Source organism: Phaenicophaeus curvirostris, chromosome 1, assembly GCF_032191515.1.
Source record: "Phaenicophaeus curvirostris isolate KB17595 chromosome 1, BPBGC_Pcur_1.0, whole genome shotgun sequence".
Lineage (NCBI taxonomy): Eukaryota > Metazoa > Chordata > Aves > Cuculiformes > Cuculidae > Phaenicophaeus > Phaenicophaeus curvirostris.
In genome coordinates, this window is record NC_091392.1 from 160026574 (window position 1) to 160169721 (window position 143148).

The following is a 143148-nucleotide window of genomic DNA, read 5'->3' on the forward strand; positions in this document are numbered from 1 at the left end:
CTAAGTTCTCCAGCTCATCACAAAGACACGGGGATTAACACACATCACATTAAAATCCTGTATTTTTCTGCATGTTATAGGGGTTCTGCTTGTTGCCTGCTCATCACTTCCTCTTTCACAGAGGACCTCAAAATCTCTGACTCTCAAGATGTATGATATAATAGTAAAAAATTAGGCAGTGTTACAAATGTCACTACTTTTTAACTCAGAAAACTGTATTGGCTAATCAAATAACAGTTCGCTAATCAGAGAAAAATTAGTTGAGGTGTTTTTGACACCTGTGCAAACAGCATGTGCATGTGTTGCTGTCTACACTTCCTCAGGAGAAGAAAAAATGAAGGGTCTTAGTTAAAAGTCAAATTTCTAACTTATACTGAGAGTTGAACTTTTTAAACAAGTATGTCTCCAGTCTAAAACAGAAAACAAACATTTTGATGGTCTTTTATTAAGAAGTTTGAGAAAAAAAATGGTCTGTTCCTGATGCCCAAACGCCCTTCAGCCATTACTTATTTTGCACTGAAATACAACAAAACCTGTATTACTTTATACTTTTATAATTATTTTTATACATTTTTTGGAGCGCATATATTCTAATACAAGTTTAATAGGAAAGGTCATCTATGTTGTTCCTATTGTGTATAAATCTATCTCTGGTGTAAAAAGCTGTATTTATAATCCAAGGAAAAGAACAGGGATTGTCTGATGTGCTACCAAAAATTAACAGGTACCAAGTTTAGACTGGGGACAATGTCATTCTCCGATATCAATCCCCCACTGTTTCTTCAGACTCAGCTGTCTTTGGCATATTAAGCCTGTACTTAGAACAGTGTACAGGTTATAATAACATACAACATACATTCTCATTGAGACATGTCAGATCACATACCTTTCATAATTTTCATATTTGATGATAAACTTAGATGATTATGCATCATATATTGTTTTCAGAATAAGCTTCTATTTCCAGGAGTGATGTAAGGTTGAAGTCATAAAATGATGACATACATCCAAGAAACCATGTTTTCTTAGATGTTTAATTAAAAACATTAATTCAGAAGTTCAGAAAATATTTATAATCAGCATTTTCAAAGGTGGGAGCTTCAACTTAGACTCTTAATTCTTATGTAAGCATGTGAAGACAAACACTACAATTTTCAATGACTCCTGACAATGAATACTTCTGGATTTCAGAAAAGTTACTCAGCGCACTTGAAGATCAGGCAGTATCTACTTAAAACTCCTCCTAAAACCACAGAAAGCTAATTTTGAGTAGCTAGGTATGAGAGTTCCCTTATGTTGCAAAACTAAAAAATATTCCTTCACATTTAAATCAACAGATTTCATCACATATGCAGAAATTAATAAAAACATCATTTATCCACCACAAAAAATATAGCCATAAATTAGAATCTAATATATATATATTTATATATAAATTCCCAGCCTTTGACATACTAGCAACACTTAGGCCACTATAAAGGAGCCTTATCTTCCAGAAGGAAAGCTATTGCAGAAAAAGTATAACAAAAATAGACTGGGCCAACCCTATTCCCATGGACTAGGGGATTAAAGAATGGCAGTCTCTCCTTTCTCCATTTACTCACATGGTCATTTGCATTGCTCAGGACTCCACTACATATTAGCTAGCCTACCTTGAACACTATGCTTATGCAGAGCAGAGTTTTAAGTATTAAAAGGGATATTAGGATGAATAAAATGAACAGAGAAAATAGGAAGTAAACTGGTAGCAGCTTACTGTATGTAGAAAGTGTAAAAGAGTAGTTTTGCAGTGGGAAGGGGTTAGAAACCTACAGATTTAACAGGATACACATTCTAAAAGGCCCGTCCTGGAAACAGCATGTGAACAATCCAAAGCAGGAGAAATACAGCAGGTAGACTGAAGGGGGAGTGAAAATAAAAGAGAGAATGCAAAAATAACCAAGAAAGAAGAAAAAAAACATAAAAAATATAACTATAGCAGAGCACATAAGTATCCATTAGGTAAAGGAAAGAAAACAATGACAAAGAAAAAATAGAAAACTAATATGAAGTTTTCCTTAGCTCTTTTTCTTGCTTTTATTTGCTCTGAATTGAGGTTGTGGTTGAGGCTGAGGTTGTAAGTGCTTCAGAACAACAAATCTTCTCAAACCTCGTAAGTATCTTCTTTATGGAGGCTTAATTGGTGTTAAGTATTAATATACTATAGCATGATCTCCACCCAAGATAAGTTAATATGCCATTACTCTGAAGTCTTTCTCCTAGTCTGCTGGACTCCCCAGATGTGAGCTATGGCTCAAGGAGCCGCTGCCTTAACATCATCTGCAGTTCAGTTCCCAGTGAAAGGCGTAGAACTCACACAGCCTGTGCTGGTGCCTTTCACTCAGCTTTATGCTTTCACATCTCACTTTAGCTTGACATGTTTTAGACAAGGTGGAAATTTAGACAAATACTGCCCCATGTCTTTTTCTGCTTGATTACAACTGAACTTCTCCACTTCTGCCCTTAACACATTTTATGGTAACTGTGCCTGGGCTGGGAATTTGACCATGAGGCTGGCAGTGCTCAGATGCCAGAGATGGGCATGGAGACAGCGAGTACATTCAAGCTGCTCTGCCTGGTCATTTCTCAGAGGGCTGCAATATTTGGATCCCCGTGTTTGATAATATCCAGCCAGGAGAGTCTCAGCAAGAGACTCAGTGTATAAGCCAGAGCATGTTTATTTTCCAGCAGATGAACACATGGAAAAACAGTTCGACTTGGTGATGGCATCTTCAATCAGCTAAGTAAGAGGGTACCTTAATTTATGAATTTTATACACTGATAGTTGAAGAAAACACGACCTCTGACTAAATACCTTGCCTCAGGGGATATTAGAAAAAAATATTTTTATATATCTGTGAAATAACCAATACATAAACACCATAAGCATTGTTGTAGAATAGTTATGCTACCTTCCATCAATTTAAGACTGTTTTTAAGACACTGTTGAACACACTCAATTTTTTACTGCACAATAAAGCACAGCCCAGGAGACAACGGTTATGTGGGTACCTAGAATGCTAGCCATGCAGTCTGCCTCTCCTGTTTGTGAATGCCATGTAGATCCAGTGTTCTGATAGGTACCAAAAAAATTGCCTGATGTCACTCCAGACACAAAAGTCATAGTAAGGATTGTATTCATAGTCTTCGAAGCCAGTGAGGACCTGACTTTCCAAGCAATTCCTAAGTAATTGTCTTTATTTCTTCTGTTATCACTAGCAGTCCATGTTCTCCATGTATAGGTGAATAAAAATTGTTTTGTGAGGAGTGGTGTGAACTCTCCAAACAGCATAACTCACCCCTAGTTAATTCAGCAACTAAATAACCATAATTTTTTAAAATTATCTCTGGTTACTATGATTATTACAACATTTTGCTTCTTAATGATGTCAACAGCTTTTAAAAACACAGTTACTTATGAGGAGTAGCTGAGGGAACTAGGATGGTTTAGCCTGGAGAAGAGGAGGCTGCGGGAGACCTTATTGCTCTCTACAGTTACCTGAAAGGAGGTTGTAGCAAGGTGGTTGCTGGTCTCTTCTCCCAAGTAACAAGTGGTAGGATGAGAGCAAATGGCCTCAAGTTGTGCCAGGGGAGGTTCAGGCTGGATATTAGGAAAAAAGTTTTTACTAAAAGAGTGGCTAAGCACTCTCACAGGCTGCCCAGGGAAGTGGTGGAGTCTCCATCCCTAGAGGAGTTAAAAAAGTGTGTAGATGTAGCACTTCAGGACATGATTTAGTAGGCATGGTGGTGTTGGGCTGGCAGTTGGACTGGATGACCTTAGAGGTCTTTTCCAACCTTAATGATTCTGGTGGTACTTGTGCCCTATGCCCACAGAGTGGGCACTTAGCCATGTTGGTGGGGAGAAGCAGGCAACTCAGGCACTGCTGATAACCCTCAGCTACCAGGTCCTTGCCAGAGGAGTCCCAAGTGCCCAGCTTCTCTCAAAGATCAGTTTAGAGGTGCCTCCCTGCCAAGCACCTCTGCCACCTCCCTATGTGCCTCATCCCCATCCCTGATATCAAAAATGCCAGCAAATAAAACCCTCTAAGACTCATTTTGGACTTTTCTAAAGCAAGCATCCTTTATCAGGCCTGGGCAATGTGAGGGAGCAATCTCCATCCATCGCGTGCAGCGAGACAAAAGCTGGGGACAGAATGTATTTCCCACTTACACGCATAGGTATAAATTCTCCCAGAAATCTTATGCATATTCTATTACTTTCCAAGGAACAATTTTGATGTTATGAAACTTTGCAGAAGTGAAAACTCTTGCTAATTTGGAGCTGGCTCCAGCTCTCTGCTTGACCTTGGCCTGAAGACAGATGAAAACTCCAGAGGTGATTCCAGAAGAGACATCTGTTCAGCATAGATCATACTAAACACAATACGTTATCATTTTCAGAGAAAGAACAGCATCTGAAAAACACCATTCCAGAGAAAACATGCTATTAGAGGGGCATTCTGTCTAACATTTGAAAACTGCAACTGCTTAGACAGAACTTAACTGTATTTCAGCTTAAATCAAAATATTCCACTTTGAAATATTCCACATACTGTGTCATTGGGGAGCAACTGTTTGCAGAGGCTTGTAGTGATAGGACTAGGGGCTATGAGTATGTGAGAATTAACGGATAAGTTTTGCTGCAGCTGGTTTTTATGTTTAATTATCTTGTCATATAAATCTCCCTTGTATCAAGAGATAATATGAAATCTCCAGACATGGATAAATAACCTGAAAGAATAAACACTCCCTTACAGCTGCAAAAATCCATTGATATGCTTAGTTGTCTTGTGTGATATAATTGGGTTAGGTCTGGAGATCACCTGAAGCAATGGCTGGATAACCTAAAAAAATTAAACATTCTTCAAGGATTTACACGGTCCTTTGTGTAAAACGAGTATATACACCCACTGCTTTTGTAAACCTTTTTTAGAAGGGCATCCAATTCAGCGCCAAATTGCAAAATAATAATATTATTGCCTTTGCTTCAAAGACTTTATCCTTTTCAATACTCCACCAGTGAATGTGTGTTTCTCACAGGTACAAACAGCAGAGGGGCAGATTTAGGCTTGGTGTAAGCAGGAGTTTCTTCAGGATGAGAGTGGTGAGGCATTGACACAGGTCGCCCAGGGAAGCTGTGGATGCCCCATCCCTAGAGGGGTTGAGGGACAGGTTGGACGGGGCCCTGGGCAGCCTGACCCTGTGGGCGATACTCTGTGTCTCTGCGCCCCCCCCCCGCCATTATCCGCAACAGCCGGGTCCTTGGCTCCGCCCTTTTGTGGGCGTGGCCTCGCGCCCGGGGGCCAACCGCGCGCCCGCAGGACGGCCGGTCACGTGACGCGCGGGGCGCGGGATGAGCGGGCCGGCGGAGGTGATGGGGGTGGGGGAGGGGGGCGAAAGGGGCTCGTCGGGGGCCCGAGCGAGGGGAGCCGGCAGCGGGGCTGGGGATGGGTGGTTAACCGCGTGAGGTTCAGCGAGGGCAAGGTCCTGCGTCTGGGTGTGGGCAATCCGTCATGTCAGTACAGGATGGGGGATGATGTGACTGAGAGCCGCCCTGCGGAGAAGGACTTGAGGGTGCTGGTGGATGAGAAGCTCGACATGAGCTGGCAGTGTGCGCTCACAGCCCACAAGGCCAACAGCAGCCTGGGCTGCATCAGAAGAAGCGTGGCCAGCAGGGCGAGGGAGGTGATTCCGCTCCTCTGTTCCTCTCTTGTGAGACCCTACCTGGAGTATTGTGTCCAGTTCCAGAATCCTCAACATAAGAAGGATATTGAAATGTTAGAATGGGTCCAGAGGAGAGCTACAAAAATGATCAGAGGGCTGGAGCACCTCCCATATGAGGACAGGCTGAGAGAGTTGGGCTTGTTCAGCCTGGAGGAGAGAAGGCTCCAAGACCTTATAGCGACCTTCCAGTACCTGAAGGGGCTACAGGAAAGCTGGGGAGGGACTGTTTATGAAGGCTTGTAGTGGTAGGACTGGGGGGAGTGGATATAAACTGGAGAGGGCCAGATTTAGGCTAGACGTCAGGAAGGATTTCTTCACCATAAGAGCGATGAGACACTGGCACAGGTTGCCCAGGGAAGCTGTGGCTGCCCCGTCCCTGAAGGTGTCCAAGGTGAGGTTGGATGGGGCCTTGGGCAGCCTGATCTAGTGGGATGTCCCTGCCCATGGCAGGGGGGTTGGAACTAGATGATCTTTAAGGTCTCTTTCAGCCGTAACTGTTCTATGATTCTGTGATTGGATGCGTCAGGTCCTGCAGCCTGGGGACATCAAAAACACTGGCAAATAAACTCCATACAACTCATTTTGAAGTTTTAGAGAGTGAGCATCATTTATCAGGCCTGGGCAATGCAAGGGAGTGATCTCCATCAGTCACGTGCAGCAAGACAAGAGCTGGGGACAGAACATATTTCCCACTCACACGCATTGGATAAATTCTCCCAAAAATTTACACATACTCTATTACTTTCCCAGGTTTAATTTTAATGTTATTACGAACTTCCCAACAGTTAAAACTCTTGCTCATTTGGACCTTTGGAGCCAGCTCTGCCTGACCTTGCATTTGAGATAGTGATACAAGAAGTCATTGCTATTGCAGAAAGTGGAATATTTTTGATTTAAGCTAAAGTAAATGTTCTTCTAACAAATTGTAAACAGTTGCTCCCCAATGACGCAGTATGTGGAATATTTCGAAGTGGAATATTTTGATTTAAGCTGAAATACAGTTAAGTTTTGTCTAAGCAGTTGTGGTTTTCAAATGTTAGAATGTCCCACTGATAGCATGGGTTTTTTTTGTTTCTTTCTTAGTTTGGTTTTCATCATAATGTGTAGACTGGAAACATGCTTCCTTTTCTTTTAATTGTACTGGGATTTGTTTCATCTCTAGGTTAAAGTGAAGATACCTTTTGGAAACAAATATCTTGATGCTATCTTTTCTGTCCCTGAGAAGAAATCAACATGTGGAGTGATTCTTACCCATGGAGCTGGAGGAGATATGAATTATCCCCACTTAGTATCTTTGGCAGCCTATCTTGCATCCCATGGAGTTCTGTGCCTGCGGTTTACTTGCAAAGGCCTTAATATTGCTTATAGGACTAAGGCCTTCAAAGCAGTTGTGGTAAGAAGTGACCTAATTATGCCAAAGCTTAGATGTGTGGGTGCACAGAACTGAAAAACAAACAAACAAACAGAAAAAACCCAAATCCTGTGTGCTTCTGGCTTTCTTAAATTATCATGTGCTATTATTAGTCAAACAGCAATGGGAAAATGAGAAATTATGGTTAGTTGAATGGAACTGCCCATAAGGAGAACAGCAGGAGCAGTTTTTATACATGCAGTAGCTAGAACGGCTGCAGCAAATATGTATTTTTGGATTTGAGCTCAGAGAGAGAAAGAAACTCTGGAGAAAAGGGTGCGAAGAAAGCAAGGACTTTTTGTGGAAAAACAGCTAGAAAAAAGTATTTAGGATTGAAACAAGAGGTAGGTGTTCTGGGAAGGCTTGGTGAAGGGGAAGAGGATTAAGACATGCAGCTTTGGGAGCTGTTTTGAGAAGCAGCTGGCCTGGGAGTTTTGCTGTGCCTCTGAGAGTTGGCAGCTGAGAGGACAAGACTTTGGGGAAAGAGTAGAGGACTCTGGGTCACAGGAGGAGTTGAAGCAGAACAGATTGCGAGTAGCATATGGGAGCCCTAGAACCCAAGTAGTCTTTGATGTCCAAATAAATTTTAACTGTCTAATATGTATTTATCTCTTTCTCCTGCTGCTACATTATATAAGATGTTCCTACATACCTAGATTTTGTTAAAACAACCAACCTTTTGTTGGAATAGTATCAGCTTAGAGTATCTTCCAGCTCTGCAGTGTATGAGAAAGAGTGGAAATTTTCTCTTGATAAGCTACTTTTACTGGGGCATGGGAAGGTAGCTTGAGCGCTTTGCATTGAGCATCAGACATTTTCATAGGGGTACTAAGTACAGTTCTTAAGGAATTCATGTATATGATGTCATTATGATAATATGTACATTAATTTGAGTTTAGACTTTGTTGGCTTTAATGGCGATCAGTTCTCCATTCTTTTTTGAAGAAGCATGACATTAGTGAGTTCATATTAATATGCTGCTGTGTGAAGATAATATAAAGGACTCTGATAAGAAAGCATATGATTAGTTGTCTAATTAGTTGACTAGTTGTCAAAAAAATTTTTTTTGAATGTTATGTTATGTTCTCTGTCAGACACAACTGATTGTGTCAAACATTTCATTGGAAATACGTGACCTCAGCCTCAGTGATGGGCGTTTTTGCTAACTTATTTTGCCATTTGATGCACGAAGTGTGTACATGGGTCTGTTTGTAGAACTAAGTGGATACACAATAATAATATGTTTTGGCAACTTAATAGGGCATATGAAATTTTAGACTTGCTGAGCGGTAATGTGAAGTTCATTATGTTGTTACTGCAAAATGCTATGAAATCCTTTGTGTGAAGAAACAAGATAACTTTTACGTATCTGTTCTTTCTGTAATCTGCAGTGCTGAGTTTCCCATTTTGTGTTTAGTAGCTACAAAAATCCTTGCCTCTCAGCTGCCTTAATTCTAATTCATGGTGTTTCTCTTCATCTTACTTCTTCAGGAATACTTAAAGCTTTCTGATGATTATAAACTTTCGGGTGTCTTCCTTGCAGGTATTGTTTTTTATTATCCATAATTTTCTCTCTTATACTTCCTCTAATGATAGCAATCTGCAAGTAAGTGTTTTTGAAGTCTGGCCCACTTCAGTGAAGTTTCAATTGAGGTTTCAGTTTGAAGTGGGCAATAAAAGCTTTCTGTCTAATGCAGGAACAAGCTGCTTTAACTCCAGCCACTAGTCTGTATTGCGTAGGGGGAGCAAGTTACCTGTCTGCTGAGAGTTGAATGCTCTATAACCTTCATTAATTGATTAGCAGTCCACTGACTGCCATGGGAACATAGGTGCAAAGCCTAGTTACAGATCTGTGTTTGTTTGTCTTAACCTGTAGCCGAATGCTAACAGCTCTGGAGCTGGTGGCTGCATGGGGTGGGCGTGCAGCTCAGCTCTCTTGCAACTGGTTTGATCAGCACTGCTTCTCGGGTCACAAATGGGAACATCCAGCCTAGGTGTAATTAGGAATAACTTGATATGGGAAACTCTGAACGTTCTCTGACTAAGTGAAACCAAATCTGCGCTGATGGAAGTTAATCCCACTGGAGGCAGCCACTTGTAACACTCAATTAAAGAGCATTGTCAGCTCCTGTGCCTTCTCTTTGAGGAGATCTTTTGGTATCCCCTTGCTGTTACTGACTGACCTCACGGTACAAGTTCACACTTTGTTATTTTGGGGTTTTGCCCCTTCTACTTTTACTTTTAGGCTGAAGTTTGAGCTGTGTGTAAACACCTACTGGGTTTGTTCTGGGAATAAGGCACATAAAACTTTTACTTTGAGCAGGTTAAGGTTGTGTGAAAAAATATTATACAAGATAATAGCATTGCTATCTCAGATCTCAAGGACTGGAGCATAGGACATGTCCCTGTCTTCCCTCTGCCCCCAGGATGGGCTCTTGTTCCTTCCAATATTGCAAAAGATCCCTTTCCATTTCTTTTCTTCTTCTCCCCTTCTTTTATAAATGGGGATGTGAAATTGTAATATAACCGGACAAATATTTCAGCAGAAAATGTTGAAATTAGGATCCATATTTTTCATGGAGTAGATGAATAAAGGCATCCTAGCATTTTGTACTGCTGGTACACTGAAATACACTGGATTGGTTTTAGGAGTTGTTTACTCAAGCAGTATGTAGATGAAGTGACAGCAGATATACTTTTTTTCCTTTATTTTAACATGGGAGAAAGGCCGTTCCATGGGTTCACGAGCTGCTGCCTCTGTGATACGTCAGCTTAGCCAGGATGATGATGATGACTACATTCAAGGTCTGGTATGTTTATCGTACCCATTGCATCGACCAAAACTTCAATCCAAGCTCCGGGATGAAGATTTATTATTTATCAGGTGTCCAGTGCTGTTTGTCTCAGGATCAGCAGATGAGATGTGTGAAAAAGTAAGTACTACTGTAAATCAAGGGGCAGTATGGAGGAATAGGAATGAGTGTGAGTGACATGTACACTGGTATACACAGCTGTGACTTTGATGAACAGCTTTCTCTAAATATATTTTATCTTCTGAAGGAAGCCTAGGGTAGGAAACTTTTGTCAGACGTGAGGAATCCTGGGGGTGCTTTATTTTGCTGTTAAAACTTCTGGATTGTGCTCGATTGTCCACTTTAGGCCACTAAAATACTGCCAATTTAAATATTTTGTCTTTTTTGATAGAATAAGATTGTACAAATTAAAAGTGGCCTATGGGACAAGCAAGTTACTTGCTATTCTATTTTAACCATTTCAGGTTACAGAACACAAACGCTGTTCTGTGCTACTGATTTCGTGTTCATCATGTTTTCATGATAAATTATTTGGCAAAGCAGTTCTACCTACAAGCAGACATCTGTGGTAAAAAGCTCCAATTTTGTAGAGATGAACAGGTGTGTAGAGATAAGAATAGTGGTTTTCTGCCTTGTTTTCTTGCAAATAGGCGTCTGTTGCCCTTGAACAGTTCAGCCTGAATTTGGGAGTGCGTGCAATTGGCATTTTTCATGCTTGGACAGTTTCTAAGGAGTCATAATGCTTTCGTGGGGAATTGTCTCCAAAATAATTCAGGCTAGCAACCAGCAGATCCTTGGACTGTCCTCTTAATGGGGAAATCTTTAAGACTTTCTGAGCTGGTTCTTAGATCTGTTTGCTGAGAGAGTTGAACCAAGTCAGTCTGACATAAGAAATCCTGTTATTTTATTGCTAGTACTTTCCTCTGGCAGTAAGGAGCCAGCCTGCACAGGGTTGTGACTTTTGCAGTGTTTTAAGGTCTAATTTTCTGCTATTCTGTGTTTGAGTGATGTCTAACCTTGGAGCGAATTTTGTTACTGAACACATTATCATCACATCATTTCTACCAACATGTTTTTAATGTGCACGCAGATTCGCTTTAAGAGCTGCCTATTATGTGTTACAAAAGCAGTGAGAGACATCTACGAGTTGCACAGTTTGTTGCAGCTGATTTCTAACTTTTTCATTTTTATTTTCTCCCTAGCAACTGCTAGAAGATGTGGCAAGAAAAATGAAAGCCCCTAAAAAAATCCATTGGATTGATAAAGCAAACCATGGGATGGCAGTCAAAGGACGAACAACAGACGATGTCATGGAAGAAATAAATGCACAAGTTTTTTCTTGGCTTAGAGAGAATATTGAACTGGAGTAGAATTTTTTTGCAGTGTTTAAGCCATTTATCTTCTCCTAAATATAGCAAATCAGAGCTTGTTATTTCTGAGAGAGATATTTTTTAACAGATATTTTTCAGAGTTCTAAGTATAAATGCAAATAGAACACTTGTGTGAATGAAAATAATTACAGAAAACAATAAAGAACTTTTTAAAGGAAGGATGGAAAACTTACCAAATATTTAATAATGTAGCAGCATTGTTTTCTCTCTTTCTATGCAAATAACTGTATACAACACTTAGTGCTCTGCATTAACAAGTAAATGCTTTTGACTGATATTTGAAGTAATATAAAATCATAGAATGGTTTGGGTTGGAAGGGACCTTTAAGATCATCCAGTTCCAACCCCCCTGCCATGGGCAGGGACACCTCCCACTAGATCAAGCTGCCCAAAGCCCCATCCAACCTGGCCTTGAACACCTCCAGGGATGGGGCAGCCACAGCATCTCTGGGCAACCTGTGCCAGTGTCTCACCACTCTCATGTTGAAGAAATTGTTATGTCTAGTCCAAATATGAAATACATATATATATATATGAAAGAATCTATTTGAAACCAAATCTTAAGATGCGTTTAATTTCTGAGTATATTGCTGATTTTATACTTGTTTGAAGTGAAAAGCTACTGATCTGTAGAATTCTGTGAGAATTCATGTTCCCCAAGGCTGGCCAGGCTGGGTTGTGCTACTCTGCTTTGGTGCCGTATCCTGTCCCTCTATTGTACTTCAAAACCAGCAGTGCAGGTAAGGGAATATCCCATCGTTATAGTGTCACTACCTTAAGGCGCCAGATGCTCAGCCTGTGCAGGGTTGAGTAAGGAGGTAATGCAGGCACTGTTGTGCATGACGGAAGAACATGGATCAGTTTTGAAGTCACCTTTCAGCAACTTCCCTTGCGTAAAGTTCTGATCATGGCAGCCCTTTGGAGGGATGGACATGGAAGAATAAAACCTGATAAAAGATAAATTAGGCTTATACTGGTGGAGAAAGTTGTTGAGGAGGACGCAGGTATGACATGTTGCAGGAGACTTCTGTCAGCAGAGACAGGTCGGGGTCTGGGCCTCGTTGCCCATTAGCAGGAGGAACTGGGGTCTTCAACTGTGCTCTGATATTGCAGAGTAGATAAAACACTTGTGTGTGCACTTGCAGCTGTAGACTTCCCCATCATGGGCCGTAAGTAACCTGTTGGTATCACTACAGGTTATAGAAATATATTAATTGTTTCCAGTCAAGTCATCAGCATCAGCTGAATGGTGATCCCCAAGGTGAAATAGCTGGTTGGTCCTGAGAAGACTATCTGGATGTTGTTTCCTGAGATGGCGGTCTCATGCTCTCTAAAACCTGCATCTTGACGGCTTGCAGCTTGCTGCTGCAGTGTGACTAGTTGAATGTGAACAGGCAGCTTTAACCTGGAGGTTGTTCCTGGGAGGAGTGTGTGAGGGTGCAAAGCTGCTTAAATGTATGCCGCGTCAGTCCTGGTGAGCCAAGAGGATTTCAGTGATGTTTTGGTCAGATGCTTAGATCTTTTATACAATACAACACCAAAGTAAGACTATCTGATCTATTTAAGGCTCTAGGTTAGTATAATTAAATTATAACATATATTGTTTACCACATGATCAAACAATCTATTCCTTAGGCTTGCTTTTACTATAATGAAAATAATAGGAAGGTGAAAGTTGAAAATCAGATGCAATTTTCTTCCTGTTGTTTTTCACAAGAAGACTTAAGAACACTTGTGATGATGTTCAGTAAGCATAGCACACATTTAACTGTTTGTAAAGAGAGTAACCATGTGGTTTTTAAGTTGACTAGCTGTGTTGCAGAGAAAAATCCTCATTTTGGACTGGAAACATAGGTGCTAACTTTAGAATTTGATTAATTTAGACTTGACTTTAAATCTACCTATGGATCATTTTCAGATGTTGATAAGCTCAGAACAGTTGAATTACTTGGTATCAAGTATTTTAAAATCGGACCAGACTGCTTAAACAATGATGGGTTTACTTTCAGTAGTCACTGCTCAGTGATACTTGATTCTTTTCATACTGCCAAAGAGTCCAAGGTTCACAGACAAAGCATCTGTGAAAACTCATATGGAACCTAAAACTTTGATCTAATAAATACTCCTGAAGTGTCCAACAGTGCCAAGTTTTTTCCTTCATCTTAAAAAGATGATGTTACAGACCCACATCATTGTCTCTGAGAATACTGATTCTCTCATAAGGAACAAAGCCATAGTCTGAAAAAGAACTTTGGATAGTTACATAGGGTGGGGGAGTAGGTTTACAATTCTTATCTACTGTTTTTTGCAGAACGTGCTATGAATAGACTCTGAATGAGTACAAGGGATCTGCATTTCCAAGGTATCTCAGGACAGTAACGCATGACTGATACAAATATGGTTTTTATTTAAAAAAAAAACTATAAAAATGCTTTCAAACAAGGTTCTGCAACCACTGCATGATAAAAAGGAAACAGGGGCACTTGGTTTTCTTCTGTACGTAGATCACGATACAGTAAACTTCATAATATCCATTGGCATTATACTTCAAATTTCTTTTCTTAAGAAGGCATTCTGAATTTTATTTCTATCTGTCAGAGTTCATCTCTGGCCTACAGTCAAGAAAGAAGAAACATTTTTCAGTTAATTGGAAACTCAAGTTTTAGCAGTCTAGTCCTGCAAATACATTGAGAAATGTTTCTAAGTTTGATAGACATTCATGTTCTGATAACCGATGGCTGTTCTGATTTGGATGAATGTGAACTGAAGACACCCAGCACTTTATGTTTAACAGTATTGGTACTGTACCTTTTTTCTGTGACAGGTACAAGGAAAAAGGTCATCATCAGGCTGCTGCACTTTCTCCATCCCATCTCTGATTTTTGGTTCACTCACTTGCAAGCTGGCATATTCCTGGATTTAAAAGAGGAAAGTTTTGTTAATTCATAAACTTGTTAGATTGTACATCTGGTTGTAAATACTGCACTGATTCAGCTGAATAATTCTGTAAAAAACTGTGGGGCTACACAATCTGTTATGCTAAACTGTGTCACAGACAGGGTAAGCTGATACTTAACTGCAGACAGGAGCCCCTTCGGGCGCCTCACTGGAGTTTCAATATCTCGGTGCTAATGCACAGGTATTTTCAGCTGTGGTTCACAGGGCCTGCATCTGACGTGGAATTCTTTGATCATTGTGGGCAACATATTCTTGCAGATTAGATCACGATTCGTGGGATCTGACTGCTTGTCTCAAAGTGCCAGCCTAGTCTTAAGGGCTTTCATAGGAAACAACTGCATGCAATCCTTTAAACCAAGGGAAGTTCTTAACTGCTGCTGCTTGCTTTTTGGCTTCAAGTACTGGACTAGCCAATTTCCAGCAGTTCCACTGCTCTGAATTAATTCTGGGATTTCTGGTTTTGTGGTAGCAGCCATTAAAAGTATACTGACCTGGAAAAGTTTGAAATAATAACAGAAAATGTGGTCTCCCATGAGATTGTTTCTTGCAAATTCTTGTCCAGATTTTGCAATATTTTTTGCCTGTCAAAGAAAATACAAGATTTTTTTTTTTACATTCTCAAAGAATAGTAGTTATTTCAGGATGCTAGTATTGATTCTGGAATTAAGTACAGTGTTGACAGTTTAGGATAACTTATTTTTACTCAAGCATTCTTAATTTTAAAAGGCATTACAATAATACTTGTTAATTTTTCCAAAGTTCAAATTATTTCAAACTAAGGGCAGTAATTATGTATTTTAAAGAAGTTTTTCTTATTTTAGAGGCGATTACAATAATTTTTAAGCCTTCTCATAGGTTTTTATTCATTTTAAAGAAATGCACTTTCTGCTCTATTTTGTTTAGAAGCATTGCTGAGTACTTCTAAATGTTTATTTACCTCTTCGTCATGCTCTTTTGCCCACTGTAGTTTTTCCAGTAGATCACTCAGGTCATTTTTAAATGGAATATAGTGTTTCCATGGCTGCAGTTCATTATAAAAATGCTCATAATAGATGGAATCTTGCTTTAGCACCACACTGTTTCCTGCTAGTAGATAAGGCAATCGGTACGCTGCCACTGTGCCATCAATATTAATTTGATATTTATACTGGAAAGAAAATGACCATAGCTAATTAACAAACAGAAGATCCAAGTAGCTAGGTTAGCTTGCATTAATCTGAGGGCAATGGTATTACTGACTTGCTGATACTGAGAAATGTAGGATTGGCAAGCATCAATGTTTAAGTAGCTTTTATTATTTAGTTTGGAATTCATCACAGGAATTCAGTGCAGGGTACACAGAGATGCCCTCTTCATCAATTAAGTTCTCCGGAAATTCTTAAGACGCTCATCTTTGGATGTGCGGGTAGATGTGCCACTTCATCCACTGATTTTCCCACTATGTTAGTTATGTTAGTAGTCCTGATCGCTGAATCAGGAAAAAGAAATAAAAAGGAATTTGGAGTTATATAGATTATACAAGGTTCCACAGAACCTTCTGATGTAAATCAAACATTGTTATCAGTGTAAGAGCTGTATGACAGTTAATCCCACTGAGGGATGCTTTCATGCTTGTTACTGGTGTTGTGCTGAAAAACTAAAAATCACTTTATTATCAATAATATATACAAAGTTATTTGACAGTGGGAAACAGTGAGAACTGGTTAGCAGCTTACCTTAAAAAAATCAAAAAATGAAATGTGCTTAACAATGGGGCCATAGAGGCTTTCATCATGTTTGAAAAAAAAGAAGTTGGTGAAGGCAGCATCTATGATCTCTGGATATTTCCTGCTAAGTTTTACAAGTTCCAGCCTCTCTTTGCGGCTGTCACGTCCTCTCCAGAACGCTGTGGTATTCTTGTCTTCCCATGACGGGCCAGTATTTGCTTGAACTGACATCATATCCAGACTGACTCTGGAGGAGAAAGAAGCAATTTAACAGTGAAGCCTACTGGAAACTTTGTGCAATTACTTGAAAGAATTTACAGTACCAACAGGCAAATACCAAGGATGAAGGTTAAGTCATGAGCACACCTGTATATGTACAGTACCAGTATTTTTGCAGTAACAGAAGTAGTAAGGAATGACAAGTTCACAGGCCTGTGGCAAGACAGCATCAGTTCAATGACAACATGGTGTGTGTCAGTACCTCTCAGCTGTCATAGAACAGAGTACCTAAAAGTGGGTATGGTTGCCAGACAGATGAAGGTGGTGCACGGTAATGCAGCTAGCTTAATGCAACATATTTCACTTCTCTAAAAACTTCACTAAATTAAAACACATAAACTGGGGGAGTAAGGGGAAGCAAATTTAGGAAGAGTCTTGATAATAAAAGATAAGGAACCTGAACTAAACACAGTGAAATTATAAACAGATTCAAAGTGGGTTACAAAGATCTCTTAAAAGCTGCCTCTGTAGTATTTCAAGACAGCAACAGAGCAGTTACAAAGACCAGTTATGATAAGTAATCAAAATGGGAGATGGTAGGTCCTAGGTCGAGAAGTCTGGCTACGCTGGGCTTTAAAAGCTACAGAAAAGAGATTCGAGGAAAACCAGGAAAAAAAAAAAGAGGCTAGGCCAGATGTCAATACATTCATTTATTGTGGGGGGAATAAAGCAAACTAACAAAACACTTATCCTTGAAACATTCTCTTTAAGTGCCGTTTTAAGTGTCTTGACTGTGTTTAGATTAATTTTGACTTTTAAAGTAAAACAGCCAAGTATTTTAATACACGTCATTTGTGTTCTGTAATACATAACTTGGTTAGTGGTAAGATAGTGATTATGCAGTTATTGCTTACCTGCAGAGTGCCAATATCTCAATGAAAAAATAAAACTAGTTAATACACTGTTAATACAGATATCTTTTTGGAAGATCATTCACTGTGAATTCTGTGAAAATTTTAAGCAATTTCTTACCGTCCCATAGTCTCCAAAACTGAGTCTGTTAAGTCATATGTTGGCATGACAATGTCTTTTGACTCACTGGACCCACACCATGAGAAGATAGGGTGCAGGTTCTGTGGGGACTTCCTTTTCTCCAGAGGCCAGTCCCCCAAATTAACAAAAAACTCTACATCTGGCATTTTCACCTAAACAGAAGCAAATGCACAAATGCATTTTAATACAGAGCAGTATTCTTCTGCTGGCATCTTGTGTTTTGACAAAACAACCTCATTTAGAGGAAAAAAAAAAGCCAGGGTTCTAATATACTTAGTGTACCTGGAATAAATTGTTAAAAGTTTAGAAACATGTTAGAAGTACTGAGACCACAGCGTAAAGTCCACAAAATAGTATAATTTTTTTAATAGATTTGTACAAGGTCACATAAATGTTCTCTGGACTTTTTTTTTTTTTTTAAGGGATAGGAACACCCCAGTTCAAATGATGGTTTCTTGCTATACATCACGTGATTGGCAACACAATCTTTGTACCAGGCTAGCACCGGGATCTACTAAGCAATCTCATAGTTCCAAAGTAGGTTGAACCGCTTCGTTAACTGTATGGAAAATTGCTATTGGGTGGCATATTTGTTTTCTGTTACATCAGTGAACTGATTTGCCCTGTGTGTACGTGATGACAGAAGAGAAGCAACATAAATAAACAGTCACTGTGGGAAGACCACATTTAGTCAGTGCTAGGGTTATTAAGCATAATAAGTGCTTAATAATAAGCATAATAAGCAATATAAGTGTTAGTTATTAAGCATAATACAGTCACTTATATAAAACAGTGAGTAGTACAGAGTCATTTCTGAAATCACTGTCACAGTCAAAAAGCAAGCAAAATGCTACTGATGGCCAGGAAATGTTGTAACAACAGGACAGAACACATAACTTTGCTGCTATATGATGCACCCTCAACTTGAGCATTGTGTGTCGTTCTGGTATTTGCAAACAAAGGAAGAGACAGAGGTGGATAAGCTGCCTTGTGAGAAACTTAAAATAGTGGGACATTTTAATTTGGTGAGCAGAACATTGAGGGTGACATAACTGAGTTTTACAGAAACCTGAAGGAATGTGTCAGTGCAGAACTGATGGTGTATCTATACTTAGCTCACCCTCTTCACGACATTGATTTTTTTTTAAATATAAATCTCCACTGCATCCCCTTCAGCTGTATCTTTCAAAGCAAAAGTATCCCAGTACAATTAGCATGTCTTTTGCACGCCTGAACAGCCTTCTGGCTGTGTAGCTTTGAGAAATTGAAATAAGAACTGCACTGTTTTCACAAGACAGGCCTGTCACAGGATTTATACTGTGACATAACCTTTTTTTATTCTGGTTTTGCCTCCTGCTTTAATAAGACTTAATTGGGTATTTGACTATTACGAACATCTGATAATTATACTGGCATTTTTAGAAAACTTTTGTAATACTCCAAGATCTCTGTCCTGACTACTAGCAGCTAATTCAGAAATCATGATTCTGTATGTGTGATCAGGACATTTTGTTCAAGTGTTACCATCAACTATCTTAATATTTACATGAGAGAATACCTTCTCTGAAGAAAGAAAAATTACAAATGCTAAAGGTTCTCAAATTAAATATACATCTAAAAATAAAGCATTTAAACCTATTGCTGACTCCTCATCATATGTATGCATCAAAGCAGTTCTCTTCTCAAATCCTTTTATTTTTCAGATCAGGATGGTTGGCCATAGGCTGTTATTTCAGAGTTCTTCTGTGGTTTCCTTAAGTTTCTAATTTAATTTAGCTTCATGGAGAGAGGAATAAATAATTTGCCAAATATCAAACACCCTCCTAAATGGTTGAAGATATTCTTTAAATTGACAACATGTGAAAACCTTTGGCAGAGACATCCATAAATTCTAATGACAGAGCCAAAGCAGTACTTTTTGTCTTCAGTATACAGACCAACATAAAAGGTTTTAATGTGTACCTTCATTTCAAAGGGCTACGTGTTCTAATCTTCAGCACTAAATTTTGTTAGCACAGTGCCATCTAATGGTTATAATGAACATCTAAGTGCTACAAAAAATATTTTGTCTACGTGCCAAATGGCAAAATCATTCAACAGGTTAAACCTTCTTCTCCAATGTCACAGATCTGTTGTCTTTCAGTGACATGGTCTTAATAGAAATTGTGGCAGTATTTAATGGAAATAAGACAAATAATTGTGTTTTCTAGGTCTGTAAGCAGTTTCTATCTTTGGAATTAGCAAATCTTTTCCAATATTTTGCCTAAATATCTTTGCACTTTAATTCCATTATTTCTTGTCCAACTGCTGACACAGAGAACAGCTTACTTCCATCTTCCACAAGCAGTCTTTTAGATAACTAAAAGCTACATTTATGGCTTCTTTTAGACTGTTAGATGAAACAAGCCCCAGTTAAACGAATCTTCATTTGCTTGTCTAGTCATTCTTATAATTCTCCTGTGCGGTTTCAGTAATTGAACAATCTTTCTTGAAGCATGACACCAAAAGGCAGACACAGTAGCATAACTGATACATTACTAATCCTGAATATAGTGGAAAGGTTACTTTACATTTCTTTCACGTGTTTGTTCCATTAATGTATGTGTTTAGCTTTTCATAACAACATGCCACTGTTGACTCATGTTAAACTTGTGATACTGTAACCATGCACTCCCTAAACAGGTGCCATAACTATATGATTTATCCACCCTTTGTGTAGTATTCTGCCCTTGTCACTTTATTTTGTCTATTTTTCCATACAATATTTCTTACTTGTTAAGAAAATTCTTAATTATGATGCTGTACCATGAGGTACCTGCAGGTTCTTTCATTTTTTTTACCTAAAAATTCAGTAAGCATATCCTCTAGTCCATCATTCAGTCATGTCCTGGTTTTGGCTGGGATAGTCAATTCTTTTCTAAGTAACCACAGCATTTTGAGTTCAGTGTGAGAATAGTGTTGATAATACCTGTCATTTGTAGTTGTTGCCTTGGTAATGTTTATGCTCACCTGGGACAGAATTAATTCTTTCCTCAGCAACTACTGTTTTCTCTAGATTATGGCATTAGCAGAATGCTGGGAAATAACTGCTGGTTTAGATTATTGCTAAGGAAACAAAGGACTTTTATCACTTTCCCTTGTTTTACAAGTAAGCAGGTGTATAAAGCTGGGAGGAGCAGAGCCAGGGTAGCTGCCATAAACTGGCGAACAGAAGTATTCCACACCATGAACATCATGCTCCATATATAAGCAGGAAATTTGCCAGGGGCAGCTCTTTTTCCCAATGGGTGCTGTCCCTGGGGGGGTCCCCTTTGTCCTCCTGCTCCCACATATCCCTCTGGTGCTGTGATTCCCACATTCGCAAGAACTGCTGTGCTGGCATTCACTGATGGCAGCACACAGCTCATGATGACTACACAGGCTGAGTATCACTTTGTATATTGTTTTATTATTACATCATTTTTTACTGTTTTATTAAAACTGTTTCTATTTCAACCCACGGGTATTCCTTTCTTTTCCAGATTCCCCTTCTCAAGTGGGAAGCAGTCCCTGGGTGACAGGGCAGCTGCCTATTGTTTAGCTCCTTGATTTGGGCTAAACCTGGACAAGTCAAATTATAACAAAGTTATTGAGTGGGGATTGAACCTAGGAGAAATCTCTGAAAAACACATTTGTGACACCTTTTGCCTCTCTGGAAACACTGGCAACTATTATTTAAGTACGGCTTTCCAAGCAGGTTAAAGCAGTTTTTTAGGCAAATTTTCCCTATCTTGTTTATGAGAAACTTGAGAGACTTACCCTCAAAAGCCCAACTAAAATTAAGATACTTGACGTCCACACAGGAAGCCTATTATCTTGTTATAGAAAGAAATTACATAGTTATGACCTATTTAATATTATAAATCCATGTTGTTTCACACCAATTACCTTATCTTTCATCTGCTTATAAATCAGAATCACAGAATGATGTTTATTTTTTACTAGATTTTCATGGAATTTTTTTTAGGTGAACAACTCCATACTTCAGTTGCTCCTCTCTTCTTTTTCTCCTTTTAAAAAGAAAAAACACTCTGTCCTTCTACAGTAAAAAAAGATATTAACTTGGATATCTTCGTATTTCTCTTGCTACTGTCTTCACATAATGACAGATTTGTGTGCTGAAACTTCATCCCTGCTATATTCTGTCACCATGTACATAACATCAGTTTCTTTCCAGTGTTTCCCTAGGAAAGAGTCTGTGTGATGCTTTTTGGTTGTACGTCAAGGGACATGCCACCTCTTGGGCTTTTGGTACTCTTCTCAACCTTTCCTGTCTTATTTTCAGCATTTGGAATTTAATGGAGAGCGATATACATTCCCTATTTTTTTTTTCAGTCATCCTGTAAAATACACTAGCAGAGACAGAATTTTCTATTAGATGCTGCATAATGATTTATTGAGTCTGTAGAAAATAACACACACTCGTCCAAATCTATCAAACTCTCTTATAAAAGCCTGCTATTCAACTAACATTTGTGATACTCCATACACCTGCTATTCAATTAACATTTGTGATACTCCATACACTAATCAAACAGCATTCTAGAACCTGCCATCTTCACAGAAAATCCATCTAACCTTTCCATTATTAATCAAAGAACAAGAAAAGGTTTTTAACAGAAATAGCAACAAATACACTGAACTACTGAAGTGTATTTGTTACATCCAGGCTTCTATAAATTATGACATGGCTGTACAAGTGTACTCACTTTTCTTGTCAAAGAAAGCAGTATGGCATCCATGAAAATTCTGAAGCCAACGTGTTCCCCATATGTTTTTATATAAACCTGAAAATAAACAGAAGTTTTACTGGTCTGATGTTTTCATTTCAGAGAACGGCTGGCGCAACTTAGAGCTCTTTTCATCACTTAGTAACTAGTCAAACAGATTGTATGGCTGTACAGATTTATGAATCAACTGGGAAGCTTTAAAAGTCCTATCTCTCTAGCTCATCACAGAAAAACGACCAAAAAAACCGACAAGCATTCTTTGCTCTTGCAGACGTTTTAGTTCTGTCTCATGGAAACAGAAACTGGTTGCCTATTTCTGTTGTGCTCCATTGTTCTCATTTCTATATGAAACCCTACTGAAGTCAGTACAGTTTTGTTAAAAAGAACTGTAGCTCTAATCCTCAGTGGAGTGAAACATGGTATTTCTTTACCTCGGAATTATGCATATGTAACTAATTATGCACATGCCAAATTAGATGATTGTGACACTCCACAGCAATATTACTCAGAGAATGGGAAACTGAATTTGCATTTAGAAGACTTGGGTCTCTGCCGAGTACTCATATTGATTGCTTGGAAGGTAATTTGCTTTCACAGTGCTTCAGTTCCTCCAGTAGTAAAGTGGACAAAAAGCACTTTACAAAGTAGGACAGATATTGTTGAGCTCATACACAAACTGCAAAGTATTCAAGAACAGAGAAGCAAGCAGAAGAAGTTTTCTTAAAGAGCAGACTACAAGAAGACTTCCAACTGGGAACAGCCAAACAGCCTTGCAACCAAATCCTCATATGGGCTTCAGATCAACCCATTCCGTACCTCATTATCTTTGATGGTGTAATGACACAAACTCTGTCTTTGTCCAAACCTCTGTGGAATTTCTTTTGCAATCTTATCTGGATCAACAATGGGAAAATTTGCTAGGTCTCTTTGAATCTGTGGAATGGTTTGAGGGCAGTTCATCTCTTCCAGCCATGCACTGCTCTCCTCTTCAGGGCAGTCACAGTTTTCATGGTATATAGGTCCTACCAGGAACACAATTATTATTTTCTTTTTAGTAAGTCACACTATTGAGATCACAAAAGAAGGTCAAGCGTGAGCATTCACTGCTTAGGGCCAAACCTTCAGCAACTTTAAATGGACATATTTGAACTTTTTTTTACTCTAATGGAGTCATGCCAAGCTTCTGCCTGAGCCCTCTATGTGTATTTGCTAGGCAAGAGCTTCACAGCATTTGTTTCTTTTCATTATTTCGAAAAGTACATGCAGGACACTTACAATGAATCCATAATTCGGGTACGATTTCATGGTCCAGAAAAGTACTGAGGTTCTGCAGAAACTTATGTTAATCCTAGAAGACATTCTGGGACAGTTGATGAGAAAAAGCCATGACAGGAAATCTGTGTGTAGAGCTGGCTTCTTACCTTTTAAGATATATGGAGATTCTGCAACATGTTTATCTCCAATTTTGACCTCTATCTTCAGGTTTTTGTAGCTTGCATACATCCTGTATCTCACAAGGAATGAACCATCTTTCCTGTCCAATACTTGCACACCAACCCGAGTGAACTGTTCATCAGGAGCAGTGATCTTCACCTGGAATGCATTTTCACCTGGTGACGAAGTGAACCTACCCAGAAAATAAGTGGGTGCTTAATAAAAATGAAAACCAAAACAGCTTTCTTAGTCTGATACATTCCTTTTTTTCCAAGGTGACAGATTTCCAGTGACTTCACTGAGCAATGCTAGGTCTTTATGAGCACATCCTAATGTTCACAAGTAAGGCATGATTTTTCCAAAGAGAATTTTTTTAGGCTATCTAAACCCTTTCGCGCTGTCAGAAGCGTTATGTATCAAGAAGGTTCCACTTAGATACTCATGAACGCACCTCCAAAATCACTTGGTGCCCTACATGTTGAACAACGTTGGAAACACGATCTTTGATTATATAGGAACACAGCACCTTTAAAAATTCAGCATAGCTCTTCATTAGTAGCAGCTCAAGCATAAAATGATGGGAAGGGCAGAGAACATACAGACAAATGGATCTTGGGAGCTATATCCTTCAGGCCTTATGAGGAACGGCTGAGAGAGCTGGGGTTGTTTAGCCTGGAGGAGGCTGAGGGGAGACCTCACTGCTCTCTAGAACTACCTGAAAGGAGGTTGTAGAGAGGAGGGTGCTGGCCTCTTCTCCCAAGTGACAGGGGACAGGACAAGAGGAAATGGCCTCAAGCTCTGCCAGGGGAGGTTCAGGCTGAACATTAGGAAAAAAATTTTCACAGAAAGGGTTATTTGACACTGGAACAGGCTGCCCAGGGAGGTGGTTGAGTCACCTTCCCTGGAGGTGTTTAAGGCACGGGTGGATGAGGCGCTGAGGGGCATGGTCTGGTGTTGGATAGGAATGGTTGGACTTGATGATCCGATGGGTCTTTTCCAACCTGATGATTCTATGATTCTATGATCTTGGTATCCTCTCCTGCTGGGGGGGGAAACAGCTTTAAGCTGAAAGAGGAGAAATTTAGATTGGATGTAAGGAAGAAATTCTTTACAAGGAGGGTGGTGAGGCACTGGAACAGGTTGCCCAGAGAAGCTGTGGACGCCCCATCACTGGAAGCATTCAAGGTCAGTCTGGATGGGCCTTTGAGCACCCAATCTAGTGAAAGATGTCCCTACCCATGGCAGACTAGATGATCTTTAAAAGTCTCTTCCAACACAAACCATTATATGATTCTATTAAAAAAAAGTACTACAAGCAGCTTCACTTTAACAGCTTAATAAGTCTGTTACTTTACATACAGAAGCAAAATGCTTCTGGTTTACTTTATTTTCCAGGTACTATTCAAGGAAGTAGAGAACAAAGTTACCATCATCATAGTAAAAAACCTCCTCCTAATACCTGATCTAAATCTCCCCTTGTTAAGCTTAAAGCAATTACCTCTCTTCCTATCACTGTAATCCCTGACAAAGAACCCCTCCCCAATTTTCATGTTTGTCCCCTTTAAGCATGGGCAGGCTGCTATGAAGTCTCCCCAGAGCCTTGTCTTCTCTAGACCAAACAAGCACAACTCTCTCAGCCTAGGAAACTTCCGAAAAGATTATTTAGCTTTTTCTAAGTGATACACAGGAAGTGCCATGTAGGGAGTCTTCAGCCTTCTCTTTCTACGAGAAAATCCAGAGTAAATTTCTACTTAAAAGGTGAAAGTGGTTCAGCCAGGACTTGGGCAGGCAAAGTCACCCTCACCAGGATGGGGGACTGCTGCTATTCAAGGAGAGGGAGAAGCAGGATGCTCTGCTCTATTACAAGAAATCCAGCAATTATGATTCAAACCCAAGACCCACAAAAATTTCACAGAATCACAGGATCATACAATGTCCTGAGTTGGAAGGGACCCACAAGGAATGGACAACGGTTTGGGTTGGAAGGGACTTTAAAGATCATCTAGTTCCAACCCCTCAGCCATGGGCAGGGACGCCTTCCACTAGATGAGGTTGTTCATCCAGCCTGGCCTTGAACACCTCCAGGCACAGGGCACCCATTACCTCTTTGGGCAACCTATTCCACTGCCTGATCACCCTCACGGTAAAATACTTCTTCCTAATATCTGATCTAAATCCACTCTCCTTCAGCTTAAAAACATTACCCCTTGTCCTACCACTGCACTTCCTGATAAAAAACGAGTCCTTTAAGTACTGGAAGGCTCCTATAAGGTCTCCCCAGAGCCCTCTCTTCTCTAGGCTGGACAATCCCAACCAACTCTTTCAGCCTGTCCTGGTATGGGAGGTGCTCCATCCTCAGATCATCTTCGAAGCCCTTCTCTGGACTTGCTGCCATGGATTCCAGCTCCTGTCCCTTCATTGGACAACCCCAAAATTCATACCATGTGTCTGGAAGGGTTGCCCAAATGCCTCCTGAAGCACATTTAAGCAGCTGCTCAGCATGGGGGAAGTTGCACACCCACGCACTCGTAGTAGGGGGCAGTGATGCCTGGGGAAGGGCGCTGGGGAAGCTCTGCCGCTACCTTCTTAACAGGCTTCATCCTCCTAAGTGGGAGGGCAGAAATGGGCAGGGAGCGTGACTTCTTAATCGAACTTTCTCTGTCCCACAACCAAAGTAAAGCCTTTGACACGGTCCCTTACAACACCCGTCTCTCTAAATTGGAGAGATATGGATTTGAAAGGTGGACCATTCAGTGGATAAGGAATCGGTTAGATGGTCATATTCAGAGAGTAGTGGTCAATGGCTCAACGTCCAGATGGAGACCCATGACAAGAGGTGTCCCTCACAGGTCCATATCATGACTAGTGCTGTTTATTATCTTCATCAATTATACAGACAGTGAGATCAAGTGCACACTCAGCAAGTTTGCAGATGACACCAAGCTGACTGGTGCAGTTATACTAGAAGGATGGCGTGTCATCCAGAGGGAACTGGACAAGCTTGAGAAGTGGGCCTGTGTGAACCTCATGAGGTTCAACAACTCCAAGTGCAAGGCAATACACGCTTGCAGTCCAGAAGGCCAACCATATCCTGGGCTGCATCAAAAGAAGAGGGACCAGCAGGTTGAGGGACGTGATTCTGCCCCCCTATTCTACTCTTGTGAGACCCCACTGGGAGTGTTGTGTCCAGTTCTGGAATCCCCAACATAAGAAGGATATGGAGCTGTTGGAACAAGTCCAGTGGAGGCTATGAGCTGGAGAACTGGGCCTGTGTGAACCTCATGAGGTTCAACAAGGCCAAAGGCAAGGTCCTACACCTGGGTCGGGGCAATCCTCCATTTCAATACAGGACAGGGGATGATGTGACTGAAAGCTGCCCTCCAGAGAAGGACTTGGGGGTGCTCATTGATGGGAAGCTTAACAAGCAAGGTGTGCTCACAACCCAGAAGGCCAACAGAATCCTGGGCTGCATCAAAAAAAACGGGGCCAGCAGAGCGAGGGAGGAGATTCTGCCCCTCTATTCCTCCCTTGTGAGACTCAACCTAGAGCAGTGTGACCAGTTCTGGAATCCTCAACATAAGAAGGATACGGAGCTGTTGGCACGGGTCCAGAGGAGGGCTACAAAGATGATCAGAGGGCTGGAGCACCTTCCGTATGAGGACAGGCTGAGAGAGTTGGGGTTGTTCAGCCTGGAGAAGGCTCCGAGGAGACCTTATAGCGACCTCCCAGTACCTGAAAGGGGCTACAGGAAAGCTGGGGAGGGACTGTTCACAAAGGCTTGTGGTGATAGGACAAGGGGGAATGGCTTTAAATTGGAGGAGGGCAGGTTTGGACTAGACAGAAGGATAAACTTCTTCACGATGAGGGCGTCGAGGCACCGGCACAGGCTGCCCGGGGAGCCGCGGCTGCCCCATCCCTAGATGTGCCGGAGGGGGCCTCGGGCAGCCCGGTCTGGTGGGAGTGGAACCGACCTTCCCCTCACCCCCGCCCCGCGGCCGCCGCGCTTACCTCCGCCCTCCGGCGCCCACGGCTCGGATGTAGAAGTACCGCGCGGGGAGGGCGGCGCCCGCCCGCAGCCCGGGCCCCCACACGGCGCTGAGCCGGGCGCTCGGCGCGCCGCCCGCCGCCACGGCCGCCAGCAGGGCGAGGAGCAGCGGCCACGGGGCGCGCATGGGCGCGGGGGGGGAGGGCTCCGCGGGCGGGCAGCTGCCGGGGCCGCGCGCTGACCCCGCGGGAGGGAGGAGGGGCGAGCGGCCGGCACTCCCAGCTGCTTCCCGGGCGGAGCGGGGACGCGCTTCCCGGGGGGGCTGGGACAACGCCGGGTTGGGGTCCTAGAGCTGCTCCAGCCCCTGAGCAGCCCGCCAGCTCCAAGGGTTTGGCTGGGAATCGCGCTACAGGCTAGGGGAAGAGTGGCTGGAAAGCTGCCCGGAGAAGGACCTGGGGGTATTGATCATGAGGCAGCAGGGTGCCCAGGTGGCCAAGAAGGTCAATGGCATCTTGGCTTGGTTCAGAAACGGCGTGACCAGCAGGTCCAGGGAGGTTATTCTCCTTCTGTGCTCAGCACTGGTGAGACCGCTCCTCGGATCCTGTGTTCAGTTCTGGGCCCCTCGCCACAAGAAGGATGTTGAGGCTCTGGAGTGTGTCTAGAGAAGAGCAGCAAAGCTGGTTGAAGGGTCTGGAGAACAAGTCTTATGAGGAGCTGGGGTTGTTTAGCCTTGAGAAGAGGAGGCTGAGGGGAGACCTTATTGCTCTCTACAACTACCTGAAAGGAGGGTGTAGAGAGCAGGGAGCTGGCCTCTTCTCCCAAGTGACAGGGGACAGGACAAGAGGGAATGGCCTCAAGCTCTGCCAGGGGAGGTTCAGGCTGGACATCAGAAAGAAATTTTTCACAGAAAGGGTCATCTGGCACTGGAACAGGCTGCCCAGGGCGGTGGTTGAGTCCCCATCCCTGGAGGTGTTTAAAGGACGGGTGGATGAGGTGCTGCGGGGTATGCTTTTTGATTGATAGGAATGGTTGGACTTGATGAGCACTTCTGCCCGTGTCTCTGTGCCGCTGTTGTTGATACAAAAACATTTTACTTGAGGGTGGTGAGGTGCTGGAATAGGTACCCGGAGAGGTTGTGGATGCACCGTGCCTGGAGGTGTCCAAGGCCAGGTTGGATGAAGCTTTGAACAACCTCATCTAGTGGAAGGCGTCCCTGCCCATGGCTGAGAGGTTGGAACTAGATCATCTTTAAGGTCCCTTCCAACCCAAACCATTCTATGATTCTGTGATCTGGACACTTAGAGCACCATCCTGGACTACTGGGCACTAGCCCAGGTGCCAGAGGGGCAGTGGCCCAGCACATGCCTTGGACAACCCGACAGCCCTTCTTCCATCAAATGATCCAGCCTCAGGGTGCAGAAAACTAGCATGAAACACTGATGCTGTTCTATACGTATGTGTACACATATACTCAAATGCTTTTCTTCATCAATTACCTATGGAATCCTCACACAAATTAAGGCTTCTTTATGTGGAAACACCAGTCCCAAAAGATACTTCAAATTTTGCTCTTTACTGCTTTTTGCTTGCTAAAGGAAACAATATGGAAAATTAAACCTTACCATCAGAGAGTCATGAATTTGAAGAGATTTCGTATTTAACACTTTTAAATACTGCAAATATGTTTATAGAAAGCACACAGAAAATCACTCACTTTGAAAGAATGGCAAGCCGAGAAAGGACCACTTGGGTCAGTGAGCATAGTCTTTTCCAACAAGCAATTTATTCCCCAAATGCCTTAAATAGTTATCAAGCTCCAACTTTAAAAGACACAGTTTTTGTCTTCTGCTATTCACATTGGCATGTTTTTTTCAGGACATTGAACAGTTAGAAGACCTGCAACTGAGGAAGGTGATTCTGCCTGTCTGTTCATCTTTTGTGAGACCTCATCTGGAGTATTGTGTCCAGTTCCAGAATCCTCAACATAAGGATACGGAACTGTTGGAATGGGTCCAGAGGAAGGCTACATAGATGATCAGGGGGCTGGAGCATCTCCCGTGTGAGGACAGTTGGGCTTGTTCAGCCTGGAGAAGAAAAGGCTCTGAGGAGACCTTATAGCAACCTTTCAGTACCTGAAAGGGGCTACAGGAAAGCTAGAGAGGGACTGTTCATAAAGGCTTGTGGTTATGGGATGAGGGGGAATGGGTATAAGCTGGAGAGGAGCAGATTTAGGCTTGATATAAGGAAGAACTACTTCACTGTGAGAGTGGTGAGGCATAGGTTGCCAAGGGAAGCTGTGGATGCCCCATCCCTGCCTTGGGCAGCCTGATCTAGTGGGATGTCCCTGCCCATGGCAGGGGGGTTGGAACTAGATGATCTTTTAAGGTCCCTTGCAACCCTAACTATTCTATGATTCTATGAATTTACAGTCTAAAAATATATGCAGGCCCTATTTTATATCCATGACCTCGTAGCTCCTCTTCCTTCTCTGTCTTCAGTTTCTTGATGTATTTTACAGGCTGAAATCACAGTCTATATTTTGTTGTACGAGGCAAGCCAGTCTCCTTTAGGGGAAGAGAACTTTAAGGATGTTTTTATTTTAACAGAAATTTCATAGCTGTAGAATTCACAGAACATCTCTCCTCTTCCCAGTAAGGTGGCATTGGCATGTTAAAAAAAGCACAGCAGCTATGAAGTAAAGGGGACACACTTCAACCCTCCTGCCTCCCCAGCTTTTCTTCCCCCACATAAGCTCAGGGATCTGTGTGCAGATCTAGCAGTATTTATCAGCACCCAAACAAGTTGTAAAATAAATCATACAACCTAATTTTAATCCTGGCTGGCAAAGGCAACATTGCTGCTATCCCAATGCCTATAATTTGGCTCAGATAAAAATGCTTTGCAGGCATAATTGTTTAATTACTTAAAAGGCTGTTGGCCGACAAAGGCTCAACAGGCTTCCAGCTGGCAAAGGCGTATGAGACAGTCTCCATTACAAGAGGCATGTTGCCTGGGGATGAAGCCACATCCAATTCTGAATCTGATCTAGGTCTCGTGTCTGGGGAATGGCAAACTTGGCTGTGTCAACAAGCAAGAGAGAACTTTTTCCCCTTTGCTCTTCCTGACCACTAAAAAAATATGAAAAAAACTCTTCAAATCTGAGGAGAAATTGAATTTTTCTTTCCATTATTTGCAGCACCTCTCAGAAATGATTGCCGAGAGTAGGGGCTCTGGGCTGAGGGCACCATGATGTGATCACTACCACTGAATCCTCTGTCAGCTGGACACTATGTAAATTTTGATCTCTCTGTTTTGTTTTTTATTGTAAATTTAGTAACTACTTTGTTACAAAATCAATCACTTAATATTGTAAATCTGAGTATTTAAAAATTAATAAACTTCAAGTAGTTGTGGAACTATTGAAAGTGATTCACTCATGTCTTCAGCGTCCCTATGTTTGTTCGTGCTGCCTGCAGTGAAGATGAGAAGGGAAGTAACTGTCGGCCAATCCAGACACTGTTATCAGAAAAAATACTTTGGCCTTTTATACAGATTTCTTGAAGCACTTTTGTTACACATTGTTATGGATGTTTTCCACCCCTTAACCAAACCAGCAGCAGCTTAGTTCAGGCTCCAGAAGAGGTAAAGGCCTGCCTGCTGGCTGGGCCAAGATTTCCTTTGAAAAACCCACAAGGAACAAAGCAACACAACAAACATCAATAAGGAGACTCATGCACAGCTCTATTGTATGCAATTTGACTATGAGTCAAACATTTTTATCCCATAAATGTGACAGCCCAAGTGGGCGTTCTTTGAGGTCTCCCTGCTGGGCAGTGTGGCTGCATGACGATGATTCTTCTCCCAAGTGACAGGGGACAGGACAAGAGGGAATGGCCTCAAGCTCCGCTGGGGAGATTTAGGCTGGACATTAGGAAAAAATTCTTCACAGAAAGGGTCATTGGGCACTGGAACAGGCTGCCCAGGGAGGTGGTTGAGTCACCTTCCCTGGAGGTGTTTAAGGCACGGGTGGATGAGGTGCTGAGGGGCATGGTTTAGTGTTTGATAGGAATGGTTGGACTTGATGATCCGGTGGGTCTCTTCCAACCTGGTTATTCTATGATTCTATGATTCTATGATCTCCTCTTGCACTGGGACTCCTCTCCAGAGTGCTCCTCAAAGCAATGAGATCTTTCACCAATGACAGTTTGCTGCTGAGCCCCATTTCGATCCTCCCTGGATGGCATCTGGACTGCACATCTGACAGTTCCCCTCTTTAGCAGAAATTAGTTGTTTAACTTAAATAAGTAACATTTTAAATAGAAAAAATAATTTCAAGTTAAAACAGTGTGTTGTTTAGTTTGCTCATCTTTCTTAGCATGAGTAGCCAGGCTTGCTCTGAAGTGCTAGGCTACGAGGTAGGCATTTCCAGTTAAAAACTCTTCTCCCAAGTGGCAGGGGACAGGGCGAGAGGGAATGGCCTCAAGCTCCACCAGGGGAGGTTTAGGCTGGACATTAGGAAAAAAAATTCATCACAGAAAGGGTCATTGGGCACTGGAACAGGCTGCCCAGGGAGGTGGTTGAGTCACCTTCCCTGGAGGTGTTTAAGGGCCGAGTGGAGGAGGTGCTAAGGGGCATGGTTTAGTGTTTGATAGAATGGTTGGACTCGATGACCCGGTGGGTCTTTTCCAACCTAGTAATTCTGTGATGGTTGGAGATCGCTCCCTCCGTTGCCCAGGCCTGATAAAGGACGCTCGCTCTCTAAAACTCCAAAACGAGACGTAGGGAGTTGATTTGCCGGCGTTTTCGGTGCCGCGGGGAGGGAGCCGCCTCCCACCTCCGCCATCCCCGAGCTCCTCCTCCCCTCCCCCGCCCGCGGGTCAGCGCCGGACGAGACCACAGAGGGCAGAGGGGGGTGCGCACACGATTTTAGCCGTGCCTCTTATGGCGGCCTCTCCAGCCGCGAGGGGAAGAGGGCGCGGGGGGGGAAGAGCACGGTCACCTCCTGAGCCGCTCCGCACCTTCCCCGCTCCCCCCCACGCGGGAGTTGGTGCGGTCCGGCGGCTGCAGGGGGGCGGCGGGGGGCGCAGGTGAGCGCGCGGCGGCCCCCCCGCCTCGCGCGCGCCGTGTCTGCTTCCGGCGCGCCGCCCTCCCCGCTCCGCCGCGGCCGCGCGAGGCGACGCAGGCGGCGCCGCGCAGGTAACGGGACGGGAGCGCGGGCCGCGGCGGGCGGGTAGCCGCCCTTCCCCCTCCTTCGCCCAGCACGCCGCTGCCGCCCCCCTCGCAGGCGGGCCCTGCCCCTCAGCCCGGGGCCCTTCACTCTGGAGCCAAGTGGCGGCGCGCCAGCCTTTCAGCCCCTCCCCGGTGCTGAGGGTGGGTGCCCCGAACCCGACGCCAAACCCTTCTCCCCCAGCCCCAAACTCAACTGCCCGCCCAAGCCCTCCCCCACAACCCAACCCCAAATCCCCTCAAACCCAACCCCAAACTCCCCTAATCCCCCCTCCCAACCCAAGCCCAAACCCTCCCCTCGCAGCCCAAACCCAACTTTGCATCCCCCCAACTCACCCACTCCTCCCAACCCCTCTAACCCAAACCCTCCCCCTGCAACCCAAACCCCACTCCAAATCCCCCCAAACCCAACCCCCCTCCCAACCCAAGCCCAAACCCCTTGCAAGCCAACCCCAAACTCCCCCAAACCCAACCTCCTTCCCAACCCCAAATCCCTCCCAACCCCTCCTCCCAACATAAGCCCAAACCCACCCCTGCCAGCCTAACCGAAATCCAACACTTCCCATCTCCTGGGGAAGCTCTGTGGGCATCCCCAGTGGTTGAATCCCCAAGGAGCTGGTGAGAGGGGCTCCCCTGTAAAGTTGGGGCTGGGCACTGCTTGACTGCATTCATCGCTGGCAGGTGCGGAGTACATGGTGCATGTTTTGATATTTCCTTGTAATCCATCAAGTGGAGCCCTGGTTGCATTTGGTTGAAACACGTTTCTGGCAGAGGAAGAATCATAGAATAGTTTGGGTTGGAAGGGACCTTAAGATCATCCAGTTCCAGCCCCCTTGCCATGGATCAGGCTGCCCAAGGCCCCATCTGACCTGGCCTTGAACAGCTCCAGGGATGGGGCATCCACAGCTTCCCTGGGCAACCTGTGCCAGTGCCTCACCACTCTCATAATGAAGAAATTCTTCCTTACGTCTAGCCTAAAGAAGAATTGTGGTGCTATTGGTTCATTCTGTTCAGTGACCAGAAATTGGTGTCGCAGGAAGCTGCTCTGGAGTGAAACTCCCGCCTCCTGCTTGCCAGGGTTTCCATCTGCAGAATGTGTTTGCACCACAGACGTGCAGGCTGCTGAGATGGCAGATGATGTGTGCTGTCAATTTGCTTCTTAAAAAAGATCATTAAAACCTAGCCAGCCTTCTAAATTTGTTTTTTGTAATTCTTTGCTACTATAAATAAAAACTGACGGTTTTCTTTCTCACATCTTGAAGATTAGGAGATGCATAAAAATAAGAGGGAATCCTTAAGAGCCGTGCAAGGGAAGCAATGGAACAGACTGAGGGTAGTGTTGTCAATTTGCAGTCAGCAGAGGTAATAGTTGCTGTAATTTTCTGTAAGCTTGAACTTCCCTCACAGCAAATTGTGCAGGATTTTTCAGAATTAAGTGTCCTTAAGTAGCGGTCTCTCTGATTTATTAATTTACATAAATTGTTTTGTGCTCCATATATGCAGGGTATTGGGGCTATAAAGAAACGGAAGTTATCAGCCACAGCTGTGTAAATGTAGGGAGGTTTTTGGTTTAGTTTGTTTTGGGTTTTTTTATTCCTGTACTGGTTTATAAGTGCAATCACTCAATGTCTTCACTGGTGTGTGCTGTTGATACCTCATAAATAATAAAAAGTGCTATTTGTAGAATACTAGAGGGCTTAGGGAAAGACGCGTTGGATGTTGTGGTGTGTCTTGAATGGTATTGCAGTTTTTACTGGATGTGAATTAAAAAAAAACAACAAGCTTTGTGTGCCTGATGTTGATTGAGACACTTGTGCTAACAACTTGTTTTCTTTCAGATACCTCGTCAGTAGCTTTGCAGAGGCAATGGAGGCAATGACGCAAACTCTGTTGTAATTACAACATAAAGAAAAAATATTCTTAGCGGTTCCATACTCCTTCACGATCATTCAATGCCTAACATTTCAGAAGATGAAAAGGAGAATGGTTCTGGAAATAATGGAAACACTGAAAACAAACCTGGGAGAAAATCCCCAGAAGCTTCTCTTCGCAATCCCATGAAACCGTACTGCATATCTGACGCCTCCACTGTGTCCTTAGTGTCTAGGGAAGATGGGCATTATCCGTGGGGATGCCCTGTGACTCATACACGAGAGAAATTTTATACCATCTGCTCAGACTATGCTTTTTTAAACAGAGTAACGTCTATTTGTAAAAGCCCAAGTGCTTCAGTTAGTGCCTGTTTGTCAGGCAGTGCTGCCTTAAATGCTGGAAATAACTCACCTAGCTTACTCAGCGTTCAGACTGGTGCTTCAGAGATAATCTACAGTGAAGATGCTAACTTGGACAGCTTGCCTGGCAGTCTGGGAAAGCTCCCACTGGCATGGGAAATTGACAAATCGGAGTTCAATGGCGTGACCACAAATCTGAAGAACAAAGCAGGTGAAGTGGTGAAGATTTGATCTTGTGAAATTAAAAGGCTTCATATTTACTACTTGCTTGTAGAGTGGTCTAGTCAGCACAGGTATCTCTTGAGGAAGTGCTATAGAGGAGCCTGTATGTCATGTCAAACAACCTGCTCATTGGGAAAGGAGAGAGAGGAGGAGTGAAAATCAAGTGTAGCTGCCTGGGGAACTGGCTTGAAAACACGATTGGCTTCGGCATAACTACATGTGGGGTTTTTTGGGGTGGTACTTGAGCTGGTTTCTGGTTTGGTATGTTTGTTTTTCCTTGGGTTTTTGGGGTGTTTTTTCCATTCTTTTAGTGGAGCCTAGTGCATTGTGCAGTGATTAATTTTACCTGTTAAATACAGGTTTGTCACTTGCATAAATGTTTCAAGATACTCAAGGGATGTATTTTGATATTAAAGAGGTGGTTTATTTATGACAAGAAGTAACTTAAATCGTTACATTTACCAAGGAAAGCAGTTGCTTTCTGTGAAAGAATTGTGTTTTGATTTGCTATATCCATACAGTGTTAGAGAGCCTGTTTCTTCAAAACTGGCTTCTTTGCTGCCTCCTGTGCTCTTTACCTACCTGGTCATAGATTGCATCTGTGAATCAAGCACTTGCATGCACACTTGGTTTTCTTTATCCTGTAATCCCTTTGCTAATCTAGAGATTAGATTTTTTCATTGATGTATTGGCTAGCCAGTTGAGTTCGTTTCATCTGTTAGTGTGTCTGTTAGCAGAACTTAGGTGCGGTTAGCAAATTGTCATTGCCTTTTTATGTGTACATGTAGTGCCTTTAAAAATATGTAAGAAATGTTAATATCTGACAGGATGGTAAGTTTTTCTAAAATATATGTAGTATGCTTAATTTGGATATGATGGCTTCAGAATGGGACAGAAATATTCCTGCTCTAGCAGGTGCCCCAACTCTATTAATTTTCCAGGTGGCTATTAATTTAAAGTGGCTTACGAAAAGGAAAACACATTCAGGATGTGTTCTTCTCACTGAATTTGTATGTAAATTTTTGTCAGAAAGCATAGCTGTTTACAGAGCTTGAGTTTGAAAAAGTGTGTAGTTTTGTTTACATGTGCATTTAGTGTTAGGAGATGGGAAGTCCATGTTGGTTTGAGAGTCTATTTATGGGATGGTTGATTTAATGCATTACGATAATCAGATTGACTGCTCATGCAAAACAGTTGGTCAGGTCATCATTAATCCTATTCAGAAAGAAAACCTTGTTGTTTACTGATCTAATGGCAGCTTTACAAACCTTTAGAAAATCTTGATTATGCGTTTGAACATTTTCCTTCAATTATTGTTTAATCCGAGTTTGCACTTACTGACACAACCACCGTCAATTTGAGGTGTGTGCTGTTACTGAAAATATTTAAGAAGAAAGGTAAACTAGACATTCATTTGTTTCTGAAATATGTTTTGCAGGCAATATGAAGAAACAAGCGACAAAGAAAAAGTCTCTAGACAAAAAAAGCAAACAATACAGGGAGTGTCCTCAGCGTTCTGCTCTTGAAGACGTAAAGGAAAGGAAAGTGTTGGACCTCCGGAGATGGTAGTATTTATGAATTGTATTTAAGATTATCGCCTTGAAGCTTGTTGGTAAACTCTGTTACTGTGCATCTGATTTCAAACTTCTTAATAACGTCTTCATACTTTTTTTTATTAGAAATGGGGATATGTTATGCATTCATAAATTAAATTATACTTTGTACAAGAATAATGAGAGTTTCCCTCACATCTCTTGAATTTCAAAAACCATTTTTCTTTCTAAACATTTTTGTTTTCTTTCAATAGGAAGATTCATTGGTTAAAAAAACCCTATGCAAATTCGTTAGCGTGTTCAGGCAAAAAGTAACCTTAAGCATAGTACTGATATGTCTTAGTCCTGATTTTACTTTCAGCTGGGAAATACCTGATCAGAACTGTCAGTTCTGTACCACCCATCTCATATGAATATCGTTCGCTAAATTCACTTAGTTTAATGCATCCATCTGGTTCTTACTGAATATCTATGACATCAGAAAATCAGGGGTAGCCTAGGGAATCTGTGACCCGGAATTACATTAATTAGTAAATTGGTGGAGGTGTAGCTTACTACAAGTTCACATTTTAGAAGAGACTGGGTCAAACTGTACATTATATTAGTACAGAACCATTTTTTCCTACAGGATTATTTGTTCAGAACTCCCATCGGGCTTTTAGAAATTTCACTGGTTTGTGTGAAATGGGGTAGTATTATGTGACAGACTTAAAGAAATTGGTTAACCTATTTTCTCCAGTCTTTTTTTTGTTTTTAAAGAATACTTTATTTTTTCTTTTCTTACAGATGACATAAAAACATATAGAGTGGCACTCATAAAAGTAGTTGTAGTTCAGGTTACTCCTGTAACTAAATAAAAAATGCAGACTAATGTGTTTGGGTTTTTGTTTGGGTCAGGTATTGTGTTAGCCGACCTCAATACAAGACTTCCTGTGGAATATCATCCTTAGTGTCTTGCTGGAATTTCTTGTATAGTACACTGGGAGCTGGAAGGTAAGTCAAACATAGAACGCTTTGCCTCTAGAGAGTCTCAAATATGTTGCTACTTTATTAAACACTACTCCTTTTTGATTTATTTATTTTTTTTCTTTTCAGTTTACCACCTATTACTCAAGAAGAAGCTTTGAATATACTGGGCTTTCAGCCCCCATTTGAGGAGATTAGATTTGGTCCCTTCACTGGAAATACAACTTTAATGAGGTATGTTTGGTTCTTTTGATGCAGCTGAACTGTTAATGTATGCAAAACCAACATAAACCTAAAAGACAGAATCTTTAAAGATACAGTAGCTAGTCCTTTTAAGTTTTAGAATAGTGAAGCATATGTAGGTACTCTGACAGTGCCCAAAGAAACTTTTTATATAGTGGAATGTTGCTACACAGATCAGGTGAACATGAAATTATATTTGATTTTTTTTGTTCAGATTGTTTAATGGTTGTATAATACTCTAATGAGTCCGGTCTCCTTGTTGGCGAGTTTTTTCTTTACTTTTCTGTTTTTGAAAATGTGTTAAATGCTTGTTAAACAGCGTGAAAAGGCAATTGATATTCTGATAGCTTTATGTAAAAATAATTTAAGAACTGAAAATGAGATAGTGAGTGTTGCACCTTTGCTGCAATGGAGCTGTTGAAGAGGAGGGGAAATAAACAAAAATAAAAAAAAAATAAAAGATGGGACTGGAGTCACAGAACACTTGAACTTTCAAATTCTGTTTCACTTCTGCTCTGTTCTTTCCTGGTCTTGATGAATTTGGTCTAAAGTATTTGTCCTTTGTTTTGTTTGTTTTATTGAACTCATAAGGAATTTTAGGATTAAACAGGGCCAGGAGCGTATCGTAATTGACTGTTGAGCATCTTCATGGAGCTTTGGTGTGCAACCCTGCCTTCTGGTGTCTTAGAGGATTCCCTTTGTGTTGCTTGCAAATTTTGGTTGAAGCTTGGCACTTCAGAATTTGAATGTTTGTCTAAAGGCTGAATAACTAAAAATTAGAAGTGACTGGACTGAACACAATAGGACGAACATTTCAAATCCAACCCTTTGGTTATTGTGGGTCTGTGTTGGGTCTGAAAAAGCAAAACGAAGGAAAAGGTTTAGAGTATTTGTTTATGTCTCTAGGATATGTTAAGTTTTTTCTTTGTATTAGGGTACCATGGTCATCTACCATCTGTATTGTAGTATGATAGGTATTTAGTAGCACACCAAGACTTTTTTTTCTAAACTGTCAGGCACAGGAAAAGTGGGAGGAGGGACATTTAGTAAGTCTTGAGTTACTTCAATCTTTAAGCTTGTTGTTTCAGATGGTTTAGGCAAATAAATGATCACTTCCATATCAAGGGATGCTCATATGTTCTGTATAAACCTCACGGGAAGAACAAGACCGCTGGAGAAACTGGTATGTAGTCAATTGTAAAGCATTAATTTTGCAGCATATAAACTGAAAAATCCTGTAGCATATGACAGGACAAATTCTATAAGTAGTACTTCTAGTTTGAGATGAGCTATCAAATAGCTCCAAGTTGCCTTGTTTTTTCTGGTTTTACTTTTTCTCTTATTTTGCTGAAATTTTCATTTGTACTTTTGTTTTGATAAAATGTATTGTGTGCTAGATATTCTGCTCTCACAAAACTGGAATATTAAAGTATGCAGGAAGACACTGCACTTCTGGTTCTGTGTTGGTGTCCTGGAAGATGTTTCCTGTAATACACTGGAGGAGAAACACATTTTTATGTCCGCATTTTAGAAATCTGTTCTATAAAAACTTAGAATGGACAACACAAAAATGTCAATGTCTTTAATAAATGCTTTATACTTAAAAAAAAATGCACTTTTAAAGTTAGTGAAATCATCCATTCTGCCTGACTTTAGGCAACATCTGTCTCTAAAAGTTAGATGATTAGTCTCAATTAGCTTATGAAGCTGCATTCTTATATCTACCTTTAAGTGTGTTACCTAAAGATAAATTATACTTTCACACACAGTTTATTAGCCTTCATTATAGTCTTGAGTAATTATTTCTAACTGGAGTGTCCTTTAAAAGGGTAAAACCAAACTAAAAAGTTGTGGGAGATACCATTAAAGTGGAAATAGTTTTTTTGTGCTTGGTATCCCATTTGAGAATTCTGTCATGTTTCAGTGCCTTGTCTAGTCTTTCTAAAACTGAGCACTGCAGTCACGTTACAAAATATTGTACACCCAAATGTGTGCTTGAGATTAAGAACCTCCAAGAAGCTCGTGATGCCAAAATGTTCAAAAGCTTTCAGGATTGTCAGTAATATCATTGGTGTGCTACATCTGACTTGGGGCACTGGGACTACGTTGTGTTGCAGTGTGTATTTCCTGGGTTAAGAGACAGTACTTTAGATTGCATTTCCCTGGTGTACACTGTGTGGCAGATGTTATCTTGTTGTACCAGACAGGAAATCAAATGCTATGAAGTTTGAAATCAAAACTGTGTTTTGTGTATGCCTGTCAGGTTATGTCCTCTAATTTAAAAAGCAGAGTAACTATTCTGTGTTATCAAATAGGTCTTTTTTTGCTGAATATGATATGCAGGTTCCAAAGCACTCTGGACTGTAACCTGATCTTTCTTTGTAGCTGCAGGGGCCCTTGCAAAGCTAACACGTGGCCTGAAAGATGAATCAATGGCTTACATCTACCATTGCCAAAACCATTATTTTTGCCCTATTGGATTTGAAGCAACCCCAGTAAAAGCTAGTAAAGCCTATAGGTAAGATACTGTGTTTATGGTTATTTTAATGGAGGAAACATACAGAAAAATTTACTGCAGGTTGATAACATTTTTATCCCTAAATAACATTTCAGTGTAGTAGAAGCATTTGTATCTGAAGTAGCAAAATAGTGCTGTGTGATTTGAAAGGATTGATTTAAAATTAAATGCTACTAAGCAGACTAGATTAAGAGTACTTAAACAGAAAACTAATAAATTGTTTAAAGACATTTTAGCCAGATACAGAGAGAGTAATTATTTACTTGAAGGACAAGTGAATATAGCTGGTCTGAAATATAAAACCATATGAGCTGAAGAAAGCCAGGTGTTTTTTAAGGAAAAACAAAAAGCCAGCAAATTATGGGGGAAGTCTGTTCCCAGACAATCTGAGGGGAAATAAAGCAAGAAAGTGCATATGTGTGTGTTGAGATTTTTCTTTATAAACTAGAAGTAAAAAGCCTACAGTGATACTAATGCATTACGAAGTGGACTACACTTAGAGAACCCGGTGTTTGTGTTTTGTGAGAACAGGAGATGTATAGGTATTGCAGGATAGTGGTTATGTACTTTTTTCCTAGTGTTGACTAAAAATGATGTTAAACTGCAACTACTGGAGTGTAAAGCTTAGAAAAGTAAAGGTATCTGGAAAATTTGTCACCAAGAATTAGTGGTGGTGGCGGGGAAGTGGGAATAGAAGCTAGTCTCTGGAATATCACGGTAGATTTGGCTTTTTTAAACAGCACTTGGAATGCTTTTCAAAGACCAGAAGAAACTTAATATGCCAGTTATTTTAGAAGTATAATCACCTGAATGATTTCAGATATGTCAGGGTGACATTACTTAGGATAAAATAATGAAATGGTTGATATAGTTTCAGTTAAACAGAGTTTTAAAAGAGGATAATAGTATTGATACTCACACTGAGTTTAGGATAAGTCTTTCGTTAAACCCACAAATTTTAAGTTTGAAAAATTTCATCATTTTTAGGCAATTTATCTTAGCTTTTGTAAGGTGAAAGTATGTCTTTGCTGCTGTAGGATATGCTGAGAGTAGTTTGTTTTACCTCATTGACAGAATCCTATTAAACTGTATTTCCTCTCGAAGTAGTTGTGAACACAGGATGTATTGAAGGTTTCTGTTAGACTTTCTCAAGGTTCAACTGCTCCTCAGTATTTATTATCATTAAGCCTAAGAAGACAATCCCTGACAAAACTGGCAGATAGCAATAGTGGGGGATGCTGAATAATGCAAAGAGCAGGTCACAGGTTTAAGGTGAGCCTCAGCCTTGAGCTTTGCTTACCAATTAGTTTACCTTTGGCTGTCTTGAAGATTTAGAGTCTCATCAAGGAACGGAGAATGCTAGCTCTACTATTAAGAGTTCAAAACGGTAATTGTTTGGAGGTAACTAGGCATAATTGTCTGAATCTCATTTGTTCCCTATGTGAATCTGGCCATAGGGTAATAAAAGATTTTAGTATATGAAGAAAGGAATACAGAATTTTTTTATTAAGTCCATATTTACTGACATGCCATGCGAGTTAGAAGACTATGAAAATATGCCCCGAATAGAAGTCCAACGCACCAGTCTGCTTAAGTGTACCAAAAGTTTAATGGCTTCCTTACTTGATCAGTTACTGAGAATCTGCATAGGAAGAGCAAAATAAAAAAAAAGAAATGAATTGTTTACTAGATCAAAAATGCAGTCTGAGAAATAGTGTGGTGCATTGTATGGAAACTTAACATGCCTTATAACTAGTTTGAATTTATTTTGTTTAGTCATGAGTGAGAACCACAATTAATACTTCACCCTTTGTTGAAGTGCATTTCTAGTCACTAGTGATATTATTTTTAAGTCGATATTGGATTTTCTTCCTAGGAACAGATCACTTCTAACAATGTAATGTGAAGTAATAAATTCAGGGAGCTTTTATAACCTTATTTTAGGCTGGAAGTCAGACCAGAAGAGCATCCTGTTCTCTTCATATCTTCTAATATCTCACTGGGGAAAAAATATGCTTAGGTTCCAGAAGTACTATCCATAGATTCTGCGGCAGCTCTTGTTTACCTAGTTTTGCATTCTAGTTACAAAGGAAAGCTTTTCTTTAAAAATCAAGCTAAGAAAGCTTTAAGTTCCAAAAGAAATGGCTAGGTAGGTTGCTAGACTGAGCTTAGGTGACACTTTTTAGGTCACCCACAGACTTCCTGTATGATCTTAGGTTGCTGGATTTGGACTCGGGAGACCTGGGTTCACTTCCCAGTTCAACCACAGACTTCCAGTGTGACTTTAGGTAAGTCAATCTATCCTGTGTCTTGGTTTCCCATCTTTACAATGATGGCATACATTGTTATTTTACAGGTAATTTGTTATAAGTAAACAAGTTGTTGCAAGCAGTTAGGCTGTATGCTGTCTAACACCCCAGTCAGAAAAATCTCAAGTTTTGTTACAGTCAAAACTGATGTAGTTTAGCACGGAGTAGTTCTACGTGGGATTTCACTGAACAATCCTCAGTATCTCATCAGTCTGCCCTTGCCTATCACAAAATTTCCCTGACAAAGTTACTGCAGGCTTTGAGTTTCTTGGCAGTTGCACACAAACTTGAATAGTATTGCTCATGGGTTTTGTTCTTCTATATGTGATATTGGATGCTTAGGAGGAAGCAGTTGAAGTTACCGGTCTTGTTCCATACAGGTTACCCTACAGCTGTTAGCAGCAACTGTCACCTGGGTTGTAGTTTAAAAAAGTGGAAGGAGCTCTTTTGTGGCTCTTAGACATCACTGATAGAGAGGAAGATGTTTGTTCCACCTTTGTGTGGCTTTCCACAACACTTATTTCCATTGTTGCATTTGTATTTATATTTTCATCTTATACTAGACTGCTTTTCATCAGAGCAACGCTTTATTTTTCATGAAGATCTATCTTCTTCCTAAATAATAAGCAGTAGCCTCAGTCTTGCTTCCAGGCCTTGTGGAACAGAAAATTTCCCTGTGTGCAGTTACACACCCTATTTATAGCACTAGTTTCTCATTTGGCTGAGGAAACAATTGTATATATTAGAAAATTCTAAAAAGAACAAAAGAATGTTAATCTCTTTCTTTTTAGTGTTCACAATAATTCTTAGTAGGGTTGTATCTTCTGTTGAACAGAGGCCGTGTCTTGCAACAGGAGGTAGAATATTGGATCTTAATTGGAGAGCCGAGCAGAAAACATCCAACAATACACTGTAAAAGGTACATTACTTGGCAAGAATATAAAATAATACAATTGCTTTCAGAACAATTTGTATTTCACTACTAAGAGTCAATAAGTGATTTTTTTGTTCTTACAAATGAATATAATTCTAACAGAAACGTGCCTTAGAGAGAGACTTCATGTTTTGACCTAAAGGCTGGCTCTACAGTTTGATATCACATGATAGGACATATTTGAGTTGCTGAAAGCCAAAGCCTGTTTCTCTTGTTTGCGTGTGTCACTGGTTGCATTAGGCAAGAACAGAAGATGCTTCAGCTGCCTGTGAGCGTGCCAATTGTGACTTACAGACAGTGTGAACCTTGGGGGAATTTATGCTGCAGTTGAGGAGGTACACGGGCCATCTCTGGGGTGTGCAAAGGATGTTGCGCTGCTGCCAAGATCTTTTAGTGCAAGTACAGCCTGTACTCTCTTGCATTATTAGCTTGTCTTTGGATTAAAATAATACATTCCTGATGAGTCCTGTTCATATAATGTTGGTGTCTAAACCGGATATACAGACTAGAAAACCCAGAGAGCTATGTAGAAATTCTATCGATTAGTTGTATTTGTCATTATAAATGACTAGAACAGCTATCTCAGTTTTACTTGACATGCTAGTTCATGATTCTTAATACTAATTTCTGAAATGAAGGAACAGTACAAAAGAACAGTATTTCTTAACAAACCACTTCCTTGGCCAAAACATAAGTTTTAGCATATAGCTTCTCTGCCACCTCACCAGTTGATTATGGAGTGATTTTCCTTAACACATTAAGAAAAAATAGTCATAATTAAAAAAAAAATAAAAAAGCAAACAACCTTGATTTTTTAAGATTTTTTTTCACCCTTTTCTTTATTCTGTAACTATTTTTAAAAATTATTTGGAAGTGCTTATCTGGTGGTTTCATGGCCAGTCAGATTTATCCCAGTGCCTAAAACCCTGACAGCTTTTTTTGTATTGTCAGTGATACGGCTATGTCAGTAACTGTAAGTAGCTGGGTCTTTGGGACTAATAAGATCAAGTGCAACAAAACAAAAATTATGGTATACATATGGTTGCTGTGCTGAGAAATTACATGCTGTACATCCTACTGACAGAATTTTTCTCTGTCATATATGAGCTAATAATGGCACAGGAGAAGGTTTGTGGGGACATTCTTCCTCCTGTGACAGTCCCCATGAGAGCTAGCAGAAAGTTCTGTGCTTAAGGCAGTAGGCCAGAAGTTTGGGGTAGAAACAGATTTTCTGAACTTGGAGGGTAGCATTAGAGAGAAGCAGGTAGTTAGACACTGAAAGACTAGAAAGAATAGAAAAGGTTAAAGGCTTAAAGAGGTCTGGAACAAGGATATTTGTTTAAGTTGGGCTAGAAAGGACTATAAAACTGAAGAGCTGAGTGAATGAAGAATGACTGAATTGATAGTCTGTTACAGATGAGAGTTAAATAGAATGGTGGAGTGACTTGTAGTGACTGCTGTTGGGTAAGAACAGATTTAGTGTGTGATAAAAACATACAGGAGTTCAAATGAAATAATATAAAAATGATAAGAGGGGATTAAATAAAGTACAAGCTAATGTTTCTTCTTGTCTAAACCGTGCTTCACTTCTTCCTTTTACCAACTGATGAATTGGTAAGGATATGCAACACAACTAATGACTCATGGTGCTCTTACTCATTTTGGAAGCTGTTTCCCAAGAGCAGGAATAATCACTGAGAATGCTTAGATTAGGAGTGATTCTTTTATATCTAGCTTGGTGTCTCTTATACTGAGTTTTTTGTCTTTACACATTCATTTATCTTTAAATCACTGGTAAGACTATTTAAAGCTGCAGATTTGTATTTGCATGCATATGTACATGAGTCTTAATGATGCTGAGGTTTCATAAATGCTATTTGAGCATTAATAACCTTATTCCATAGGTGGGCAGATATTGTCACTGACCTAAACACACAAAATCCAGAATATCTTGATATTCGACACTTAGAGAAAGGGTTGCAGCATCGAAAAACAAAGAAGGTAAGGAGGAGTTTCTAATATGGGAAGAAATTCATGGTAGATTTTTTTGTCAAACTTACTTGTACTTCAGCAGTGTAAGATAACCTCACTCAAAGAATTTGTTTTAAAGTATTTGAATGAAGTACATTCAAAGTATTACTGAAGACAGAAGTCAAATATGGGTACTTACATACTGAGTTTACTTACAGGCCAAGATACAGTAAAACATTAACCTGGAATATGCTAGGATAAACCAGGTTATCTGTGTATATAATATATTTGGTCACAATATTTAACCTTGTTGGCTTAAATGTACCTGCAGCATGTATAAAATGACAAATTACAGATGACAAATTACAGACAGATCCTTTTGGTGCGTAACCTCCTGCCTTTGTGTAAGCAGGGAAGAAAGTAGTCGTGTAGGGTCAAACATAAAAGAATCCATGTGTCCTTGTTGTGTGGATTTACTGTCAATACATACAGCTTTTTTTCCTGTAGATAGGGCTATATCTAGTGACTTGCATATTACAAGTCCATGAGAAATAATAGGCTTAAGAGATTATTTAAGATGTGGAGACCCTAGGGAAGACTGTGTCAGTAAGGTGGGAAGGGACCAGAAGAGATTATTTGTATAAAAGTGGCTGGAGAGTAAAAATACTAGCAGAACCTAAGTTATACTACTACTCCATTACAGCTAAAGAATAACTTAAAATGATGAGAAAGGTGGCAGTAATTGAATGTGGGAAACCATCAAAATTGATTGAGCTGAGTCATTTGTTTGTGGATACAGTTTTGTGGATTTTTTTTTTGTGTGGTGTTGTGGGGTTTTTATTTTCTTGTTTAAGAGTTCTTTCACCTGCCAAGATGTTAATTTCAAGTATCTGTGTATGTTAGAAATGTGCCTGTGTGCATTTAACAAAGAACCTTTCTACTTTGATTAGGTTGGAGGAAATCTTCATTGCATCATTGCCTTTCAGAGACTTAACTGGCAAAGATTTGGTCCTTGGAATTTTCCATTTGGAAACATTAGACAGGATAAACAATCCCAAACACAAGGACAAGGAATTTCCAAATCTGAGAGTGAAGACAATATCTCTAAGAAACAACATGCACGCCTGGGTCGGTCATTCAGTGCTGGCTTTCATCAGGAATCAATGTGGAAGAAATCTAATCTTCGTGAGAGGAGGAACAGTGGGTATCAGAGTTACAATGATTATGAATGAAATGATTAAAATTAACTTCAGATAGTAGAGTTGATATATTAAAGTTAGTTTTAATCAAGACATGTTAGGGATCTTTAGTCCTTGAATACATATGAATTGAAATCATGGTATAAGATACAGCTTCATAATTATTAAATAAATCTGATGATACAGTTACAATGACTGAGATCTGATGTATAAACTGACAGATAAGCACAGATTATTGTACTTTTGCAGTCAAAAGTAAATGTGACAGCAAAATCAATTTCTTTTGAAATAATTGTACAATGTCCTGATCCGTGAAAGAGCAGATTGAAATTAGTCTATGTAATAAACAGACTTCATGGAAAATACTTACTATTCAAAAGCATGAGAGTTTATTATATGACTTTATAAGAAGGGTTATTCTGCAAATGTTGTAAGGATAAAAATAAACATTGCCTTTCTTTTCTTTCCATTTTATTAAGGCTGCCTATACCCACTGAAAAAAAAAATGCGTAGGTTAGAAAACCCTGTCAGATTTACAGAATGAATGTACATTCTCCATTTAGTTCCCAGTAGACTTCTGTGGATTGGATAATCATATTTTGTCAAGTAGGTCTCGTTTACTTTTCCCTTAGCTGGATGCCTGTTTTAGACTGAGAGGAATTGCTTGTGGCAGGGAGAGTTCAAGGACGGACCTTCCTTATTGCTTTTGTGGGTACAGTGGCTGAATTCTTATCCTGGGGCCTCTTGAAAGCATGGACTTACTTAACACAAGCTTGTGAAATTCAGTATTAAAAAGCTGCGTTTGCCGTTAGCCAAATGAGCTAGCTGAACAGTCTGTTCTGTTGGCGGTTCCTTTCCTTGTTCAGTCTTAAAACCTCTGTCATTTTTCTGCTGCTCTTTTAAGTTTGTGTGGAAGTGATGCAAGTGCCGAAAACTGCTGGCAGCCCTGATGATATATATACCTCTCAGCCAGCAAACAAGTCAAGGTTTTTCGGGTGTCCATGTGCAGTCTTTTATTATTTTTGTTTTCTAATCTGAAATTTATTAAAGCTGTTTGCTGAAACACATCTCAACAGTTGTAACTTCTGTGTACAAATGTTCATACCTGCTCAAGGATTAATTTTTTGACATAAACAGATTTGCCATGGAATACAGGGGTTTTGTAGGTTGCTGCTTTTGTTAACCAAAAATGGGAGACTTTTAAACTTTTGTTCATTCAATAAAACTTGTTTTCTATTTTGTTGTTTGTTCTTTATTTGTCTCAGGAATGGTGACCCCATGTTTAGCTGAGTTTTTCAGGAAAGCAGGTAAACAAGGATTGTAATTGTGACCAATGCCTAGCGAAGTAATCCTAGAAGTAGGATTTTTTTTTTTTTATCATAAGCCTGTGACTTAACCTTTCATCTCTAACATCCCAAACTCTGCAGGCTGATAACTGACCAAAATCCATAGGTTTTGAAAAAGGTAGATAGCTTCCAGATGAGCTATTTTGCAAGAGGGTTTTGGGCTGAGGACTGTATTCTTTAGGGTACTCTAGGCTTAAAGGAGTTCTATAAATGTCTTTAAGTTTCCCTAGTAATGATAGTTGCACTGAGGAACAGGGAGTATTACAGAAGGGTGGGGGTTGGAAGGCACCCCTGGAGATCATCTAATCCATCTTCCCCCTGCTAAAGCAGGTTCTACTACAGCAGGTTGTACAGGAATGCATTCTGGTGGATTCCGAGTATCTCCAGAGAGGGAGATTCCCCAGTTTCTCTGAGCAGTCTATTCCAGCGCTCTGTCACGCTCAAAGTAAAGAAGAATACAGGGAATGTTCAGATGGGACTTACTGTGCTGCAGTTTTGTGTCCATTACCCCTTGTCTTGTCACTGGGCATCATTAAGAAGAGTCTGGCTTTGTCTTCTTAACAGTTACCTCTTAGATATTTTATAAGCACTGATGAGATCACCTCTCAGTCTCCTCTTGTAAGAAAGATGCTCTGGTCCTTAGTCATCTTTGTGAGGCACTGGGGATGTGGTGAGAGTGTAGTAGGGGCTGCGGGGAAAGTCATGTTTGGGGATCTGTGTGACCTGTGCCGTTTGAGCAACCTTCTGGCCTATTTTCTGAGAAATCAGGGAGATGTCTATGTGGCCAAGGGTTGGTGAAAAAAAATAAAAAGGAAATGGGAGGAAAAAAAAAAGATGGAAGAAAGAAAAAAGATATTAAATAAAAACACGGAAGAAAGAGAAAAAATGGAAATAAAAGAAATGGAAGAAAATCCGAGAAAAAGATGGAAGAAAAAATAGAAATAAAAAAGGTGGAAGAAAAAAGGAATGGAGTGAAAAACAAATGGAATTAAAAAACCAGAAATTGAAAAAATGGAAGAAAAAATAACAGAAATCAAAGAAAAAAGGAAATGCAAGAAATAAACAGAAATGGAAGGAAAAATAGAAATGGAAGATAAAACAACAGAAATAGTAGAAAAAAAAGAAATGGATGAAAAAAGAAATAAAGAAATGGAAGAAAAAATAAATTAAAAATAGAAGAAAAATAAATGGGAGAAAATAAACAAATGGAACAAAAAACCCTAATGGAAGAAAAAAATAATAGAAATGGAAGTAAAAAGGAAATGGAAGGAAAAAAAAGAAATGGAAAGAAAAAAAAATGTGTTTTTCTTTATTTGCGACGTTGCGTTGGACACTTCAGCCCCGGGCCGGCGAGGACCCGGGTGGAGCCGCGATCTCTCGCTATGGGGCGAACTACATTTCCCGTCGTGCAGCGGGGCGGGACGCCAAGCGCTGTTTCTCCGGGCTCCTCGAACTACATTTCCCGTCGTGCAGCGGGGCGGGACGCCAAGCGCTGTTTCTCCGGGCTCCTCGAACTACATTTCCCGTCGTGCAGCGGGGCGGCGCCGGGCGGGCGCTGTCGGGGCCCCCGCGGGCGGCGGGGCAGCTCCGTCTCTCTCGGCAGGTGAGCGCCCCCGCCTCCCCCTGCTCTGCCCGCCACCCTCTCCTTCTCCCGCTCTCCCTTAGGCCTCCTCCGCTCCCCTCCTGCCTCCCCCGCTCCCCTCCTGCCTCCCCCGGCCTCGCCTCAGGCCGTCGGCGGGGAGCGAGGCTCCCTCAGAGCTGCCCGTGTCCGCCCGGCCCGCAGTTCTCACGCTCCGCTCGACCGGATTAGTTGAAGTTTGTTTTTTTTTTTTTTCCAGTGCTAAAAGCTGAAGGAATTATCAGGAACCGGCCTGTGGGGCTGTCGGGGCAGCGGGCGATCTCCCTTCTCCTCCCCAGCCCGCCGCGTCGTTTCTGTCCGCAGCGCTAATGCATCCTCGTTCATAAAGTATAAGTGGATCACATAACTGGTGGGTTTTCCATCTTCTGTCCTTTACAGGTTCTTTTCCTTCGGAGCACAATGGGAGTTCAAGGACTTTGGAAACTGCTTGAATGCGCTGGGAGACCTATAAACCCAGAAACGCTGGAAGGAAAAATTCTGGCTGTCGGTATCCTTTAAAAGTAAAGCTGAAGAGCCAGATTGGTGTGGGAGGTTATTTTAATGATTTCACTCCTTTCTATGTGATCTATTGTGTTTAGCTTTTTTTAAAAAAAATTATTATTATACATATCAATGCTTTGATAAGTAGTTACTATGCTTTATAATAGGTAGAATACTAAGCTCTTAATTATTTTTTGTAATCTTTCAAGAAAGAGACTTTTTTAATAGGTTCCGTACGCAAGTGTTGGGCTATAGGATTTTCTGCTTTATAAATAAATGTGCTGCTTGTGGTAGGACTGTAAGATGAAGTGTAAATACTTTTGCTTCAACTTTCATATCTACTTAGTTAAATGCTGGAAAGATGTGGAAAGAGGTTACCTTTCATTTATCTGTAAAAATATCTGGGAAGGTGTTACCTGCTGCACAGTTGTTTCAACTCTGCTTTTTTTGTCCAGGGCGATAAGGGCAAGAATTTATTCTTCTCCAAGGTTCACAAGTATTTGGATAACTTTGGCTTTGAGGAGCCAAGCCTGGAACAGTGGGCAAAAGCCACTCAAGTCAAATATGTGCACTTTATAAAAACTATTAATATGATGTATGTGTAAGACAGCACATTTTTTTCCTCTTAACGGCTCTTTTAAGATATCAGTATTTGGTTGAACCAAGCTATAAAGGGAGCTAGAGACCGTGGTGGTAATTCCATACAAAATGCTCACCTCCTCACTCTGTTTCATCGACTCTGCAAATTACTGTTTTTCCGAATTCGGCCTGTCTTTGTTTTTGATGGAGAGGCACCGCTTTTGAAGAGGCAAACCTTGGTATGTACCTTTGCTGAGTCATTGCAATTCGAAATAAGGTGTATTTCTGCTGATACTGAGTAGCCCATATTCAATTTCCTTCTTATGCTTGTGAGCGGTGAGGATGGAGGTTTTCAAGTGTGCTGCTGAGCAGATGTTCTTTGCAGTCCTAGTCTTGGTTGGGTGTTGGAGCATGCAGTAGCTGCCTTTCATAGAATCATAGAATCATCAGGTTGGAAGAGACCCACCGGATCATCGAGTCCAACCATTCCTATCAAACACTAATCCATGCCCCTCAGCACCTCGTCTACCCGTCCCTTAAACACCTCCAGGGAAGGTGACTCAACCACCTCCCTGGGCAGCCTGTTCCAGTGCCCAATGACCCTTTCCGTCCCTCTTGTCCTGTCCCCTGTCACTTGGGGATATATTTCGATATATTCAGTTTTGATTTGCATACAAAATGGATTGCAAGTAGGTAGATGATGGCATAAGCCTTGGTCTTGCTCCAGAATGAACACAGTCCTGAATGCGGCTCTTACAAGCATTTGGGCACGTAAGCTGAAAGTCGTTGCTGAGTCTAACAGAGGAAACCGACAGAGAGAGATCTGAAGTGGATCTAAAGTTTATGTCCCCATTGATGTAGGATGAGTTAGGAGTTGCTTATGGGCTCATCATGCAGAATTATAACAATTCATTGAATACCTGTGTTCAGCATCCAGCAAAATCTCTTATTTTCATAGGCTAAACGAAGACAAAGAAAGGAAATTGCCTTGAGTGATTCCAGAAAAACTACAGAGAAGCTCTTGAAAACATTTTTGAAGAGACAAGTTATCAAAACTGCACTTACAGGCAAAAGGCAAGAATAAAAACTGTTTTCTCTTTGTTATATGTAGCAGAAAAGTTTTTAATGTAGCTTTTAATCACTGGTATGTTTTGTCTTTTTTTAATTTCCTTAAGCAATGAAGCTTTTCCCAGTCTGACAGAAATTCGAAGAGAAGGAATCGATGATATGTATGCATTGCCTTCTTTAGAGAAGGAAGAGCAGAACAGGTAGGTAGAATTAAGAAAAATAACTCAAATAGCTATAATAAACTCAGATAAAAGTCTAAACCACATTTTTTTGGTGCTGCTGAAAGTCCTTTGACCCATGAGGCTCCATAATATAAAAAGTATATTTCTTTATTTTATTTCAATTTCTTTTTGGAGAGTTTGGTTTGTAGCTCTGGATAAACAAGCCTTCTAGTTATTTATGGGAAAGTAATGGAAGAAGCTTTCAGCTTTAGATTCTGCACTGGATTCATGCTTAAGGATGAAAGTGCTGCCTTAGCCTCTGTGGCCTTACCTATATGACTAAATGGAACTGATTGTTCAAGCTTGGGTAGTTGGTGTGTGGCACCTTGATTCCCATTTGTGGGCCTTGGTTCATTAGTGTAGACGTGGTCAGCAGAAGTAGGTTTTGTATGCACTTGTCAAACTTATGACATCATCTTAAATGACACTAGGTGGGAATGCAGAGCTGTCCATTAGATGTCTTATATATGACTTTATATACTTTAAATGCTGACCAAATAAGAATTGGGTAATGATTTAACTGACAACAGTTGTTTCAATCTAGTTTTAACTGAGATAAGTCTCCCTTATTGCTTTCTGTTCAGATCTTTTTGACTTGTGTGTGTATTTACATGTGTATTTGTATGAATATGCATATATATGTGTGTGCTTTGATGTTGTGTGTGAATTTTTGTACTTATCGGTGAAAGGATGATTGATGTCCTTTTGCTTACAATAGGAACTTTATTGTCCTAGGTAAATATCTGCATCTTTTTTTCTCTTCATGATTTTTAGCTCAGAGGAGGAAGATGAAAAAGAATGGAGAGAGAGAATGACCAATAAAAAAATGTTGATGGTAAGCGCATCCTAATTGCCCTGCCACTGTGAACAATCCTCCTGTTCATGTGCTATGCTTGAAAGACAAACAAATAGATCTTACTGTAGCATCACTTGTCAAGCAAAGAAGTAAATTTTAAATACTCTGTGAATTCCTACTAATGAAATAGAAATGCAATTTTCTCCATTATAATACAGCAGTATAGGAGTTTCTTACGTTATCTTTTTTTCTTTTGACTGCTTTCTCTGGACATGTGTTGAAGGAATTGTTTTTCCTAATGATATAAATAAAATGTATGTATTTGTGCATGTGTGTAGGCATGTATAAGACAGCATATTTAATGAAATTCCCATGCTTCTTCAAATATGAATTCAAGTTGAATCACTTTGATCCTTGACTTTTCACAGTTAAATTCTGTATTCTCTTCTGAAGCTGGTGAAAGGGCTGGAGAATAGGCCTTATGAGGAATGGCTGAGAGAGCTGGGGTTGTTTAGCCTGGAGAAGAGGAGGCTGAGGGGAGACCTCACTGCTCTCTATAACTGCCTGAAAGGAGGTTGTAGAGAGGGGGGTGCTGGCCTCTTCTCCCAAATGACAGGGGACAGGACAAGAGGAAATGGCCTCAAGCTCCGCCAGGGGAGATTCAGGCTGGACATTAGGAAAAAAATTTTTCACAGAAAGGGTTATTGGGCACTGGAACAGGCTGCCCAGGGAGGTGGTTGAGTCACCTTCCCTGGAGGTGTTTAAGGGACGGGTGGATGAGGTGCTAAGGGGCATGGTTTAATATTTGATAGGAATGGTTGGACTTGATGATCCGATGGGTCTCTTCCAACCTGGTTATTCTATGATTCTGTGATCTCGTGGGACAAGGAGAAGAGAAATACATAACGTAAGAAGAAGGCATAATGAGTAATAAAATTATCTCTGCTTTCATCAACACTAAAATAACCCTAAAACAAACAAAAAAACCTCTTGGAAATACTATAAGTTTAACATAAGTTTACGGTAGTTGACAGCGAGAAGAACTGCTTTGGAAGGTGTGCTGGTTTCAGCTGGGGTAGAGTTAATTTTCTTCCTAGTAAAGTGGGAAGTGCACAAGAAGGTGGAAGGGAGCACAGGAGGGATAGCTGATCCAAACTGGCCAAAGCAACAATGAGTTGGTGGGGTTTTTTTTGTTTTTATTGTTCTTGTTGTTCTGTAGTATGAAATATGTTTATGTTGTTTTCCATTTTTTAGGAAGAGTTATGTGAAAATCCTTATTCTATAGATGTTGAATCAGATGATTTCAACAAGCTGCCTCCAGAAATAAAACATGAGATCTTGACTGACATGAAAGAAATCACAAATCGAAGAAGAACATTATTTGAAGCAATGCCAGAGGTAATATTTAAAACAGTTTTCAAGCCATCAGAATGGAGCTATTGCCATTAATGCAGATGAAGACTACATAAGAGTATCACATCTGGAAAGTTTTACCCCCAGGCCTGTTTAATAAGAGATGTTATGTTGAGAGGAAAAAAACCCAATGAGATAATGACTCCAAACAGAGCCTTTTCATGTGTCAGAGACTAATTCTGCAACGGAAATATGTCCATTCAGTTCCCTGTCTCTTGATTTCCACTAAAATTAGTGGAGCTAATTAAGTTTGGCAAGAATGGAAAAGATTTCTCTGTCTCATGCCTCATCAGCATTATGTCCAAGTTTTCAACTGCAAAAATGTACTACTGGTGTGGATGAACCAGACAGAATGAAGGCAGCTTGGATTCTGAACTCTTGGGTTGTTAGAAGATCTGGCAGTTAGGAAAGGGCTTTTATAGCTTAGGCAGATGTGTTACTGAAGCCATTCAGTGACAAGTAGAGAATCCTATAGCACCACTTGTACAATAGCTTCTCAGAGCATGGTTAGATTTCAGAAGTGCAATATGTGTCAGATCAAATGGTAGCTTGTGCCCCAGTGTAAGCCAAGAACCACTGTCTTGAAACCATCTACGCGTGGTTTCTTTAATAATTACTTAGTTTCTAAGACGGGGACCAGCTCTGTTAGCCAGCTAAGTTTTGTTCGTCACTTCATTGAAATCTTGTTGCCTTTAGCCAGCATTCAGAAATACTTAATGGTACCTTTTAGAATTGTTCTGTGTTACCAGGCTAGTGTTGCAGTTGCTTGGGATTGTGGCAGTCAGGGAAAGACAAATGTTACCTGTTTAAAGGAAACCCCTAAAAGTCTCTCCAGAGTGTGGTAAGCGAAGTTGCTTAAAAGGTGCAGCTAGTGGTTTATTTGAATTGACTTGGTTGATTGTGTTCTTTTATTTATTTTTTTTTTTAAGGGATCTGATGACTTTTCCCAGTACCAGCTTAGGGGTTTGCTTAAGAAAAGCAGCCTCAGTCGGTGCATAGAAAATGTACAAAAAGAATTGAATCAACAGCATTCGGGTGAAATCCAAACACAATATGAAAATGAAGGTGGTTTTGTGAAAGAAGTGGAATCTAGGAAGGTAGTCTCTGAAGATGCTTCTCACTATATCCTAATAAAGGGTATGTCAGATCTTAATTTTATAAAATCTTGTTTGCTGTGTGCAGTCTGCAGCTGTCAGTTTTAAGAAAACTTAAATATTATTTACAAGTGCATGTAGCCAATACTTTGTATGAAATGTGCATTACTGTTAGACATAATTGTGATCTGTAAAAGTGTGGAAAACTGATTTATTGATCTTTATATAATATTGTCCATTATGTAACACAGAAAGTTAGTATAAAGCTGTTTTTTACTAAAATAAAAGCAAACTCCCAAAACTTTCTTTCAGGCATTCAAGCAAAAGAAACTACAAGTAAAGACTTGGAAACTACTCCAGGACCCTCATCAAAAATACTTGAGTTGAATAAATCAGATAAAATCAATGAATCTCCTGCTAATGAAAAACTGGTTGCATCTGACAAGTTGCAGACAGATAGTAGTGTGGTGACAGCACCACCCTCTCCTCGGACTTTGCTTGCTATTGAGGCAGCTATGGCAGAAAGCAGCTCAGAAGATGAATTGGGGGATGAAGATACTGGACAATTGAACATAGACCAGTCTGTAAGAGAGAAAGGCAGTGTGTCTCCAAGAACACTGTGGGCAATTCAGCAAGTTCTGAGTGATGATGATAAAAGGGAGGAAGTTGTTACTGTTGGAACCGATGGTGTGTTACGAGAAAGATCAGAAGTAAAAGATGTTCTGCTTAGTAGCTCGGATGAGGAAGATTGGATTCCTGAAGTCAAGGAGTTAAAAAAAACCCCTACAATTCATTTGTCAAACCAAGTGATTATGCAAGACACTGAATGTGAACAAAAGAATCAGGAGTTGGAAAAAAATCATTTTACACACAAGAACACCAATGAATTTAGAACTGAAAATTATTCTTGTATTGACAACACCGAGAAAGGCAAAGAAGATGTGGACAAAGAAGAAAATGGTTCCAAAATGGACTTAAGTTCTTTGAGAGATAAGGATATAAACTTGTGCTTGCAGAAGCCAAGCTGTTCCCTTGTACAAACTAGTGGAGAGGCTTTGATTCCTGCTGAAACAACAGAACTTTCTAAAAATAAGGAAAATGTGAAGGTTTCTGAAAAAATAGAGGACGTAATTTTGCAAAAAGAAGAGAATTTTTCTGAGGTACAGAAGGATATTGGATCTTTTCCAGAAACAAAAAGTCCTGTGGAGGGAAGAGAAGGGATATCGCAATCTGAAGACAGTGATTCTGATGGTATGTGCTTTTTGATTGTCTAAAAAGATACAAAAGCAGAACTTCATTGTATTTATAGTTGGTTGAAGTTAACATTTTCTCCTACTAAGAAATGCTTTAGAATACATCTTTTCCTAGATATGTAGGAGGCAGGGAAGAAAATCTGAGCTATGTTTTTCCTCTTCGTGTTATGTTTTATTACTGAAATCTGAGTATACAAGACAGTCAGGCAAGCGTGCTGTTGTGTTCATTGAGCTTATCTGGTGTACTAATGATCAACCACTTGGTTTGTGTAATGTCGCAATCCTTATATCTATTTACCGTGTACAGCCAAAACAAAAAAAAGGAAAAAAAATCACTGCCCAAGTTAAAAATGCAAACAAATACCTCTGCTTATACAAGCATCAGGAAGTTGAAATCTATATTTTACTTTAACAGGAAGCTTCATTGAAGTGGATACTGCAATCAGTAATGGAGCTGAGTTTCTTACTAAATATGATGAAAAACTGAGTGGTGAATCAGCATTTCCAGAAATGGAGACAGACAGACAAGATATTGTCACACAGGATTTGCTAAAGGAGTCTGATGAAGTGCAGCTGGCAACCAATCAGAATGTTGAAAGAGAAGATGATGGTAAAGATGCAGCGGATGAGTGGCAAAATATTAGTTTGGTAACTCCTTGTTATATGTTTTGAGCCAGTAATGAAGTGCTGTGTCCCTAAGTAGTTTTTAAGAAAAAACTACTGGACAGCTTCTTCCTGTTTTATTGCTTTCTCATATACGTATTTAATTCTATGGGAACTGATTTTTCTTTAAAGGTGATAGTTAACCATAATCTCTCTGAAATCAGAGGAAAACTTTAAGGTTTTAGCACTCTGATGAACAGACCTATCTCTGCTCTTATAATTTACTGCATTGAAGAAGCTATGACAACTTCCCAGCGTGAATTAATGGAGCGTATACTACTAGAATAATTGTAGTTGGAGACCTATTACTTTACTCAGCTAATTAGGCCTGAATAGTTGAGATGATGAAAATCTTATTTCATTTTTCAGGAAGAACTAGAAGAATTAGAAAATGACCTTTCTGCTGAGCAGAATATGCTTCAGACTCAAAAACAGCAGCAGGAACGTGTTGCTGCTTCTGTAACTGGACAGATGTTCTTGGAAAGCCAGGTAGCATTTCTTGAATCATTTCAATTTGATATAGGATGATGTGGTCCTTTGCTTGCCCCACCTCCAACATTTTCTCAGAAGCCGTTAGTAATTTTGCTTAATTATAGGTGGGGATTTTTATCTGAGGTTAAATAACGTATTGCAAAAAAGCAAATTTTGTAATATGCATAAAAATATATGCATATCAAAACACCCTCCAAAGGGTGCCTAGTCTGCTCACTGTTTCCTGCTTGATATGAATGTTTCTTATATGCTTTCATGCTCTTTTCTGAGCTAAGATGATAACTGATTTGGTTTGGTTGGTTTGTTTTTAACCTGCAACTTTATTTCATGGAGCATATGTAATTGTAATGCATGGACTTTTCTCTGTGTTGAAGTAGCGGTTGTGGAAAGCACAATACTTATGTATGCTTGTGTAATTAAGATAGCAGATTATCAAACTGCATAGCAATAATGTGATCAAGTAGTACTTGACTTTACATGGCACTGTATGTTTTGAGGTTAGTAAGTAAGATTCCCCCCTTGGCTTAACTACTTGGCACTTTTGAGTGGAAATTAAGATTTGTTATGAAATATTAAATTCCAGTAGTGAATCTAGCAGTTCTGAGTCAAACAGAAGTATAATTGAAGTTCATTTTTTATCTGAAATATGATGTGATTTCTCTCCTTCCAGGAACTTCTCCGTCTGTTTGGAATTCCATATATTGAAGCTCCGATGGAGGCAGAGGCACAGTGTGCTTTATTGGACCTTACCGATCAGACCTCTGGGACAATCACTGATGATAGTGATGTTTGGTTATTTGGCGCACGACACGTTTATAAAAATTTCTTTAGTCAAAACAAATATGTGGAATATTATCAGTATGTTGATTTTCAAAACCAGCTGGGTAAGCCTCGGGTATTGATTTGTTAGACAATCTTTAATAAGGCAATGCTACCATGTATCTTTTTGAAGTTTTATTTCCTACAGAATTTTGTGTCTGTTACTGTAGTGCCTGCTCTTTAGAGATTCTCTAAAGACATTCAGTTAGGTTGCTGTTTTTTAGTGCCAGATGGTCCCTCTGGATTTGCAGCTATTAGTTACTCTTGCATTTAATATACTAAATTAGTGTGATGATCATCAAAGCTGGAGGTATGGACCACAGTACCAGTTTTTGGGTAAATGTCAGCGTGACTTTTCTGACATGGGGGGAAAATGGTCTTCCAATGTCATCAAATTTATGGTCTTCTGGACATGGAAGTTGATTTTGGATGTATTGACATGTAACGTGTTAGAGAAGGATCCAGAATACATATATACTCTGTAAAAGGTTTTAGTTGTTTTTTTTAGTTAATACTGACAGCTTTTATTTCTTCTGTCAGATTGCTCTTGTACCAGTCTAATCAAATTGTTGCTAATTATGGTGAACTATTAAACTTCAGAGTCATGTATTGTATTAGGGGAAACATGAGACAATTTAAACTTTTTCTTATGGCTTCTTTAAGCAGAACTCTATAAAGGCAGTTTTGATGTTTTCAAAGTTGAGAGAGGCTATAGTCTTTGAAATAATATCTTAATGTCTTCAGCATGTAATATTTCAGAAAGTTTTGATGCAATGAAAAATACGCTTGGTTTCACCTCCTAGCAAATTGAATGCAATGTTTTCCCCTTGTACTTATTTCTGCTTAAGTTTGCTACTGTAGCTTCCTTGGAAAAGATGCTGTAATAACATTTGTGTGATTTTTAGCTGTTATTAGTGTAATAAACGAGAGGGTTTGTTTGTTTATTCATTTATTGGAGAAAATAGTCACCATTGGTCTTTATCACATTCCTCTGCAGTCTTACTCTTCTATTCCATTTGCATGTGTTATACAAGTCCTCTTTCTTGACAGTTGGATATCCTGACTATCATGCTGATGGTCCTGCTTTGTGTGCTTAGATACACATCTCTCCTTTTCTCTACTGTTTTTTTGTTAATTTTTATTATTTTTTGAATATAAACTCCTGAGGCAGTTCACTGAAAATCAGTCTGGTTGCCTGAGATCTTGTAGCGTAACAAGTACAAGTGTCCTGCTGGGTTCTTCCTTCTTTCTAGCTGTGTCTTGCACAGAGCAAATGCTTTCCTGTTTGGGAACACTTTTAAGGAGCAGAGGCATTGGTATTATGGACTAGCATTCAAAAGTGAGGAACTGAATGTTTTTATTTCTGATTTCGTGAGTTACTAAGTTCAAGTCAGCATTACATGAAAACAGGACAGTAACTGGAGGAATATATATAAAATAATATCTTTTAGCTTTTAGAAACCCAGAATTTCCAAGTAGTCTTTACACTGTAATGTTTTAATTTTGGCAAGATGTGTTTATCAAGTTAGCACAGTATAATGCAACTACTCATGCTTTAGCTAGCAGTGGCATATTAATATTGCTCCTGATACAATTGAGCAAATTCTGATGTTAAATTAAGTGTAATTTTATGGAGTTAATGCTTTTGTATTCCTTTTTTTTTTTCCTGATAATATATTCTTTCTTAATTTGAAAAAGAACAGATGCTGAATCCACTGGATTTATTTTGTTTATGCACTTTCTTTTACAGGATTGGATCGAAGCAAGCTAATTAATTTGGCATACTTGCTTGGAAGTGACTACACTGAGGGCATCCCAAATGTTGGTTTTGTAACAGCAATGGAGATTTTAAATGAATTTCCTGGACATGGGTTGGAACCTCTCTTAAAATTTGCGTATGCTTTGTCATATTTTGATTTCTTTGTCTCTCTGTAATGTGAATATTAGTGAATATACTTCTCTGCTGCTTAAGTACACAGGCTATCTTTAAAGAGACTAACTGAACTGCAAAATATGTGACTCTATTATATCACTATTTGAAATGGCAGGTAAATAAGGTGACATGTTGATGCAACAATTACAGTGAGACTAACGAAGACAATAGAACAGCTGTAGAACTGTGCAACTGCCTCTGAGGTCATTGCAGAGCTGGATCCCTAGTGGAGTGGAGGTTGTTTCTCCCTGAGATTGTGAGAAGGTGCTGTAGCTTGCTTATAGAGAAAAAGAGACTTGATTGGTGAGGCATGGATGACCTGAAGAGAGATAGACAGGTAGGCTGTGGAGAACAATCAGATTTGAAGAGAGCCAAGCCAGTTGTATTGGCATTGGCGAGGATAGTTAGAAGCTTTTTGTTTTGTTTTTTTTTAACCAAAAATACCTCTAAAAATGTTCATTATGTGTAGAACATCTTTCCCAAGTGAGGCTGAATTTAGAGCCTTCTGAATTTAGGGCTTCTGGGGAATCCAGTTGATGTTGGCTGCTGTAGCTTATGATGGCTGTGTTTACTGTATATGTTTTATCTTTTCTACTTTCAGATTATATGCTCCTCTGGCCATTTTTATTTGGAAATTTTCTTCCTCCTCTCATGCAAAAACTGAAGGAGGGAGACCAATTAAGGCAATTGAAATTAGCGTGGTGACTCTTGATATTCCAAATTATATTTTACAGAGGCAAATTAATACTTTCCTTTGTTTTTCAGTGAGTGGTGGAATGAGGCTCAGAAGAATAAGAAATTGAGACCTAATCCACATGATACCAAAGTCAAGAAGAAGCTGCGGGACCTGCAGCTTTCTTCAGGTTTCCCAAATCCTGCAGTGGCAGAAGCATACCTGAAACCTGTGGTGGATGAAACGAGGGGTTTGTTCACCTGGGGGAAGCCTGATGTAGAACAGATCAGAGAATATCCTTGAACTATATGTCAGGACTTGTTTGCTAAAAGTACTCGGGCTGAACTTCATAGGGCAAATCAGTGAGTCAGTAGTGGAGTGTGGAATTCTTAACATCTCAATGGGGTGAGCCCCCCCCCCACCTCCTCATCTGCATGTGCTCGCCTACAATGATAACTAGCTCCAGAATGGAATGCAGCCATGCATGTGTGGCATTTGGGGATGCTTCCTTTCGGATGCAAAGAGAGTCTCATAGCTGGACTGACTCATCTTGTGGTGTTTTGCTTCTGTAACTGTGCTGTGCCTATTTCTAGGCTTAGTGTGGGATTGTTGGCACACTCTTGATGCATGTTTGCGATTTTTCACAAATAAGTTCTAAAACCTAGTCAGAAATGGTGATTCAGTCTGTGCTTTATCCCTAGGTACTCACTGCACTTCTTGCAATTACCTCTGTTTCTTTTACCTGTTGCAGGTTGAGCCCCAGTGAATTGTTGAAAAGTAGTGGCAATGCAGGCATAGCGAATAGTGTTTTAAACAGTAAATAAAACTTGCAGGGTGTGCAAAAATAAGGTTTATTTAGAGATATTTTATCTGACAACAGTACTATATAGCCAAAATGAGCTCTGCCTTCACTGAGACATGCTTTTGGAAATGATAGTATAGGAGAAGAAGCTCTGTAACTAACAGAGGTGTAACAGTGTGATTGAGATACATAATATGATGCTGGAGCCATCCACATAAATGAGCTGTAATAACTTTAAAAGAGTATTTTCTCTGGTTTTGTAGTAGAAAAAACTTTGGAGTAGCTTTCCTTCAGACATTGTTTATTTGAGAAATTTTCATTTTATGAGTTCACAAAATACTAGTAGTCATAGACATTTTGTAAAGTTCCTTAACTTTCAGCACATTCTGTCAGAATCACTTTGGCTGGACTAGGACAAAGGTAGATGAAATCCTTTCGCCTGTGATAAAACAGCTGAACTTGCAGCAGGTAAAGTATAGAACTGATTTAAGGGTAACTGGAAAATTGTAAGAAGCATCTTAAAATGAACTGAAAGGCTTTAATCTAAAATACATTTCTTAGAAACTGGGATTTGGACATATTTTTTTAGTCTTCATATATATTTTTTACAAGTCATTAAATTTGCTTCTTTAGGCTTAATTTGTGTGTGATTTAGGTGTGCTGTAAGGCAGTGTACATAATTTCAGTTGTTGGTTTTGAATTTTGTTGTCTATCAGGTACCTCTCTCAAGTCCAGGTTGCTCTTTGTTCTGGAGGTAGCTGAAACTACAGGTACCTCAAGCACCTTCAGGACTTCTACAAGACAGTGTTCTGCCTCTAAAAATGATTTATAAAAATGCTTTCTAAAAATGATTTATAAAAATGATTTCAATGAAGTGAGACTGACCACTGTGTACCATCCATATCCTTAAAGGTGGAGTGCTGAACCTTTGATCAAGCATCCATTAATATTATTACTCTAATTTCCAAATAAATGTGCTGTCAACTTTAATAAAACTTAAAAGGGAATAGTGGTGCATGCTTTGATGCTGTGAAAGTCAGCTGTAAAATGTATCACCTAAGGTCAGGTTCTTTTCTCCTTTTGCTGTAAGCAAGATAGATACATAGTTTAAACCAATCTTCTAGACTCTCTGTCACTGAAAGGAGTGAAAGGTACCAAAACCTGTAGTTAAGTCCATATACTTTCACGCTGACTGGTAAATACTTTGGAAACATGTGTCTCAGACAATTTTAGGGAGACTATAGAGGATTAACGTACTCTGTTCAGCAAGCCTACCTGTGGTTGAGTAACACAGGCCCATTATGTGTGACTGCTGCTAGTTCTACTCTTAAATCTTTACAATGTAGCAGCCTGTGTTACCATGAATTTGAGTCAAATGACTACATTTTGTTGCACTAGCATATGGGGATGTATAATGCATTTTCTGCACTTACTTACTAAACATTCTGCTTTAACAATGAAAAGTGAAGCTAAGGATGTGTTTGTAAGGACACAGGAGTTCTACAGGGATTTTCTATATGAGGGCTGAAAATAGCAATGTATATCTAATCATCATCAGCACATTGTTTATAAAATTTCACTGGAGTTTGCTTGTTATTTAGTTTCTGTAAAGGTTCTTGATGCATAATTTATGATAAAGGATAGGTAGCACTATAATAATGCATGTCATTTTTCAAATCTATTGCATGCATATTGATTTCATTAGTGCTTTGTCCTGCTTTAGTTTGAGATGTTTCATAATGTAACTGATAACAGTTGAATTCCCATCACAAAACATAAAGATGTTTCACTGTTTTTTTTTTTTATAGACTCAGCTTCGAATTGATTCATTCTTCAGACTAGCACAGCATGAAAAACAAACTATTAAAAGTCAGAGACTGCGCAGAGCTGTGACCTGTCTGAAGAGAAAGGAAAAAGAAGCTGCTGATGAAATTCAAGAGGCCACTGCTGTTATGGAAATAGAACTTAAACATCATGAGGAAAGGAAAGGGGAAAGTACTGCAGGCTGCGCAAATGAAGCTGTGGCAACAGAAGTTCGAAAAGGAAAGAGAAGGAAACATGCAGATTCCAGCAAAGAACATTTGTATGCAGGTGGCTTTATTGGGAGTCTGCATCTGTCAGAAACATCTAGTGACTCCTCAGCTGAGGAATCGGAAAGCAGAGATTTAGGCAAAGGCAAAAGGAGGAAAAATATGTCTACAAGGGAGACAGCAGGCCATAAAGAGAAAAAGAGGTGCAGTAGCTCAAGTGGTGAGGATGGAGATCATGGAAATGTAGTCATGGTAACTGCCAAACCTGTGTTTGAGGGCAGAAAAAAGAGATCACAGAGTAAAAGAGGAAGAAAAAAGAAAAATTTGTAAAGAAAAAGTCTTAAAGATATACACGTGTGTGTTTTCTATGACTTAAGCTTTGTAAATATTCTAATGAATTTTTGCTAAAAGAGAATAAATAATACCTATTTGTCTTGTATTTGCCATGCATTTTGTATCCAGATCTTAACAGTGAAAAAAAAATATTTTTAGCCTATCGACTCATTAAAGATGCAGATTGGATTTAATGTGTTCTCTGTTTTGAGATTTAAAATTGAGCCAAAACATGATGTCCATTCATTAACATTCTAACTGAGGTGGGATAACTGTTAAATTCCCATGCAATCTTTTGCTTCGTTAACTAAAACTAAATGAAATTTTGAAAACTTGTTTTTTTTCCTGGGTGGTGAGAGAAGGAAAATCAGTTCAATTAACGTTCATTATTCCTTTCACTATGTCTGTATCAAAAGTTTTGTGCTCAAAGTAATGTTATTGAACCATTTGTGAGACAATGTAAGTACTTGTAAAATCTCACATGAAATCATACAGTAGAGTAAGCCCTTATATAATCTGAGCCACAGTACTTGCTTACGTTCTGAATGTCAGTGTCGCCTTTCTAGACTTGGAATTACAGGACCGTATCCAAAGACAGACTTATGTCTGCAAAAGTGATGTTTAGAGGTAGCCACTGGTCACAGCACTTGTGGGATTAATTTATGGGAGCAATAACATTAGTTTCACAGCTTTCACATTGCTCTTTAGTCCTCCTTACTTTTTCTATCTTCTAATATTTTTACTTCATTTCCCATTGTTCGATTGTTTGAAAGCCCAAGTCCATATAATTAAGTTTTGTATGAAAAACTGGCCTCCCCTAAAAGGATGAAGGGCTGAGGTAAACCAGGTAGGATTTGGCCCTTATAGTTGCTGTGAGACTAGTACTTAATGTACGGTGTTTACTGAGTAAAAATGGTCCCTTTTGATATGATAATCTTTTATAAAATAATATTTTAAGGAAATTATTATCCCAGACAGCCAGTTTACAGCAGTTTTGTAAATTACTTGTTAGTATTACTGAATTTTGCTTTAGAATTGTAGGTTGGGTCTTAGTGATTTGTTTTACAGTTTCTAAGAGTAGAAGAGCTCCTATCAATTTCTTCAGGCAAGTATGTTAAAGCACAGAGACCTTCAGTTCTCTACAGGACTTGCTTAGTATTCTACAATAATTTACTTTTTTTTTCAATGGCACCTACAAACCCCAGTTAAGGTCAGTCTGGTTTTGCTAAAAACTGGGTAAAGTAAAAGGCAGTTCCTTTCCTGGGTTGATTACAGTCCCAAGAAGAGAAAAAGATACTTCTGTTTGTTCCTCTGGAAGTAAGTGGTTGTGATCTGCTGAGTGAATATACACCTTGTATCACAGAATCACAGCATAGTTTGGGTTGGAAGGGACCTTAAAGATCATACAGTTCCAACACCCTTGCAATGGGCAGGGACACATCCCACTAGATCAGGCTGCCCAAGGCCCCAACTAAGCTGGCCTTGAACACCTCCAGGGCTTGGGGCAGCCACAACTTCCCTGGGCAACCTGTGTCGGTGCCTCTCCACTCTCATGGTGAAAAAGTATACTCCTTATGCCTAGAAATTTTTCCTTATGTCTATATGTGTTGTCTGTATACAGAAGAGGAGTGGTATGTGTATATTTATGCATGTTGGCCGCTATGTCATGAATATTTGACCGTAAAACTGGCTAGGATTTTGGGAGTCATCTACCTTGTTACAGTGCTGCATTTCAACATGAACACACACTTATATGTCTCTGCTGCAAATGCACCCCTGCCCCACTGTAAATTGCCCTCTGTGCATGGAAGACCCCTTCCACCCTGTAAAATTACTTTTTACACTTTGGTTGCTTTTTAGTAGCAGTGAGTGGTTACCCGTACTATGCCGCTATCTTATTTTTGTCAAAAACACTCCAAAGTTGGTTACTTTGTTGACTGGAGCTCTCTTGACTGGATGCCTACTGCTGTTACGAAACTTGTTGCCTTACGTAAGGGACCCCATGAGCGTCGCCCGCTTTGTGTTTCTGCTGCAGCTGTCAGGATTTATTATTGCTTCTGGTGTGGAGGTGTTGGCAATGTGTGACACGCTTCAGAGCGTGCTTCTGCCTCCGACTGCCAGGGACAGAAACGACCAGGCAGATAAGGACTTCTCTCTTTGAGTACCGTCTTCAGAAAGCTGCAAGGTATTCAGGTAATGTTGGCTGAAACAGAGTGGATGCCAATGGTATTTCACTCGTCTGTGTATTTTGCTCTAAATTACTTTGTATTGCTTACTTTAAACAGTGTAACTCAGCAGCTGAGCTGTTCTGCACTGTTCTATGGTTTGTAGCGCTCTGGAATTTGTCTGTTAAAGTCAGATTGTTGTGTAGTTCAGTGTAATTCAAATGATAGATGATCTCAAGTTACAAAGATTTTCCATTTTAGGGTGATTTTATAGTACAGCATCACTTTCCCTTTGGAATGTATAGGGAGTGTTTATTAACCTGTTGTTTTTATTTTCTTGTAAGAAGAAAATTTGTCTTTTTTATACTTCTGAGATAGGTGACAGACTGCTGGATGTGCGTTGCATTTCCTGCTTAATGTCCCAGTGGTTCTAATGCTATTTGTTATTCTGACGGTGCATCCAGACTTTGAACCCCACTGAATCTCTCTTCTGTTCCCCAGGTAAAGACATTACTGTTGCTAAGTTCATAGATAGACATAAATGTAATAGCAGTATTTTTGTTCTACAGGTTAAAGTGATGTGTAGAAGCCCCCTAAGTTATTTTTCACCTTTAAATAGATTAATGGCTGCTGGCGTTGTGGTAGTAAAGTTAGATTTTATATCTGTCTGTCTTCTGTAGAGTGAAGTCTAACAAGACAGGGCTGTTCTATATTGTCCTCTTTTCTGTGAAGTCCCAAGAGGAAAACCTGCCTAAGGCTTTGCACTCTGAGGAAGTTTTCTCAATAGTCTATACATGATTACACTTTGATTTTTAATTTTTTTTTAAAATGGAGATAATCCTTTACCCATTGCTGATTTAATTGCATCCCTATGGGGTCTTTTGTTAACTGTAAATTATTAGCTGCATGCTGCCTGTAACCATTCCTAAAAAAACCCCAAAAACCAAACCAGCAAACAAAACCCAGTCTATATTTCATATGACAATGCAAGAGCTTTAAAGCAATCAGAAAACTTTTTTCCCTGTGAACTCATTTTTTTTTTCTGAGTATAAAACATCAAGAATTGGAGACTATTGGTGGCCTGCTTTTTTTTTCAGATGGCTGAAAATTGTATTTTCTTCTATCATACATTTTCTGTTACGTTTTTCCTCCCAAGTCTATGTGTTTTGTCTTTCTGTAGGCACACACACATTCTGTTCTGTATGTTGTCTATAGATTCAGCTTCCTACTTACTCTCATGTGCAACTTTTACTAATTGTTTTTTTCCTGCTCTTCTGAGTCAATTAATTCAAACAAGATTAGGTCCTTATGGTACAGTTTTTTTTCCTTTTTCAGACATTTGTTGCAATCTTTCCTTTCAATCATTTATAAGCCTATGAACAGTGATAAGATTTGGTTCTAATTTTAAAACTTTATAAAATAGTTTTTAACATTTATCAAAGTCCTTTTTTAAAAAAGATCTACTTAATTTCTGCCCCTCTTTGAGAATACAACAGTTGAACTAGTTTGCTGCTTCTAGTGGTTTTATGCTTTGAATACTAATGTTTGTGTGTCTACGTGTCTTTATTATCTATAGAAGTGAATGAGAGCGTAATACGTTTAATTATGTCAGGTTTTTGGGGGGAAGAGTTACATAGGGAAGGGAAAATAAAGTCATTTTATTCAGGCAGGCTTGTGTTTCTGTGTCCCAGGTTTTGTGGCGTAGTATGGATTTGAAATCATCGCAAAATAATCAGCTACAAAATGAACTGGTAAGAGAACGGGAAAGACAAGAAGGTAAAACCTTTCTTATTTCACTAAGTTTTATTGTAGCACTTCAGAATATTATTAAATACAAGAAATAAAGTGTCTTGCTGACAATGTCTTCCCACTAATTTTTTCTGAAGAATTGTGTTTATGGCATTCATACACAAAATACAACAGTTAGCACTGTTTTGGTGTTCCAGCTATGCAGTAAGTATCTGCTCTGCTGGCATACTCTGGTCCTAGCGGTTTCCTACCAGTGCCTGGCATCTTGCCGGTGACTAGTTCCAGGGAATGAAGCTATGACTATGATCAAGCTATTCTGGAGATGTTTGCTTGCGGGCTGTCAACTAGGGTGAACTGTTTCTTACAAGCTTGATTTCTGTCTATAGACAGACTCAAATCTAATCTTCAAATACCTTCAGGGGCTATTGGCAGCTTTTTCTCTTACACAAATTCATTGGTGAGCATCTTTCGAGATTCTAAAGCATGACAAATCAAACAATCTCCCTTTTAGGGGTCATCTCCCTTTTATCAGGAGTCACCAGACATACACAAGGTTTTAGGGCAAATGTACACGTTAGTTTGGGACAGGGTTTAGTTACATTCTGCAGCTGAATGCAAAAGATTTCTGTTTAAAATCTCAGCTAGTTCTTGGTCTCAGGCTTGCTGGCTTCTTCTTGTTCAAGAGAGCTCAGCATCTGATTTTGCTTTGCCATCTGTTCAGCAAGACAAGGTGGAACTTCGGGCGTAACGGCAATACTTAAAAATAATTTGCTTACTGAAACAAATGTTTGTTATTTTGCTTTTGAAAGCTTTTTTGAAAGTACCGCAAATGGATGACTTTCTCTGGAAAACTGACATTGAACAGGAGGGTGGCTGATAAGGATTGGTACAGGTTGCTATTCCACAGAGCACTCTTCAAGTGCGTTAATCTTGTACAAGGCTGAGGTACTTAATGCCTTCTTTGCTTCAGTCTTTAATGATAAGGAAAGTTGTTCCCTATGTGTACATCCCCATGAGCTAGAGGAGCAGAACAGAGCTCCCATGATTGAAGAGGAGGTGGTTAGAGACTTGCTTGGCTGATTAGACACTCACAAGTCTATGAGGCTGGGTGGGATCCACCCAAGGGTATTGAGGGAGCTGGCAGAAGTGCTTGCCAAACCTCTTTCCATCATCTTCCAGCAGTCCTGGCTGACAGGAAGACTGGAGGCTGCTGGTGTTGTGCCCATCAACAAGAAGGGTCGCAGGTAGGATCCAGGGAACTACAGGCCTGTCAGTCTGACCTCAGTGCCAGGAAAAGTCATGGAACAGGTGATCTTGAGTGCTATCATGAAGCACATGCAAGAGAACCAGGTGATCAGGCCCAGTCAACACAGGTTCATGAAAGGCAAGTCCTGCCAAACTAACCTGATTGCCTTCTATGACAAGGTGATCTGCCTACTGGATGAGGGAAAGGCTGTGGATGTAGACTTCTTGGGTGCCAATAAAGCCTTTGACAAAGTTTCTCACAGCATTCTGCTTTGGCAACTGTCAGCTTCTGTCCTGGAGAGGCGCACACTCTCCTGGGTGGAAAACTGGTTGGATGGCTAGGCCCAGAGGGTGGTGGGAAATGAAGTTAAATCCAGCTGGAGGCCAGTGACAAGTGGGGTTCCCCAGGGCTCAGTGCTGGGTCCAGCCCTGTTCAATGTCTTTATCAATGACCTGGGTGAAGACATTGAGTGCAGCCTTTGCAAGTTTGAGGATGACACTAAGCTGGGTGGAAGTGTTGATCTGCTGGAGGGTAGGGAGGCTCTGCAAAGGGATCTGAACAGGCTGGACAAATGGGCTGAGACTAATGGCATGAGTTTTAACAAGGCCAAATGCCGGGTCCTGCACTTGGGGCACAACAACCCTGTGCAGTGCTACAGACTAGGAGAAGTCTGTCTAGAAAGCTGCCTGGAGGAGAGGGACCTGGGGGTGTTGGTTGACAGCCGACTGAACATGAGCCAGCAGTGTGCCCAGGTGGCCAAGAAGGCCAATGGCATCTTGGCTTCTATCAGAAACGGTGTGACCAGTAGGTCCAGGGAGGTTCTTCTCCCTCTGTACTCGGCACTGGTGAGACCGCTCCTCGAATCCTGTGTTCAGTTCTGGGCCCCTCACCACAAGAAGGATGTTGAGTCTCTGGAGCGAATCCAGAGGAGAACAATGAAGCTGGTGAAAGGTCTGGAGAACAAGTCTTATGAGGAGAGTCTGAGGGATCTGGGTTTGTTTAGCCTGGAGAAGAGGAGGCTGAGGGGAGACCTCATTGCTCTCTATAACTACCTGAAAAGAGGTTGTAGAGAGGAGGGAGCTGGCCTCTTCTCCCATATGGCAGGTGACAGGACAAGGGGGAATGGCCTCAAGCTCCACCAGGGGAGGGTCAGACTGGATATTGGGAAAACATTTTTCCCAGAAAGAGTCGTCTGGCACTGGCACAGGCTGCCCAGGGAGGTGGTTGAGTGTCACCATCCCTGGAGGTGTTTAAAAGATGGGTAGACGAGGTGCTGAGGGGCATGGTTTAGCGATTGATAGGAGTGGCTGGACTCAATGTTCCAAGGGGTCTTTTCCAACCTGTTGATTCTATGAATCTGGAGGTTTTCTTTAATACAATTCCCTTTCCTATTGTTCAAATTGATCTTGAACAAAGAGCTCAAGTTGATCCTATGTAATGAAGTATTATTGTTGGGGAAAAATATCTAGAAGCATAAATATTAAAGAAAAAAACATTAAAGACTGCAATATTGATGACTCATTATGTATGCTATGCAGACAAGGGCTGAGGTAAAGTTGCACAAGGCATTTCTATACTTCTGCAATCTTGATGCTCTAATATTGATATTCTATTTATGCAGGTTTCAGGATGTGGATGAGTGAGTCTGCATGTGATTTTTTTTAGCTTTTGAACTATGAAAATAAATTGAGTTCTGGGACATTAGGTCAATGTATGCAAAATTAGTTGGTAGGGTAGAATATTTAGACCACGTGCAAATGTAGATTTCACTTAGCTAACAAAGTAACTGTGTTGATAGCAGCAGCAGGTGAATCATAGAATCATAGTATAACCAGGTTGGAAGAGACCCACCGGATCATCGAGATCAACCATTCCTATCAAACATTAAACCATGCCCCTTAGCACCTCGTCCACCCGTGCCTTAAACACCTCCAGGGAATGTGACTCAACCACCTCCCTGGGCAGCCTGTTCCAGTGCCCAATGACCCTTTCTGTGAAGAATTTTTTCCTAATGTCCAGCCTAAATCTCCCCTGGTGGAGCTTGAGGCCATTCCCTCTTGTCCTGTCCCCTGTCACTTGGGAGAAGAGGCCAGCACCCTCCTCTCTACAACGTCCTTTCAGGTAGTTGTAGAGAGCAATGAGGTCTCCCCTCAGCCTTCTCTTCTCCAGGCTAAACAACCCCAGCTCTCTCAGCCGCTCCTCGTAAGACCTGTTCTCCAGCCCTCTCACCAGCTTTGTTCTCTTCCATGTCTAGAAACACTGGTATAAGATGATGAGAAGACATGAATAGAAAATTGCATATCTACATTTTCACCTGCCACCAGGCTTTGGCATATTAAATTGCATGCCAGGTTCTGGAGGTGAGGGGTGCTGAACCAGCTGCAAGGAGACTTACCTACTTGGTCACCCTGAGCCTGTGCCTTCCTTGTTTTCATCGTTTTCCTCTACTGCCTTCCCCATTTCATTAACTTCACTTACACCATTTCAATCTCTGTTTCTTGGGGTTCTTATCTCAGTTCAGTTTCTTTGCAAATTCCAGTCTGGACTCTTTATATTGAGTGCCTTTCCCTTCCCTTCTTAATTAGCTTGTCACAAGCTCTGCAGGTTAAAGCTCCTTATTCTTGTTCATGATTCTCATTACTACTGCTTCTCACATAACAGGTAGGCCCTCTCCCAGTCTGATCTTTCCTCTTATGTCTTTATCCAGTCAGTTCTCCTCTACAACTGTATTGTTAGAGGACTCTCTTATTTCCTTTCATGATTTCTCTTGCTCATTAGTTTTAACTCTCCTTTCCTGAGATCAGATTCTGCCACTCCTGTATTCATTTCTTGGGATACTAAGTTACTTTACCACAGTTGCATTGTTTAATTTCACTCCAGAATAATTTTATCTCTAAGGCAAAAGGAAGAGAGCAAGTTTGCAAGGCGTACTTGTCCTTGACACTCAGTCGTCTCACTTCACTTGGCCAGGGTTCAGTTTTTAATCCATAAATATCTGAGAAAATGCTGACCTGGTAACCTTCACATATCTCCCTGCATTTTAGAAAGGACACACTTCTCCTTCTCACCCTACTTGACAGATGTCCTAATTGACGGCAATTCCTGCCATCATTTCAAGTCTCTGTGTGGAGTCCAGAAAGGTGCCTTAAATGGGACATAGTTGGAATGGAGGCAAGTGAGAAGCAGTCTAACCCTTTAACTTAGAAGTTAAGATATTCAGCTGGGAAAAGGGAGTGACTTAGTGGCTCATTCCTATTTCCTGGGTTACCCCTGAAGACACTTCTTACTTTTCTCACTCTGTTCCCCAGTGACACTTACAATAAATCTTTGAAATCAGTAGAAAAAATGTGAAAAACATCCAAGGGCCAGATTGTGAAGCTCAAGTCTGCATCTCCACAACTGAGTGCCAAATTCGTGGCTGGGATTTTCCTTGCTTGTTGTCCTTCTAACATGATTCTTGCAGTCCTAGTGTCCTGATGGCCCGCCCTTCTCTGTAGCTACCTACATTTTTTTTTTCTTCACTGCAGGATTGACCTGAAATATCAGAACTCGAATTCTACTCCTCTTTGACAACAAGCTGTCTTCAAATAAAAAAAAGACTAAAAGAGGTAGAGAGGAATAAGACTTGAGTATAACCTAGTCAAGGAGTGACTAGAGTTAAACTGCACCTTCACAGCAAATCAAAATAGTCTAAAAATACCTCTTCTCTGAATTTACCTCTTGTCTTACAGTAATTTATCTCTGAGCTCTTTTGTTTGAAAGTGGCAGTATTCAAATAGTGTAGCAGACATCAGGTGTACTAATTTGAATTAACACTTCTCTGTTCCTTTTCACTCTCCCCTGCAAGTAGACCTGCTTTTTGCTGAAGACTTTACTAAACTCTACTGGAAAATTCTTGTGTATGGATAGAATATTTTAACTCCTCAGAGAAGTCTGTGACACGTTCCTACCTCTCAGCCATGTGCCTGTGTTTCCTGTCTTCACATCTTTTCCCTTTGCAGTAGCTGCATTTCAACAATAAATTAAATGTCTCTCAAATGCCGCATGAGAAAGTTGGTATGTTTGCATGTTGTTAGGTTACGTTCAAGTCCTTTCTTCAAAGAAATACTTCAGAAATCCAGAATCACTGGTAGGGGGAAATTCTCAAGCATTTTGTTGAGTCCCTTCTGTTCTGTTGGGTTTGGTACCTGGCATGTTCTGGCATGTCATTACAAGGAATTAAGAGCTTTCAATGGCACAAAACTCTTTTGACCAGGCAAGGTAAAAGATGTGAAAGATTAGACTAGATAATGGTTTACAGTGTCTAAATTACTCATCCAGAGCCTTCCTGTCCAGATGTTAAATAGCTTCTGAGCCTAGTCCTGAAGATGTTTTCAATGACAAGACAAACATGATGAAGTAAGAAGGGGAAGTACTTGGCATTTCTGAACCCATTATGTGTTCATGAGATAATCTGACTACAATACTTCTATTTTCAGCCTTCTAATGGTTTTGGATGACCCATAACTTGGATGGGGCTGGGATATCAGTGGTGTGAATTTCAAATTGAAAACGTGTCTCTGAAGCCTGGGTAAATACACAAACTGGATATTGTAAGCAAAACCCTCTCCTGCTCTGGAAAAAGTGCATCTTGTATCTTGGCTGAGAAGAGGCTGCCTGTGGGTGGCAGGTCATATCAAAGTATAAACTTTCAAGCATTACATTACCCTGACGTAGTATCTCAGATTAATCAATATAATATACCTCGTCGTTGCCATCACTTCAGCAGGTTGAGCTTGTAATGAATATATTGGAATGCCTACACTTGATCACACATGATCATTTCCCTCTTCATAAGTATGTTTGAAGTAAGGAAAAATTAACTGTGTAGTTTAGATAAGTCCTGGAACGGTACTTTGCTTTATATTCTTAGAAAGGTGTAGGTTACATCTGACTTCTGGGAAGTCAAGGGCATGATTAGATTTCCCTCCTAAACCCTTCCTTTAAGGGTCCTTAATCTGTAGTGGAATGAAATATAAATAAGTGAAATGAAATGAAGATATGAAAGTGATACCACCTGGAATCTGGGGACTATTCCATGATTCAGGATTGTGTACGTTTCCATGGAGCCACCTGCAATACTTGCAAGACCAGGGCTGTGATCCTGAGATGTCGGTAGCTCGCTTAAAATTGTGAGACTCCGGAGTCCCTCATAACTAGGACCTAATGTAGATCTGGGACCTAATATAGATTTGGGACAAACTTCTGAGTAACTGGAAATACCCCACTGGATTCGCAAGGCTACTTTCTGACAATTCCTATCGGTGTAGTAATGCGTAGTAATGTAACTCTTCTCTAGTCATCTCTTACAGCTACAGAACTGGTTGCAGATCTGTGACCTTACCAATCTTTCTGCAGGTATCTTCTTGACTTTGGAATATATAGATAGCTTTTTTTCTTTTTTTTTTTCTAAAAAAGTACATATAATATATGTAATATATAGTATATACATAAAACACTTGAATCTTTTCTTCGGATGACTCCAGTTCCATGTGTCCAGAGTGGGGAGATCTGAAGAGTCCCGACTATCATGAATTCTTGGAACATGCTTTTGTGCATTACTCAATCAGTAATGCCAGCACAGCTAGTCCTCCTATGTTCATCAGACTTGGGAGCAATTGCTGATATGTCTTACAGAAACCATGCATGTCTTCACAGCTGTTGATATATGGCTCTAAAATATTGGTAGTTACAAGTCTAAATGGTAATTTTTAAATCTACACTGTCCAGGTAGCAGTATACTGTTTCTGAAGAAGGGAGAATATGTTACTGTGGGGCTGAACTTTGTCAGGTCAAGTTCATGCCGAGGGCTTGGATTTCATTCCTTTTGCCAGTTGGAGAAGATCCTTCAAAGCAGGAGAGAAGATGAAGATGGCTGGGTCTTATTTCCTTTATGACTTTGTGCTGTGACACCATTTGACCTCAAGAGATTAAGTAAGGTCAGGTCAGCACTTGAAGGAGACTGATCTGTATTTTTTCCCCTGTAGGCTGTTTTGATGAGTCATTGGGTGAAGCTGTTGTTTCTGAATTAACGCTGTCCTAATCCATTAGCAAAGTACTTGGAGGATGTTTTGTTACTCTGTGTACTATTTGTGAATGAGTCTAAAAATGGCAATATTAACTTCTAGCATGTTCTTCACAGCTTTTATGTGGAAAGGTCATTTTACTTCCCTTTTTAGCCACATTTTGATTCAGGTATCTAGATGCTGGTATTTACTTCTAAAAAAGAATCATTTTAATTCAAGCCTTCTTGCATTTTAAGCGTTCAGTGTCTGTCTCTGTTCCCTTTTTATTCAGTGTAGAATGGATTCATATAGACAGTATCATTAGTTATGCTGTGAGAGACTTAATGTATGCCATTAATTGACTGAAAAAAACCAAACTGAATTTAAGGTTACTGTTTCCTACTGGGGCTGTATACTCCCAAGCATGATTTTATGTGACAGTTGTTCTAAAGGGAACAGCTAATCATGTAGCATGTTTCTGAATCCCTGTGCACCAAAAAATGAGTGAGTGGGGAAGCAAACCAGCTTGGCTGAGCAGAAAGCTCTGGGTGGATCTCAAAAACAAAGAGGAAAGTATATGAGTTTTGTAAAAAGGTGCAGGCATCTCAGGAAGACTACAAGATGAAGTGAGATTGTACAGAGAGAAAATCAGAAGGGCTACAAGCCCAAATAGAACTTAGATTGGCCAGTTCTGTGGAAGATAATAAATAGATCTTTCTAGAAATATATCCACAACAAAAGAAGGGCCAAGGAGAATCTCCATACTTTACTGGACGCAAGGGGGACATTAGTGAACCTAAAGGATGAGGATAAGGCTGAGGTACTTAACGCCTTCTTTGCCTCAGTATTTAACAGTAAGGTCAGATGTTCTCAGAGTACTCAGTCTCCTGAGTCAGAAGACAGGGAGGTAGAGCAGAACAAATCTTCCATGATCCAAGAGGAAATGGTTTGAAATCTGCTCGACCAATTAGATATTCACAAGTCTATGGGGCCATATGGGATCCACCTGAGGGTATTAAGACAGCTGGTGGAGGTGCTCACCGAACCCCTTTCCATCATCAACCAGCAATCCTGGCTGTGTGGGTAAGTTCCATATGACTGAAGGTTGGCAGATTTTAGATCCATTTACAAGGGTCAGAGGGAGGATCCAGGGAACTACAGACCTGTCAGTCTGACCTTGGTGCCAGGGAAGGTCACAGAGCAGGTCATCTTGAGTGCTATTACACAACACACACAGGTCAACCAGGTGATCAGGCTCACTCAGCATGGGTTTATGAAAGGCAGATCCTGACAAATAAACCTGATCTTGTTCTATGACAAGGTGACCTGCTTAATGGATGAGGCAAAGGCTGTGTGCTTGGGCTTCATTTCTCACAGTATTCTGCTTGAGAAACTGGCTGCCAGTGCTAGGTAAAAAAATGGTTAGATGGATGGTGGTAAAAGGAGTGGTGTAAAAAAAGAGTGGTGGTAAAAGGAGTTAACTCCACTTGGAGGCCCGTCACAAATGGTGTTCCCCAAGATTCAGTGCTGGGTCCAGTTCTGTCCAGTATCTTCATCAATGATCTGGATGAAGGCATTGAATGTATCCTTAGTAAATTCGAGGATGACACTAAGCTGGGAGGAAGTGTCAATCTGCTTGCGGGTAGGAAGGCTCTAGAAAGGGATCTGGTCAGACTGGATAAATGGGCTGAGGCCAGTGGTGTGAGGTTCAACAAGGCCAAGTGCAGAGTTCTACCCAAAAACCCCATTCAGTGCTACCAACCTGGGGAAGAGTGACTAGAAAGCTGCCTAGTGGAGAAGAATCTGGAGGTCTTGGTTGACAGCTCATTGACAGCCAGCTGCATATGAGTGAGCAGTGTGCCCAGGTGGCCAAGAAGGCCAATGGTATCTTGACTTGTATCAGAAACTGCGTGGCCAGCAGGACCAGGGAAGTGATTGTGTTTCTGTCTGTACCTTGAATACTGTGTTCAGTTTTGGGCCCCTCATTACAAGAAAGACATTGAGGTCCTGAAGCGTGTCCAGAGAAGGGCAATGAAGCGGGTGAAGGGGCTGAAGAACAAGTCTTATGAGGAGCAGCTGAGGGAACTGGGGTTGCCTAGCCTAGAGAAAAGGAGGCTGAAGGGAGACCTTATCCCTCTCTCCAGCTATCTGAAAGGAGATTGTAGTGAGGTCTCTTCTCCCTAGCGACAGGACAAGAAGGTATGGACTCAGGTTGCACCAAGGGAGGCTCAGATTGAACATTAGGAAAAATTTCTTCACTGAAAGGTTGTGAGATATTGGTGCTAGCGGGGGGTGTTGTTGTGAGTGGAGGTGCTGATGTAGAAGCTGCTGCTGCCCCCAGCCCCTTGCAATCCCTTGAATAGGCTGCTCAGGGTGGTCGTTGAGTCACCATCCATGGAGGTATTTAAAAGATTGTTAGATGAAGTCCTTAGGGATATGATTTATTAGTGGACAGGTACGATTGGGCTTGACGATCTCAAAGGTCTTTTCCAACCTAGTGATTCTATGATTCTATGAAATAGGTACTATTTATCCTCATTGCAAGCAAAAATACAAAAACATGCTGAAGTTTGCAACTTTTTTCAATCTGACCTGGTCCATGTTCTGTTATTTTCACTCTGCCTTCCTTTCCCCACTCGAAGGACTCCTCCAGCTGTCTCAGCAGAACTCATGCCCTTTTCTTTTTTTAGGTTTTGTTCTAATATAAACCTTTTCATCTGACATTTAAGTGTGTCAGCAAAATCCTCTGGTTCCCTACATGAGATTTCACAGCTTGACACATATTTCTCTAACTAACCTGCCACTGACTTCACAACTCCAGTCTTCCACATGATTTAGTATGTCTCTTTGGAAAACTATGTTCACATTTCAGATGTAAAATGATGATTGCTTTGCCTTTGAGAATGATGTTTAAACTGTTTTTGTAATGATGTGGTTGATAAAGTGTAAAATGTGTCAGCAGTATATGAATTTTCTCCCTCAGCCCTGATGTTAGCTTAAAATCAAGGTAGTTCAAAGAACATGCTCCAAAAACATTAGAGTTTTATGATAAACAATGCTTTACCTGAAATATGACAAAGCACATTATAAAAAATTACTCCATTAAGCAGAAAGTCTTAAGAAACTTGAATATTCAAATTGTATTTCAAAAAGAATTTGGAGCATCTATCGATGGGAATTTCTTTGTCAACACAAGTTCAAGACCAAAGGAGCTCTACCTGTTTCATTAACAAAAATTATTTCTCTTTCTATATGTTACCTGAACAGGATCTGACTGTTTCATGCTGTCGTAAACAAGGGTCTAGCAACTGAAACTCCAGTGGTTTCTGTGTATCCATGCTCATGTGATGAACACAATAAGATGAAGGAAGTAATCTTATTAGTAATTTTATATATATTTAACTCACTTCCATGCCTCTCCAAATCACAAGGAGGAGTGAGAGCAAATCCACCTGGTCAATGAAGAAGGGAGGAACTGGTCCTAGCAGACTTTCAAGTTCTGACAGTTTAGTACAGGTGCTTGAATAGCATTGCTGGAAATGCCCATTATGCATTTCCATTCTTACAAGAATTGAGAACCAGGCCAGTCAAGCCTCCTCTTCTCTTGTCTGACTCTATTCTACTAATGAGTCAGCTCTTGTTGTCTTAAATGTAATTAAAATCATTAAAACCCATCCATTTCTTTCTGAACAAGAGAGAGTTGACTAACAGAGATAAATGTTTCCAGGAGAATAACTTTCTATCGGCTTTTTCCATCTGTCATCAAGAAATGGTGTACTTTTCTATGCTGACTGAAGGCCTTTTGCTGTATCAAGGGAAACTTGCATGTAAGTAAGCAAAACTGGCTGGAAGTCTACACTCTTCATTTTATCAACACTCTCTTAGTCAGAATCATTAGCATCCTGGTCCTGAAAAAGTTTCTCCTTAGGGTTTTGAAGCTTGTCTACCATATTTTATCTCTGATGAAACAAATACTCTTTTTGATTTTTCACAACAGTAAGAACTTAAGAGGAGGAGAAAAAATATAGAAGTTAAGTAAACTTCTCCAGGTAACAAACATGAGGGATTACCAAAGGGATAAGATGGTCAAAGATTTAAGTGCTGTTATTAATCAGCAGATTTGGGTTTCTTCTTTTATGTGTGTGGACAGTTTAGCTTATGTAGGGAGCAGTGTCCTACAAACTCTGTCAGTCTAGGTGCTACGCAAGTCTTAGGTAGAAAGATTGCTGATTATGTAGGGAATAGATAGGAAATGTTTATTGAGCACTAGGGGAGTAGCTGTAATACTGCTAAAGTTTTATGGATCTTCTGGCAGAAGCTTTTTAAGTTAAGACTTAATAAATTATGGTTTCTCAACAAAATAGGTTCCAAAACAGATATCAAAGGAGGAAGGATCAAGAAAAATCGTTGTAATTGAGAGCTAACAAGAGGAAAAGCTTTTTATTTCCACAGCCAGTACTGATTGCAGAACACAATCAGACTGCTCTAAGCAATCAGAGAAGATTAAAAGCAGGCTGTATCTGGTATGCCTGGAAACAGGATGACATATTAAATATGCTTATGATATTTGTAATAAGATAGCTTCATATTAATTCTTTCATAAGAAAAGATTAATTTTTGCCTTGGAGCAGTATTTCTCTGGCACTTAACTCATGTTTGTATAGAGTTCCCTGCTTGCAAGTGCAATGACACATGCATTTTCTCTCAACTTAATGTTAGAGGCTTGTAGAAGATGTAATGGGCTGCCTTATAATACTTATTTTTTAACACCTGAAGATGTCATGGTATCAATGTTAAGGTTATTTTATTTATGTAACCTTTATAAAATTATGCTGTTTCTATTTATTTCCAGTAATATGTGCATAACTTGCTTTTAACTTTGCTGTGTCCCCTGATAGTACTCCTCTCACCCCAGTCAATTCTTGGAGTATCGTGGGTTGGTTGATTGGTTTGGTATGGGTTTTCTTTTGAGTTTTTGTTGCTGTTGTTGATTTTGTTTTTAAACTTCCAGATTACGTGTTCATGTCAACATACTAAGATTGAATGTGAATGTTTTTGCTTTTTGTTCCTTGTGTTTGTTGCTTTTCTCTAGCTTCATCTGATACTTGAAGTAAGTTGAGTTACAATCTGAAAGCACTGGCAAATGAGTCTAAGCATCTTCCTGATGTGTTTTTGTTTGGTATCATCTCTTCCTTTGTTCACCCCAGGATCCCTTGGTCCCTCTGTCACATGGAAGGGAGAGAGACTTTGTTAACAGGTTATGGCAATAAAAATACTGAGGCACATGGCAGAGCAAATGACAACACTTGAGGTCATCATGTCATGTGACTGCAGTGATTTGAAGGGGAAGAAAATGTGAAGAATCTTTGATAGACCAATGTGTTTTATGCTGAGGAAAACATAAATATTTTGATTTTTAATAACCTTTGGGCCTGCAGGTTCTGTGCAGATCTTGATATCTGTGGTTTCAGTGGTGGCTGCGGGCTTGATACAGAAACTCTGCTTTGGACAAGATCATAACCCACTTATCCAAATCTCTAGAGTGCTTTCTAGGAGGTGTATCTTGTAAACATGTTTGGCTTTGGCTGATTTGCCAAGCGATCATAGTTGGCTGTGAAAACAAATTTCCTGTGGAAATGTAGAATGATTCTAGACTTTGCTAAGAATATGCTCTGAACAGTTTCACTTACATATATTTTTGGTAACATTGAGGTGAAGCTTTGTGTGATGATGGCGAAACTGAAACTGGCTTGGTATTCAGCTAAAAAAGAATGAATCCTCTCCTGTTGGAAGAGTTATCCGAGTTTATGTTAGCTATCATAAATACCCTTTGCTTAGCAACAACGGTGGCATTCAGGATGTCAAGCCAACTGGAAAGAATCCCTCTGACAGGGCTCTGCTGGGGTGGGTGGATAAGCTTTCCTGACAACACTAGTGCTTTCACTCCTGTCTGTCATAATTTGTGTTGGTAGGATCTGTTTCACAAGTTTTGTGACAGACTTATAAATGATACTGTGGCTCCTTTTGTTTACTGTCAGAAAGAATCATAATGTGGGGAAACTAAGCAGTAAAAAGGATATGGGAAATAATAAAAAATCCGAGCACATAAGACTGAGTGTCTATACCAGGGCAGTTGTTCTTGAAGGGAAAAAGAAGTTAAAATTTTTCCTCTGGACTGCTGAAATGGAAGACAATATATGGTAACTTTCCACTTATTTTCTTTACTTTTTATAAACTTGGCTTCTTCAGCAAAACAGGAAAGAAATCTGGTCCAAAAACTTCAATTAGAATTCAGGAGACTTCCCATGTATCACGATAAACATTAGTGGTAAAATGCATTTTTTTTCACAGACATAATTCATATACTTGCTTCTAAATCAGCTTTTCAATATAAATTGATATTTTATGAGCCCATTCAGCCTGTTTGACCTTTTATACTTTCACTTCCAGAGGAAAAAGAAGATGAACAGATAGTTGCAGAAATCATGAGAAGGCGTTTTTTTCCTGCTGTTATAACTCATAAGGCCTGGGAAGGCTTTCACTTTGCTGGCCATGAGATAAGAATAACAGAAGCCACTGATTGTTACGGGGCAGTCGTCTGGCCATCGGTACAATATTTATGCAGTATTATTATTTTTTCCTTTCAGAGTCATCTAGCACTTTTAATTTGTTTTGCATGATAAATATGTTTTGTTATACATTGTAAACCCAATAAAACCACTCTATGCTTCTTTGTCTCCACTCTGCAAATCCTAAACCTGAATTTAGCCTGTTTTATATGGATTCTTGGTTTTCAAAGCTTAAATGATATCTCATGTTTGTGCTTCTGTCACACAAGATGTATGATTTTGTTTCTCCTCCTTTTACCTACCAGTTCCTATCAGCCAAGTACAAGCATATTTTGAAGAGTATATGGCAATCTTACGATGACTACATTTCTGTACATTTTATAAATACAGATAGCTGTATAGCAAGCCAATTGATGTCATGGAAGTGGCCGCGATATGAGATCGCAAGGTATTAACTCTCATAGAAGCTACTCAGCCTACTCATGCGAGAAACAGATTTACCTGGTAGAAATGCAGACCTGGGAAAAGGTTCCGCTGGAACTTTCAGTTTCTCAGCCAGAAATCTAGTGGGAGAGTACATTCATCTTTGGCTCTTGATATAAGGACTATTAGTATACATACCATACAAAAAGCCTTCTTCAAGTTTTGAGTCTGCGCAATGCAGCCAACTGACTGTTTTGAAATAATTGAGAATGAAAGAAACCACTCTGATGAGAGGTGCCATGAAGCACAACTGACACTTGTGGTTTTCAGAAAACGTTTCTGGAACATCTCCAGAAGCCACTACAGCAGACAGGGGACTAAAACCCAAGAGGCTCCATTTCTGTCCCAGCAGTATCACCCTCCCAGCATTGTATTATTTTTATTTGTGTGGCCATAGTTTGGCTGATGAGAGTTAGCCTACTCTGCTGTTTTGAACTCTAATTTTCCTTGTCTGAGCAGACCTGGACGAGTAGTTTAGACTATATGTCTTGGTGGCCTCAGTCTATGACTTTAAGAAAAGACTATAATAATTGTCTGACTGCAAATTATTCTCACAAAGTCATGGGCTGTGCTGTAAAGCATATTTTTTTCTGGAAGATTTTAGTCAATTTTGCTGTGGAAGGAAGGCAACCCTTCTGTTTATGTATTTTCATTCTCCTGTCCTCTTCTATCTAGCAGTATTAGAACTCTTCTGAAAAATGTCAGCCAAATTTGTCAAAGAGGATGCTTTAGGGAAGATAAAGTTTCTGCACGTTTCACTGAAAAGAAGCCAAAACTTCTCTAGTTTAACTCATGGAAGTTTTGATCCTGCCAGCCAACTTCCACAGCAGAATATGGCAAAGCTCTGAAGGAAGATATTTAGGCATATGTGGAACTAACAAGAAATCTTAATATACTATGTTTTTAAATGTCAGTTAATCATCAGACATCATCATTAGGAGCCTGGACTTAATTAGTCCTGGTGCTCACAGACTTATTTCTATATCAAAGCTTTGATTATGGGATATATGTAAGTTCATGTAAAAGACCCTGCTCTTTTTGCTCTGAGTTAAGAGGAAAGCCAAAACTTTGTTTGAATACCTAGCATGTCAACACTGAGTCAACATTCCTCCTTCTCCTTTCCTTCTACTTCTTAATTGACTAAAAGTAAGACTAAGGGCATAATTTTGCTGTGTCAGACTGGGCTTTGAATAATTGCCTTTCCAAATAACAATCTATATTGCAAGAGGATGTGGCAACCGTCCTCTGCATTCATCAATGGGGACTATATAATTTTAAGTCTGGGAAAAAGTATGAGAGGCAAGCTTGAAACTGCCTTTGCCAGAGAAATAAAAGCAGCGATTTCTATTTCAACAGTGACCTGAAACCCACTGGTCTGCGTGAGACAGGACAGAAAAGCTGGAGAATCTTCTTAACCACAGTTTATATAAGCATATATAAGGAGCCTGTTGTAGAGGGCTTTGTGGCTTTGTTTGTTATAAAGGTTTGCTATGCCTAACAAAGTAATCACACAGACACTGAAAACAAGCTAAATGGGCAGAAAAGGGGTACATCTATTAGCCCCTTTTGAATCATTATGATAATTAATTATTGTTAGAAATAATTAGCTGTTGGAAGAGTTTAACAACGATGGCTGTGGATTTTCTCTCACAAGCAGTCCTTATATCAAGATGTCTTCATGAAGAGCATATAATTCAACCAGAAGTAAGTGCACTTAAAAACAGGAATTGCTGACTGGAATTTTATAGCCCATGTTATGCAGCGTGACAGATTAGGTAATTGCAGTTGTTTCTTCTGCCTGTAATGCTTTGCAAGCCTATACTGAGGCATGTTGTGGCATTTATTTTGTCTGCCTATAGAACTCAAAGACCATAGTGAGATGTAATCCTGTAGGGACAGTGCTTGAATGAATATTGCTCATCTGAACAGACATGACATTACAAAAGATTTTTTTTGCATGCTTTCAAATGACAGTGCATATTTAGTGAGGTAGTTTATTTCATTTATTTGTTCAGTATGTTCATGGATTCCCTCCCCTACAGGCTCTTGTTTTGTGTTATTTTTTGGAAACTAGTTCTAAGCAATACAACTTGGTTGACAAAAATGTGATTGAAATTGGAGCTGGAACTGGGCTGGTCTCCATTGTAGCCAGTTTACTGGGTGAGTACATGCCATTGCTCTTATGCTATTGGAAACATCTCTCAGAGGCATATTGGAGGACAGAGGAAGTGGTTTAATTTCTCTAAAACACTGTTGTTTGAAACCTTCCAAGTGCAAGGAAAAATAAATAAAAAATACTTGTTTGGAAACCTGTTCTGTTATTTTTTTTCTGAGTGTATTTATGCAAGAAGTAGGTGGTGATTTTAACACTGTTAAACAGGGGACCAATGTAAGAAACTGGTGACTTACAGGATGTTAGTGGCAACCAGATGAAGCCAGCTATAGGTGTAACTAATGTTGCCCTTTCATTGACCAAAGAGCTCTTGGGTGTCTGGTCAATATCTTTCAACTTATCTTCAGAATATTCTTTCAGCACTTGATTCTTGATTTTTCTGCTCTAGACACTGTTGTGTTCTCCATCATGGTAGCCTATTCTTCCTCGAGCATAATCCAAATCAGTAACTTCTGCATTTTTAATAGAATCTTAGCTTTCTGTAGACTGAGAAACCTTCTTACTATGTGAAAAGAAAGAGTCTGAGGCAATGCCTAAATCTCGTGCTGACTTTTTGTGGAGCTAGTAACTGGTATTCTTCAATCTTTATCTGTTCATTGTACTTCTACTCAATATGATATCAAAACACAGTAAGTATCAGATTTCTCCCCACTCCTGCCAATCTGCATTTAGATGGCAATCTGTAGGGTGAAACTGGCAGGAATTAAATATTTATTTTAAGTGCAATGGCTAAGAGCTATTAGGAGCAATTACATTGTTCTGTTCTCCCCAGTGAGGGCTATCTGGTAAAATCACTTCCTTGTGCAGTGGCTTTTGTGAATGGGCTTGTACTCAAGTCTTGAAGTATATTCAAAGATTATGTTTGTTTTCTCCCTGTCACAGGTGCACTTGTGACTGCTACTGATTTGCCAGAACTGCTGGGAAACCTTCAGCACAATGTTCTCCAAAATACAAAGCTGAAATGCAAGCATCAGCCTTGTGTTAAGGAATTGTCTTGGGGAATTGACCTGGAAAAGAACTTTCCTAGGTCTTCCTGTCAATTTGACTACATTATGGCTGCTGATGTAGTTTACCACCACCCCTTCCTGGACGAACTCCTCCTAACTTTTGATCACTTGTGCAAGAATGACACCATTATTCTGTGGGCTATGAAATTTAGGCTGGACAAAGAGAACCAATTTGTGGGCAGATTTCAGAAAATATTTGACTTGGAAGTTATTTCTAATTTCCCCAGTTTGAACATAACCTTATATAAGGCAATGAGGAAAGGCAGAATGAAAGTCAGACTTTCCAAACCAATGATCTGAAAAAGAGATACAGGGGCGTGACAATTTCAGCTATTCTGCGGCTTGCTCTCTTCTTAATAATTTTCATGTTAGTAGCTGTTAACACCTGTATGAATGACATCTTTAGAGACAACTAGAACAAAATATCAGATTCCTAGTGCATCCCTAACGAATTCCTAAATTCAATTTGCTATTAGTGTTATTCACAGAAGAAATGTATCTTTGACGTTTTCTTGACTTTTATGTGCTAAGTTGACAACGCTAATAATTTTCACAAGTATTACCATTATTGTTATGGGAATATTTCAATTGCAGATTTGAGTAGTGTCTTATAAGATCATCCAATTATTTGAAACTTCAGACTGTGATAAATCTTTGTATTTTAAAGTTGTGGTGCTAAATATGATCTTTCTCCATCCCTACTGTTCTGTAAATCCTTTTGAATAGCCTTTATAGGACATTAAATTAGCTGACACCTCCCCCCTACCCTCACAGGAAATCTAATATCACAATAAAGGGACAGAATATATTAGTTATTGTTTGATTTAATGGTTACACTTTTTTCCACCTTCCATCATTTATTTAAGTTCAGGGATTCTTTCACAGACAGCTGCACACACGAGGCAAGAGGAAGTTAAATATTTTGTTGCTTGAACAAAGGCCTTTAATAAGAATAGCACAACATATCACTATCTGCCCTTTGCAAAGACCTTAAATTCTTGGAGCTCTGCCCCTCCAAAATTTAGCAGCTATCTGAACCTCATGGAACAAGAATGGAAAAATGACAGTGGCCATCAAGAAAAGAGTTTTGCACAGCTGGCTAGTGGTGACTGTAGGTAGAAAAGGAAATCAACCTGACATAGTGTGGCTGAGCCACAGATAGCCTTAGTTTTTTGGTTTTGTTTTTGTATAGGCAAACAAAATAATATTCTCCTAGCCACTCTGTACTGCATGTTCCTGTTTTCAGTGGTCAGATTAATGTGCTTGAAAGCCTATTGGAGCACTGTCTCTTGAGAAGAGTAATAAAAAGATTCTCTAGATGCCCCATTTTTTTTTTATTCTGTCTGTAATTGTGTGTGAGAGAACTTCAGGTTCCTTGTGGGCTAGAAAAGAGGCAAACTCTGCTCATGTGCTTATGGCAGGCAGAGCTTTACCGCCTCTGCTGTAGCAGGCAATTGGTCTGGAATACGAGAGCTCTGGGGGCTATCATTCATTACCTTTTTAGCTCCTCTTTGTAATCCTTCCAGGAGTTTTTTATGTATTGTCAAATTTGAGCTTTTTCTTTTATGGTAACTTGGAGAACATACTAGTGTGTGTGTATCTTTTTGTGACAGATGCTTGTTACTTATTTACTTTGTAAAATTATGGGGCTGAACAATGATGAATGACTGCTGTAACTGGAATGTACTCCTACTCCTAGCTGAACATTTGGCTTTCTGGGACAAAGGTTCCCAGCATATGAGATGAAGTAGTGCAGAGAGGAGCGTCTAAGCTGTCAGTCTTTTCCAGTGGGAGCTGAGGATCCTACGTGTGAAAGTAGGTTGTGAAGACAATTTTGGAAGGAAGAAGGATCTGAAGGTGTAGGGAGAAGGTGAGATAGAGGAAGAGAAAGAGAAGAGGTGACAACACTGAGACTGACCTAAAAAAGGGCTAGGAACCATAACATAAGAGTAGACCTTTCTTGCTATTGACTGTAAGGCAGACATCCTTGGTGAGCCACAGAGGATGCCCCTGTGATAATACTAAAAGAATCAGTATGTTTTAGCCCAGGACACCAAAATGAGATGAAAGGAAGCCAACGTTGACTCTGCTTCCTGGCTGTCTTGATGGGAGGTCACGTGAATTTTTGGCTTGACAGTTATTAATGAAAACCTTCCAATCCTTATCAGTTATTCTCCTGTGACAAGTTTTGTAGGTAGAGGTAGTATATTTTATTCAATTGACCAATACAGCTAGAAAATTAGACTCTGCCAGCTGGTATGGAATATTAGCTCTACTTACAGATGTTATTGTGCTTTATGTCCTTAGATCATTACAGCTGTAGAAAAACACAACTACTGAATGGAAATATTTTTCCACACTATGCAATAGAAATAGCTCGGTTTAAGTGAATAAAGAAGCAAACATGGCTGTCTGCTATTTCTAGATTCCCTCTCTCTGCTTCTTCCTCCTAACTCACTCACAACCATCAAGTCTACTGCAATTGAAACTCTAATCCTCACATCCCAAAGGGCATCTCTGTTTACAAACGTGTCACGGATAACTTGATTGGCACTGTGATTAATGAGTAACAGCAAAAATATCTTGTGAACTCCAAAGTGATAAAGGCTAAAGGGAAAATGGAGACTACAACACAGTTGTGTGATCACTTTTAAATAGCTGTTCTGCTGATTAGCCGTCCTTTTTTGGTTTGCAGGCTGTTCCCTGCTGAGCTTCTGCTGAAGTCAACAGGAGACGTGTTTGTAGAATGGGTTCAGTATTGGGGCTTTTAGGCTCAACAGCTTGTTAATATTTACTGTAATGTAACATGAATCCTCTTTCTCATAAGTCTGTCTGGCACCACTGCGTGAAGCTTCCTGGGAAAACTCTAGGGACTGGCTGCTCTATTATTCAGCTCCCTTCTGTCTTCTGGTATGATGGGCAGGTTATTAGCCATGACCAATGAAGGGTGGAGGCTGTATGTGGCATTTGCCTAGGGAGTTTGTTTCTGCTCTCTGAGAACAAGTCTCTCACATGAATTAAAGTGTTGCTGACTCCTAAAGTCAGTCATAATTTTATTAATCACTTATTCTTTGTTCTAATATTTCAAATAAAGGATTGAGTTGTCATTCAGTGCATTATGTTGTTAATACACATGGCATTTGCGTCTATAGTTTGTGAAAGGTGGAGAGAAAACAGGTCAGTTGAATTTGTAGGTAAGAGAGCTCCTTCTATGAAGAGTGCCAGAGTGGCTGCCTTAAGATGGGAGGCTTTTACAGTGTTGTATAGAGTGTATGATAAACACACTAATTGAAAAGATAAATTGGGGTATATGTTATGGGTTCCATCAATTCCTTAGATTTTCTGTACTCCAACCAAAGAATAATTTACTGAGCAACAAAAAAAATTAAGCAATTTGATAGTATTTGTTAGATTTGTTTGTTTCCACAAATAAACATTTTGAGTGCTAATATATTCACAAAGGTCTCTTTTTGTGTAAAGCATATATAAAATCATTATAGTGATTTACTTTACTGCTTATTATATAACATCTCCATCAAGGTCTTTTACAAATCATTGCCTTTCCCTTCTCAACATTAAAGTAACAAACACTTTCAACACTGTATCGTTCCCATATGGTCATATTGAGTTTTTGGCTCTGTCTTGTTGAATTGTTGCAGTTCTGAGTAACTGGATAGAATCTGTATTATTATATCCACTGATCTAGGCTTTTGCCTCCTCTAACAGCTGCAAGAAAAAGCTGAAGTTGCTGAACAGTTAAAAAAAGCATTTAGATGGTAGTATAGCTCTACTGTGCAAGCCCTGTTTACATTTTGGAGCTGTAATAGAGGCCTAGCCTAAGAAATGCAGCTGCCAAAAAACTCCTTAAAAAACCACCCATGGCACAAATGGCAGTTGACTGATGAACAACTTATATTAGCTACTGTACAAGCACTAGTCAGGTGAGAGAAGAAGACTAGGTGCCACATGCATCCTACTTAATGGTCATTGACATTACAGAACCAAAGTACGTCAGCACATGAGACACAATCATCTAAAGAAATCTTGCATTTATCAAAAAACAGAGGAACCCGAACCTGAATAGATTTAGAGATACATATTCAGCTAACATCCTTTGAACACGAGACCTGAAAGGTACAAGATTTTTGCTCACTTATAGCCACTGATACAACACTGGTAACCATGAGGTGATCTCAAATAAGTTCAGTGAGGAAGAAAGCTAAATAGAATTTGTTGAGATGTCACTGTTTCAGGGATGCACTTTGGAAATTGGTATGTTCATTCTTACACTAGCTCTGTGACGTCCAGGGAAATATTTTTGCCAGCTGTAAATGAGCTTAACATCAAGAGGTTTAACATCAGTCACAGTGGAGAGTCCAGTACGAAAGTTCTTTCACAGTGAATAGAACATTTCCTGTGCTATATCTTGTTAGAATTTGCTCACACTGAGCAAGCGTTTTAATTACTTATAGTATTTCATAAAAATATTTTTACCATGCCACTCTGTAAATAAATTATAAAATCCCTACGAGTATAAGTGCTCAGAAATAGACAAGAATAAAAGTCTCAAATTTCCGTTTTATATAGTTACGCCAACTAGAAACATGATACTAAGGTTGTGCTGGCTGCTGTGGAATTTCAGAATCAGTCAGGTTGGAAGGCACATCGAAGGTTACCTAATCCCACCTCCTGCTCAAATCTGGGCTAGATTCAAAGTCTGAACTATTTTTCCAGTTGGTATATGAAAATCTCCAAGGAGGAATTTCCTCAACGTATCTGAACAGCCTGTTAATTTCATTCTTCCCCCCACCCATGTCCAACTGGAATTTCTTTGGCTGCAACTTTATAATTTTGCAGCGCTCCTCTGACTTCATCTTCTCTATGACCCACTCATCAGGTAGTGGAGGACAACCATTAGATTCATCTCTAATCTTTCCCTCAGGCTGAAAAAAGCCTGTGCTCTCATCCTCTGCTTCCTCCAGACCCTTAACTGTTTTAGTTCTCCTTCTCTGAATTCTCTCTATGTTGTTAAGTTCTCTTTTACTAGTTGCTACACAACACGACACAATACTGCAGATGAGGCATCCTGATGCCATGTTGAGGGGTAATAATCACTCTGAATGATTTGTTGGCTGCACTCTTGCCAATGCAGTTAGCTTACATCATCTGCATGGCCACACCACCGTCTTTATTCCTGTTCAATCAGAATCTCCCAAGTCCTCTACTGCAGGGGTGCTTTCTATCCAGCCACCTCCTGGTCTGTGCTGTTGCTTGGTGTTATTCTGTTGATCTTTGTGAGGATTTTTGTCAGCCTATTCCTTCAGCCTGTCAAAGTCCCTCTGAGCAGCAGCTTTGCCCTTACCTCATTTTGGTGCCTTAACAAGATTTTATTTCAAGGTATTTAATCCTTTTCCAGGTCACTGATGGAAATGATCATAACAGTTCTTGTCCTGACCTAACCTGCATCAATCATAGAGGCTGCTAGGTGGGCTTTGAACTTTTGCTCAATACCTTTTGAGTCTAATGATCCACTTTGATTTTTAACTGCTTTGTACTCCATCTGTCCAGTATGCAACTATACACTTGAACTACAAACACTCTGTAGGAAAAAAATGTCATAAACTTCATCAAAGAAAAAGCAAATTATACCCATTACACTCTGCCTATCCACAGGACCTGTCATAGACAGCATTTAGGTTTTTCAGGTCCTTAGCAAGTTTGTATTGGTTGTTTGCAAACATACATCCTTGGAAAAGTCTTCCAGAAGGTTTTTGTTGTATGATCTTCCTGGAGACCAGGATGAAACAGATTGGACTGTTGTCCTCTTGACCTTCTCTCTAGTTCTATTTGAATGTGGGCTAACATTTGCCTCTTCCAACAACTGGGAACTATCTCTGCTTGTCACCTTTCAGAGTTGATAGCAATCTTACAGTAGCATCAACCAGCAACTCTGGCATCCTCAGAAGCATTCTGCCCATTCCATGGACGTCTATATACTCAATTTACAATTTTTTAAGTGGACCTCACCTTGATTGTTCTACCTTACTGCTGCCTCTCTCACCAAACTCTGTCACCAAGCAAAGGGAATGGAAATCCTGAGACCTTATTTTGCTGGTAAAAATCAAGGCAAAGAAGGAAGGGATTAGCTTAGACTTTTTCACATTTTTTGTCATTCAGTTTTCTGCCCAATTCAGCAGTGGAGTGACATTTCCAACTGTCTTCCTTTTGCTGCTAATGTGCCTATAAAACCCTACACATCTGTATCTTCCAATCTAGCTGAGCCTTGGCTTCTCTAAGTCTACCACTGCATGTCTGAGAAGTGGCTCTGTATTCCTCCTGGATAGCCCATCACTTCTTGCACTTTCTGGGTACTTCCATTTTTTCCATCTGAGCTCAGGCAGGATACTTTTCATACCTGCTAGCTTTCTGCGGAGCTTGCTTGACTTTCTACATGATGGCATAGACTAATCTTCTTTGAGGAAGTTGTTCCTGAAGATCAGTCAGCCTCCTGGTGTCTTTGTTCTTCAGGGCAGTCCATGATGAGATCCCATCTACTGCTTCCTTGAGCCAACTGATATCTGCTCTCCTGAAATCTAATGCCTTAATTCTGACACTTGCCTTCCTCACTATTCTCAGAATCTTCAACTACCATCTTATAGTTGTTGCAATCAATGCAGCCACAGGCTATCATATCCCTGAATATTATTTATGAGTAGCAGATTCAGCAGAGCACTTTCTTTATCTAGCCTGTTCAGCACCTGCAACAAAAAAATGATCCCAAAGCACTCAGGAAACCTATTGAATTGCTCGCAGTGTTGCAAGTTGCCTTTACAACATACATTAGCACTGATTAAAGTCCTTCATGAGAACCAGGGTCCATGATCCTGATGTTTCCTCAGACCTTTTAAAGAAGACTCTGTCTACTACCATGTCTCTACCGGATGGTCTGTAGTAGATGTCCCTACTGATCTCCCCTTTGATCTTCCCCATAAACTCTTGGTTAGCCTGTTGCCTCATAGATAGGAGAGTGTCATGCATTTGAACTTCTTCTTCACAAAGAATGCCTCTCATCATATGTTTCTTAAAGACCCGTGGACCACAGCACTGCAGTTGTGTTATTTATCTGAAAGACAAGGCTCTAAAATATGAGTGTGACTATTACTGTCTCTGAGGAAGAATGACAGTTGGAAATCGAGAGACAAGTAAATCAGGACTACTTAAGGGATGCTGCAGATTCTTAGCAGCTATCCTGACATAAAGTCTGAATGCACTGAAATCCTGAGTGCTTCTGTTCCATGAGATCCATAATTAGATGAGTTTTCTACAGGATATTATTAATCGATTGTTAGATGTGATTAATCTCCAGTATCAGATTATTGCATTATTGGATTATCCAGATTATATATTATTACATTATTATTATTGCAAATTAACTATAGGCCATCTGTCTTCTGTGTTATTAACTCTACTCACATTACTTTCAGGCTTGAAAGCTGTTTGTGAAAACAGAAAGTGTTGTTGCTCTCATGATGCCTGTTATTATTGCACTCATGTGTGCATCAATGACTGCTGCACTCTGAGTTGCTCAGCCTTGGCAGCAGAGTAAAAGGGTCGTTAGGTATTGGCTGTGTTCCTGCCAGCAGTCAATCAACTTACAGTAGCATTAGCATGGCTGTACTAATTGATAGAAATGTATGGGCACTCTGGGTAACTGAATGGATTTCTTGGTTGTGGAGACCATCTTTGTTCGAAACACATGATTTCTTGTGATTTCTTCTACTGCTCTCTCAAAATAAAGTTCTTAATAACGTTCCCCAAGTGGCTTGAGGAATGAAAACATGTGGTCCTGATACTCTGACAGCGAAACTATGGAAGGTTCTGTTATGTTGCTGTAAAATGTAAGAAATGCATGTGGTTCCATTTGAGTTTATTGAATCTTGGACCATGTTGGTTTGATTTACAGTGGGAAGACACAGAGAGATAGTAAGTCTGATTTAGAGGATCAGAAAGTACAAGCAGATAGAATATTTTCTTGCCCATTTTTGTCTGGTACGGATGACAGTTAAAGTACTTTAAAGTGCATTCTGTAAGCACAGGCTATGTCTATCCAAACCGGAGTCCGACAAAGAAAGGAAGGTTTTGAGGATTATTTTAATCTGAACTAAGATGAAAAGCCCAACAGTTTCACAGAGTCATCTGGGATTTGGGTGGTGACAGTGAATGTCTGAGGAGCCCTATTACTGCCATGTCTCCCAAGACGGGTGGTACCCAATGCTTTAACACAGGTTCCTGAAAGACTTTGGCTCAGAGTACTTGGTGGATAGAGACTCTCTATCTTGGGAAGTCTGGTTTTCCTGGCAGCACAGTAGACAAATAAATAATTTCAGTCAAAATGTGTCCACTGAAAGTGATGTGTTCTGCAAAACTGATGCTATGTACTGTAAGCCAGCTTTGTCAGAAAAGACTCAGCTAATTCTGATTAGGAAAATAGAATGGGAAGAAATCTGTTGAACAAGCTGTGCAGAAGGTTGCAGAGATAAAAAAATCATACAGAAATTATCAATGAGCTGGTAAAAGCTTTATTAAGTACTTGCTTTCCATCTAGTGCCCATTTTTCAGTAAACTTGTAGCAGATAGTCCATATAGTAGCCATAAGCACTTGAATAATAGAGGCAGGAAAAAGTTCATTTAAGAAAAATTGCCTGAACTAGACTGTGAAGACAAACCTGCCTTTTAGTAAGTTCATAAGGATACCCACTTGTAATCTTATCACCATCTATACGGAAAGCTTAGAGGCTGTCTGGAGTGTAGTTGCAATTTTGTAAGGTCCAGTCAGGGAGGGCAGAGATGTCTTTTCTGAGTCTGTCATTGTTGGTCTTACATCAACACCAAACAGAAATTGTCTGTTTCTACCCTTTCTCTGTAAATGTAACTGGTCCCCTATATTTTTTAATCTCTTTCTCACAGGTTGTAATGGTTAAGGAAAAAAGGGATGACAGCATAGAAAGAGGAGGAAAAAATATTTATTTTCATGCATGTGGCATCATTCTTTTTTTTTTTCTAGCTCATGGAATTTTGATACAAAATGGATATACATTCTAGAGAATGGTCTGAAACATCCATGCTGTATCGTCCTAGATGAAAGCCTTGTGGAATTGATACAGGGTTAAACTTTGGAGTCTGGACCCATCGTTCCTTCAGTCCTGGATGCAGAGTGGCCCAGACTCAAAACCAAAGTGGAGAATGTCCCATGGAGCTCAAGAATGAGAAGAAGCCTTGAACTTCGGTCTTCATCTTCTCAAATAAATGCTGTAACTGCTTGACAATTACATAAAATTGTGTACCGCCACTTCCCAGTCTGTGTCAAAAGACACCTTCCATTTCTTTCAGTGGGAGAAGAAGATATCTAATTTAATCAGATTAGATCATTGTCAAGGTGTTTAAATTCTGTGTAATATAAATGGAGAAATGGAGACACTGATGTTAAATCCATTTGAAGACTTGGAGGATCTCTGGAGGCATTACCTCTCTGCTGATTGTCTAGGGAGCCTTGATAATAATACTGAAGGGACTGGATTTGTCCTCACAACTTCAGGCAAGTACCTAAGTTTCAATGAGAAAGTGCCTAAGTCAAGCATGTAAGTTAGGAGAACTTAATCACACCTTTTTAAATTTGTTAGATTTCTCTTTGTTCTTAAAAGAATTTATTCAACCCGTTCATTTGATAATTAGTCTTTTCTTCCCAGAAGATATTTTCCCCATGTAACACAGTACTTCAGAGATAAGCCCCTGATCTTAGAGAGACTTCAGTCTGATGTGGTCCATAAGGTAAGTACCACATCACCACAGATTTCTTATTTAAAAAAGATAAATCATCCCTTGAAATTGTGGTGGTTCCAGGTAGATGAAGATACCGATAATTCCATTGTTACAACATCTTTAAAACCTGACATTTGCTTGGCAGTTGTTGTTTCTGGTATCAACACAGTTCTGCTTTTTTTCCCTGCATACAGACTACTGCTCTGATGACTTAGTGACTTTGTGAGGCTTTTACTGCTTTACATATAGGCTCTGGATATATGGCAACTGCTGATTAACTAGTACTCCATGCAGTGCTGCAAGTTCCGTCGGATGCAGCCAACAACTTCTTCAGTCCATGTATTTGCTCTTATTGTTGATACTTGAGTTTTGTTGACTGGATCCTTCCTGTTTTCCAAGAAGTGGAGCAGCCCATTTAATTTTCACATGAAGGAGGCTTGTTCTTCACAGAAAACTTCCACTCTGTATCTCCAGACATCCGTATTTTACCTCAGCTGACCTGAACCCTATACCACCTCATCTCTTTTAAGCTGCCTTCTTTGTTTTCCTAAAATCATGAGGTTCCCATACATACTCAAAATGCTGTGTTGCTTAAGCAACAGCTAATTTGGGTCAAAGTGAGCGCTTTAATATGTCAAGAGTCGTGAATCTTCCTTCTTCACTGTCATATGAATAGGTAAGGGTCTGATAGGCGGCTGAGGGATACACTCCTGTTGAGTCACAAGGTTCAGGACAGATCCCCTTGGTTTTAAACCTCTACCATGGAGGGGAAGCCTAGGTGTGGCTGGATCCAGTCCTAGTCTCAGACATGGACAACAGTTCATGACTAAGGAAATATGATGAAATATGAGTTAGCTACCAGTCAGAATTAGCTTTACCTGTTAGAACCTCTTCAGAGGCTGTCACCCACAGGGGTAATACTACCAGAAGGCCAAATGGGTTTCAGGTGCAATATTATACTTTTCAAAATCTCTTTGGTGCCTTTTGGCAAAGTGGGACTAAGTCAATTATTATGTGTTGATTGGCTCTTGGCAAGGCTGGTTGTATTGTCAGAAGTGGGGACTCAGCTGTTTGCCACACCCTCGGGGCAGAGGGCTTAGTAAGTACTTTTGGGGTTTCTTCTGTTCCTGTCTGAAGCAACAGCAGGCTGGGAGGCCTCCTCCTCACCTCAGGTGCCACTCAGCTGATTTGAGTGTTAGATCACCATCCAATCCATCTGTCTGACTAGGCAGAGGTGTTCGTAGATCAGGCCAAACCACTCCCTTTTGCAAAGTCACAGTAACTTGAGTGTTTGCCCCCTCTTGTAAGATTGTCCTTGGCAAGTCAGGCAAGTCTGTTGTGCCACATCCTTTTGTCTCCTCTCCCTTTCCTCAAGCACTGTTCTCCAGTCTCTTTTTTACAGGCATCCCTCTTATGAAGACTCTCTGCAACAGAAGGACATTATCTTCTTTGGTGTGCAAGCAGTCTCACTTGTTCTTGTCTTAGTATTTGGAGTTCAAGTCAGCCTTCTGCTGGTCCTTGCCGTCCAGGTTGACAGTGGCAGGTGTCTCATCCTTCAGCCAGAATTGTTTTTCAAGCGGGTACCAGCCTACACTGTCCTGTGAAATGTGATATCCATATAAATATATTGAAGCAATGGGAAGTAAGAAATGGTAATTGCACCATTTTTTTTTTTCATGTTCAGGGCTGCCTTGTGTCTAAGCTCACTGTACAGTGTACAGTCTGTTGCCAGTGTATTTTCCCAAAGTCAAGAATGCAGTACTGACTGGGCCAAATGATAAACAGAAAGACTGTGATAACATCTTATAAGCACTGGATGTAAGATAAGCTTCTAGTAATGGGAGAAAAAGACTATTCAGGAAGACACTGGTAGTAGCCATCTACAGCTGAAAGATCTAGAGGACTTACCATTTTGGTGTAAAGGTGGAACAAGACACCTGGAAAATCAATTGTGAGAATTAGAAGTGGGATCTGTCACTTTTTAAGCAGCTTTCCTGTCTTTCTTTTGAGCAATTATGGGCTGCTACTTGGAGCTTTGTGATATTACTGGAATGTCTTGGTTCGATGCTGCCTCTGTTGCATTTGTCCTTCAGTCCTTCTTCAATCAAGAACTCCCTCATGTCTCAAGGTTGTGTGTTGCTGGGAGTCACCTGCATTGTGAGTGAACCTGTAGGCAAGCACTTGAAGCAGAAAGAAGTAATATCTACCCCTTTTAACTATGTAATCTCTGTAGTACTCTTCATCCTTGTCCTATAAAGGCCTAGAAGGATTTCCTGGAAATCTGTAGTTGGGACCATGAAGCAATGCTTTTATGGCTGCAGGAACTTCTGTGGTTGGACTGGGAGGCTGTGTATGTCCCTACAGATATTGCAGAGGAGAAAAAATTGTGCTACCATTGCTTGTCACTACGTAGGAGACCACAATAGCACCACATTGAAAAGGATCAGTTAGAGTAGCTTATCCACAACTTGATCTCATCTTAATGGCTGTACCAATATATATCCTCAAAATCCATTAGTCTGGTAGTATTTTAGTAGCATGGAAACCATAATGAACTGTTCTATCTACAAAATCTAGTGCTGGCTAAGATAGTGGCTCCCGTCTTGAGACAAGTCTGAGGTGGTCGAGCTTGCTGGCATGGCAATGTGTGTGCACGTACGTGGCAGTACATGGCAAGGATTGTTAAGAGAATCAGATTTGTCAGACTGTGGGCTTTGTAAGGGAGTACATACATTATATCCCTTTTCCCACGGAAGTTCATCAGTCTAGCACGGGAAAGATTTATCACCTGAACAAAGCTGTTGCACTCATGAGAAGTTGAAATGCATAAAATTTGTGGACTGTAGTACCAGAATGTATTTAGCTGCTTAGTGTACATCTTTCTCCATTCTTCTTCTGCACACAGTAACTATTCATTCTTCTAACTTGAATTTTGCTTTTCTGTATTTTAGAATATTTGAAGATTTTTAATAACTTGAGGTGTTTCTCATGTTTGATTCAGGAGACATGAAATTTGTCCCACTAAACTCTAAATGCAAAGATGCTGCTAGAAGGATTGGTAGATAGAAAAATAAGCCCTGTTTAATCAAGGGCATACCAGGTAAAGGAATGGTGAGATGAATTCTTTAAATTTCTCCTTTGTTACTCAATTTGAGATAACATAGTTAGTGAGTTAGCCTTCAGCTTTGATCCAGAAATACACGGTTTCAATTTCTGTCTCCGTTTACAGACCCACCTGTCACACATAGATAATAATCAGGGATAGTTTTACCTTGCCTAAAATAAGTTCAGAAACGTGAACGGTTCATGTTGGCCACTGGAGGTCACTGTGGCTCCACAAAAAAATGCCAAGAGCCCGGTTAATTAACTGATTAGGGAACGGTTTAAGATTGAGTGTTCTGGGCCTTTCTCTATTTGTGTTGTGAAAAATGTGGGATAAAAAAATAAAAACATGTTGCAAAATGTGACATATTTTGGCACATGTTTTTTAAAATTGTGCATGTTTAGGATTTATTTTGAGCAAATACTGTAGGAGTCCACCTCCTACAGGCTCCTTCTCTACATGCTGTGAAGATTTCAAGTGCTCAGTGTGAGAGAAGAGGCACTAGGCTAATATTCATCCTCTCATCTTTACATAGGAAAGGGATTTTCCTATCAAGAAGTATTTCCAGCCTCACGTGACTGTTATCTGAAGCTTCTTCTTCCCTTAGCTGTCCACCTCTTTGGGAGACCTAAACCATGAGGATATAGGAAAAGTAGATCACTGTCTTTTTTTGATTTCTTGAAATTTCACCTATGTCATCATCGCTGGTCTTCAGACACTAAAATGCAACATTTGTCTTCTAGCAGGTATGTGATGAGCTCAGCAACAGCCAGCCCTGCTGCATCCAGACTCTTGGGGCAGGACCTAAAAGCAGCTGTTGTTTCTTCTGGTCACTGATGCATAAGCAAGCAAGGTGACTGGCTACAGCTGCTGTGTCACCAAACTGCCTTGACTTAAACTTGTTACCCGCTGCATGCATAGCAGTGATGCCAAGGAACCTATTTGAAAAGGTGATGCAGCCAAATACTTTAGCATATGCTCATGCTTAGCTACTGCTATGTGCCTGACTTTAAATGGTGCATGAGAATGGTGTTGGAGAGGGTAAAAACCTTTTTAAAAGATGTAGAATCACTTCAATTCTTCTACACAGGTGTTTGTAAAGCTTCCTGTCTCATGGACTCTCTCAGCTGGTCCTTGGACATCTCTCATGGGCAGAGAGATCTTGCCTCAGAAATTCTTCAGCCAGAGACAAAGAGCATATGAAATGTATAAGTGAGGGCAAAACTAGATGAACTGAGATTCTGGTCCAGTAGATCCACACCTACTAAAAGCACTGAGGTCAAAGTTCATCCTACGTAGGGTACAAGCTTCTGTTTCCTTTTACAATTTTGCTCTAAGAGGATTCTCTGCCTCCTTTGAACTATGCAGAAGAAAGTACAGGCATGAGTGAGGGTTGGCACCGTTTTGGTATGGAAGTATCCACTTTTAGGTGATGGTCACACACAGTAGTGAGTAAGATGTGACAGTCATGCCCAGTGGTAAGATGAGCTGTGCTATCAGCAGAAAGAGAGAATTGGTTTAGAGCAATCCACCTGTTTCATCAGGAAGAGGCTCGTTGTAAGTGAGGCAAGTTGGCAAACCAAATGACAAAAAAGGTCATGAATGTGGTGAATTTCAGACAGAGACTGCGGTCACTCACACCTCTCTGTCTGAGGGAGGTGGTAACAAGACAGTTTAACAGAAAATTCACAAATGGTTAAATGTTAGTTGTTTATTATGTGTATTGATATCTGATAGTTTATGCAGATAACCCTGATTCACGTGTCTGGACACAGATAATACAAGATGTGGCTGATAGGCTTGGAATAAAAATGTGGTGTGAATTAAGATAAATGATAAGCAAATAATGGAGTGGAAGCCTATAGATTCATCTTTTTGCATATATACTTGTACTGCATGGAGTCAGCATGTCATACTCGTAATGGACTCATGCAGGGAGCAACAGCCCTGCAAGGAAGGTACATCATAAGTCTGTTACTGTGCTGCAGCTGCTGGTTTTATATCTGTCTCTCAATAAAGAGGCAACAAATTCAGAAAAGGCTTGAGATTTTGCTTTTTCCATTTCAGATCATGTGTTGCCTCATTTTCCTTGGTGACAGAATGTCCAAAAAGCCTCTTTGCTTCCTGTTACAGATGTTCAAATTTATTATGAATAGGGCCTTCATGAGTGTCCAATAGCCCCACTTGTGTTGCCACTTAGGTCACATATTTTTAAAGCTGATGTTATCTGTTAAAGTTGTTCAGCATCTTCATGGACTTACAGAGCATCTCTCACTGATCTAAGGAGCTGTTAGGGCACTAATACTGGAATACTTGAATTCACTATGTGCATAAATGTGATCTATATGTCATCAAGATTGAGTCCTGAGCTAGACTTTGAAGGAGAATAGGGAACTGCTGTTCCAGGACAGTTCATTGCCCATGACCTATGCGCAAAATACAGCTAGTGTAAAAATGCCTATGAAGAGTTTTGGGGAAAATGCCATGGACTCATGGCTGGTGTCATTGTTGGGCATTGGTACCATAAGACCCTCCCAGCTCTCTGGTACAAAGGGGTTGCTAAATCCTTGCCTGTCACAAGACTTGTCTTGACGGGATTATAGACAGAAGGGAGAGGCTGGTGCAAAGGACAATATGTGAGGGTCAAGGTGTGTGCTCTGCTGCTTCCCGCTGGAAGAAATCTGAGAGTTTTAAAATGCTGACTTTGAAGTTTGATCTGCTTTACTAGCCTTCTGGGTTTGTTTCTTTGAAAGTCAAGTGTGGGGAGAGACCTTATTTGAGGGTTGCAGTTTTCCTTCCACTGTGTAAATTTACATTTGAGTCATGTTAGGGACAAGTGGTGAGCAGTGGCAACAAATTTGCTTGAGGGCCCAGTGAAGGCTGCCAGGAAAAGGAGTCTAGGCTGAATACGGAAGGTGGGCTGATGCTGTGCTGGTTTTTCATGACAGAACTGGAGAGAAGGGGACAAGGAAGCCTCCAGGTGCACTGCTGATCCTTGGAGCGGGGAGAGTATGTGTGTGCACGGCCCTGCACAAAGCAAATTCCCAAGGGGAGGTGGGTGCTTTGTGCCCCTGCTCACTATTGAGAAACCTCCCTCGTTCCTTTTCAGAGAGAAAATGGAAATCATACTCTTAACAACTCAACAACTGAAATAAATTTTTTTAATATTATGTATTTATATCTTTTTTCTACCATTCAATTTGAAGATAAGATGGGGAGGAGGATTTCAGAGGAAGAAAAGATTTGCAGCAAGGATTTCACCATAGGACAACTTCTCAAAGGGACAGTTTTTAGAAAAGTTAACATTCGATCCTGACCTCCAGGGTAATTTGGAAAATCATCTCTGTAGGTCCTGATTAGAATATATGGCTGACAACTCTACCAAAAGAACAGCTGTGTTTTAAACAAGAGACCTGGCATCTGAAAGACGTTATCCATCAGTCTGTTTTTAACATCACATCAGTATCTTTGGGAGAAGCATGACCAAACACAAGGCAACATACCTGGAGCTCAACTTCACTAATTTTCTGTAACTACATGAACAATTTTGGGCAAGACTCTACATTCCTGCCTCTGTTGTCCTGTCAGTTTTCCTGCTGAGTGTTACGTTCTCTGCCTTCTTTCAGACATTCCAGTATTTCCACTGTGTTTACCAGTTCCTCCCTCTGTTTTTCCAGGACAATCGCTTGACCTATTACTATACATTTGACAAAGATATCTGACAGCTCTGCCACAAGCTCCCTTCCCTTCTCTAGATCTCCCTAAGGAGCCTATAATTCTTCTCACTCTCCATTAGGCTGAGTGGCAGCTCCCATTTCACATGAACCCGTGTCCACCACAGTGGTACATCTGAGAACAATAACTAAAACCTGCTGGGTCTCTGATTCCAACCTGAACCAACAAGGGAGGGTGCCCTCCTGGACCTGCTGTTTGAGAACAGAGAAAGCCTTGTGGGGGATGTGGCAGTAGGTGGACGCCTAGGACTAAGCGACCATGAGATGATAGGGTTTTCTGTTTTAGGTGAAGTGAAGAGGGTGGTTAGCAAGACGGTAGCATTAAATTTCCAGAGGGCAGACTTTGATCTCTTCAGCAGGCTGGTTGGCGAAGTCTCATGGGAGACAGTACTCAAGGGCAAGGGAGCCCAGGAGGGCTGGGAGCTCTTCAAAAAGGAAATCCTAGCAGCTCAGGAGAAAGCCATCCCCGTGGTCTGGAAAAAAAGCCGGCAGGGGAGAAAGCCAGCTTGGTTGAATAGAGAGATCTTGAGGGATATCAAGAAGAAGAGAAATGTTTATGGGCTCTGGAAGAAGGGACAGGCCTCTTGGGTGGACTACAGGAGGGAAGTGAGATTGTGTAGGGAAAAAATCAGGAGGGCTAAGGCTCAACTAGAAATCGGATTGGCCAAGTCTGTGAAAGATAACAAAAAATCTTTCTATACATATATAAATAATAAAAGGAGGACTAGGGAGACCATACAGTCCCTATTGGACACAGAAGGAACAACAGTGACAGGGGATGAGGAAAAGGCTGAGGTACTTAATGCCTTCTTTGCCTCAGTCTTTACTTGTAAGGAGGGTCGTTCTGTCTGTGTACAAACCCAGGAGCTAGAGGAGCGTAATGAGGCTCCCGTGATCCAAGAGGAGGTGGTCAGAGCCTTGCTAGACCAACTAGACAGCCACAAGTCTATGGGGCCGGACGGGATTCACCCTAGGGTACTGAAGGAGCTGGCGGATGTGCTGGCCAAATCCCTTTCCATCATCTTCCAACAGTCCTGGAAGACTGGGGAAGTCCCACTGGACTGGAGGCTGGCTGATGTCGTGCCCATCAACAAGAAGGGTCGCAGGGAGGATCCAGGAAACTACAGGCCTGTCAGTCTGACCTCAGCGCCAGGGAAAGTCATGGAGCAGGTGATCTTGAGTGCTATCATGAAGCACATGCAAGAGAACCGGGTGATCAGGCCCAGTCAACACGGGTTCACAAAAGGCAGGTCTTGCCAAACTAACCTGATCGCCTTCTATGACAAAGTGACTCGGCTGCTGGATGAGGGAAAGGCTGTGGATGTGGTCTTCCTGGACTTCAGTAAAGCCTTTGACACAGTTTCTCACAGCGTTCTGCTTGAGAAACTGTCAGCCTCTGGCCTGGACAGGCGCACACTCTCGTGGGTGGAAAGCTGGTTGGATGGCCGGGCTCAGAGAGTGGTGGGAAATGGTGTGAAATCCAGCTGGAGGCCAGTGACAAGTGGGGTTCCCCAGGGCTCAGTGCTGGGTCCAGCCCTGTTCAATGTCTTTATCAATGACCTGGATGAAGGCATCGAGTGCACCCTTAGCAAGTTTGCGGACGACACTAAGCTGGGAGGAAGTGTTGATCTGCTGGAGGGTCGGGAGGCTCTGCAAAGGGATCTGAACAGGCTGGACCGCTGGGCAGAGTCCAATGGCATGAGGTTTAACAAGGCCAAATGCCGGGTCCTGCACCTGGGGCACAACAACCCTATGCAGTGCTACAGACTAGGAGAAGTCTGTCTAGAAAGCTGCCTGGAGGAGAGGGACCTGGGGGTGTTGGTTGACAGCGACTGAACATGAGCCAGCAGTGTGCCCAGGTGGCCAAGAAGGCCAATGGCATCTTGGCTTGTATCAGAAAGGGCATGACCAGCAGGTCCAGGGAGGTTATCCTCCCTCTGTACTCGGCACTGGTGAGACCGCTCCTCGAATACTGTGTTCAGTTCTGGGCCCCTCACCACAAGAAGGATGTTGAGGCTCTGGAACGAGACCAGACAAGAGCAACGAAGCTGGTGAAGGGGCTGGAGAACAGGCCTTATGAGGAATGGCTGAGAGAGCTGGGGTTGTTTAGCCTGGAGAAGAGGAGGCTGAGGGGTGACCTCATTGCTCTCTACAAATACCTGAAAGGTGGTTGTGGAGAGGAGGGTGCTGGCCTCTTCTCCCAAGTGACAGGGGACAGGACAAGAGGGAATGGCCTCAAGCTCCGCCAGGGGAGGTTTAGGCTGGACGTTAGGAAAAAATTCTTTACAGAAAGGGTCCTTGGGCACTGGAACAGGCTGCCCAGGGAGGTGGTTGAGTCACCTTCCCTGGAGGTGTTTAAGGCACGGGTGGACGAGGTTCTGAGGGATATGGTTTAGTGTTTGATAGGAACGGTTGGACTCGGTGATCCGGTGGGTCTCTTCCAACCTGGTTATTCTGTGATTCTGTGATTCTGTTCATGGCCTCCCTGATCTTTCTATCAGTACCAATCCTAATGATAGGTGTAACTTCTACTGAACCTCTAGCTGATGGAGATGAGCAGATTAAAGTAAGTCATCTTTGTGTACACTTGTGAGTGTGGTTCAGTGCAAAGCTTGTGCTATTATGGGTCGTGGAGCATAAGAGCAGAGGGTGGTAGTGATAACTGGGTGTGTCAATCCAAGCCAACGCTTTCACGAAGTCCTTTCTTGGCTCCTTCATGGCAGGTTGCTTTTGGAGAAACAATTCAGTCTCTTTCTTTTCCCTTTTTAGTAGATTCAGTCCTGTGTAACCTGTTCTGTTCTTTCCTTCTATTCCTCTGAACTTTCTGAGAGAATGTTATCTCCACCAGGATGATTTTGAAATGCATGCAGGTTGTAGGAGTGTCCCTGTCATGCAGGAGAAGCTGTGGTCAGTGCGTTGCTCAGCTCCAGGGCTCAAGTCACATCAGTAATACAGGCTGCATGAGCTCCTTTTCTTATTGAAACAGGTGAGCCTTATCTGCTGGGTGCTGCAGATGCTCAAAGCATTGCAAACAAAGGCAGGAACACTGTAATGGTCTCTGCCAGCACACCTCTGTGGTAAGAGCGAACCTGTTTCTGCACATCATGCTCATGCAGAAGTGGAAGGATTGCCCTCCCTGTTTATCAGAGCAGCTCTGTACAAGACAAGGGAAGGGGTAACGGCCTCTGCTCTCCAAACCCAGCACCCTTTCTGCTGGGAGAGGCACAGCAGGACAGACTTCTTTCCTCCTTGTTGTGCCCTTTCTCCCTGTCTGCTGGGGCTTTCCTGAGGGGCTGGGCTTTTTCCCAGGCAGAAAACACACTATTCCATTTGAACCTTGCGCTGCTGGAACTTGTTTCTGCTGGAAGCTTGGAGATGTTGTCAACCTTTGTGGCAACTTGCTCATTCCTATTTTTAACATTATAAATTAAAAAACACATCCACCCCACCCCCAAATGAGCATTTTGTCAGGTCTGATCTATCCACCAGCTTCCCTCTGAGCTATCCCTCTCAGCTTCATGAGATTTGGCCGTGAGGCAGAGGATGTTAGAAAGACTCAGAAAGAGGATGCAGAAAAACATGCACATGCAATCATTCATGTGCTTATGTAGTATGTACCATTGCTTTTGTAGAAGTTTATTTCCTTGCTTTACTTATCTTGTATGCACAACGGAGGCATTTTCTCTGACTGCTTGTGAAACTGTGTGTTTGCAAGTCACTGAGGGTGGGCAGTTAGCAAGGCCTGTTTCTAACTGTTGTGATTCTGCAACGTGCACAATTTTGGACATACTTCTGAAAGTTCCTCTCTTGGAAATAAAAGATTACAAAGAAATTTAATCTTTCATTTTTATTCCTTCTAAATCCTGTTTTCAGTTCTGGGCCCCTCACCACAAGAAGGATGTTGAGGCTCTGGAGCGAGTCCAGAGAAGAGCAATGAAGCTGGTGAGAGGGCTGGAGAACAAGTCTTACGAGGAGCGGCTGAGAGAGCTGGGGTTGTTTAGCCTGGAGAAGAGAAGGCTGATGGGAGACCTCATTGCTCTCTACAACTACCTGAAAGGAGGTTGTAGAGGAAGGTGCTGGCCTCTTCTGCCAAGTGACAGGGGACAGGACAAGAGGGAATGGCCTCAAGCTCTGCCAGGGGAGGATAAGACAGGATATCAGGAAAACATTTTTCTCAGAAAGGGTCCTTGGGCACTGGCACAGCTGCCTAGGGAGGTGATTGAGTCACCATCCCTGGAGGTGTTTGAAAGACAGGTAGACAAGGTGCTCAGGGACATGATTTAGTGGCAGATAGGAATGGTTGGACTCAATGAACCAAGAGGTCTTTTCCAACGTGGTGATTCTATGATTCTATGATTCCCTTATTTTGTTAAATAATTGGTGAAGGCCATATCCTGGGCTGCTGTTCTCACTTCTTCATGATAGATACCACAGCAACACATGATCATACATATCCAGCCCATCTTTCACTACACCTTGTACACAGTGAACAATAATGTCTGACTGTGGGCTACAGACATAAAGTTGGGGAATTTGTAGTAAAACTTGGATTTAGACACATTACTACTAGTCTCCATCATTCCCAGTAAAACAGATGGTGGAAAAAGGCATTAAAATAATAAATTGTCCACTGAAAAAGTTGTAAATCTAGACTCTGCTATGAATTTACCACTGCAGAACTGCTTTAATGAGCCATGGGCTGCCACCTACTGACATGCTGTTCGGCAGGAGACTGAAAGCGAGTAGGCTGTAATGTCAGAAATGTTACAAAATTCACTGGCAAGCTGCACAGGTATGAAGAAATGGATAAGGAGGAAAATCATTAGTCTGTTCATATTCAGAGTAGGAAATAGCAGCTGTGAGATTTTTTCCTTAGGATTTATATGCCACTGCCCTTCACCCTGCAAAATGAACATGACATTCGGTCAGTGCAGTCACACCAGAGGAATGGGTACTAAAGAAAAGTGGCAGGTAGACATTCATTTGGTCCAGTACAACTTGAAAGAGTTCAAGTCTGAGTCAGTAGACTTGAAAGAAGAAAACAAGAAGAGCAAACACCTTTGCTTTATAGACAAGTCTCAGGACTGCAAGGGCTTGATTTAGCACTGTGAAATCAATACTGTAAGTATCAAAGCAATGTAGATGCAACTGAAATTGTTGAAGAGCTGGAGAGCAGAAATGTGTATATTATGGAATTGTTATTACTTAGTATTATAAATGTAATTACCCTAATAAAGAAATGATTATATAGTATACAGTACCATTTTTGAATTAAGAAGCATTTAGATTTTAATATTTAGATGTTAAAAGAAATTAAAAATTCCCTTTTTGGATGGGCAGTTTAAAGAACTATGCTGGTTACACCATCAGGGGAATTCGTCTTCTGCATGAAAGTACCAAAGCTTTCAACAGCACAGCAAAGGGATTTGAAACGAGAGCAAAGGTAAATTATTTTTCACTTCTGTTTTGTGTCTGCTGTTATGGGAAGTACTGATGAGTGCATATTTCCCAAAACATTTGCACAGTGCGTGCAGGAAAGATAAAAGAAAAACACTGTCTCTGGACTGGGATTTATCTTGTGTAATTTCAGACACATTGTCATCTACATTTTCTGCTAGCACCTTAAAACAGATGCTTGAAAATGCAGTTCCCTTGTCCCTCCTTAAATATCTACCTACGGATGAGATGGGTTGTCTCTGTCTCTGCTGGTGGTGAAGAGAACTGACACAGCAAATTCAGATGAGCCTACACCTTCTCTTGTGTGAGTCCTGAAAGCAGACATGGTTGGAAATAACAGCAGAAATTTTCTGAGGTACCTTATGATTTAGAAAAGCTATGCAGAGAGAAAGGAGATTCAGTTTCTCTAATCAGGTCTAAGCGATCTCTGATCAGTGGCTGCGAGAACATCTGTTAGCGTAAGGTGCCTGTAGATCTGCCCAAAACCTTTGTGTACTCAGCTTTGTGGGCAAGCAGCCTGCAGGCAGCTTGTTGGGCTGGTGGGGATCTCGTGGTCTGCTCTCCTCATGGGGTGCTTCTCCCTTGCACTCAGGCAGTGCTGGCAGCTCCTGCCTGCGCAGATTTTGGCACTAGCTTTAGCACGGTGGTGGGACAGCTCTCAAACGCATATTTCTCCTTCTTTAAATTCTTGTCTTTTCTGTTGGCAGGAGAATAAAAAAAGACCAACTGGGGCATTAGTTTTTTTCAAGAGGACACACAGTCACCAAGATCCTGACTGAAGGAAGCAATTATTTCCCAGGTGAGAACATTTCAATGACAAGCTGCCTTAGGATAAGAGAACAACAGGAGTGCAGTGGGAATCACAGTCCTTCTAGATGAGAATATGCCTCAGGAACTTGCAGATTTCAATGAAAAACTAATGAAAATTTAGTTTTATTTTTGCCTCTATAACTGCCTCACGTCTTACAGCTGATCAATAATTTGCTTTGACATCCGAGTTGCAAAAAGAAGGAGGAAGAAAGGAAAACTCATGGCAATGTGCCACCTAATTATATCCACAACACAAAATCACTGCTTCAGCTGTATCTGACAAACATCAGGGAATCCTTAAACCTAACTCTGCATGAAATTTCTAACAGACTTACCACATGTGTGAAAATTGTCTGCAAAACATTGAAAAGGATAAATTCTACACTTGGTTGTGTTCTAATTAAATAGACAATGAGGCACCGTATCTGTTTTTCTTTTTAAAGCCTTGGATTCTTGCACTTCTCATTATAATAATTAACAATACCACTGCAAGTGAAAATCAGTTTTGAGAGAGCTCATGCCCAAGTTGTCATGAAAGAGAATAGTGAGGAGAATTGCTTTCTACTTGGAGAAAAGCAAGCTGTGAGATTTCAAAAATAATTATCATGACTGTGAAAAATCTGCTTGGCAGCTCATTTCATTTGTGTCTCGGGGTTGCCATTCTTTCTTTTCAATGATTTCTTGCTAGGTCTAAATACAGACCTCCAGTCTGAAGTTAATTCCCCACTTCAACTTTTAAACTCACTTTTGAAGAGAACTGGGAAAGAATGATGTTTGGTGACTTCCATGATACTCAGCGTTTAACCGCACTTCATTTTCACTCCTGGATCTAGACTTCAAAGTGCCACAGAGCTATTAATCCATCCTCCAGTGTTTGCCATTTATTCCTCCTGAAAGTTCTTGTTTTGCTATGGTTGGCATCAGAAAATGCAGACTACTCTTAGGAAAAGGCATCAGGAGCATGTGCCCAAGGACTTCAGGGACTGATGTCTTGCTTTTGTGACTGTTTGTGCAAAGGCTTAATTTTACTCTCCCTAGTAGTCTCAATGTATATATTAAGTTATACTATTTTTTTAATAAAATTGGAAAAATAAGGACCCCTTGTAAACAGTTTCAAATGTTAAACCTTGTCATAAAGAATCCCTCAATGCTTTACAAAGTAGTAACAGTGCTCTGTTGATCACATATAGTACTTCCCTAATTTATTTTTACTCTGTTGTGGGAAATGCCAAGGCTATTCCCATATGGGAAACTGGAAAGAGAAGTGCTTACTAGGGGCTCCTGTTAGGACTCCACATTTGAAACAAAATTAAACTATGCATTATTAAATTTTGTCTTCGCTCTGCCCTTTGGAGAAAAAAAGGAACAAAAAACTATGGAGATTTATAAACCCCCCAAAAGAAGGGCTTGAATGGAGAAGTTGCTGGTATTTTTCAAATCTAATTGAAGATGTGTTATTTCATTAAAGACATGATATTAAGTGAATTTTTTTCTCCCAGGATACCTATCTGGCTTGTGAAGATTACCTTTTCAGAGGCAGTTCTTGAGGTCAAATCTCTTCTGAAAACACATGTGCAAGTCTAGAAACATGGCAAAGCATGGTCATAAGAAGCACAGGCAGATGGGGAAGAATGTTTCTCTGCCTGCAAAGAAGAAGAGGGAGGTAAAACATCTGGAAAGATGGGATTTTGGAATGAGACTTGTCTCTCTCTAAGGCTCTGGTTGCAGAACATATGGCTTCTCAGAAGAAAGCCTCCTTTTTTCGCTTCTTGGCCCCACCTGTTCTCTACCTTCTTTTGACTTTTGCTGCCTTGACCACAAGCCCAGCGTTTTCTATACTCATAAGGAGAGGGGGGTGTCATTCTTTCTGTCTTAGCATAATAGCAATGACTAGCACTAGATGCAGCAGGGATTCTGCCTTAGTTGGAGAAGACGTATTAAAAAGTTTTACACATTTGTGTGCAGCTGCCACATAATGCCAAACGTGAGAGTAACAGCGAAAGTGTCTGGATTATACAATACTTGTTATGTTTGTGAACCTGTCCATAAGTGCTCCATGAGCTTTTTTTTATTAATATTTATATTTTCATAGATTTATACTTTGAGGGTTTTTTTTTAAGAGATGTGACATTACTCCTGCTATCTCTACTTCAGGGTAAGTTCTCTCAATAAGCCTTAACATGGAATAAAGTTTGATTTTTCCACATCTAACTAGAAGAACTGTGAAGAAATGGATATGAACCCTTTGGCCCAGAGACAAAATATCCCACATCTTGGGCAAGTGTTCATACTGCCAGGTAGTGGTACAAAATAGGGTATTGATCTCTCCTCTTATACACTGTTGCTGATGGGGGCTGACATGTGAATCTAGGGTTTGCTGTCTTTGGCTGCAGGGTCTGAATTCTCCCTTGGCTCCTAGAATTGTCCTGCACCAAGTGAAGTGAACAGTGACACATGAAATCTGCTATTTTGAACCAAAGCAAATTAAATGTCACAGAGAAAAAAATTCTTTTTAGAAAACTCTTTTTATTCCAATGAATATATCCTAATTGCTTGCTACTGGGCATGCTTATGATATTTGAAGAATGAAATCCATCCTTGGTGCTCAAACCTCACTGAAAAACTGTTTTTTTTGCTTACAGCTCTGAACTGCTCTCATCTCCTGCTACTGTATTTACTGCTTCACTGAGGCTAGTCTGTTATTTAGCAAAGCAACTTGGGAGGTAGTTTTTAATAAAAGCTACTATACAAAATTAAGTTTATTGTATTACAAAGATGTACGTTGCAATCTGAATGTTACTAGTAGTAAATCAGAAACAAAATCAACGTGATGATTTGTACATTCTGCTCTTACCTTAAGAAAATAAATTTGCTTTTTAAGTGTTAGATACTAATTTTGCTCCTCATTGCCTGCTAGTCAAAATAGCAGAACAGAAAGGCACTGTTTTTTCCTGGACATTAGAGAAAACTCTATGTATCTATGTACTGCAAAACTCATATTGAGGCATTGATGGTTGTTGCATGAGATTGATCCCTTGATGACTGACTCTCTCCATTTGTGGAAAGGAGAGTGTCTCCATTCCTCTATTTCTCCTGTTATAGCTTTGACTCACTTCTTAGACTTTTGTCAACCCCTGCCAATTATCAGCTTTGGTCACATAAGTCTGTCATTTCAGTAAGACCGGAAAAACTCTGATATGATGGACAAGCTACTGAAAATGAGGTGTAAAAAACCCCATAGTTTTGATTTCAGCTGTTTTGAATGTGTTTTCTCTATCATCAGAAATAAAATATCCTTTCTGTGACTGCTTACAAAAGTTATTGATTCCTTAACCAAAAGATTTTCCACACCGTAAAAATTTTAAACATAAATGCATTTATTATCCATAATTTTCAAATATAAATATGCACCTTAGGGCACTGGGAAGAGCAAAAGAGCTTTTCACACATTGTTGAAGAAAAAAGTTAAAGGATCATTTTTGGTCTTTATACCACAAGTCTGTAGACATTGTGCGACCACCGAGTATCTGTTTATTACTTTTCTTTACTTGGCTTCTAGTCTGGGCTATAAGTATTTGCATTTAAAATGTACTGCCTTCCAATCCTTACAGAAATGGGACAAATAGTTACACAGTTTTGTCCTGAGTTTGAGTATGAAATACTTTTAACAGTCTAGGCTATAAATCCTTGGGCTGGATGAAGAGAGAGTTTATCAGGGATAAGATTAAGTTGAAATCCAGCATTTCCATGTTGATAGCAGCATTATTATTGCCATCAAGAGTAGGCACTGCATATCTCACTAGTAAGTAGCTGCAGCGTATCATTCAGGTTCAAGGTCTGTTCAAAGGATTTTTTGTTGTGCTCTTCTTTGCTTTAGATTAACCTTGGTTTCTTCCCCTTCAGTTCTCATTTATTTGAGGAATGAGTTTTGATATAATTTTGTAAGCATGTAAAAAGACAAAGCTAAATCTACTCTAGCCATCTTGTGTCATGGTGCACAAATACTGCAGTGGAAAATCAAAGTATGTTAAACCATTATATTTCAAATATATATGAAATATGAAATTTCAAGAGGTTAATATTTAATATTTGGTTTGTCTTATTTAGGTGTGGATGTTGCAAGGGGAAGAGTATTGATGTTCTTGTTGTCTGAAACTTCATCACAAGTAGATACTTACATATTCACTCACACTTTATTTTAGCCCTTGCAGTTAACCTGATCCGGTTATCCATTGTGCTACTTGCTGGCTGGCCCAGGTCCTGCAGTGTGTAGCTGGGCTTCTGTCTAATTCATTTGGATGATTTGTGGGTGCATGTGCAAAGAATATCCACAAAACTTTTGTTTTTCAGCTTATACAGTTGGACAACTTTGAGGATTTACATCAGGTCTTTTTTTTGATCTCCAACACCACTGCTCTTTGTGAGACTTCTCAATGGTGTCTCCTTGTCATCCTTGTCAAGTGTGACGTTCGTTTTTAGTCCTGCTAGCAGCATCTCTGTTAAGACCAGCTGTGTTAAGACCAGCTGTGTACTGCAGCTTTTTCTCCTATCCCTTGCTGAATGCTGAAATGTCCAGACCTACACAAAGTTGTTGTCTGGCTTATTCCACAGACAGCCCCTGGTCAGTACCGTGCAAAACTGTTTTCCCTTTTGCTTGTTCAATATCATGCACAAACCATCTTCCATGCACATTGTGATCAAAACACATTCACCTTCATCAGCTGCATAGTGGCCTGAACAAGTAGAATGTGTTGGAGCATTTGTGGGTTAATGAAGTATTAATATCTGAGTGGTGATTTGGTGTTCCTGAACATGGAAGGCTAAAACAGAAGCAATTTCCATAAAGCAAATGAATGAAAGTCTTCCCAGCCTGCCTTCTTAGGCAATCTTAGCTGCTCTTGAAAAAGGGTTTGAACGATATTGGCACAGATTTCTGCATCTTGGATGTTTATAATCTGGTCGTGTTTAAGTAACATATTATATACTTTTAAATCATAGTTAATCTTGCTTATTTGCTACTCTTCAGCCATGTCAGTTTTAATGCTTTAGCTACTTCTTACTCAGCCTTAGAATTACACAGAGGAGGTGTTATCACAGGATCTGATGTTAGATACCTACTACAGGTGTATAAACTAGGAATCAGTGTAGACAGACCAAGGGAAGAATTCAGATGCTGCTTCTCTGTGCAGACAGTCTAGGCTTCCAGCTCAGGAACCTGCCTTATACTCGTTAAGCTGGATCAGTTGCAGCAGGATGGGGCTGTTCACTGTATGCTTTGAAGTTATTCAGTGGTTAAACATCATTATCTACTGAATGAAAATCAGGTGAAGAGTTTCCAATTGTGCAAATAATCTGTTTTGTCTTGCTTACTTGTTTAAATGAAAACTTGCAGTTAAGATGGCAACATTGCATTTTGTTTGGCAAAGTCTTGGTGATAAACTTTGATGGTCAGTGTTACAAATATAATTGTAGTCATATGGAATCATAAATTACCACTGGAACTGAAACTTAATTTGCTGAATGATTTTTCTTCAATATGTGGGACTTCAGTTGGTTTGAAAAATGGATTTAAATTTCTCATAGTTATACAACAAAATTGATCCTCGTAAGATGGAAAACCTCTCATATCTTCTTTTAAAAGCCTCGTGAATTTTTTCATATGATTTTTTTAGCACAATGATTAATGATAAAACTGAAGAATTTTTTAGTGATACAGAAAAACCTTTAGCCTTATCCAAAGGAATACACATAAAAGATGGGAACTTCATCAAATGGACAAGAAAATTTGAGAGAGAACTTTGTAGTGACCAATGATTACAGTCTGGTAAATTCTGGATTTTGGTTAGTCTCTATACAATGTCCCATTAAGTGCACTTTGTATAATTGTGATAATGTCAATAGACATCGAATAAAAAATGCTGCAGAAAAGTGGGGTTTTGGTGTACGTGTGTGGTGGCTTCATGATATATTGGGAGTGGGTTCAGACAAAGAGTTTGACATGTAAGCTTTATAACAATAGTGTCTGAGCAGTCCCCTCATAACACGATAGTGCCGCATCCAAGAACAGATGGGGTCCTGCACTCATGCGGGTCATACTCTGCGACAGCTCCCTTACTCCTTGGCGCTCTCTTAGCTTAGCCATGGCTTCAACTTTTGCCATACCTGCTGCTCTTCATTTGCAGCTACAGCAGTGTTCCAATGTTCTGAGCCCATTTTTTTATGACCTCAGCCCTTACCTGAAGCACAAAGAAGTGATTATGGTGCTACCCCAAGTGACATTCAGGATTCTCCATGGTAACTGAGACACATGCCTGAGTCTGGCAGATATACCATGGGACTTAGGAAAGATCTGTGTTCTTCCAAATGGGCAGATGCTGGCCAGCTGAGTACTCTGGGGCATCTGAAGTAGTGCTGGCTACAGTGCTCAGGCAACAAAATCAAACTTTCAGACCCCCTCTAAAATCAAGGGGGAGCAATAATAATTTTTAGAGGATAGCTTGAGAGACTAGGTAAGTTGAATCATGGTGCTGTTTTTTTCTGTTAATTGCAGAAATCTCTTCAGATGATAATGCTGCTAATGTGAAGCATCTCAGTTTGATTAGGTCTGGGTTTGTATATCTAGCTGTTCCAGATGACTCGGTAACTGTGCAGAAAAGCATATGCTGATTCTAATTAGTTTCTGATTAGATTCAGGCAAAGTGTTTTTCTCTGAATAACATATTTACAAAAAAAACCCTACCGTTTCAAGGTGGCTGAAAATAATTCATGATATTTGCCTCAGTTTTGCTAAAAGACTGAGTTACATAAAAGTGACAGCAGGCTGTAAGAAAAAAGCAGAGGAGTTTACTTTGATCTTTTGCAAAATGCTTGTTCCCACATGTGTCTGCTGAGTGAGGTTCTCGCACTGAATGGAGAAAAAGCAGACAGACACCACATTGCCAGAGGAGACAAGTGCTGCACCTTCTTCCTCATATCCCTGTGGCTTGCCTGCTGATTGATAGTTATTCAAAGCCTTATTCTCTTTACTCTTCAAATCCTGACTAGAAGTCTGTCCCTGACCATGGTGGGTTGTCTGGTAGATGGAAGCTGTACTTCATGCCACTTAACACTGATTCTCTCTGCTGCTGGTTTGTTTTTACTCACTTGCTGCCTCAGAGCAGATGTCAGCTTGCTGGAGGCAAGACTGGCCTCCCTGTGCTGGGGCTGGACCTTTGCCTTGCTCAGGATGTTGCAGACAAGGCTTCACCTTCTTCCTCTGTGTAAAGGTCATCTCTTCTTGACCCTCCCAGGGACATAACATGAGGGTCCCCTGATAATGTTGCCTCAGCCTCTTCTCTGATGCCATTTTCTTTGTACATTTAAGCCAAGAAAGACCTGGCTTAGAGAGGGGATTGGGGTTTAAGTTTTCCTTTTACTGAGTCATTCTTCTGCATTGAGCATTTCAGAGTTTTAAGCAAAGCAGAGAGGTGTCAGTGGGAGAGATTGCAGCACCATCAAGAACAGCCCACAGCCTGGTCATTCTTCTGGAGCAGAGAAATCCCTTATGCAGGACCCATATGTATCCCTGACATGGATGCTGTAACCATCAGGCTGCAGGCCACAAGATGTGCCACCTCCTTCAGCAGACTTGTGAGTCTAGCCATTTGTTTCCATTCCCTTTCCTGTTTTTTTTCCCCTCTGGAGAGCAAATGTCAGGATGACAGCACATTTTTCAGGGGTACTGTTTTGCTGGCTTCTTTCAACAAGGATTGGTGCATTACACGGCTCCATCCTGGGGAACGTGTCCGCGTGTGAAATAACGAGCAGCAGTCATTGTAGAGCTATCAAACTCGGCACACAAAAGGCTGGGGTAACCTGATATATCTCAGCCTAAGCAGCCAGGACTGCTGAGTCTTTAAGAAACTCCTAATTCTCTCCATTAACTATGCAGGTAATAAACAAGTAGTCTAGGGGAGAAGAACAATTTCCCTCAGTGCTGATCTTACCTAACTGCAAGAATGTCCAAGAAGGGAGGGCCAAATGTTTGCCTGTCTCCTTTTGCATTGGCAAATACAAGCAAAAGCAGATGCTTGTGATATTAAAGTGATATTAAGTGATATTAAGTATAAGTAATAAAATATTAGTAAGAGACCTTGGGAATTCAATTCATTTGGGAACTTGAGTAAATTGCCTTTTAAAGATTCCTGTGTATCAACAGGGATTGCTGTAGAGGGGATGTTTAATTTATTTACTTGCTGTATTAAATTAGGTAATTTACACAAATTATCAGCCATAAATTGGCCATGGAGGAAATCAACCTGATCTCTATGAATTAGTTTATCTGTGACCTGCTTTAAGCTACCTGATAGGATTTTGATGAGTAATGAATTAATTAAACAGGACAGAAATTGTCATTCTGAATGAGGTTCTAGCTTACTCATCTTATGAATCACAGCAGTAGGGTTCATCTCATTGGTCATTCATTTCTTCATGATATATCCAGATGAAAGACTACTCGCTTGCTCAAAAAAATCTCTGAAATATTCTATTGGGGGTGCCCATCATCCCAGTTTCTTACTTTTATACTGCTGAACTCATTTCCTCTGAAGTAATTGAGTCAACCAGTTTCTCATTATTTGGCTAATACAGCTTTGGCATTTTAATTTTAGATACTCAATAATTTCTAAGTCTATCTGCTTCTAACTCTGATGTACGCATCTGTTTATTACTGTATATTAATAATTTCCTTATTATTAATTTTGATGTAGTCAATATTTTTTCACTAAGAAACACTTAACTATTACTTGTTAAATCATCCTGTGTTTTGAATTATTTTTTATAATGGATTCACTATTAATACATACAAAACCTGAAATGAAAAATAGGTGTACAGGCATTCATATACAAATTTGTGGGCACTAAAAACCAGTTTATTGGAAAGTTGAAATGACTATTTCATGGTTGTTATTGCTAAAAAATAGTAGGATATTTAGATGTCTATACTGCAACATTTACAAAATTATTTGTAACAGTTCACATGTATTCAGCAACTAGAAGAGAGACATGTACTTAACAGTAAGGAAAGACAGTCAAGATAAACAATATTTACTGTAGAATTTTAGACATATATTGATAAGGATGTGTAGGGTGTCGGTGTAAAATAGAGAGAGGAGAGTGAAGAGAAAAGCATTCCTGTCACACAGTGTCCTCATTTTTCAAAATACTTCATGTCAAGAAAGTTGTTCTGCCTCTTCTTTTCCTTTCCATTTAACGTGGAAACTTTCAGCATGGAATCCCACAAAATCCCTTTTCAAATCTGTATAGAAAGGCCTTTATTTGCAGCAGATCTAAAATGCCACGTTTTGAGTTCCCTGGCTTTTGACACTTTAACCCTCTTGTCTTCAACTATGAGGCTAGGATAAATTAGCACTGAAAAGCTTTCAAAGCAACCTTGAGCTAGTGCCAATTTACTAACTTGGACCCTGAAGCCATCCTTTAGCTGCAGCTATATGGAGTTGGTGTACTCTGCTTGGAAGCTCTTTTGTGGTGATTCATGATACAAACATATTTTTATTTAGGCACTTTGATCATGCTGTTGCCCTTAAGACACAATTATCTGTACCTTCCGTGTCATTGGCCGACTTGAATGTACATCATGTTTGTATTTTGATTGCGCAATGACTGAGAGGCATATGCAAACCAACGCTGCTCTTCATGCTGTCCTGGGAAAGAAACCCACTTCCTGTGCTCCAGCAAGTAGCATCTTCATGACTTTGATGTTATGTGGGCTGAGCCTTGCCTGGGCCTGAAATGATCCAGAGCTGAAGGGTTTTACAGTAGACATTGCCCACTCAGGTTCCGCCTACTTGGCTGGCTTTTGCCGCTGAACTGCAAGCATTTACTGACTTTATCTGACAACCCAGTGTTCATGCATTACCCATCTGAGTGCTAAGATACTGCTTGTGAATTCAGTGCAGAGGGTGTCTGCTGCTGGAACCAGAAGCATGGTGAAAAATACAGCTGCAGCATAAAAAACCTAGAAAATCATGTAGGTAGTGACAACAGGCCAGGCACGAGTTGAGCCAGCCTTTTGGAAAGGTCAGTCCACTGCGTACAAGAGGGGAAGAACCTCTGGAGCAATGAACTCTCATAAATTAACTTCTAGCACTCCATTCCCTCTTGGGACTTTAGGCACTGTAACATTAGCAAAATGCAGATAGAAACTTCGGTTCATAGTCTCTTAATTAGGAAAAAAAAAAAAAAAGAGCAAGTTGAACAGGGAAAAAGGCCACCTGGAGTGCACAAAAGGGAAGAGATAATGACTGTTGAGGAGTTCTTTCCTCTGCCTCTCTTCTCTTTTGTGTGTTGGAATTATCATCCCAGCAAGCCACACTTTCTTGTCACAGCTTTACTTCAGTGCCAGTCCCCCTGAACACAAGCTCTATGAACAACAAAAAGAGGGTACCATTCCCAAACAAAATCTCTTCCACTGCTATTCTCCAGACTTAGTGACCTTTTATGATCATCAGCCTCTTACCAATGTCCTCTCAGAACGATTCCTGCCCTTGCAAAATGCCATTTATTTTCCTTTTATCCAACGTATTTCAGCTGTTTCCTTCCCTGGTTTTCTGCAGTTCTTACCTGCAGGAAGTAGTACCTAGTAATTCCACTACATTAATCTACCCAGGATGGAGGTAAATCATGAGTTTCAGGTTTACAAACCAACTCTTAGAGCTTAAAAGCTCTGAGGAGTTAGCAATAATTTTAGAAATTTAAAAGTCTCTTATTCATATACATTCTTGGTTTTGTTGGTGAACGTCAACCCCATCAATTAGTAGGCACTTTCAGAGTGCTTTTCTCCTACTTGTTAAAGAATTGAGGCAAATAAAAAGTTAAATTTGACTTCATGTATTGTGTAATAATAGATTGGTTCTTACCTAGTACTTACACAACAGAGACAGCAGTCAGGTTGTTTGCTAACATGTTTCTGTGGTAACAACAAAGAGGGCAGGTTAGTCTTAAGGTTATACTGAACTTTAATTTAACTGAACATATGGTATGTATCACTAAGCTTCACGTCCTCCATTGTCCTTGGAGAGCAGTCTATGTAAGGATGAGATTTGCTTTGCACTGACAGACTGTGTCACTGTCAAATTGTTACCAATAATCCAAGATGAGGCGTCTTCCCAAATTGCCACTTTCTTTGTCTTTGTATAGTTTTGAGGACACTACCTTTGAGAAGGTAAGCACGACAAACAAAGCATTCAGAGTAACTGAAATTCAGTGTCATGGGGTGATCAGGTATACACGTGTAAAGTGGAGACCTCTATGGATCAGTTCCTCAGACTAACTTCCTTTACAGGCAATGGGGAGAAGCTTCTCCATGCTAAACAAGGGAGGAACAAACATCTCCCATCCTAAATAAGAAATCAAGTATAGGTTGGACAAACCTTACTTGAAAACACATCCATTAAATATGCAATAGAGGTAATTAACTTAGATGTGGATTGTAGACACTGGAAAAATCAGGTGAGGATGGATCTCATTATGTCTGACTCGTCATTTTTCAGAGAACGTTCGTTATGGCTATATTTGTTGCTCTGGGTGCTTCTGATCAGTCCCCAAAGCTTCTATCTTTTCTGCTGAGTTAAGCATACATGTACCTTTTCTGGTTTCAATCTGCTTTAAGTAGATAAATGTTGCACCATTCCAATGCTGTCCGCTATGGCATTAAAATTAGTCATTTGCCTTGAAGAAAGAACTGAGCATACAGTTTAGAATTTCATTTCATTACATTTCTATATGTGTGTATCAGCAAAAGCTTGTTTTATAGAGCACACTTTATGCGGAGCTGAGAGTCAAGAAATATGGGATGGTTTAGCATTTCAGTGGAAACCATATACCATTATGCTGCTGAAGGAGAACAAGAGAAATTAGTTCACATATTTGCTGTTTATCAGGTACACAAATGTTGTACTCCTTTCTGCTTTTCTGAGCTAGATATATGCTTCTACATCATTAGAGACAAAAGAGGATTCAATCTTACTGAAAATTCTTAGTTTCTCAAGTCAGGTGAAATGTGGGTTTGTGGTAAGCTACAAAAATATAATTAGAGGAGGCAACACAAAACCCTAGCAGGAAGTTTAGATCCTTCTGCTACAAAGACAGGTATTTTTGTTACATTAGACAAATCTCTTTGTAGTGGAAGCAGAGTAGTCTCAAAGGGATTCAAATGCCTTTCTGTAGCAAGGATAGAAAGATCGTATGGACTAGTCAATTGACTAGTCAATTTTTGTCTCATATAAGGTATCAGGGCATTTTTCACCCAACAGGAAAGCATTTTGTGTCATGCTGTTTATTATCAGTGTCATGCAATCTATCAGTCTCAATATCTCATATTTTCAGCACCATTTATGTAAGGACTCCAAAGCTTAAGTCTCCAGCATTTCCTGGAAGCAAAAAAGCTTGGGGAAAAAGTGAAAAGATCCGTCATAAACCTATGCAGCTCACTCTGATTTCCTGCACATAAACAGGGTCCTGAACTCCTGACAGCATTACGAAGCAATGTTCACTAGTTCTTTGCTCCAGGCAGTGCTTGTTTCACTAACTTGAATCACCTCAAAGTTAAGTGCTTGAACTCCCTTTCCAGTTAATGAATGGAAATCACCAGCTTTACAGTATGATTTGTCTCCAATGGTTTAGACATCTTGGCTGGGGCTTGCACTTGACCCACCCCTTTTTATGGCATCTGTGGCTAGATAAAATACATCAATGTCCTCATGATTATGGGTGGCTCCTCTGCAGCTCTTCATGAAGAATAAATGTTAACAAAAAAGATACAACAAAGGAGAAATTGAGATTTCTTTTTCTACCTGAGTGAGAAAAAAAAAATTCCTTTTCAAAAGTGAGAAAATAGACACATGAGAGTCAATATGTGAGAGAGAGACAGGAGATGCCTAAAGTGAAGTAAAATTGAGTATTACTTAACATACTAGAGAGCAGTCTCACTCTGGATCTGCCTCCATTTAGTTTAATGGTATTTATTTTTGTGATTACACTCCTGCCGGTTTCATGGACTAGGATGAAGCAACAGGCAAAGACAACATTGCAAGTGAACATACATCCATTAAGGAATTAAAGATTGTTGTGACAGGAGTGTTTAGAAGGCTGAAAAATCAGGCCAGTGTTAAACATGAATATTTAACTTTACTAAATCAATTCATTAACAGCATACTTCTTGATAATCATTAAAGCTTACACAATATTAATCATCACCATTTTGTATACAAACCTGTTAGTCTTTAACACTTATCCTGAATTAGCTATGAGTATGCAATATTAAGGAGCTGATGCTGTGTAGTTAGCATGGATGGCTATAGTTGCTGATGGTCCTTTGTCACCAAAATTGAAGTTATCAGGTTTGAGAGTTTACCTATTAGACATATCGGGGTTGAAGTGGACCGGTCTACAATCTGCTTTGCTTGTGCCTCCTTCTGCCTCCTTCCCTCCACCCAAAAAGAGATCTTCTCTGCTCCTGTTACTGTTTCTCTGCATTTTGATTTTTCCAATCATCCTTCCTGTGTATTTGGGAGGATGTCCTGCCTACGTGCTCTCTCTTGTGTTTATCTTGTCTTTCATCTAGCAGCTTTTTGTCACATTAATTCTATATACAGTGATGCCCACCTTTCTTTGTCCCTGTGGTGATCTTCTTGCTTGTGTACTTGAGGTGAAATGGTCACACATTCTGTCTGGCTATGCCATCATGTTACAAGATACTTAAATACTGCTTCTAGTTATACTACTTCAGTGCTCATATTCATGAACAAGGCAAGTTAATATTCACTACACCCAGATTAGTACATTTATAATTTGTAGAGGGTCACAGACCTCTGTAAAGTCTACTAGTGAGTGTCTGATAGGCTTCAGTTACTGTTAGGTGTTCTTCCTGTAGTGACAAAACCTTACAGCAATAAAAGGAGAGTCGGAGCTCAGGCACAGAGAGGTATCGGTCTTATCTAAAACTACTGTTTGAGTAGCTGAGTTCAAAGTAAAAGTAAAGAAAGCCACAGGAAGGAAGCTTACGTATTAAGGCCCAAAAGCAAGAGAGACATTTCTAATACCCTAAGGCTGTTGCTTACCCCAGTCCAAATGAAAACTTGGCATCCTGACTCTTCAGCAAATCAGAGATGACTTGGACATTCTGTATGGCTTTCTGTAAAATCTAAAATCTAATCCAAAGTCTAACTTTTTATTTTGAAGGAGCTTTGCAGCTTGCTTCTGGACCTAGCAATTTCTCAGTAATGGACCATGGTTGATGGTCAGGAGGATTTCCCTAGAAATTCCAGTCCAGCTCATTTAAGCCTTATGCAACAGTGACCCTCTCCTGGTTCTATCTTATTTGAAAGTACTGTAATATCAGAGTCTTCTTGTTAGTTCTTCTTGATATATATCAATGTACCTACAACCGGTTGAACACCTAGCACCATGATTACCCAGGAATCCAGAGTCTGTCTACTTTTCCCTTGTTCTGCCCCAGGCTGGCCCATATAATCAGCTGGGTCTATACAGGGTCCCTGAACTCCTGACAGCATTACAAACCAGGCAGCGCTGGTTTCACTAACTTGAATCACCTCAAAGTTGTGGTTCTAAACCAACTCACAAATCAAAATGCTCACCACTGTAAATGGTACAAACTGGTACAATCCCTAAGAGTTTTATTTGGATTAAGAGCAATGCTTGTAATGCATTTGAGAATGTAAACCTTGGACGGTTCTGACCTCTGAATTCTCTAAATTCCCTAAATTCCAGTGAACAGTAGCTACAGGACTATTTTATTTCATGATGCAGTACTCATTTATCAGGCATTATCTTGAACTTTATCCCTTTTGTATTTTATAGAGTTAACAGTTGATGAAATCAGAATAATATACTGCAGGTAGTATTGCTGGAACTTGTGTAATGATTAGCTTGACAATATACCCTTAAAGTGAACTGCAGAAATTTGCTCCACAATTTTTTCTTTTTTTTTCATGCAGCTTTGAGTGGAAGATATTACAAATAATTTTGTAACATGAAGGTTCAAATTAATTCTATACTTTGTGTAATTTCTGATGGGCTCTGTTAAAGTCTCTCTTGAAGCTCAGGGATAGTACATAATTTCTAGCTTTAGGTACCAAAACTTTAGGTACTCAACTTAGCTTAGGAAGCAGTTTCCCTCTCAGTCTAAATATAAACTCACTTTAAAAAGAAAGAAGATACCTTGGGGTGATTTAAAGCAGAAATACTATTTTGAGTGCCCTGAGGCTGCATGCAGGAGTGCAGCTGTCTCATAGTATCTCACCATGGCATGTTTCCTCAACAGAGGAGCCACTTGGCATGTACAAAAGCAGAAACTGTGGTAGTCAGCAATGCAGGTATTACTTACATTGACTAGCGTTCTGGAATAAAATTTGGCGAGTTTCAACATGGCACTATCTTTATCTCCCCCTTGTGCCTACAGGGAGCTGTGGAAAACCAGCTTTGGTTGGAAATACAAAGTGAGTGCCTAAAAGTAGGTGGTGGGAAAGCCCTCAACCATTTTCATTATTGATCAATAATTTTCCAGAATGACAAGGTAAGGTTTGTACCATGTCTGCTTTGCTGTTATCTGATACTTCATGCATCCCTGTACAAGTATTAAAAGGAGTGACAGTACCTACTGAAGGAAACTGCAGCCTTTTATAGAGACTTTGCCCCCATTTGACAGAAAAACAGATGGCTACATCAAGAGAGTCACACAGAATATTTTGCAGGATGTGAACTGTTGCAATTACTGTGAGATAGAGGTGTAGCAGATGAAAGTTTTAGTGCGAACATAGTTTCATAGGCTTCATTTTTCATACCAGTAGGAGAACAAGATTAAATCTGGCATATTTTCTCTATGTTAATACTGCTATCTAGTTTTATTTTTTTCTTTTTCTCCCTTATTTCTTTTTTTTTGGCACAAATATATATACTAATAGTACATTATACAAACATATATACTAACAGTATACACAAACATATACACTAGCAAAACATACATATACAAACATATATACTAACAGTACGAATTTTCATGCTTTTTGTATTTTATTTAAAAGTGAATAGGCTTTCACAAAAAGTATTTTAAAGTTAAAAATGATTTAGTACTATAGCCTTCTTCTAAGTACTAGGATTCATTATTTATGTGACTGTCAGCCTCACTGTTATTTAAGGAGGTCCTATATATTCATTTTTTGGAAAAGGATGAAGAAAGAGGGTTTATGGGAAAGTCAACATGTTGCACTGAGTCATATGCAAAATATTCCAATCACACTTGATATGTCATCAGCAAATTTCAAGGCATGAGAGAAGGCACAATAGTGGGTGAGTGGCAGAACACATTAGAGAGAATGGCAAGAATTTATGCAACATAGGGAATCAAAACAGACTGAAATGCTCATAATTAGTAGGCCAGGAATGTGTTAATGCATACACATGCAGTTCATCCTCTTGGCTGGGATGTGGGAATGTGGCAGCTAATGCATTTACTTCTTTCAAAATGTCATTGCACCATGAAAAAGGAATTTCTTGCTTTCCTGACAATTAAGAACTATGAAAGGTGCTATATACAATTCAAAGATTTACTCAGAAATGCCTGATGGGTTTTTGTGTGCCAGCAGGCTCTGGAGGCATCCCTTGCCCATTATGCTGTAAGGCCGGGGCTATCTTTGCTTGCTAAAGCCCTCTGGGGTTTTGCTGTCAGTCCTTTTGCATGTTCCTGGGCAAGGTGATCATGCAGAGGTGCGACAGGAATGCCTGGTGTGATCTGACACCACCAAATGGGATCAAGGAGGGCATGGAGTCCCCAGGAGACCCCTCCATTTGACTGCCTGGAGGCAGCCATCTGGTTGCCTTATCTCTGCCCAGACCTGGTACACAGCCTTGATCCCATCCTTGCAGGAAGGTGGTGATGACCTTTCTTTCAAATAGCAGCTTTCACTCTGAGAATAGCAAGTGTTGGCGTTCTCCCTTTAAAATGTTTTTTACCTTTTATCTTCTTCCTCTGCCTATCTTACCCTAGTAACATTTATTGGATTTACAGCCAGAAATTCTGAATCTGTTATCTAAATTGCATAAATTGATGTTTCTGTTTGTTGATGTTTGAGCATTCAAGTTGTATTTACATGTGCAAATGCCAATGTATATATGATCAGCATATTTTAAAGAATTACTAGTGATTTTCATGGTGACAATGTACCATCTTAGTGCCACTAGCTGAGTAGTTAAGGTTTTTAATGACAGGAGAACAGTGAAATTAGACTTTAATAATTTGTGGGAATTACTTTTGTGCTTGCTTTAGATTTTGTAGTTTTTTCATAGATTCATTTTTATACTATTTATAGGCAAGAGGAGACACGAAGGAAGAGCTAGAGTAGAAAAAGACCATAAGCCATCACAATTCATATTCTACTTGCTATTAAAAAAATACCTCCAAGATTTCCAAGTTACTGCATTAAATAATAAATGAAGATTATACATGATATTTCTTGTAGTGGACACAGAATTTTAAAAATACCCATTAATAGTGAAATTCCAGAGCTGTGAAAAAAGGATTTGAAGAAAGTGAGACATGAGTAATATTAATTTCTAGAAATTATTTTGGAAGTCTTAAACTGGAAATGAAAAAATGAGCTCATCACGTAAAACCTTAAGGGCGTTATTCCAGATGAATGACCAGCAGAAAAGTCCTTTTGAGGACTTAACAGTTTCCAAACTTAACAACTTCATTTGATTATATAGGTAAAATTAGGAGAGGGTTCTGTAGAAAGAGTTCAGCGTGCATTCAGAAAATCTTAACATAAATCATATTTTCACCTGAAGAAAAAGACAAAGATGTTTTACTCTTGTAATATATAAATAATTCTCATCATGCTGAGAATGGTTTTTTTTTAACAAATGAAACAATTTAGGAATCCTGTTTGTTCTTAGTTCAAGGCTGGTGGAGATTATCTGCAAAGTCTTATAGAATTAAATGATTTCTAATGCATTGAAGACTACATATTTGCCTGCTGTACACTACATTGTTCTTGGCAGGAAACTTTATGCAAATTTGTGATAGCTAGGTAACTAATTTGGGAGATTATTTTAAAATATCATTTGGACTCATTGTTTTGAGGGTTCAGTATGAAAAGCTAAACTGGTTATTAAACAATTCAGTACAATGAACTTGACTTTAAAAATGTCCTGGAAGTTTCAAAAGGACTATATATAGCATTGTGAGAGAACTGTAGCACAGTTCAGGATGATTTATTAGGATCACCAGTTCTAAGGCTTATGGGCAGAAAGATAAAAACTTCAGTACTGACACCTTGAAAGCCTTCTGAGACAGAGACAATTAGCCCTGCAGCAGTTATATAAAGAAGAGTGGGTCAGGAAAATGCTTTGATGAGAATGCTGCCAAGTCACCTTCTTTTGAAGAGAAAGAAAATGTAAGCTTTCAAAATGAACGTGCTGGCTCCTCCTAAGAAAAAAATACTGTTTCCTTTAGTTTAAAGTTACATGCTTTAGCCTTGCTGGCTGTGGTGGAAGGAAGGGGACACTGTTGTAGAAGAAAATGGGAACAGCTGAATGCAACCTGCGATTACATTGTCTATCATTTTTTTTTTTGAGGTCAAAGAGAATGTTTTTGCAGACGTAACAAACTGTCCCTCTGGTTGCTGGGAATGCAAGTTCCAGGAAGCATCAGTACAGCTGCATGTGGCAAATGCACAGTTGCAGGAGGAATTTGGTAGACAGAAAAAACTGGGGATGTAAGGAAATCCAAGTGTTTCAGAGGTAGTAAGTGATGGGAAGATTCTCAACAACCAATGGAACAGTAAATCCTTGCTGAAACAAGAATCATTGGCGTTCTTTACCTGGACATAATACATTTATTCTAATTTTTTAAGAAATGATAATTTTTGTATCTTCTCCATCTTGCTTGCTGATCTATTTTATTTCCATTTGAAAGAAAAACAAAACACAACCACAAATCGACTTAGACACCCTAAGTGCAAAAACTATCATAGTAAAAGGATGATGATGTCTTCAATGTATGACTTCTTGGAATTAGATCTAGGAAAAGAGAGGCTTTGCCTTGTGAAATTATTATAGGACTGATTAGAATAAATTAATAAAGGTTCCTCTTATAATGTGTAACATCACAATTCATGTTCTGCAAACTATTTAAAAATGTGACAGAAATTATACTATGTGCCTGTGAATGACAGTTATGTTATCTCAGGACAAAAGTTTATCCTTCTAAGTATGAGTGCTCTGCTTTTCAGATTTGTTTACTGGGTGTACTGTGCATCAAAACCAGTTGTAAGTGCCTGCTTTCTGCTCAGAGAAAAAAATGGAAGCTGTGGGAGCTCAATTAAAAACCAGGTCAGTTCTTCAAGAGGGCTTACATATTGATGTGGGCCCTTGATTTTAGAAATCCAAGTCTCAATATTTTGAGTTTAATATAGATTTATAAAACAAATCAGCCAGTGAAGAATTTATCTCTATGCTCCTCACTGCTTTCCATTGCTGTTGCTAAGCGAAGGCAGTATCAGCTGTCTCTCTAAGTAGATAAGATTTTGATGAGCAGCAGTAGTTTAGTAAATTCTTTCTCATTCATTTTATAGCATATGATAAAGTATGCCTAGCAATATGTTACTGTTTTGTTCTCAGGAATATCCTTAAGCACTTTGTGGGATAGTTTTATTAGGATTGTTTCAGGTCAAGGATTGTCATTAAAATTGGCAGAAGGCAATGGACCAGATTCTGATGTTAATTGCACATGTGCAATATTCCTACAGTTAAGAAGAAAGTGTGTCCCTTTATCTGTCTAATAAATGCTTTTTAGGGAGTTCAAGAAGAAAAGATGTTTTTTTTTATATGATCAGTGGCAGCTGATTTTCAAAAACTCAGAAGTCTTGATGTTGCTGCTGAGAGGCTTTTTGACATAGACCTTCTCTATCTCATCATATTATTTTTCTTGTATTTTGTTTGGGCTAAACTACAGGTCATGGGTCTGCAAATAAAGAAGAACTTTGAATTAGATGTATATGATGTGAAAATGACTTGTTTTTTTAGACAGCATTAGTTTTGTAATATCTATTTTGAACTTGATAGAGGTCCAGCTTCTTGAAAGATATTGCTTAAGATGCCCCAAGCTCCACAAGTTAACAGACATTTTGAAGTCATTATCAATGTGTGAGTTCTCTGCCTCCCCTTCTCCAGGCTTTGCACCGATAACACTACAGCAGTAGAAATTGCACAGTTTTAGCTGAACTTGGGATCTGAATGAGCACCAGGGAGAATTAGACCATTATTTCTGTCAGTTGAGGAATGGAGAGAAAAAAATTCCTTGAAGGTGTCTGTATGAGACACCCAGCATCCACTGGGAGTTTTACATCGAGTCCTGACACTTGTCATACTACTAAGTTAACTGGGTAGAAAATACCTTGAATGTCAATATATGTTTGTTTCAGAGACTGGCAATTCAGTGAGACTGTGGAAACAGAAGTCCACAGAGCATGCAGGGAGAGGAAAGCCTGGCTATATGTCACCATACGACGTATAGGACAGAGTAGTTTCTAGCTGTTAAGACCCCATTGCTTAATTATCCATAAGTTAACGTATCAAAGTTTAGTGGATTTTGAGCTATGTTAATCATGTTGTGCACAAAAAAATACAACTATGAAGAATCTGTAATTAATTACATGCATTAAAATGCTAATATAAAATAGAATAAACTAGTAACATGAAATAAAATATTTAAACCATGGCAATACCTCCTGTTAAAACTTGTCCTGACAGCATTGTCAGCTATTTCTTGCATGGTTTCCATGGCTCAACCTTGTTGTTGGGGGTAAACCAAAGCCATGGAATCTATATATATTTTTCAAATACCACTACTTTAATTGCATAAGAACTTTAGTTGCTCAGGTGATCACAAGTAGGATAATCCCTTCCATTGGAAATCTGACACCAGTACTGCAGCAGAAGGCTGTCTAACAAAAACTGTCTCATTGCAGGCAAGATGGAATGTGAAATTTCCTAAATTACATGCAGGTGTCATAATAGAAACAGTGTCCTGCATGAGCCAAAAGCTGCTAAACCTTAACACAACTTCTTAACTATGACAATTTTCTTGAAAAATTAAGAAAAAAGAATTAAGGCTCAGGGAGAGATCCACTACGATATGTGCCAGCACCCCTCAGTTGTCTTGTATGAGCAGTGGGAGCATAAGAGACCCCCAAAAGCATTTCAGATTATGAAAAAAGATTTATACTCACAATCATGCTTCAGGCTGTCTCTCCATGCCTTTCCATTGACAAATTAAGTAAAGTAGTCTCAACCCAGGTACCTGCAGTAGTCTAACTTATATTACGGATGTGAATTTCTAACAGTTTAGGTGTTTGAGCTGAGATAGTAATCTTCTCTCTTTGTTGTGCTTTAACCCCAGTAGAAAACTAAGCACCACACAGCTGCTTGCTCACTCCACCCATTGTGGGATAAGGGAGTGAATTAGAGAAGTGAGAAAACTCATAGGCTGGGATAAACACAATTTATTAGGCAAAGCAAAAGCCAGACATGCAGACAAAACAAAACAAAGAATACATTCACTGTTTCCCATTTCAAGCAGGTATCCAGCCAGCTCTAGGAAAGTGGGGCTCCAGTAGGTGTAACAGTTACTCAGGAAGATAAATATCATAATTCTGAATGTTTCTCCCTTCCTCATTCTTCCCCCAGCTTTATGTTGAGCTTGATGTCGTGTGGTATGGAATATCCCTTTGGTCAGTTGAGATCAGCTGTCCCAGCCATGCCCCCTCCCAACTTCTTTGTGCATCCCCAGCCTCACTGGTGGGGTTGTGTGAGAGGCAGAAAAGGCTACACAAGCATTGCTCAGCAACAGATAAAACATTCATGTATTACTGACACTGTTTTCATCACAAATCCGAATCATAGCCCCCTACTACCTACTATGAAGAAATATTAACTCTGTCCCAGCAAAAACCAAGCACACTCTCTAAACAATAAGTCCACTGGACTTATTGCAGTATGCCTTTCTCTTTCTTGTAATGAGGACTCCCCTGACTGGGTAGAGTACTTCAACTGTGGTTTCGGAAGTATGAAAAAGTCCTTCCCTGAATCTCTTCTCCACTTTTACAGCAAGGATATTGATGGCTTTTGCTGCAGCTGCTGATGTCTGCTGTTTTTATTGTCTCTGAGGCCTCAGAGGTCATTTTCTGCAGAACTGCTTCCTCAGTAGGTGCGCCTTAACCTGTTTTATTCTCATGGGGCTGATCGCACCTGAGACATAGAACTTTGCATTTGCTTTTCATAGAATCATACAATATTTTGAGCTGGAAAGGACCCATAGGGATCATCAAATCCAACTCCCTGCTCCTCACAGGGCTCACTAAAATGAAAACATGTGACTAAGAGCATCATCCAGAAGCTTCTTGATTTTATGACCACTTCCCTGGGGAGCCTTTTCCAGTGACCGACTACCGTGTTAGTGAAGAACTTTTTCTTAATTTCCAGTCTAAACTTCTAATCCAGCTTCATTCCACTTAGCTGTGTCCTGTCGCTGGTCACCAGAGAGAAGAGGTCAGAACCTCCCCCTCTATTGCCCCTCTTTGTGGAAGTTGTAGACTGTGATGATCATCCTTCAGCCTTCTTTTCTCCAAGATGAACAAAGTGACTTCTGCTACTCCTTGTAAGTCTTGCCCATAAAGCCCTTCACCATCTTGGTTGCACTTCTCTGGGCACCCTAATAGTTTAATGTCCTTTTGTATTGAGGCACCCAAAACTTCACGCAGTACTCGAGGTGGGGCTGGGCAAGTGTAGGGTAGAGTGGGACAGTCACCTCCCTTGACCAGCTAGCTCTGTTGTGCTTGATGCACCTGAGGACATAGTTGGCTCTTTTGTCTGCCAGGGCACTCTTATTCAACTTGTCATCAAACCAAAACCCAGACCTCTTTCTGCAGAGCTGCTCCAACTTCTCATCCCCCAATTTAGACATATAAGCAGGAGTGCCAGTCCTCAGAGGAGGGTTCAGCATTTGCTTTTGTTAAATTTCTTGTGGCTAGTGAATGCCCAGCTCTCTAGTCTATCCAGATGTCTCTGTAAGTCCTCTCTACCCTTGAGGGACCCCATAGTTTCCCTGAATTTAGTACCACTGGCAAACATAATTAATGTAAATTTGACCTCTGCGTCCAGATTGTTTGTAAAAACTTTAGAAGTTTTGCGGAACTTCACAAAGTTCCTGTCAATCTCTCTCTCCAGCTTGTCCAGGTCCCCCTAAATAGCAATATATTGACTTCTCCACATTTGGTGCCATCTGCAAATTTGTAGAGAGTATACAGTTATCCACAGTATTAATGAAGGCACTAAATTTTTGGTCCTGGTATTCATCCCTGAGGGATGTCACTATTAACTGGATGCCACCTGGATTTCACACCAGCGATCACAACTGTTTGAGCCCAGCAGTCCAACCAATTTCCTACCCATGTCATTATTCACCAGTGTCCTACCAGTTTGGTGACAGAGAGGCCATGAAGACTGTGTCAAAAGCCTTGCTAAAGTCAAGGTATGCAGCATTACCTGCCCTTGGACTTATCCACAGCACTAGTCACCTCATCACAGGAAACAATCAGGTTGATCAGGTGTAATTTGCCCTTGTTAAATTCATTTTGGCTGTTTGGAGTCACCATATACTTAATTTAACTGGAAGAGCTTTCTCAGATTATTTGGTCCATCATCTTTCCAGGGGCTGAGGTGAAGCAGACTGGTCTGTATTTCCTAGATCCTTATCAGTGAAAACTGAAGCAAAAAAAGGAATTGAGGACCTCAAGACTTTCCTTGTAACTTGTCACAGTCTCCTTAGCCTTCCTTTTGCTGCTGCTGTCCTCATAGGAACCTTTCTTGCTGTCTTTTTTTTTAAACTCTTTTTTCCTCTGAAGATCTTCTATTCAGATTTTCTATGTAATAACCACACATCGAATCTCTTTTGTCTCATGTACACAGAGGAGAAACAACAAGACAAAACACAACCATATAGCTGTCTTGTTATAGGATATTGTGAACCCCACCTAAGGATATCTGGGAATCTCTCAGTAGAGAGATCTCTTTAGGTGCAGAACAATTATTACAGTGGGATCTCTGCAGTTTGCCTACCTTAATTCTGGCCCCATCAAGACACACATACACTGGGAGCAATGACCATCAGTGCAATGAACTAAGTGGTACAATATAAAACGAAACAAGAGATGGAGTTCATGCTAGCTATGGTAGAATTCTATAAAGGTTGTTATTTTTATGTAAGGAGCTATGCTAAAACATTAATTTAATTAATAAATTCCTGTAATATCAACAATATGAAGCGTTTGTACATAAAAGTTTTAACTTCTATATTGGAAGCAAGTATTTTTTCTGCAAAGCTGTCCTTTTGGTCAGAGTTTATTGGGTAATAAATTCCAAGAATTATATTTACAGAGATCTATAAACAGCCAGCATTAAGTTTTGCAGTTTCCGTAGTTACACGTGCATCTGCCTTGTAGGGTGATGCAGTTTCTATGCCATGTGGTATGCAGTGACTCATGTTTCTGTGCCTCAAGGCTGGCCCTACCCAGGATTTGCTTCACGCATTTGCTACCGCTTGAGCTGAGCCCTGGGTATCTGATGGGCTCTGTATGGTCTTATGACATTAACATTACTGTCTTTATATGCCTTTTCAGTTCAATGTGTCTGAAATAATGCAAGTGGTTGCATTATGGTAGTGATTTTATAGCATGCAATGAAATATCTTTATTTGACAAGCAGTGAAATCATGGGTGAAAACAGTTCTACAAGCTGCACCACAGTGGACGACCAGGTATGAAATTAGCGTGTAAATGTAGTTCCTTAATGCTAAATACACATTTATTTTGAAATCAGACTTTGTTCTAGTTAGCATTAATTACAGGATCCTCTTACTTTTCACCTGACTTCAGGTCTAGTTTCATTTTAAATGTAGTTTTTATGGAATCCTTTTACAGCTCTTACTAGTGACGATGATTTTCAAATGCCATTAGCTGCTTAATGTTTAACATGTTGTCTAATGTCCGCAGCATTAGAGGTTATCAGATTACATATCCATTCTCTGCAAGGGGGAAAAAGAAAAGGGAAATTTGCCTGGCTGATGTTAAGAGTATATTTTAAGACTAATCTGCTGAGGTTTGCATTAAGGCATGATCTGTCATTTCTTAAGATATTGCAGTTACTATAAATTTTACACAATTACTAGAGTATGGGTCTTTGCAAAGTATTATTCCTTTCAGAAACTGAAACAAGGTTCCATAAAAGTACTGACTTAGCCACTGTACAGGTTGAAGACAAAAAGGGTTTCAAGGTTTGCTGAAGGCAACAAACTTTGCTCTCTGTACAAGTCTTTGGAAAATGTGGCTTTGCAAAAACATATAGATAATAGAATTATAGAATTGTTCTAGTTGGAAGGATTCTTAAAGATCATCTAGTTCCAAACCCCCTGCCATGGGCAGGGACACCTTCCATTAGAACAGGTTACTGAAAGCCTCATCCAACCTGGCCTTGAACGCTTCCAGGGGCAAGGATGCCCCTTGAGGTGGGGCATCCTCAACTTCTCTGAGCAACCTGTTCCAGTATATTCACCACCCTCAAGGTGAAGAATTTCTTCTTATATCTAATCTAAATCTACCCTCTTTGAGTTTAAAGCCATTATGCCTTGTTCTATCACTACATTTTCTTGTAAAAACTGCCTCTCCAGCTTCCTCATAGGCCCCCTTTAGGTTCTGGAAGGCTGCTATAAGGTATCCCTGGAGCTTTCTCTTCTCCAGGCTGAGCAACTTCAACTCTCTCAACCTGTCTGTGTAGGAGAGGGGTAGCAGCCATCTGGTCACCTTCGTGGATCTCCTCTGGACTCACTGTAACAGGTTGATATCCTTCCTGTGTTATAAGCCCCAGAGCTGGAAGCCGTACTTCACATGAGGCCTCACCAGAGCAGAGTAGAGGAGGAGAATCACCTCCCTTGACCTGCTGGTCATGCTTCTTTTGGTGTAGCACTGGGTATGGTCAGCTTTCTGGGCTGTGAGCACTTGCTGGGTCAAGTTGAGCTTCTTGTCCTTGTTTCCATGCTCTGTAGGCTTTCTTTTTGTGTTTGAGTTGATTCAGGAGCAACTTGTTCTTCCATGCAGGCCTTCTGCTGTTTTTGCCTGACTTCCCCTTTTTCGGGATGCGTTGCTCCTGAGCTTGGAAGAAGGGATCCTTGAATATTAACCAGCTTTCTTGGGCCCCTCTCCCCTCCAGGGCTTTATCCCTTGGTACTCTACCAAGCACATCCCTGAAGAGGTCAAAGTCTGCTCTCCTGAAGTCCAGGGTAGCGAGCTTGCTGTGTGCTGTTCTTGCTGCCCTAAGGATCTCAAACTCCACCATTTTATGGTCACTGAAGCCAAGGCTGCTCTTGAGTTTCACATTCCACTCCAGCCTCTCCTTCTTGGTAAGAACAAAGTCCAGCATAACATTTGCCCCTCTTAGCTCCTCTGTTACTTGGAGAAGGAGGTTACCAACAATGCATTCCAGGAACCTCCTGGATTGCTTGTGTCCTGCTGCGTTGTTCCACCAACAGATATTGGAGTGACTGAAGTTCCACTTAGGAACTAGGGCTTGTGAATGTGAGGCTGCTCCTATCTGTCTATAGAAGGCCTCATTCTCTTGGTCTTCCTTATCGGGTGGCCTGTATCAGATCCACACTATAATGTCACCTGTCCCTGCCCTTCCTTTAATCCTGACCCATAAGCTCTCAGGCAGCTCTTCAACCATCCCCAGGCAGACCTCCATGCACTCCAGCTGGTTGTTAACATAGAGAGTTGCTCTCCCTCCTAAAAAGCCTGCGTTGTTTCATTCCAACACTCCAGTCATAAAAGCTACCCCATCACGCCTCTGTGATGCCAACAAGATCACAGCCCTGCAGATGAGTGGATGCCCGACTCCTTTTCTTTATTCCCCATGCTACATGCGTTGGCATAGTGTCATTTAAGTTGGTTACCCAGTGAAGGTGACTTACTGGCTGGAGTGACTGGAATTCCTTTCTGCTGTTCTTCAGGCTCTTTCCTGCTGACCTGTGATCCTTCTCCAGACTCTGGGCATCTATTTCTGGCACTGCTTTCAAACTGGTAGGAGTGGGACAGGTTGAAATTCCCCTCTTGTAGCAACTTCAGTTTAAAGCCCTTTTCACCAGGTTGGCAAGACTATGGCCAAAGGTGCTCCTCTTCTTCTTTGACAGATGGACCCCATCAGCTCCTAGTAGACCAGATTTCTCAAAGTGAGTCCCATAGTTTAAGTAGCTGATACTAATAACATATTAACTTGGTCCTGGATAACTGAAAAAGCTGCAAAGCTGCATAAAAACAGTAGCCGTTTTTCACCTGGAAGCTGTATAAGGCCTATTGTTTAAGGAAATACAAGTATCTCTGTGGAATTAGTGACCCTAAAGACCTGCTTATGTTTTTTTCCTTTAACTTCTTTGTGAGTCTTTTATTGTAATATACATTAAAAAAAGAATTTTAACAGTAACAAGAAAACCACCAGTACTGACTTGGTGCCTTTCTGTTAGGAAAGTAAAATGGTGTATAGCAAACATTCACCCCAGATCTGTGGGAATTTCCCGTGAAGACCTTGCCAAGTAATGGGAACAGATAATTTAGGTTCTGTTTTATTTTTAATTTCTTCACAGAAAGCTGAAACCATCCAAGTGTGTTGTTGACAGAAAAGGATTTCCAGAAGATGCTTGCCTTTGATCTCCTGCCATACTGTGCTATGGAAGTTATCAAGTGTTCTCAGAGCTGCTAGAGCAAAATTTGCCCTCTGAATGCTCTTATCCATCAAAGCTGTGTCCCATATCTATACAGCTGTCAAAGTTTTCTCACAGAGTTATCTCCTTCTGAAGGAGAGCAGGTGTTATTTCTAGCACTCCTTTGCAGCCTGGCATCAGCAGTCTCACACTATCACCACAGGACCGTGGCAGTGCTCCAAGCTGCGTGTTTCCCACAAACACCGGATGGTGGGGATCTCAGGATTAACAAGAGGGCTCACGCCTAATTTTCTGATATAAAACTACAGGACTGAGGCACTTTGTTCCACCTACTTATATTCTTTTGCCTCCAGTCATATTAGAGGTGTATTAGAGGTCAAATGACCACCATCCCAAGGACAGTAGGTCTCATTTTAACTGGCTTTGGGCATGCACTGTAGTCTCATGAAAATCATGCTATTAGCTAAATGAAAAAAAATACTTCCTTTACAACAACTGTTTCAAATACAGGAAGCGGATGGTTCTCTTCCATGCTTCATGACTGTTACCACTTGGTGTGAAGTATTTTCAGTGTTTGAATTCGATGAATGCAAGGGCCCTGCTCTCTACTTTAACATTTCTTCAATATCTTGAAGATATTTAGGGTTGCTATGAGACACCAGTTCTGAGCAGTTCTTTAGACTACAGCAGCCCTATTTTGTAGCTGCTGTAAAAGAAAAGAAATGTTCAATCACTATTATGGAAAATACTATGCTTAAGGCCAATTATACACCTCTATTTCCTCCTGGCTGCCCATTCATGACAAGTAACTGTCAAAAAGAAAGAGCCGTCTCTATGTCACCTCTTTTACTCGGCTGAATAGATCAGGGCACCACCCAGGGTCATGAACCCTCCTGCTAGCCAGAGCAAAATTGTGTAGGAGGACCTGATTCTTCTCTAGATAGCTCTACACAGCTCCAGATAACTTAGACTGCCTATCTAAAGTTCCCGTTTACCTATTTTTGATGAATCATTTAGGAGCCTAATTTAGTCAGAAACAAAAATTGCAAAGAATTTGAAAAAGTCAGTGTTGGACTAATGAGTCTGAGAAGAACCCCCTCCCCCCCCGTTTTTTTATGATTTTGGGACTACTGTTATATATTACCTACCTGTGCTCCAAACTGTTGTTCACTAACTGTGTCTGGAGCTTCTTAATGAATGTGGACATTCATTAAAAGATCTCAAACAGTGTCCATAATACTTTCTATACCTGAGTATTTTCAGCATGGAAATTTGTTTTTCTAAAAATTGTGACTTGCAAAATGAAAGATGTGTGGTAAAACTGTCCTCAGTTTTAAGTAAGTATAATATGATAAGGTTGCCCAACTACTTTTAAGGAAGCTTCTGCTACTGACTTTCCACACTGAAGTCAATTAGAGTTTTTAATGGTAGCATAAATGGTAACACTTGGTATCCTAGGTCAGAAAAAGAATTAATATGGATGTGACTCATAAATATAACACATGAAGTAGAGATTCCCAGCAGCGACATAGTGTTATGTACCACACCTTAGGAAAAAATGCAGAATCTTTACAAGCCATCATTATGGTATTGAGTTACAGAAATGGAAAGTGCTAAGACTGTTTGCAATGCTTATTCTTTATTTCTTTTTCTCCAGTGACTTTTCTGCCTCCATTGACTTTGTGGACAACTGAAGGAAATATTAAATGAAACAACTATTTTAGCCACTGTGTAAAAGATGAATGGCAGCAGTATTACCATCTCCATCTCTTGCAGCTGTGTTTTGAAGTAGAGTACACTGATGGCCAGTTCCATAACTTTGAAATATATACGAACGCTAGTTTGTGTCTGGGAATCTTATTTCCATATTCCAATGATTTTGGCTACATTCTTCTCTCCACTGATTTTCAGCTTGCTATCTTACATTAAGCTGTCACTTCCTTCTCTGTTCCAGAAGATTGTTGCTGTGAATCTCTCTGCTGCCTTCCACTCCTTCTGTGTCACACACAGAGTTCAGGCAGTGACCTTGGTATGCTCATCTTCTTGATCCAGGCATTGTTTGTTTGTGGGTATAGTCCTAAATAACTTGCCAGGAAACATTTGACTAAGCAGTAAATTGAATCCACCTCCTAAACTGTCCTTCAAACCATTTTCCTAATGTCTACTTGTCTTTGCATAAAATACCTAGGCAGATCCCATTGCCATGTCAGCTTTTTTGGAAAGGAATAATGGCTTTGGGATGTCGGTGACTGCACATGTATCATTAGAGATGCCACATGCTCTCCTTTGAAATGTAAGTTTCTATTTGAAAGACTGTGCATTAGGTCAAGTACTACAATGATCAACCTAAACAAATAATTGATATCTGAAGCTTCCTGTAATTGGGCATTCTGCTGATAGTAGGGATTGTAAGTGATGATATGGACAATGCAATAAAACATGATGAAAGGTAAGGAAAACTTGCATTGTCTCAATAGATTTACTCACTTACTTTCTTTTCATGTCTTTAACAGGACAAGCAGATGAAGCTGCCCAGTCTACTGTTTGCAGGTTATGATATCATCCAAACATGATGTGCCATTCAAATCAGCAGAAGAATTCTGTCCCAGTTCTAAAACATGCCACTCATACTATGAAATGGAGAAATATTTTGAAATGATGCTATCATAGCTTATGTTGAAGAAACTAGTGGTTAAACAAAAGTGACTAAAAAGAGAGCTGGCAACGAAGGAGTTCATTTCAAAGCAGTTTCTTTTCACACCTGGAGTAGGATCATCAACCCATAATTTGCTTTCAAACTTCAATTCTTTGCTGGAAAATGAAATTTATCTTTCTGCTCTCATACATATAAAATAAAGGAATAGCCCATCCTGGGAAAGAACGTTCCAGCCCAGTTTCTTGTTTCTGTCAGAAAACACATCTTTTCTTAGCCCATTAATGAGTTTCTGCTTTCCTGTATCTCTTTCATTGAAATCAATGCAAACAAACAAACAAAAATAATGTATTTATTTTTCTCTGTACTTTCTGAAAAATATGGCTGTTAGGAAAGAAAATCAGAGGGTAGAAATGCTTTAATTTCAGATGTCAAGATTAAGAATGTATGCTTTAAAATTTGAACATAAATGAGGCTTGTTTTCTAGAAAACCCCAAAACAGAATAACTCAGGTTGAATTATTTTCTTATTTCTCTCCTACAGAACACCTAGGTTACCAAAATAGAATATAGTAGCAGAGTTTCATTACATATCACAGTAAAAAAATTAAGGTATAAGCTAAGAGAGAGGGAGCTTCTGGTCTCAGTCGTGCTGGTTCTAGAGATTGATCTACTAAGTAGGACACACTACCAGCACACCCATCAACCTGTAAGGGAGATATCAGAAAAGGGAGTATCACTAGGAAACCAATTTCTCTTTGTTTAATGACTCATTTGATCCTTAATTGGACAAAATCCAAAAGAATTAAAAAAAAAAGCTGCGCAAGTCAAGCACAGGATTTTGGTGATTTTTTTTTTTAACTATTGGATGAGATCTCCTTCTAGAAGCTTTCATTGCACTTCTCTCTTTCCTTGTACTATCTGGGTTGTTAGGATCTCACTTTAAGAAAACCAGTTCTCTCAGGACTAAAAATCTGAGCATAGGTTACATGCCAGAAGTAGGAAAATTTTACCTACCCATGCTAATTTTTAGTGGCATCTAACAGACGCATGTATTTTCTTTGTGTTTGTTTATATATCACAATGATATGTGCACACACGTGGCAATATCTAATTAACCCAAAGGATAAAAAATCCTCTTAGGAAAGATGTTAAGCTATATAAAGGTGCGACGTATATATCAGGAGCCAAGTTAGAAAAGACTTTTGCCATTTAAATTGCCAAGTTAAATACGGCACAATTGAAGTGGACCTGTCCCTCTAGGCATACATAAGCCTACATTTGGGAGCTCTTGGAAGCTAATTTAGCACTAGTTGTATCTTATTTAACTTGGCTATTTAAAGGACTAGCCCTTTGGCAACTTGGCTCACACTGACTGTATCACACCTTTACATGACTGACCTTGCCCTCTCAGCTTTCTCTCATTTAGTGCATGCTGAATGTTTTTGATCAGATCTATGTTATTTTGGCCAATTAGTGTGAAAGACAAAACCAAAATCTCTAAAGGACAGGTCTGCAAACATAAAATATGATTGGATGGAAATGCAACATATTCACATTCTTTTTTCCTTAGCTCAGTGCGTGAGTGTTAAGTGCTAGCTGCCTATTTTTGCCTGCCAGTTGTGCCACCCTTTGAGGTGTTTTCCGCAAAGCCTGGTAGCTGAACCTTCTGTGCATTTGTGCACAGCTCGTACACTGCACTAAAAAAAGTAGATTTCCCCTAGACTGGGAGAGAATATTGATTGGATGCAATTATAATGGGAAGTGAAGAGGGCAGCTGGTGCCTTACTGGAGACTTCTACAGTCATATGTCAGGGCATGCGTGTGGTACAGCCAGATGGTACTTTTAAAGGTACAAAGAGTTCCACGTCTTGCTTCCAATAAATCCATGCCTAAAAGCGACTAAATTAAAGCATGGGTATCCTGTGGAAAAATGTCAGTGGTGACTACCATAATGAAGAAAAACGACATTGGTAAAGAATGAATTTGTTTTAATATTAGAATGCTGTTGCTGTATAAGTGATGGGAAATTAAACTTCTTCAGATCTCAGATCATGCAAGTATAAAGACACTCCCATTTAGACTCCTGTCATTTGAGTCAGCAAAATCAGACTGGATGACAATGGAATCAGTTAGAAATATTGTGTTGCAATCTTTGTAGATTATTACCTGTAATAATTAAATGCTTAGAAGTCATAGTATATAACAGCAGTATAATGGCTTAGACAGATTAGATAGAAAGAACACAAATTGACTTCCCTGAGGTGTGTACATGAGACCTGATGGTCTCATACCATCTTCTGATGTAGCGTGATATTCTAGTCTATGCAATAAAACCTCTGCATTCAAGTCGATGTGTAGATGGATCTGCAGAGAGAACAAAGGAGAAGGGGGAAAACATGGCCCCCAAGAGCACTGGGATGGATACAGATGGATTCATTCGTGGAAGAAGATAGGAATGAGTGGTGGTAGCAGTTGTGCACAACATCCTTTAATGCTGCTCTGCCAGAACCCAGCCCTCAAATTACACAATTTGCATGTGGATGGGTGGGAAAAGAAATGTATAATAAGATCTGCTAGCCATGATATGCAATTTAGAATAAATTGTAGTGATGTTTTACATTCCTGCCTTCTCTAAGCCTCCCATCTTAATTTAGGCCTTGATTACGTGTGACTTGTCCTGCTGTGAAACATGCTGTGAGCCCAATGTCTAAGTGGTTATTACCACTTCTTAAACATATTGCCTGGAATTCGTGTTAAAATTTTAGTCTGTTCTTCCATCTAAAAGGTTTATAATAACTAGTTATTCTTCAAAAGATTATTTAAATTAAAAAGCAATAGGAAAAACCAATAATACTCTTGTAGTAATTCACCTCTATCTCCTCTTATCCCTTTCTGTTTTCTTCCCTGAGATCAGACAAAGTACTTGTTGGCTGTCAAGTTGTAAGAGTATATAACAATCATCTGATTAACACCTGCCTTGAGTCCCAAAACACCAACCCAAAATATCACCATGCCTTATTTCAAATATAAGACATTATAGGCAGTGAGTAGAAGACATGAGAATACTATTACTGACATAGGTCCCTGTTGCTGGGGAAATGTATTTAATAAAACTGCCAGAGGTACCTTGTGGATGGCCGCAACAGTGGGCTGTGAGGTAGCATGAAAAGTGCAGTAGATTTCTCTGAACTTACCCGGAGAAGAAAAAGAGTCACAGAGTATTCAGTCTTAAAAGTGTGAACATGAGATACCAAACAGGTAAATGAGATCAATACCTCCGGGAATTAACAAAGCACAGTTTTACATCATTTTTCTAGCTATTAACATCCTCCGATTTCTACAACTGTTATTAGATTAGTTGAAGGTGAATTGTGAAAAAGCACAGAAAACATTGCACCTCTTGATCTAAGTAGAATGTGCAAATCTAGTAAATGGTCAAATGAGGATATCTACTGTGTAAATATTCACACCTGAGCCTAGAGTCATGTCTGTGGTCAGTGGGCAGAAAGAAGGATCACAGTATTACCATCTTAAAGATGTGTATAATAGATCAGATAAACTGTGCTTTAAAACTTTCTTTCCCTTGATTAAAATGGGGACTCTAAGGAAAGTAAACCAAACACAAAACGTTAAAATTAGAAGTAAATCTCAGTCTAAGCAAGCAGGCAGCACCTTTTTCACAAGTGTAAGAATCAAGATTTATTCTTGACTTTGCCCTGTGCCAGAGTGTGGGAACGTATTAATGAGATCAAAAACACAGTTTTGGAGAAAATTCAGAAAACTGG

General features: G+C 40.2%; 5 protein-coding genes across 11 annotated transcripts; 4 read left to right on the forward strand and 1 right to left on the reverse strand.

The window, feature by feature from the left end:
• Positions 1–5336: 5336 nt before the first annotated feature.
• On the forward strand, positions 5337–12130 carry TEX30 (testis expressed 30). Of its 2 annotated transcripts, none has more exons than XM_069879292.1 (5): positions 5337–5410; positions 6926–7156; positions 8666–8722; positions 9898–10107; positions 11190–12130. In XM_069879292.1, exons 1-5 carry the CDS (start codon positions 5393–5395, stop codon positions 11355–11357), a joined length of 684 nt encoding a protein of 227 aa, XP_069735393.1. In that variant the 5' UTR covers positions 5337–5392; the 3' UTR covers positions 11358–12130. The 2 variants fall into 2 exon arrangements, with proteins under 2 accessions (XP_069735393.1, XP_069735401.1); XM_069879300.1 differs by having other exon boundaries at positions 8666–8717; positions 9902–10107; positions 11190–12125.
• Positions 12131–13792: 1662 nt separating this feature from the next.
• POGLUT2 (protein O-glucosyltransferase 2) lies at positions 13793–27689 on the reverse strand. Its single transcript, XM_069879324.1, has 10 exons — positions 27526–27689; positions 23505–23710; positions 22900–23105; positions 22063–22140; positions 17294–17466; positions 16052–16289; positions 15274–15483; positions 14828–14917; positions 14187–14291; positions 13793–13990 (listed from the first exon to the last, which is right to left on the reverse strand). Exons 1-10 carry the CDS (start codon positions 27687–27689, stop codon positions 13973–13975), a joined length of 1488 nt encoding a protein of 495 aa, XP_069735425.1. The 3' UTR covers positions 13793–13972.
• Positions 27690–32584: 4895 nt separating this feature from the next.
• BIVM (basic, immunoglobulin-like variable motif containing) lies at positions 32585–48113 on the forward strand. Of its 4 annotated transcripts, none has more exons than XM_069879348.1 (11): positions 32585–32698; positions 34567–35170; positions 36620–36746; positions 37632–37727; positions 37830–37934; positions 39032–39126; positions 40329–40461; positions 42678–42749; positions 43606–43689; positions 45609–45705; positions 46626–48113. In XM_069879348.1, exons 2-11 carry the CDS (start codon positions 34681–34683, stop codon positions 46905–46907), a joined length of 1581 nt encoding a protein of 526 aa, XP_069735449.1. In that variant the 5' UTR covers positions 32585–32698; positions 34567–34680; the 3' UTR covers positions 46908–48113. The 4 variants fall into 4 exon arrangements, with proteins under 4 accessions (XP_069735449.1, XP_069735463.1, XP_069735471.1 ...); XM_069879356.1 differs by lacking the exon at positions 32585–32698 and adding an exon at positions 34073–34090; XM_069879362.1 differs by lacking the exon at positions 42678–42749.
• Positions 48114–49764: 1651 nt separating this feature from the next.
• Positions 49765–64649, forward strand: ERCC5 (ERCC excision repair 5, endonuclease). Its single transcript, XM_069879336.1, has 16 exons — positions 49765–49823; positions 50238–50346; positions 50982–51157; positions 51877–51992; positions 52094–52186; positions 52982–53042; positions 54258–54401; positions 55346–55553; positions 55823–56761; positions 57179–57411; positions 57796–57915; positions 58589–58802; positions 60488–60632; positions 61436–61636; positions 62529–62613; positions 63954–64649. The coding sequence occupies exons 2-16, from the start codon at positions 50259–50261 to the stop codon at positions 64503–64505; spliced, it is 3375 nt and encodes a 1124-aa protein (XP_069735437.1). The 5' UTR covers positions 49765–49823; positions 50238–50258; the 3' UTR covers positions 64506–64649.
• A 1904-nt stretch (positions 64650–66553) lies between these two features.
• LOC138732720 (protein-lysine methyltransferase METTL21E-like) lies at positions 66554–86727 on the forward strand. Of its 3 annotated transcripts, XM_069879380.1 has the most exons (6): positions 68360–68449; positions 74147–74238; positions 75007–75065; positions 82163–82320; positions 84807–84924; positions 85820–86727. In XM_069879380.1, the coding sequence occupies exons 2-6, from the start codon at positions 74180–74182 to the stop codon at positions 86242–86244; spliced, it is 819 nt and encodes a 272-aa protein (XP_069735481.1). In that variant the 5' UTR covers positions 68360–68449; positions 74147–74179; the 3' UTR covers positions 86245–86727. The 3 variants fall into 3 exon arrangements, with proteins under 3 accessions (XP_069735487.1, XP_069735481.1, XP_069735491.1); XM_069879386.1 differs by lacking the exons at positions 74147–74238; positions 75007–75065 and adding an exon at positions 66554–66701 and having other exon boundaries at positions 68365–68449; XM_069879390.1 differs by lacking the exons at positions 68360–68449; positions 75007–75065 and having other exon boundaries at positions 74222–74238.
• The last annotated feature ends 56421 nt before the right edge of the window (positions 86728–143148 follow it).

Coding starts and splice junctions, on each gene's coding strand:
- TEX30 (XM_069879292.1), top strand. Junction 7,157..8,665: donor AGGCCTTCAAAGCAGTTGTG/GTAAGAAGTGAC, acceptor TTACTTCTTCAG/GAATACTTAAAGCTTTCTGA. Junction 8,723..9,897: donor GTGTCTTCCTTGCAGGTATT/GTTTTTTATTAT, acceptor TTAACATGGGAG/AAAGGCCGTTCCATGGGTTC.
- POGLUT2 (XM_069879324.1), bottom strand. CDS start 27,689: ATGCGCGCCCCGTGGCCGCTGCTCCTCGCCCTGCTGGCGGCCGTGGCG. Junction 23,106..23,504: donor ATCTCCATATATCTTAAAAG/GTAAGAAGCCAG, acceptor TGTTCCTGGTAG/GACCTATATACCATGAAAAC. Junction 16,290..17,293: donor GTTTTGGAGACTATGGGACG/GTAAGAAATTGC, acceptor TTTCTCCTCCAG/AGTCAGTCTGGATATGATGT.
- BIVM (XM_069879348.1), top strand. CDS start 34,681: ATGCCTAACATTTCAGAAGATGAAAAGGAGAATGGTTCTGGAAATAAT. Junction 37,935..39,031: donor GGAAATACAACTTTAATGAG/GTATGTTTGGTT, acceptor TTGTTGTTTCAG/ATGGTTTAGGCAAATAAATG. Junction 45,706..46,625: donor AGCATCGAAAAACAAAGAAG/GTAAGGAGGAGT, acceptor TACTTTGATTAG/GTTGGAGGAAATCTTCATTG.
- ERCC5 (XM_069879336.1), top strand. CDS start 50,259: ATGGGAGTTCAAGGACTTTGGAAACTGCTTGAATGCGCTGGGAGACCT. Junction 51,993..52,093: donor ACTGCACTTACAGGCAAAAG/GCAAGAATAAAA, acceptor AATTTCCTTAAG/CAATGAAGCTTTTCCCAGTC. Junction 62,614..63,953: donor AACAGCTGAACTTGCAGCAG/GTAAAGTATAGA, acceptor TTTTTTTTATAG/ACTCAGCTTCGAATTGATTC.
- LOC138732720 (XM_069879380.1), top strand. CDS start 74,180: ATGGGGCTGGGATATCAGTGGTGTGAATTTCAAATTGAAAACGTGTCT. Junction 82,321..84,806: donor GGGCAGTCGTCTGGCCATCG/GTACAATATTTA, acceptor CCTCCCCTACAG/GCTCTTGTTTTGTGTTATTT. Junction 84,925..85,819: donor CATTGTAGCCAGTTTACTGG/GTGAGTACATGC, acceptor TCCCTGTCACAG/GTGCACTTGTGACTGCTACT.